This window comes from Mytilus galloprovincialis, chromosome 2 (assembly GCF_965363235.1).
Source record: "Mytilus galloprovincialis chromosome 2, xbMytGall1.hap1.1, whole genome shotgun sequence".
NCBI lineage: Eukaryota > Metazoa > Mollusca > Bivalvia > Mytilida > Mytilidae > Mytilus > Mytilus galloprovincialis.
Window position 1 is genome coordinate 49,670,325 of NC_134839.1, and position 144,179 is coordinate 49,814,503.

Consider the following 144,179-nt stretch of genomic DNA (forward strand, 5'->3'; position numbering starts at 1 on the left):
CACATAGCCTTGGCTCACATTGAACAGCAAGCTATAAAATGCCCACAACATGACTAGTGTGAAACCATTCAAACGGGAAAAACAACGGTCTAATCTATATATAAAACGAGAAACGAGAAACACTTATGAACCTCATCAACAAACGATAACTACTGAATATCAGATTCCTGACTTAGGACAGTTGCAAACAAATGCATCGGTTTTAAACGTTTAAATAGGTACCACTTTTATCGTAAACAATAGTGTAACATCACAACATAGAAAGACAAATTATAAAATATATCAATTGAAATGGCTTAACTCAATGAAAAGACATTTTAACACAAGGTGACATACACTGAACGAATATATGTGATCTATGATACAATGATATTAAAAAATCAAGACTTTATTTAAAGCAGAATTTACATATAACAAAGGCTTCGAATCGGCAAATACCATGACTGAAAGGGTAAAACATTGCATACCATTGTGCATAAACAACGGCGACAGTTAACCAGTAACGATATGCATAAGTCAATTCAGGAAAAAATACATAAAAAAACAGCTATCAACCATTCAAAATCCAGCAATCTTATATATAAAGTACTACATTTTTAAGCACCTTTTTGAGCGTACCCGTTCATCGTGTATATGTATCATCGTACAGCGGATATAGGTACTAACCAAGCGGGCACGATCGATTTTTAACTGACAAGGTAACGAAAATCTTTGTTTTGTTTTATCAACATTTAGTGTACATTTCTCAACAACTGAAATACCTGCTCCAAAATAATTTTCACATCGATTTTTCCTATTTATAAGACAACTTTTATATTCTATTAAGAACAATTAACTTGTAATTGCGCAAATAGCTGTAAATGTTCACACCAACTTTCAATTTCGATACAATTGTAGAGACATTTACATATTTTACCTAAAAGAAAGCTAATTCAGGGCAAAAGTAATAGTTACCAATCGTAAACCTACTTGTGAATACTCATTCCTTGAAACTGTTTGGGAAATAAACGAGTAGGAAAATTTTATTTTTGTGTACGGTGTACAGCAACTATGCACCGTACAGAAGGATTTATGTGGTCAGCTAAACACCGTACACAACGCTTCTTTTCGGAATAAAATATCAAAAAAACATATGCATGAAAGATTTCAATGCCAATTATTGATACAACTTTACTTTACACGCACAGTGACCTTCTGATGAGTTGCAATGAATATAGAATTATATCGGATGAGACGAGTGCCAACTTCTTTTACAAGTATTTGCACATGTTTTTAGTAATCGTTCTTGTTTTGGGAAAATAATGAGACATCTCTAATCATCAAGCTACGACCAAATCATTACTTAAAACAACAATTACGTTAAGATTGAGGTAAACATTGATATTATGTGAACAAAACAAAGATTTTCGTTACCGTGTGAGGTCAAAATCGATTACGCCCGCTTGGTTAGAACCTATATCCGGTGTACTGATGATTCACGGTGCCGTTAATTGCGTGAACCTCCTCTGACTTCAAATTTAGTTAAAACAGCAAAGTGTATTCTGATTTGGAACTAGGAAGAAGTGTTCAAGATTATAGTCGTCAGTTTATTCATCAACCTATTAAAAATATGATATAATGTGTACACTAATTAAAAGTGCTGGAAACGTTTTCAATATTTACAAAAACTATACTGTTTTTGTCATCCAATAAGAGAAAAGCATACCTAACAAGAAGATACACTAAGGGCACGCATATCATCGATAATAACAATTCATTTTCGGATTATCCGCCACATACACAAAGTTATCATGTATAGGTGTACTAAAATTGTAGATACAAATAGAAGAAATAATTTTCCAAAAAGTGCAACCGAATTCAAAAATGACGGAATCAAGTTCCTCTTATAGTATAGATGTAATTTTGTTCTATATATTTTCTGTTAGTTCTACGTCATATGATGGATTCATGTTCCATTTATCAATTTAGATTTTTCTATCCAACTTTTTAATTCTGATAATCCACTTACTTCGATGACTCGTTTTTAGACAACATATACCGGTCATATAATGTTTATAAGTACATGAATATTATTAGTAGGACTCGAATTGGTGTGAAAGCCCTTATTTTTATGTCTACCTATGTTGAGAATTTTGAATACAATTGTTTTGAGGTTGATGTAATTTATTCATATGTGCTCCTAAATATTTTCAAATAAATAAAGATTAAAGTATAACGCCTTCATTAAGAAGTTTACGCTATTTGTAACAACGATGTGTATAGCAAGAATGATTGGAAACTTGTGGACAGTTTGCATACACTGTATTGAAATAAGATGTGTTTACTAAGATCTTGCGATTTTACCGTGATGCATCTCGTTTGTCATTTTCTTGCCCACCCATGATTTTAAAAGTCTGTTTCATGTATATCCTACAAAATAAAAAAGTATTAGTCTTGTTATGAAAAAAAAAGATTTGTGGCATAATAATTGCTAACTATTTCACAACCATTTGCTTTTAACAATGACATAGCATATATCGCATTGACAGCTTCAAAAAAATGTGAAATACTATATAAAAGAGAGAAACAGTTTGTTAAAATAGAATTAGAAAACAAAACATTAATTGGAAAATAGACTTTTAAGAATTGTGTATTGTAGTGTTCTACTTATAGGCTAAAAAATAAAATGATCATATTGAACGGATTTGCAACATGTCATGCCAATTCTAAGAGATTGTTGATTCCAAACCGATTTTTTTTAAAACAAAAAATGAAAAATGCGGTTTTTGTTTTGTTTTTTGTTTTTTGTTTTTTACTCTCTAAGCTTGACTTGGTAAATGGCTATTAGCTGATAGCTCAAGTACCAGTTAAACCAGTAATAACATTAACTTCACAAATATTTCGTGTGAGTTTATAATATAAGATTCAATATTTGAATTGCAAATAGAAATATTTTTTACTATTGATTTTTTTTTTATTTGGTTTTACATGCATTTGGTAAAAGTAAACATAACAAAAATACCGAACTCCAAGGAAAATTCAAAACGAAAAGTCGTTTAAAAAAACATACAGCTCAAACCTATCAAAAGAATAGAAAACAACTGTCATATTCCTGACTTGGAATAGCCATTTCCTTGTGTAGAAAATAGATGCTAGCTTAACCGTTACATATTTTTTTCTTCTCATAATTAAAACATCAGTTTGCACACTACATGTAGTAACACGGAGAGGTAACACAGATGTAGTAATTCCATTTAAGAACATGCAGACAAAATTATCAAAATTCTATATGTCAAACCAACAACACAAAACACCAAAAGATATCTCGAGGTCAACATAGTACGATGTTTGATATACGCAGGTGTTTTACAATAGGTCTGTACACTATGACAAGCTCTCTAGCACACAGTTGAAAAAGGAGTAAATACATTCAACAGAGACTATACCAAAGACGTTTAACTTATTCCAACATCGTACTCAGACTACTTTTAAACTGAGTTTTACTGTGCGGGTTGATATGTGTTCACTTTGTTTATTCTACATTCGCTAGGGGTAAAAAGGGGGGGCGGGGGGGGGGGGGGGGGGGGTTGCTGAGACCTTATAAAAAAAGTGTTAAACCCCGCCGCATTTTTCCCCCTGTTCTATGTCGGGATTGTCTGGCCTTTCCTAGTCTTGTGTGTTATCTTTTTCACTTTGGTTCATTTCAATGTTTTGGAGTTGAGTATGGCGTCCATTTTCTCTGAACTAGTCCACATTTTTGCACAGAGGCCAGATGAAGCCCGACTCCGTGTTTGGGATTTTCTTTGCTCTGTTGGGGCTGTTTTCTGCCCTTTAATCGTTTCCATTCTCAATTTTACCTGTCATCAACACCAACCACCACCCCCCACCCCACCCCCCAAAAAACAACACATTTAGATATTACAAAAGATAACTAACAACGAACTTCCTGACTTTGTTTTTTTTTCCCGAGCATACCACTCCTGAACATGATATTTATGTTAAATTATCAAATAAATATAAGAAGATATGGTATAAGAGCCAATGAGACAACTCTCCATCGAAGTCACAATTTGTAAAAGTAAACCATTATAGGTTGAAGAACGTTCTTCAACACGGACCATTCGCCCACAACGAACAGCAAGCTATAAAAGGCCCACAAAATGACTAGTGTAAAAATATTCAAACGGGAAAACCAATAGTCTAATCTTTATGGAAAATAAGAAACGAGAAACACTTATGAACCACATCAACAAAAGACATATTAACACAAGTGAACATACACTGAACGAAAAACATTGATCTATAGTACAATGACATTACAAAATCAAGGCCTTATTTAGAAGCTTTATGGCTCTCAGAATTTACATATAAAAAAGGCATACCGGTTTCAAATCGGTAAATACCACGGCTGAGAGGGTAAAAAAAATGCATTCCATTGTGCATAAATTCGGGCGACAGTAAAATAGCAACGATATGCATCAGTCAGTTCAGGATAAAATACTATAGTACATAAAACAAAACAGCTATCAACCATTCAAAATCAAGCAACCTTATATGTGAAGTACTTAAATTTAATTCATCTTTTTGAGCGTACGCCTTTATTGCAGAAACAACCTCTTCCTTCAAATTTAGTTAAAACAGTAAATTGTATTATGTCTTGGTTAATATTATTTATTTATCATTCGTACTTGCAACTATGAGGAAGTGTTAAAGATTATAGTCAAAAATTCATTCATCAACTTCAGAAGAATATGATATATTGTGACAACTAATTAAATATGCTGGAAACATTTTCAATATTTCCAAAAACATTAAAGTTTGTATCAGTCTTCATTCAATAAGAGAAAAGCATACCAAAATTAGAAGATACATTCAGGTCACGCCGAGCTAAATGATAAAATCACATGAGAATCTTCCACAATATCTTGTTTCTCTGTTTCTCTGCTCTCTGACGAGCGCAAATTCTCTATACATATCTTATTTTTCAAGAATTAATCGAGATATCAGTGTGAGATTGGCGAAAGCGATTGGACACTGCTTATCTATACGTTCGACTTAGTCATAAAATTAATATAGTAATATGTGCAAACTTACTTTTTGGACAATTAATGACGTAGAAATACATTTTTATTTGACCGGTTATATGAAATAAGGTTCAATATGGTGTTTGCAGAATGAAGTATAATAGGCAAAAGTAGACCATAAGGGAAAATCGTAATGACCATAAAGCGAGAGAAAAATGTTTTAAAAAAGAAGAAAGATATTGAATGGAGAGTATTTACATGAAGACATATATTGAATAAAGTAGAATAATGGCAACAAAAAAGAGAAAATGTAATAAAAAATCAAAGATAATTACACACTCTTTCCGTTTTCATCATCCAGACCCTCATATTTGATCACTCTGTGTTTGTTTATGAACATTCAGTTCCCGTTTTGATTGAATCTAACTTAATGCTTTTCAATCAGGCAATGCGGTAAATGAAACTTACATGCGACCAGTCAGCCACAAAATTAACCAGAAAACAAAGTCTAAAACGTTTACAGCAAATTAAACAATAGCGTAAGTATATTCTCCTTTCTCCGAATGTCAGAAAACAGAATCAGTGAAGCATATATTAACATCAGGATATATGTCTAGATTTTGATTTCAATTTTGTTTTGTCGAAAAAAACCTTCAGATTTTGATTTCAATTTTGTTTTGTCGAAAAAAACCTACAGATTTTGATTTCAATTTTGTTTTGTCAAAAAAAGACACATAAAAAATGTAACCTACAGAACATTGTGTAATACATCATAGTATCAATATAAAATAAGGAGGTGTGGTGTGATTTTCAATTAGACAACTATCTTTAAAGCGAATTTGGGCAACTGTTGGTCAGAGTACGGGCCTCCGACAATGAACAAGACCCATTAGTATAGTCAACTAAAATGGCCGTATTGAGAAGTCATGATTTAGATGATCGATTGATGATTACTTAACGTCCTGTGGCAAATATGTCATGCATATTTAGGATAATAGACGTCATTGAAATAAATTGTTTCTCTAATAAAATTGAGAATTGAAATGGGGCATGTGTCAAAGAGACAGCAACTCGACCGAAGTCCACCAATGGGTCTTCAATGCAGCGAAAACTCCCGCACCCGGAGGCTTGCTTCAGCTGGCCCCTAAACAAAAATGTATACTAGTTCAGTGATAATGGACGTCATACTAAACTCCGACAACTACACAAGAAACTAAAATTAAAAATCATACTAGACTAACAAAAGGCTCGCTCGGACATACACTCTATTTTATGGTATACATGCTTTCTGGGTAAAAAATATTTTTGTATTATTTTCATCATGTAGTGTTTATCTTGCAACGGGGACACAATATGTCCATGGAGTGTTCTCCATATGAATAGTTCAGATCAGTGACAACCGGGGTTTTTTTTCGCCGTAAGTCGTCTGGTTATTTTTGCGTATTGCAGCATTGTGTGATAAATATGTACTACGTTTTAATGATGATTGATAACCATAGTAAAATGTTGAGTTTTATTTCTATCTGCGAGTGAATGGCCTCAAGTTTGGACATTGGTCTTCCTTCATAAAAACTAATATGAATGACATTTTTAATACAAATGCGCTTAGTACTACGGTAAAAAAAACATCTGTTGCAATAAAACTTTAGATCTCATTATTAAAAGAAGATGATATAACTTGCATTATGTCCATGAAGATTTATAAATGCAATCGAACTATTAGATAATGAAAAAAGCTAACCACTTCATGGTCAAACTATGAAAAGTTGATGAAATGAATGGAATGATATGTGGGGTGTACGTCCTTGAGACAGACCTCTTCAGAGAAGACAAATAACCAAAAACATCTAGAGATAATGTATAGGGGCATCGTTGAGTAGTTCAGCCTATCAACACTTAGTTTGCGAGTTGGGCTCCAATCGTAATAGAGAGGATTTTCAGTGTTACTGGTTTTGGTTCTCTCTGAACATGCAATTGGTCTTCAACCGCTATTAAAAACTGACCACAACAATAGAGTCAATAGTATATAAGCTTATTTGGGTCATTCTATGCTCTTAGAGAAATATATAAGTCGTGTCCACGAACTACTAATTCGTGGCCAGGATTTACTCGACCAATGCATTGAAAGTTTGAAATGAAATAGTTTGTTAAGCAAAGAAAAGCCGATAATACAATACAAATCTTCCGCACCCGGAGGCGGTCTTTAGTTGGCCTCTAAACAATATATCTTAGTTCAGCAAAATGGACGATACACTAAATTCCATAACGTATAAATAAACCAAATTAAAAAAAGAAACATTTTCAAAATACTAACAAAGGCTAGAGGTTTCTGACTTGAGATCTGTTAGTATATATAAACGTATTTAGTATTTCGCAATACTCTGCGATTTCATAATAACTTTCGCTAAGTCCGATGTAGGTCAACAAATATCAAATCTGAAACAAATTCATTTAATGAACCATTTGTGGACATATTCAAAAATGTAATTTAGAAATGATTTATTTTCAACTGGCTCATAAAATTCTGCAACTAATTGACAATATTCAGTAAAATTGTTATGGATGTGCTTTTTCTCTATATGATATTCATAAATAATAACACACCTGCATTAAGTAAATCTAATGAAAACTAGAATTAATAGACATGAACAACCTTGATAATTAAAAAAAAACAAAACATTTTTTTATCATTTTGTTATTTTTTCAATTTCAGGAATTTAATTCAACGAGATATTGAAATTAGATATCATATGATTTTTTTAAAACTTTTAACGTATTCAATTAATTTGCTATTCTGTGGATTAAACATGCATTTGGTATAATTACCCGCATTGCTCCTAAATAATTGATCTTTTAACCTAAAAGAGATACTAAATTAAGAGAAGATCGAGAAACTAGTCATAATTTACAGTTTATCTGATGCCTGCACTGTAGTTTATTATTTTATAACAATTATAAATTAATAATTCATTTCAGCACTTCAAAAAATGAGTACACAAAAGTCAGGTAAACAGGTAAACAAAAATAGAAAACGGACGAAGCTGTTGATCTCGAATTAAAAAAAATATTTTCTAATTTTTTGTGTGTCCCCTTACGGCTTTCGTAGTTAATTACTAAAAAGCTTGCAAAATTGGGCAAAATTTTCATAGAATTAATTGACGAATTGTTCGTGTTCTAAAGCCACTTTCAGCACTATTGGCGATTTCGTGATGGCCACCTTAATTGGTGGCTGGAAAACCCACTGGTCTCCAGAAGGAAAACTGACAATTAAAGTCAATAATGGAGTCTTAGCGTACCTGCCACTCGCGGGGTTCGAACTTACAAACATGATAAGTGTTGACAGGCTAAGGGTACAGTTGTTGACATCAATACTTAGACCACTCGGCCATCCAATAAAATACTGTAAACCAATTTATTTTCGCGTATGCTTTTTTCGCGTTTATCCCTTTCTGGTTCTTCCGTGGCGAAATCGCGATTTCCTAATTCATTTTATTTAGTTAAATAAGAGAAGAGCCACGTTATACATATTCGCGACGGTTTAAATTCGCGTTATTTTCTTCTAGCAAAAAACGCAAAAATAAATCGCTCGAGAAAATTAGTTGGTTTACAGTAAATGAATTTTATCTGTTCTTTTTTTTCTTAAGGAGTAAGGAAATTGTCGGGGAAAACACTGTGGACTAGAAAGATTAATATGAATCGATTCATCCTAATACAAATTTGTATGAGTTTGTAACTATAAAGTGGTCTAACTGGCAGTTTCGTTTTGCTTTCAAATAAACAGCTTTAATTTTGATAAAAAGATATAATGGTAGGACTATTATCTGGAAAAAATATCTTACTTATTTCCGAGATTACTGTTGTTTCTTCACAGTAAAAGTGTAAAAAAAAAAGGGTAAAAAATGTGGATTTATGTGTGTGAATGTCCCTTTGGTATCATCTTTCGCCTCTCATTTGAAAATAATGTCATATTACAAGATATACTAACACAGATGTGATAAATAAGTAAAACTTCGAGGTTATGCAAACCCCAAAGAGGATGCAAACTATAAACTTGATAAGAATAACAAAGGATCGAAGTTTAAAGACAATCCTCACTCATAGACAAGTAACAATACCTAAATATGAATCTCTGCAGCGTCACAAATCAAGATCATAGTCAAACCGGGCTATTATTTGATTTAACAGTTGTATACAAAGGCATTTCCAATAGAAAATTGTATCTAATTAGTTATCAAAGGTACCAGGATTATAATTTATTACGCCAGACGCGCGTTTCTTTTACATAAGACTCATCAGTGACGCTCAGATCAAAATAGTTGGAAAGCCAAACAAGTAAAAAGTTGAAGAGCATTGAGGACCCCAAATTCCAAAAAGTTGTGCCAAATACGGCTAAGGTAATCTCTTCCTGGGATAAGAACAAAAATTCAAAGTTTTGTAACAGAAATAACCTTCCTACCGATGTATGTCTTTCTTTAAATTTAGAGAGGTTCTCTGATTCAGATCTAAAAGAAATTCTCCGTTCAAGATAAATTGAGTGTCATATTCTCAAAGTTGTGTTTCGGCAGGTTGAAAAAGAAATTGTGAGATTTTCCAGTTTTCGTTATTTTAATGTGATATTTGTTGGGCAAAGCGACATAACTCTGATCCATATTGGTACAACTTATACTTCTTTTGTGGTTTTCTCTTTTTACATGTACCATTTTCAATGTAGTTCATGCTCGATGGTGATGATGATTGATTGATTGATGTTATCGCCCAGTAGCAAATAGTACATGCATATCAGGACAAGAACACAATGTTTATGTGCTATGATTATTATAAATCAAGCGTTATACTCGACTGTCACGCTCACTCGGACTTTAGACGTGATACATTGCACGCTTATGGTTCGCACGGCAGGGAGAGATGTCACCATACTCAGAAACACCTTATCTGGACCCCGGGCCAACTAATGTGTATTTAATCATAAGTGCAGTATGCTTAGGGGAGAAGCAGCAAACACTGGCGGATCTAGAAATTTTCATAAGTGGGGGCCCACTGACTGCCTAAGAGGGGGCCCGCTCAGTCACGCTTCAGTGATTCTCTATATAAGCAACCATTTTTTTTCCCAAAAAGGGGGGGGGGGGCGCGCCCCCCTGCCCCCCTAAATCCGCCTCTGGCAAATATCAATTGTCGTGTCTTTGGGTTTTACCCGACCATGAATCGAATCCGGCCATCTGCAGTTGAAAAGACAAAATCGGCTAATTTTGAAGACTGAAGAGAGAAAGGCTGTTATTATAGAGGGGGAGGACAGGGGGTACCCTTCTCCCTTCTCCCACCCCTCTTTTCCTTTCTCCTACCCCCGTTCTCCTTTCTCCCATTAGAATAAAACATCTCCTTTTGAGATATTTTTTCTTGAAATATTAGAAATTTGTTTAAAAGGAGAGATATTTTATTTTTTCTCCTTTCTCCAAGCCTTCCTCTCCTTTCTCCTTTCTCCCACCCCCTTTCTCCTTTCTCCCTTACCCCTGTCCTCCCCCTCATAGATCAATACTAATAATGACAAAGATGAGTATGAGCAGGAACATATTTATATATTGACATAATATGTTAAATTTACTGTTCCCAGTTATAAACGTTCAGATTGTTTCTCATTAATATACTAGTTAAAACCCAGAACCGAAAAAAGCTAGATAAAAGAGAGATACCTTAGTTTTTCAATATTTTTCTTCTTTGTGATCGTTTTTTGATTGTAGTTCTACAAGAAAGCTAGCAACAAAATAAAAACTTCGGACTGAAGATAACACTTAATACATTATATATTCGCCTGAAGGATTTTTATGGATTTACCTTTATAAAGAAAGTTCAAGCCTCAACATTTGAAAACCAGTTCAGTACAAAAACTCTGCAATTCACAATTACACTACAAACAGGAACATGTTACACGTACGGTCCGACTACCGTTAGACTTGATATTCTCTCCCACTGAGCTATTAAAAGATGATACCGACTCATCATCCCATTGTTTGGTGTCATGGAATTAAAAACTAAAGGCTCTATTGCTGCTTACAACCAGCTTTTTCTATATATCTGGAAAATATCCTCATCTCTATTTCATAATTATAACTGGTAGCGATATATTTTTGTACAATGTGAGTTTATGTTCTTAACATTGGTTCAGAGACATATATCATATCTTAGAGATGTAGTATATGTATCTGGCATTATTGTATTAGTACCATTAATGCTGGAATGTTGGAAACTTAAGTTAGAGTGAGGAAACGAAAATGGGAAGGATGGAAAGACGAGAGGTCAAGGGTAACACTTTATGTCCCAATTGAATACGACATAAAAAGTTGATATTGTTTATGAAATTGGCTTTATATTGTTTGTGGCTTTTAATTGAAGAAGCAGTAATTTTTACATTCAAACCATGAAATGGTGTTCAGTATCATGTGTTAAATTGGCACATGTGATAGATTCCAGCAAGGATCTACGGACTATACAAAACTTGGCATCATTGAGATGGGAGCCCTCTCTGTGGGCCCCGCTATTCGCTGTAAATAACGTGTTATTTATATGTCTTTACCGTGCAGGACTTGGGATTGTCAACTGAAACCAAAGTTTGTGACCCGACACTTAACTTAAGAATTTATACATACATTTTGTGACACACCCTCTGGTGTTGGTGTATATAAATGTCAAGTATAAACTTTAATTCAAAGCAGTTCTCAAGATATAGAGCAGCAGTGGCGGATCCAGAGGGGGGGTTCCGGGGGTGCGCACCCCCCCTTTATTTTGGCCGATCAATGCATTTGAATCGGGACAATCGGGACATATGTTTTGCACCCCCCCTTTGCCCTGGGCTAGCACCCCCCCTTTCGAAAATTCCTGCATCCGCCACTGAGCAGACACTATCTTTACCATAGGACATGAGGTTGTCAATGTTTTCGACCTTGACCGTTGAATGTGTACATATAGCCTGGTGTGCTTGTTAATTTACATGTCAAGTATTACTCGATTTATTTCACTTGACTGGGCGGAGTTAACCGATTCGCTCACAATAAACCAGTCCGTCTATAGATAGGTGTTTTAGGATAAACTCATCAATGAAGTCTAGTCATTGTTTTGTACATTCCTTTGATGACAGTGAAAGGTGATTAGAAACCAGTAATAATTATAACGGCAATCATTCTTATCACACACATCTTCAAACTGACTGTCCTTATTCAAATTAAAACATAAGCTCCGCCCGATCAGTTGAAATAACATTGGTAATATAAAGTATGAACTCATAACAGTTCATTAGTAAAGAGCGGGCATAATTTGACATGGACTGACGACTAATCACTAAAGGGCGATCTGCCAGTAGACAGGGCCCTAATTATTAACAATTGTGTTAAATAATCTACTCCATTAAACCTTTCTAGAATAAGCCACTCAATGCTTTACATAATTATGTTGTGCAATAGCATCATCAATGTAAGTCTTAAGATACAAGAATTCATTTTATTTGTATCCTGCAGATAATTTGAAAATGTTCTGAATAAACTAATCATATTGCAGGATTAATTATTTATATGCCAGACATGCTTTTCTACAAAAGAATCATCAGTGACGCTCTAATTCAAGAAGTTCAAAAGGCCAAAGAAAGTACAAAGAAGTAGGTCCAGAAAGACTCCTTTCGGCCCCAAAATAAAGCAGTTTTACAAAATTGTTAAAATGTAAACTTTTAGTTATTTATTTGGAAAGTAGAATGCTTCTGCTACATAAATATGGAATGTTTTCGACAATACAATACATAATTATCGGGTACTAGCATCATTGAGTCATGCTAAATTACTGAAATCTTCGCAATTTAAGCATTTCAGTTAAATTTTTGACGGTTTCCGTCTTAAATGAAAGGGGCCGCATTTGTGTTCATTCTTAAAATTGAAATGAAAGTTGTATTTGATGATTATACATAACATATATAAAGGTTGACAATGAACGGATGCGGTAACTTTCATTTTTGACAAAAACCATCTGAAAAGTGACATTCTTTGGCATATTTGATAGATTTTTCATATCTAAGCTTGAATCGGAGCGTTTTTAATGACTAAAATCAGTTAAAATCATGATTTCACATGTATTAATTGAATCAACTGAAATAGACACTTAAGTATTTAAAAAGTGTCCAAAATCTTTCGTCCGATGAACCTAAAATTTGAGGCCAAAATCAGCCCTTACTGGACCTACTCCTTTGAAGAGTATTGTGGCCCAAAATTCTTTCAACTTTCAACATTATTTGATCACTCAGACACAACACATGAATACGTGTAACATAAAGGTTTTGCTAAATACAGCCAAGGCAACCTTTTGTAAAAGACTGTGAATAGGAATGAAACCAATATCCATGTCCAGTCAAGAAAAGAACATCTCAATTTTTATACATCTCTTTTAATCTAATATCAATTTACATTCATATTATATCACAAAGTTTTTACATCTTTATATTACAACATTGCACAATTGTATGACTAATCCTTCAAATTCTATCTTGTACAGATATCTCATTAATGCAGCATTCAATTGTTTAATGCGTAAAATTATACATATAACCCTTACTCTCAACTGTTATTTTTTATAAAATGGAATTTGTAAATTTGCAAATTTTTTTAAATTGAAAATTTGAATCCTGATAATTATCTGTAACCCTCAGTAGCGGATCCAGAAATTTTCATAAGTGGGGGCCCACTGACTGACCTAAGAGGGGGCCCGCTCCAGTCACACTTCAGTGATTCCCTATATAAGCAACCAAATTTTTTCCCAAAAAGGGGGGCCCGGGCCGCCTGGCCCCCCCTTAAATCCGCCTCTTACCCTCAAGTTCAGTTATTCATCATGCTCATTCATAAAAAGAGTAGTATAATTATTTATATCTTAGACCTTTGTATATCGTAATAGATGAGACTTACTCTTTATTTACATTTCAATCCGATTTATTACATATAATAAATTTGATTATTTTGATCATAATACTGCCACTATGAAATCATCTGAAATCATCTAAAACACTGTCATGAATTCTTCAAGCTTTCAATGAATCCAATAGCTACGTTTGATGAAATAGAACATGCAAACTTATATGATTTTCAGTATATGTCATTTCTAGTGTAAATCTCAGTGTTTAACAAAGAAGGCTAAGAATTACCATATCTTCTATGCCTGTGACTGAATAATGCCGGAAGCTAAGCACTCAGAAAAGCTTGACAAAGCCAGGCAATGTCCAATGGACGATTTTAATACTGGCAGTTGTTATAATAACACAGGGAATGGCAGTTCATGATCAATTACATGGAAAAATAAAATTGAGAATGGAAATGGGGAATTTGTCAAGATTTATTCGAGTCAGAGACCAAATACACCCAAAAAGACAAGTAGAAAATCACAAAAGACATATCTCTCATAATGTAATAAATTAAATTTCGAGATATTAGAGTACTTTGAAATATAAATTTTAATGAAATGTATTAGTGAATAGTTGACTTCTGATAAATATCTTATCAAACACTTCCAAGAGATATATACAAGATACGAATTATCATGATTATTATAACTTAAAATCATTACTATTCAACATAAATAACTTGATTATTTGTACAGAAATATACACACAAACCTATACATAATATATATGTGTAATGTTATGTTGCCATACAAATAACAATCATAAATGCTGATTCTACTGTAGTCACTTGTATCCAAATTTGGCATTTGTGATGATTCAGCACTTCACCTCAAGGTAATTCAGGCCCATCAGTTGAAGTAGACTATTATAATTTTAGATCCAACAAAACGAGGTATTTTCAACTTTCTAGATACAAAAAAAAAAAAAAAATTGCTAGCTATGGAAAGGTGATTTTAGCTGTCAACATATTTTATCCCTAACACATATGAGTATTTTACACAGTTCTTCCAACAGGGATTTCTCAACAAAATCTAGTCCATTGAGTTCATTCCAACTGTATACACAGCAATTTAAATAAAAATGTTTGGACCTAAATATTCTAATCTACCAAACCGGTTAAAAATCTTAAGAGTTTAGATCATGTCCAGAAAATGTGACTGTTTCAGGACCCTTCAGGACATCATTTAAAAGGAAAAAAGCAAAAAAGCAACCATGAGGAAAACACAAGGTCTATCCCCTGTCAGTAAAATTTAATAAATAAGCATACCCATTCAGGTCAAACCTTGATAAAGGCCAGTAAATGGTTATACATATGCATATATTATCGCATCAATAATAGTAATTATTGTATACAAGTAGTGTTGAACTTGTGTGGAGGAGAGTAAATGGTGAAGACAACAGTTGATTATAGCATACATAATATACAGTTACTTATTTATCATTATATATTAATGGATAAAGAGACAGTATCGAAAGCATAACAACAAAAACTATCAACATAACATTACACAAATCCTATACATAATATTATTCTTTTGCATAAACAATGAACATTACTCTCAGTCAAAATATTACACAACCCAAAACGTAATCTTATGAATTGATTATTTCCTTGAACTCACACAATGTAGATATGCTATGTTCGGCAACCCAAATCTACACTTACATGCTGTTTTCCTTTTGAGTTTAACCAAACTATAGTTGACCATTCAAACTGCTTGTAATTTTACCATTTGTTAAATCTGGACTAATGTCTTGATATAAGGCTCGACAATTTAATGGATTGTGTAATCTACAAATCAGAGTTCCTGAAATCTGATCCCACTGTTGGTCCTCACTACTATATTCATTGCAAAATGCCCAAATTTGTTGGTCCTTTGTAAAATTCTGGTGGTCAGGTCCTTCCGACCACCAATTTTCAATAAATCTGCCAACACGGACATGTCAAAGAAAAATTTGAGCTCTTTAAATGTCTTTAACTTTAAAATTCTGATTGAATGAAGCTTGTTCCCTTCACGACCAGTGGCCAGTATTTCATGCATTTTCATTTTGAGGAAAAATTACTGGATTATTAAGACTGAGATAAATTCCTGGTATTATACAAAAGAACAATATTGTTTTAATAATTGCATATCTAACATTTCAGTAAAATGGAATTCTGTAATGAATACAAAAACATTTCTATCACATTTGTTTTCCCTATAAAACGATTAGTTGCCATGGTAATGATTACATTGCTTATATACTTTGAATAAATAATTTTCCGACCATCTCTTTAACGATAATGCACAAATTCCTGAACGTTTTTCATCTTTCCAATACTGACTTTCATCATTCATTTTTAGGCATTTTATAGAATAGACCTGCAACTAAACTATAAATATATTTATCAATGTATATGTTAAAAAAATGTTTAACTATAGTGATACACGTTAACATGTCCGTCTGATTGCCACACATCTGAGTGGCATTGAACAGCCACCTTTTATCAAGTGACATGTACCTTGATTTGAACTGGTCTTTTTTTTAAAATGTCAATTTTACGATGAACTTGACCTTAATTTAGTCCAATAATTATAACAAGTTTGGTCTGGATGGTATAGATGGTCTATCAGGAATTTTAGGAACACCTGGTGGGCCAGCAGAACTAGGGCGTCTGAAAATATAAAAAAATGTAAGAAAATATTTCATACATTACTTCTTATTTTGTGCGTTGATGATACAAATAGAAAAACTACTGCAAAAAAAACAAAAAATAAAACACAAAAGAAATACAAGCATGTGATAATTGTCATCTTAGCAGTAGTTTTGGTTTCAAATATATTTTTATTTGCTTTTATGTAGATTGGTTCTCAAGTTCTCTCCTACTTTTTTGGAATAAAGTTATTTCAAATAAAGTGCTGAAAACTCATGGTATTCATATTGAAACCAGAATTGATTTCTGATTTGCTTTTTCTAATCCAAGAAGGGGCAAAGTAATCATGAAATTTGAAATATTTAGGATCTGTTTGAATTAAGAGTAAACTTTTCAATTTTTGTTGTTCCTCATCTGTGTGATATCTAATTTTGTTAGTTTTAATTTTAAACTCAAAATCATTGAAAGCAGTTTAAAATTATGCAGCTACCATTATGTAAATTAATCATATAAAAGTGTCCTTTTCTACTGATATTCATAATACCAAAACAAACGTGTTGTAAATAAATTCATATATTATACAAATTTCATAGTTCTAACATATTCTTATGATCTGAAAATGTGTCTTTCATAAAAAAAAATATGCAAATCAAGGCAGACAAACACAGAACAAATAAAAACATCTAGAGAAAATCACACACACACACAATTTAGATACAAACAAATTTAATACAGTGAGAAGATACTAAAGCTTGAAAGAAATGAACAAGCAAACACAAAAGCTGGAAATTCAACAGAAAGTGACGAAATCTGTATTATTCAAAATCTTTAATTGAAATCTTTTGTATGATCAATGCATTTGAATGGGGACATGTGGTTGGATCCCCCTTTTCCCCCTTTTTCATCCTGTGTTTGAACTCCCCACTTTTAAAACTGGCTAGATCCACCCCTGTATAATGTACTTCTTGTGTTGTTTAACCATATATGAAAAATATCCTTGTTAGACTTTTAAGTTCAGAAATATAATTTCTTTCTGACATTTTTCTCCTGTGGAATTTTATAAAAATTCTTACATTTCAGCAATTAGAAAATGAACAAAAGTAAAGGAATTAGCTTTCCCTTATGGCTTAATCAATTAGTTTGCACACACCTAAATAAAATGTTATTTAATAACTGGCTGCTAGTAGTTGCACAAAAACATAGATAAAGATAAGTTATGTTGACAATGAAATTTAGTATAAAGTCTAGGTCACAGTACCGACAAGAAAGAGTGTGAAGATCACAAGTATAGACAGAAATGTCTAGCAAATTCTGATTAGTAAAACAGTATGACCTTTATATTTCCTTAGTTTTCATACTTAAATTACCTTAAAAGTTAGTGTTAAACCAGACATATAGTTAACCATTTTAAAATAGCGAAATGTTCAAAGAAAATATAGGTAAACTATCACTTTTTTTTCATTACAACAATGTACTAGTAATTTTAATACAAATATATTTGTAGAAATATAATTTAATATTGAATATGAGAACATTAAAATAAAGCCTTTCTTTTCTAAGAAGAATAATTAATTTTCTAGCTTAAAACTTTTACAATTTTTCTGTACAGATATTTTCAAATGAAAGCTTCTTTGAATAGTCTTAATATGCACAACAGAATGAAAACCAAAGGAAATATGGCCATTTATCATTAAAACATAACTTCAAATGTAAATTGAATGAAGACTCTCATATTAGGGTTTCATGCACTTTTTACCTCCATGATAATTGAAAATGGAAAGCAAATTTTAACATGCATTTTTTCCCCGAACACCAGTAAAAAATCTGCACATGATTTCTTTTTTTAACAGCACAAATGAGTTATACAGTTACTAAACAATCAACTGTCTATCTGTTAACTACCAAACACCTATATCATTACATGTATTATTATGTACTTATAAACATATCACAATACATGTACATTATTCTTCTTTATTTCTTCTCAAGAAACAAGCATGCACTGAATATTGGTTATATTTTTATCATTGTGAGGAATATACTGGGGGTTGGGGGTTGGGGGTGAGTGTCGGAGGGGGTCCTGATCCTGAAATCCTGGGCTTAAAAAAAACATGAAATCCTGAGGTCCCGAATTTAAAGAAATTTAAATCCTGAATCCTGAAAAGATCAATCCCGAGATCCCTAGCTTAAAAACACTTGATCCTGACGTCCCAAAAAAAGGGCTGCCCCCTCCTTAATAGTGGGATTCCTTTCAGCAAAAATTGTGAATAACTTAAAACATGTTTAACAGGTTGTTCTAATCAGCTTTCTAGTAAGGTCTAAAATAATTGGCTTTGTAGGGCAAAGAAGAATAATGATAACATAAATTGGTTGTTAACTGAATGTCCAGTGACACATGTTTGAGGATACTCAGGATAAGTACAAATTAAACAATAAATTAATTATGCATATAAGTCTGCATAGCAGGTTAAGTTTAACCATTATGAATGAAGAGAAAACTTGATTGATTTAACACTAATTTCAACACTGTTGTACTATTTCATGGCGGTCAGTTTTTATTGGTGGAGGAAGCCGGAGTGGCCAGAGGGAACCAAAGACCTTCTGCAAGAAAACTAACAATTCTAAAGATTGGAGTCTAGTGCACCTGCTCCGTGTGGGATTTAAACACACAATCTCAGTGTTGACTTCTTTGGCCACTCAGCCACTAAGGCCGTTGGAAAATTAGAAGACCACTGGACAAAAGAAGGAATGGTGAGATTAGGGTCTGAAATGTTTCATTGTAATAGGGTTTATAATGTTTTAAAGGATGATGAAACATTGTCAACTTTATTGAGTTTAAAGATTTAGATAAATTAAATTAAGATTATACATGCATGCACAAATCCTAAATATGAAGAACAAAATTAAACATTCATCCATGCTGATTACGGAACAAAATATCTTTAATAAATCACACAAGAACTGAATTTGTTCATGCAGCTAATTTTTAAATGTTTCCTAGACAAATTTTCACAATCAAGTCATATTTCGTACGATGCCTGAGATATATTTTAAGTAATCATGTGCAGAATAGGAAGCCTTGTAAAATAATCCTCATTCAATGGTAATTTGAAATCAGGTTGCTATTCATATAACATACCCTCGCTGAGATCCATACTGATTTGATAAATATGATTTTGTTCTGTAACGAAGTGTACATTTTGTTTTTAAAACATTCACTTGTGTAACATGTATTTTTAAAGGGTTTTACAAAATATCTGCTTAACTAATCAGAAAAAATTATTACTTTAGATATCTATTCAGAAATCATGTGCAAAATAGGAAGCCTATGTAAAATAATCCTCATTCAATGGTAATTTGAAATTAGGTTGATACTCCTATAACATACCCTCGCTGAGATCCATACTGATTTGATAAATATGATTTTGTTCTGTAACGAAGTGAACATTTTCTCTTTAAAACATTTACTCGTATATTTTTAAGGGTTTTACAATATATAGGTTTAACTATGAATAAACAAATGTTTTGATAGTCAAATTGTATAGCAAAAATCTTAATCAAATTGTTTCATTGAATTTAACCCTTATTTTCCTTAACAAATATTAAAGTATATTTTAGAGTTATCTCTCTTTTAAATTGTAGTCTAAGCAATATAAATTTTCAAACCAAAATTTTTGAAAGACTTTCTCACATTTGTCAATCAATGTTTTTGATTCTGTGAAAACTAATAATTTGAATAAAATTATAAAGCAATCCAAACTGAAGCATAACACTCACATGAAATAGTTCAAGAAATTAATTAAAACTTTACAACATAATATATCAAATACACAAAGATTTCTTAAGCATCTACAATGCAGAATATCTTCCACATATGAAGCTTGAGCAAGTTTTAAAGCCAAAAAAACAACAGCAGTTTCTATTGGTTTCCTGTTCCCTGCTCTAATTTTAGGCAAGTTTTTATCTCTGTTGCATGTCTTACCGACACAACAACCTATAGTTGGGGTGTAAATTATGATGAAAGGGCCCATTAAGGGTAAATCTTTAAGATGCTTTAATTCAACAGAAACTGACTGTTGTCTTAAACCTTTTATGGATGTGTGAAAATTTTTTTATCTCTGAATTTTAACACCAAAACAAGATTTTGTTTTTACAATATTTATTTGATTGCAAATGGTCAATGGTAATTCAAAGCTAAACAATATCTTCCACCCACTTGACCATACTTCATTGATTTAAATAACTGGTCAAGTTGAAATGACCTTTATTTACAAAATATAGTTTATGTGCCAAAAAATGTCTATAGAATGCACAACGATATATTAAAGCTACCTAAAAAGATCAGACATTATATTTGTTATATTTGGTAAGAACAAATGAAAAATGGTATATACAATTAAAAGGGAGTTAACTTTTGTTCAAGGAAGATAACTGCAATCACTAAAAGACAATATAAAACCTACCCTTGTGCAATTCCTTGCGCTATGAACGGTGCTGCACTGTAAATGTTAGAGAAATAATATCAGTATTACACCTTCATACATTTTAAATCTAAACATTAAAATGTTTAATTCCAAAGTATTTCAAATAATAATCTTCAATTTGTTACAAAAATAGTTTTCTTTTAGTACAGCAATATCCTTTTGAAATATCTAAGTCACCTTGAACAATACTTTGCAATTTACCTCCCTTTTTCAAACTGTAAAATTTTGGATGATTGAAAAAGTTGTTTTATTAAATTATTTCTTAAATGATCTTCATATTTTTCAGTTTCTTAAATAAAATATGTATACAAGGATATCATTTCAGAACAGAGGAACTATTTTCTTTATAAACTTTTTACCAGTTTGTTTACATGATATTATTTGACTCATAGTATTTTATGTCCTACCTTCTTGCAGCATCTGCAGCATAGGGCGCAGCACTACAATTAAAAACATCGATCCATTCATTTTATAATTTTATAATGTCTTCATAATTGATTTTCATATCTTTTTTTCTTTTTTTCTTTCTTTAAACTTTTTCTCATAACAATTTTATTTAAATTTACAATTTTTTTACAAAAAACATTTTATTTCATTTTTAATTATTCACAATCTTGTATCCTAAAAATATTTTTCATTAAAAAAAGGGCATGAGATATACTAGAACAAAGTAATTCAGATGAGGACATGCAACTAATTTTATTTTACAGGGTACTCATAATATTTATATTTTTAGTAACATGTTTTTATTATCCTACCTTCTTGCAATATCTGCAGCATAGGGGGCAGCACTACAATTGAAAATATTGTATATAAGAAGGTTTTATAAACTCTAGCATTGTTCCTTCCCTAAACAGTTATATAATTTTCTTTCAAAGATGTTTTCTTTTATTGCTGATAATTTATTTTTTTTAATTTTTTTAAATTTCAATATTTTTTGTATTTTTTACTGAGTTTACAAATAATAATATTTTTTATTTCATTCACTTCTTTTCAATTTTCCTTTATTTTAATAAATTTGAATTTTATTTTGAAATTTTTGAAATTTTGATCATACAAAGAAATATTCCTACCTGTGGGCTATTTCTCCAGCATACGGAGCAGCACTAGAAATATGAAGAAAATATTCCATGTTATGATAAATTTATTAAAAGATATACATTTCACATGCTTATGAAATTATTTTTTTTCTCTCATTGGAAGTCATTTATTCCATAAAAAATGTTTAAAATTTTTTTTTAGAAGTTTTTTTTTAACATTGAAAGGAGTTTTTTAATAACTAAAGAATAGGTGCATCAACCCTTATCAGCTATCAATAATATAAACTACAGTAAAACTTTAATTTTGTGATAAAATTTAGAGGTTTTATTGAACCTACCCTTTAGTTGCCTGCTGAGCTAGGTAAATGGATGCTCTGTAATTATATTGAAAAATAAAAAAATAACTTTTTTTATTTACTTAATTCTAGCCTAAATGAAACAACATTTAAATTTGAGTGCATTTTTGGTACTAATAACTAAATACTCATACAACATAAATATAAGGGATAATTGGACAGGCAAACATTTTACAATTTATATCCTTTTGCTAACCAACATGTCCAAGTGGAATAATATTTAAAAACTTTAAATTCTGAACAAGGGAATTAAAAAAAAAAATCAGATATTAAATTGTTAACTTTAACTTTCTTGAATTTAAGTTTTCTCTATTTTCTAATTTATTTTTGAACTTATTTTCAATCACAGTTGTGAATATCAGTTATATGTTTAGAAGTACATTTATCTAGTATTAACCAATATTTCATAGTGTAATAGATGTGAAAGATATTACAGCCACCATGCCATCAAAAACTGGTACCCTAATCAAATATTTGGCATTTTTCCTTGTTATTGGAGAAAAGCCAGAATAGAAGTGAGTGCTCAGAAGATTATTTTTTCTACTTCTCTTCAACCTGAAATTCTGTAAAAATTTTGAGAATAGACTGACGAAGGTGTAATACTGTTTATAAAGCCCACACATACAATTTTGTTAATAAACACTGTGTATAAATTGTAAAATATTCAAAAATTCTAAAAATAATCATATAAAAAAATTCTGTGCAGGAAGGTTGCATGCAAATGTACCATTATTATACCAAATGTACAAATTGTTTATTTAACTGATAACAGTCTATCTGAATATAACTATTTATATTTTTTTATATTCAAAATACATTCCAGTATAAAATCAAAACAATTTCAGTCAATAGAGGTATTTAAATCTTAAACCCCATTTCATAAAATGCAATGAACAGTTGCAATAATCAGTTGAAGGATTCATATGATATGTGACATATTTAATCAAGTTTCTACCCATACCAAACATACCCTCTTTTTCCATCTAGCCTACCAATTTTTACGGTTTCTTATCTGATTTTTGGGTTCAGGTTATTCATTCAATAACACCACCACATAAAATAAAACCCTAATATTTCATATTGATTTTTACATTTTAACATCTTAAAACTTTTTCGTCATACATTTGGTATAATTAAGGTATATCCTATATATATTAATATACAGGGGAAATATTAGTTAAATCAAATATCCCAGCACCACAAGCAGAACTAGATCTAGCAAAGTAAATGCAAACACATACCGGCCACTTTGGTTGAAACTGTAAAATGTTAGATTCACATGCAACATTTACACAACATATATCAAATAATATCTATACACTGTCTAATACTTAATAGTGGTTCACTTAAACTCAACATTGAAACTGGTAGATATAATAATATGCCTCGTAATGAAAGACTATGTCAATGTTGCAATATGAAAGCTATTGAAAATGAATATCATTTTGTAATGATTTGTCCAGCCTATAGATATCTGCGTTTAAGATTTTTGCCTAAATATTATTGTTCTTGGCCTAATATGTCAAAATGTTTATCACTTATTCAAACATGTTCAAGAACTTTGGTATTAAAACATTGTTGTTTGTTAAATGAAAACTGGAAACTACGGTCACAACTGATAAAGTAGATTATATATGGTACTATTTGTTCAATATGTTTTTTGCTATTATTTTGCTTTCTGTTTTCATTCATATCATGTCCCTTACTATATTATATATGTTGTTGATGCTATAGCATTATATTATATGCTGATTTGCAATAAACTTATTACAATTACAATTACAATAAACCCTATTTTAATACTACCACACACATTCTGTTATTAATCAATATACATTGTAAACCAACTATTTTTTTTGTATAAAAAGATCCCCTAAAAGGTGCAAGCCAGGGCAGACCATGAAAGACTCTTAGGAATCAAGGTTCTTAAACACCCCTTAAGAAGTATTTTTTGTGATTGATTTATTTATTCAAAGTTTATGAGAAGACTTCAAATTCTTATTCAAAAATCTACTAAAAAATTGAATAGAAACCAGAAAATGTGGAAATAGGTATTGGACAAAATTGTTGGTTTACAGTAAATTTTGTTTACAGGTACAATTTTATCTGTAATAATAGAAGTTTGAAATTAAATTTAATATGTAGTCCTTTTCTGGACTAACCATTTTCTTAAGTTACATTCATAATTTATAGCCAATCATACACTTAATAGTATTTTAAATTCAAGATGCATTCATTTACATTTATTTTTTGTGAGTTTTAAACAAACATGAAGTTGATAAACAATCATTCTCTAAACTTATTTGCATATCATATGTACTTAATTCAAACTGTTGAGGATACTTGCATATAATGCATACTTATATTTAAGCTAAACACTGTATATGTCAATTGCGAATTTGTGGGTGCTATTATTTATGTGTCAAAGCTTGCTGCAAAATTAGGCAATTATATAGGGTTTGGATATGTCTTAAAAGATATTTTTGCTTGACTTGAGCTTAAACTTGTATCATGCTCATTTTCCTTTTCAAAGTGTAAATATAAACATACCACATAGACATACAATTTAGGGTAACATGCCTTGATTATCTGACTACATGAATGAAATTAAGTTTGATTATATTCTGTTTTTCATGCAGCATGTCATTGGATGCATTACACTTTAAAAACATCATTCTCTTTATTAAGGATTTTACATATGCTAAATGAACAGGTCTTCCATTCTAGGTCCAAATGTACAAAATACTTAATAAAGCACAGATATGGTTAAATATTAAAAGAATGTATAAGAAGAAACATAAATAACATTGATTATATTTGAGACACAAAAAAAGCATGATAAAACTTATTTTTCACCCTACTAAGATAACCTTCAAAATTAATAACTGTAAGTCCTATACATGCTGTTAAATTGTTAGAAAATCTTTTTAATAATCTTAGTTTTCTACCTTTTGTATTTTTTTCCCAAATAAATACAAACATGGGTGAATATACAATCCCCAATACAAAAACATAAAGAACAAGAAAATTTAAATCTCTTATTTTTAGAGTACATACGCAGGTATTGGTGGTCCACCTCCCGGTGCTGTTGGTGCTGGTCTGTTTGGAATGGATGGTGCCGGTCTGTTTGGCATTGATGATCCACCAGGACCTGGTCGGTTGGGCAATGGTGGTGGTGGTCCACCCCTAGATGGTTTCGGCGATGATGGTCTTGACCCACCTCTGTAAATAATTTAAATTTCATTAATGATCTTTCCAGTATGGGTTCTCATGTTCACACAACTGATATTCCATTTAATGTGTTAGTTTCCAAAGACAAAGGCTTGGGTCTACTATGTACATGCATTTTTTTTACAAATATATTTTGGAGCTTTTATTATTATAAAGATTCCAATTTGATCTTTCAGTACCTTGTTTCTCTGATAATGTAATTCATGCATATATTTCTAAATAATTTAAGAAACTGCAGATATCTTTAATTTCATGGTAAAAATTAAATTTTAATCAAGACATTTTCAATTAATATTTTATTGTATGTCTTTCTATGTTGTGATGTTACACTATTGTTTCAGATAAGGGTTAAGGTTGGTATCCATTAAAACGTTTAAACCTACTGCATTTGTTTGCACCTGTCCTTAGTCAGGAATCTGATGTTCAGTAGTTGTGGTTTGTTGATGTGCTTCATAAGTGTTTCTTGTTTCTTGTTTTTCTTTTAGAGATTAGATCGTTGGTTTTCCCTTTTGGATGGTTTAACACTATTAAATTAATTTTGGGGCCCCTTATACCTTGCTGTTCAGTGTAAGCCAAGGCTCCATGTTGAAGACCGTACTTTGACCTATAATGGTTTACTTCTACAAATTTTGACTTGTATGGAGAGTTGTCTCATTGGCAATCATACCACATCTTCATATCTATATCCTTTTTTCAAGATTAGAAAATAATTTCAGGGCAATTATTTTTAAATACATTTTTATATGAAATATATATAGTAATAATGATGATGTGAAACAGTTTTGAACTCCAGACTGCAAGGGTGGATCAAGAATTATTGAAGGGGGCATATTTCCAGAAATTTTCTAAGCTTGAAAATTCTATAAATAGTGAGTAACATTTCTTTTTTAACTGGCCTTCAAAGGGTGTACACCCTCTACACACAATCCTGGTTCCGCCACTAGACTGTCCTACATACCCATTAGTAGTTTGATCAATGTGTAACCAGTCATTATCTACAGGAGGGGGCGTAGGTGTAGAATTCGTTGTTATATTTATATCACCAATAATATTCAGAGCTTCCTTTGTGGCATGATACATTCTCAACAACTCCTCCCTTCTCTGAGCCTCTTCTTGGGATTCCTCCATTAATGATTGCTATTTAGATAAAATACAAAATACTCATATTGTTGATTACACACAATTATTATTGACTAATTGACAATTTCATTGATTTTTTAACATTAGATAAATTTTGCAGTTGTATAGAATGATAGAAAACTTGTATAGTTGTTAATAATTTCAAAAAGTTTTAAAGCGGATCACTGTCTTGGCCTATATTTAAATGCTTGTTTGAATGGAATTGAAAGATATAAGAATAAAATAAACTTATATGAAACAAAATGTAACTAAAACCCAACTAATGTTCCAAAAAACAATATATCTAACTGAAAATTAAATTTGTCCAAATTAACAATTATTGAGTCAATGCATATGTCTAATGAAATGAATCAACAAAATAGTTCACTATCTTTTTTGTGAAAAAAGGGCACTGTAATACTGAAATGAGTGGTACACTAACTAATTCCGTTATACATATTATACCTGATCAACAGTTGAGTATAAATGTGCCATTAATTCGGCTCCTATAAACTCTTGTACCTGTAAAATATAACACAATCTCATCACTTAGCAGGTTTTATATATGATAATTATTTTAAATAAAAAATATCAAACTTATGCCAAAAAACTGGTTTGTTCCATGTTTCACAAGCTGGTCAAAATGCAAGTTATGATGATAGTCAAGAGCTTCTCCATGCCAAAGTTTATTTATTAACTTAAAAGAGTTATGTCAGTTTTGGGGAGACAGGTAGTTTTTAAGAATAAAAGATTTGTAAAAAAAAAAAAAAAACATCTGCTGTCTGCTGGTTTGTTGATGTTCAAAACATAAAATCACAGTAGATAGTTTTATTGCATCCCATCAAAGTGACAAGAATACTCAAGGATTTGCTGTTGGGAGACTGGGCCATGGAATTTATGAATTGTACCTTGTTATGATACAAAACTGGCTGTAGTTCTACAGTTTTTGCATTTTTTTATGTTTTTAAAGAAGGGACATGTAGTGTGTGCCCCTGTCTGAATCCACACCTGTATGGACAATCTTTTCTGGAATAACTTGCCCCTTCATTATTAATAACCTTTAAAATCATTATGATTTTAGATATCAAAGTTACTTTCCTTTGACAAACTGGTTCTTACATTGTTTACACATAGGAACATGATGGTTTTAGGTACCAGATCTCTCTGAGTTTTGTTCACTATTTTCATGTAGGAATCTACTAAATTTCTAATGGTCTCAACCTGTCTTTCAAGCTGTGGATCCATAGAACCTATATCATCCTTAGCCTGAAAATAAACATGAAATAGAAAAAATAAACTAATATATTCAGTATGATTTATTCCCTTTAACTAAACTGATGTTCCTCTAGAATTACCGGTATATCTAAATATAAGTTAGGAGTTATTAGTGTTCAAAGTGATAAATACTTAATAGTTGTTAAATAGAAATATTTTGACAAAACTAAAACTTAATCTACAGTATTTCTTAAGGAAAAGGATTTTAAGGATACGCTCCAATTTTGGACCTATGGCTTTTGATTTTTTTTTCAAACTAAAGACCTAAATAATGCAAGATCAGTTTGTGATTTTCATGCTTTGGAAACCAAAATAAGGCTTCTCTATTTGAATTATTTATTCCATTAAACATATAAAAAGAAAATAGGACACAGATTTGTAAGAGCAACTTTGCTAGTTTCTGATTCCTAGATACATGTATATTTAAATATCATGTGCATTTTATTCTTATTTGATGATTTATCTCTATAAATATTGTTCAAACTCAAACAATATAGTTAAAAGACACATATTTGAACTCTATTGTAGCAAGCTAATAATAAATATAGTATGAAATTTTTGCTTGTGGTTTACTTTCCTTGAAATTTATTCAAATCACATATAAATGAGCTTTAGGAAATATATACATCAAGGCAATGTTAAATCATCACAAAATATACATCACGAACAGGTTTGGCTTTTAAATTCATGAAAATAAGCCATTACTACCATAGCAAGCTTTACCAAATCTAAATGTATGGCAATATCTGAATATTGTTTTAGCAATCAAAAGCAATATTATTTAGGCTTCCTTAATTTAAAATACTAATCTCCCATCCATTTTAAAATCTGTGTCCAACTAAATATTAGCTGATATATAACCTTATATATCATGTACATGATATAAATCTACTATATGGTAGAGAAAACTAAATTTTTACTAATATACAGTATTTGTAACATGCATGTTAAATAAGAAATACAAAACAGATTAATGTGAGTTAATTTGTGTACATTGTATTATAATAAGTATTTTTTTGTTACTGTGGATTTATCATTATTCGTGGAATACAAATTTTTCGTTGATACCTGATTACAGGTGAACCACGAATTTAAATGTTTAACAACGTATAAATTCTCTATAGGCTTATATGAAGATTTTGATAAAACCACAAAATTAAATATACACGAAAACATAATGTTTCCTCAATCTACAAAAATCAGTATCCACGAAAATAAATGAATCCACAATATACAATTTCTATATGTCCATTAAACTGACTGTTTTGAAAATAAAGACTATCATCTCACAGGCATTTTAAAATATGGCCAAATCATTTCTGAACATCAGTTTCCTCTGTTTAAGTTTACATTTTGTTAACAATTAAGACAATAAACACATTTTTAATTGGTAAAATATTTTTTTTTTAATTGTGTATAAGGGGTCTTATTCACAAGAAGAAAGTCATTAACTAGAGGCTCTCAAGAGCCTGTATCGCTCACCTGACTCTACTTGGGTTTTTGAAATCATATAAAAAAAAAGACAAAATTTGGCTACAAAGTAACAACACTTGACCAGCACCTCATAAATAGGAACATTCATGCTTTGTTTGATTTCATTCAATTCAGTGGTTCTGTAGAAGAAGACTTTAGTATGCATTTCCCATAGGGTTCCTTTATAAAACTTAGCCCAATGCTGGCGGCCATCTTGGATGATGGATCAGCTACAAAGTAACAACACTTGGTCAGTATATCATTAGAAACATTCATGCTATGTTTGGTTTCATTCCATTCAGTGGTTCACTAAAAGAAAACTTTTGTATGCATTTCCAATAGGGTCCTATATTAAACTACCGGTAAGTCTCCTCACTGGCGGCCATCTTGGATGATGGATCGGCTACAAAATAACAACACTTGGTCAGTATATCATTAGAAACATTCATGCTATGTTAGGTTTCATTCCATTCAGTGGTTCACTAAAAGAAGACTTTTGTATGCATTTCCCATAGGGTCCTATGTTAAACTAAGTCCCCCCGCTGGAAACCATCTTGGATGATGGATCGGCTACAAAGTAACAACACTTGGTCAGCACCTCATAAGGAACATTCATGCAATGTTTGGACTCATTCCATTCAATGGTTCTCTAGAAGAAGTCATTTGTATGCATTTCCCATAGTCCTATGTTAAACTAAGTCCCCTCCCCCACTGGCGGCCATCTTGGATGATGGATTGGCTACAAAGTAACAACACTTGGTCAGCACCTCATAAGGAACATTCATGCCATGTTTGGTTTCATTCTGTTCAGTGGTTCTCTGAAAGAAGACATTTGTATGTATTTCCCTTAGGATCCTATGTTAAACTAAGTCCCCCACTGGTGGCCATCCAGGATGATGGATCAGCTACAGTTAAACTAAGTCCCCCACTGGTGGCCATCCAGGATGATGGATCAGCTACAAAGTAACAACACTTGGTCAGCACCTCACAAGGAGCATTCACGCCATGTTTGGTTTCATTCCATTCAGTGGTTCTCTAGAAGAAGTCATTTGTATGCATTTCCCATAGGCTCCTATGTTAAACTTATTCCCCCACTGGTGGCCATCTTGGATGATGGATTGGCTACAAAGTAACAACACTTGGTCAGCACCTCATTAAGAACATTCATGCAATGTTTGGACTCATTCCATTCAGTGGTTCTCTAGAAGATGTCATTTGTATGCATTTCCCATAGTCATATGTTAAACTAAGTCCCCTCCCCCACTGGTGGACATCTTGGATGATGGATCGGCTACAAAGTAACAACACTTGGTCAGCACCTCAAAAGGAACATTCATGCCATTTTTGGTTTCATTCCGTTCAGTGGTTCTCTAAAAGAAGACATTTGTATGTATTTCCATTAGGGTCCTATGTTAAACTAAGTCCCCCACTGGTGGCCATCTTGGATGATGGATCGGCTACAAAGTAACAACACTTGCTCAGCACTTCACAAGGAACATTCACGCCATGTTTGGTTTCATTCCATTCAGTGGTTCTCTAGAAGAAGTCATTTGTATGCATTTCCTATAGGGTCCTATGTTAAACTTATTCCCCGCTGGTGGCCATCTTGGATGATGGATCAGCTACAAAGTAACAACACTTGGTCAGCACCTCATAAGGAACATTCATGCTATGTTTGGTTTCATTCCATTCAGTGGTTTTTTAGAAGAAGTTCAAAATGTAAAAAGTTAACGACGACGAGGACGGACAACAGACAACGGACACCAAGTGATGAGAAAAGCTCACTTGGCCCTTTGGGCCAAGTGAGTTAATAATAACTAAATAATATTAATTTAAACAGTATATCAAAGGTAGGGTATTAATAAATAGCTAGGAGACAAGAACCCATCAACAAGTTTGATTTTAAAATGCAATATTCATACATGTACTAATAAATACTACAATAATTTTCATCTTGGAAAAATGCTTATGTTTTAAAAAACAGTACTAGCTTAAATTTACAAACAAAACTTGTTCACAAAAATGGTTGACTTCTAATAAGCATCTCTTTTAAATGGCCTTTACACATTTAAATAAAATTCACTTTAAAAAAAATAATACATTCAGTTGTCTCCCTTGTCGAAGTAATGCAGGGGAGACAATTCTATGAATTTCAATATCAAAGTGTCATTTTAGTGAAAAAGCCACAAAAACCATAAGAGTAAACTACAAACAACTACAATATATAAATAAGCTATACACCAAGAATGTAAGAAATACAGGTACAACAACAACTATCATGTGTGTCAATCATAAAATTTAAAAACTTTTTCCAACCCATGACTGATGTCCTCAATCAGATCTGTTAACAATACATGTATTAATTATCAAAAAAACAGAAAGAGAATAATAACTCATTTTATGAAAGTAGTTAAATCATGATACCATTTTATTTTAGTAACAAATAATCTTGTACTGATTGAGGACATTAGCAGGTTGAACAAAAGCTCAGAAATTGTTTAAATAAAGCTTGGTAAAATAATTTAGAATGATTTTTAAGTGATTTCAACATAAAATTTGCATAATTCTCATTCAGTATAAGTTACATTCAACATTTCAACACCAAATAACATACAGGCATAACTGATTTCATAAGAATACTTTCAACATACCCTTCCAGACTAAAAACAAGAAACAAAAGTATGGTTATTTTTAACTGAAAAGGAGAAAGCTTCAAATTATAACAGCCTGTTCAGATTCAATGCATTCTGGGTAATATTTTCATAAGCATGTGATTGTGTTTTTTCTTCAATATGATTTTCAAACTATGAAAATACCCACAATCTTTAAATTTCTGAAACAGCCAATAGCTACAAAGAATCTTCTAAATCAACAAACTGTCATTAAATACATAATCAGATGGGCAATTCCATTAAAAAATACAAAAAACCAAGGGAAAGCACTGATAAAATAGGGAGGGTTTCACTTTGTTTTTAAGACATACTTATAGTATGCTCTTTGTATCAATTACAGTTTTAAATACAGTCCAAGAAACATATTTTTAAGTGCATTTTCTACTTAGTTTGTATAATTTAATGAAATATTCCCAAATAACTTTTCAACGGCCAGCTGAGTTAAATGGTAAATCACACACATTTTCTTCATACACAGGAAAAAAACTGCCAGCCATAAAGAGATTTTTTACTCTTCAATTTTTGTTATTTCAAATTTCTTTAAAAAAAAACAACCAATAACAGTAGATAATAAATCATTTTGTTCAGTATTTGCTACTTCTGATGATGAAATTTAAATATCAAATGGATATTAAAAATTGAATAGTTCTTAAAATATTTCATTTGAAGTGTCTTATGCTATTTACATCATTCTAAATGAAAATAATATCTGGCAGTCCTTTTTTTTGTATAAAAGAAAAGTATTCTAATAATATTGATTGCAACTGAAAAGAAACTGTTGGAGAAATGTTTCTGTAAGATGTACATTGACATATTTGCAAATTGAAATCTGGATAATTTTTTTTATAAAACTAACTGGTTGAAACTTCCAAGTTTAAAATTTGAGCTTTTTGTGATCTTCAAATGTTCAATCTTGTTATTTGAATGTATAAAATCTTTTTTCTTTAATGAAAAATCCTGTTGGGTTGGTCAGATTTAACTTTGAACTATTACAGCCAAATGTCAATGTACATAAACAAACATTGAAATAAAAGTATTTAACTATATTCTAAAGGTATAATAAACAATTCTGTTAAGTTTAATCAAGGGGGTAAAGATGCATAGTCTTTCCATACTGAGCTTTCAAATTTGACTGCCTATTTGTTACCAAAAGGAAAAGCATGTATGTGCAAACCAAAATATATATCGTCATCAGAAAAATGGGTAGCTAAATATAAACCAGACTGAAATTACTTTTTTTCAATAGATTCAGTCATACAATACAAACATGTCACATAATAGACTATTTTTATATATATATTTATACCGATAAACTGTATTGTTTAAGGTAAATAAAGAATAGAGAATAAAGAATATTGCTGACTTTTGACTCTGGAATGTAAATAATAATAGCAACTAAAAGAAACTTACATCAGGTGCAATTTGATGGGAACAATAAATTGTTCTATGTTTTATAAATACAACAAAATCATCAAGAGAAAAAGAGTTGCTTTTTACCCCAATTTAAATCGATTTGTAAGCATGATTTTACTTCTTTAAGTTGCTCTTATTTGAATGAGTACCAGAATGTGCTACCACAGAGTAGGGAAAGCGGTTGAAAAATTACATTCCATACATCAAAAGTTGGAAACATGAAAAAACACTTTATAAATGTACAGTTCAGCTCGCAAGTTTGATGATCAAAACAACGAATTCAAAAGCTCAATAAAGACAGATGGAGAGTGCAATTATTTGTTTTATATTTTTTGGATTGTGCTACAGTAAGATTGCTAAACAACATTAATTCTGAATCTGTTCATAACATACTATCATAACTTGTGTCTACCAGTTTAATTCTAACATTTCAATGCATATTTGGAGGCAATTACTTCAAACTTATAATCTTTGCAATACCACAATGCATTGTTATTTTCTCACAATGCCGTACTTACAGTAGTATTTCCTTCTTCCTGTGACCTGTCAGGGTATACTCCTGCCCTGAGAAATGATGCCTTCCAACTATCAATGTCATCTTGTGATTCTCCTGACAATTCTAATTGTTTATAATCTTTATATACATTTCTGTAAAATAGATACAAAAAAAATTACTATCATTTCAAAACAATTATAAGAAGATTGAAATCAATTCTAATGGTATTTTTACATAATTGGCAAACACTGATGACCTCCAAATAGACCCATTTCATAAATTATTGTAATTTTATGCATATAATCACTTAATTAATACACTGTTAAAACAATGCTTTCTTTTAATGGCACACAAATAAAGCAAACACTGATCATGCTGATTATCATCTGACTGACTGACTCAGTATGATGAAAGGCTTCTCATAAAATCTGTATGCTTGTCCACTGAACTGTAAATAAGTACTGTAAATTCAGAAATTATTGCGATGTTTTTATTATTGCGAAAAATGCGACAGGGTTATAATCACAATAATTTAAACTCGCATTTTGAAATTTTTTATATGAATTAAACAGGATTTTTATCAATATCGCAAAAATTAAAATCGCATTTTAGTCTAAAATGTTAAAATCGCAATAATAAATCCACGCAATTAATTTACAGTATGTCCTTATTGAGTTGCTGTCTCATTGATGTTTAAACCACATCTCCTTTTGTTTAACAAAATTGCTTTCCCAGTGAAACCTGTCTGAACTGATCCCTATGTATACAATTGGACAGATCGAAACTGATCGCCTGTATCAGGACATACAATGAATTTTCTGTTATATTTATCCTGTATAGGGTCACATGTCTTGTTTGAATTTCAAAATTACATGTACTACTTGTTCCATAGAAAGAAATTCTGATCCAAATAAAATTTGATGTAAACATGATATGAGAAAATTGACACAGTTTACAAGATAATAGATAATATTATACAGTCTTCATTAAAATATATTTATAACCGGCTAACTACCATTAAAATGATGTTTCCTAGGATAAGGTTGTAAGCAGTGCATAACTGAGGTTAAAGCAGATTACTAGAGTCTAAGACAACAAAGAGCATTTAAACTTAACTGATATTAATTCTGAGGTAAAAAAAAACTATGATAGAGAATTTTTATATAGTTGAGTAAATTAAAAAAAATTCCTTTATAGATCGTAAAACTTGGCTAGTGAAAATGAGATTTCAAAGGCCATGCCAAAATATTAAGGATGTTTAAATCTGTCAGACAAACATAAAACCAATGCCTCTGTGTTATAGCAGACAAATGTGCCAATTAAGGATTATGATAAAAAAAAAAGTTAAGATTAAATTAATAAATGTATTAATAAAATTCAATGCCATTTAAAGAATTAAGAGTATTTATATTTAGTTAGCATTTAAGTGACAAAATCCTAAATTAAAATAAAAGAAAATAAACCAAGATTTAGAAAGAAAGAAAAATAAATTAAGCAATATTTTATCAAATTGAGTCTTATAAGAAATAATATATATCTTAGTATCTATCACCTTGAAAACTAACTCTAGTAATGGTTGCATAATTCCACAAATATGAATTAATAATATCCAGTTAGTAAATATTGGTATTTTTGAGTATGCATATATTTACAAAATTGTTAAATCTACATGAATTAACTAGAAATATAATAAGTAAGAATATTTTAAACTGATAAGAATAACATCATAAAATATTGCTCTATTTTTTCTTAGCAGACTACCACCACAGCAAACTGATTAAATAGAACACACCTACTATTGCCATGCCAACCTTACCTTGCCTCAGGGTTAAATATAGCAAACATGTTCTTATGTGAGAACAAACCGCCCTCCATGTCCCTAATCTTTAAACCATCTAAAGGTATCATAAATTTCTTCTCTTTCTCCTAGAAATTAATATCAATAATAATACAAAAAAAATTTCAGCTATTTAGGTCAAGGTCATGATGGTGCAATACTCATCTGCTGCCATAGCAAGACCATTCAATGTCAAGGCTATTGTGGCCATAGGGAGTTGTTCATTGGATAACTGACATCACAAGAAATACTTACATGTTGTGTTTCACAATTAGAATGTTTAGATAAATGTTGACATAAGCTTAAAAGGATTTTTTTTCTTTTCTAAATATACCAAAAGAAGAAGAGAATTTTATGTAAATAAATTAACATCTTTCATTCATTTGCAAATATTATATGAATTCTGAACATTTCTTATTTGTGAAACACAACATAAATGTCTTTCTTGAGATGTCATTTGCTTGTGCAGGGTCAAACTGGTTTCCTACTGACTTAAAATGAGCTCTGCAAAAAGAGCTAATGATCAGTCAATCGGTACCAGTTAACAAAATTGCATGATGGGAAGGTTATAGGGAATGACCTAACCTGTTCTCATTATTGAAAAGGGCAAAACCTTTCCGTCTGCCCAGGATTCCTGAGTCACCAGTGTCCCGTAATTTAAGGTTATCTACTCCTAACATGTACTTCTTGTCTTTCTCCTAGAATGTTAGAAAACATGAAAAGCTAGTGGAACTGTGCAACATAAATCAAACCAAAGCATGCCAACACAAAACTACAGGTATAAAATGAAAATGAGAAGAACTTCATCAGCGACATGCAGTATTAAAATTAATAAAAACAAAGCTATAGACTATATGGTTATTTTCTAGAGGCTATGCTTTCAAAATGAAAAGGGGAAAGACTAAGGTGCTCAAAAATGCACATGCTGAACTAAATCCATTTTCACCAGAAGTGGTTGTACAACATTGATTGATACCTATGTTCTGAAGAGAAAAGAGCAAACATTGGACGCCTAGACAACATTTTTTCAACATCTCTGAGTTTAACACCTTCCAGGGTTAACATGTATTTCTTGTCTCCTTCCTGAAAGTAACATATTAGTAAGGCACACTCAATTATTACACACATTTTAATCACACAAACAGATTTTGAATGTTGGTGAAAAATCAATATCACTTTTTTGCATTACATACATTTGAAAGGGGAAAATGTAGAACTTAGGCACTCTTATCTGGTTTTCAAAATACAAATGAAATTGATTTTTTGATGACAAAGGTTAATATTTAAACTAAGTAATGAAACCCTTACTTCATGTTCTTATCCAAATTCAGGACACCAATTTTGTTGTTTTATATATATCTTCAATGTCTGTCTTGATTTAGAGATTAAAGAACTGGCAGATGCGATCGTTAAAAAAATCGAAAGATTTCTAGACTTTGAGCAATTTAGGACTTATTATATGGTTAATATGTCTTTGAGTTGTGTTTTTGTGTGTTGTTTGATTGCTGTCTCATTGAAAATATATCACAACTCTACTTATCATTAACTTTACACAATCTTTTGTCAGGTGTTTTTTTAGGTCTTTTATTTCTGCTAAGCTTGATTTCTCAAAATCACTTTCCTAAGAATAACAGCAAATTGCTTCAATTTACAGTGGTTTTTTTTTGTTGATTTGCTGTGCATTCTAAACAATTCATATCTCTTGGTGTTTCCATATTTAGAAATGATTTAGAATTATTTTAAGTACTTCTTAGTCTGAGGTCTATTCGATGTATAATTGTTCTTTTTTTACCACTGCCTAAATCAAACGCAGGCATTATTCAACTCACTAGTCAGTTCTGAGGCCTTCATCATTTTAATTTTGTATTTTATTAAATTCTATGGCATTCTTATTTGAGAATTTGAGAAACATCCTCGAGTTTAAAAGACCATTGATAATCTGTTGATTGCTATTTTCCTCAGCAATGTTGATGACATAGGCTCATGACATCGTACAATATCTTTTTAATTGACTGAGAAAAACTCATCACTTGAAGCGTAATATGAAAATTTATCAGAAAGTTAATAAAATTAAAGCAAAATTTGAGAGAATTGCTATAAAAAAGAATATTTTACAACACATAACAAATAATATGGAACAATAATGACAGTTTGGTACCAAAGTATTTGGTACATAGTATATTCTAGAAAATAAGTTAAGAGTTGAAGCTAGTGGTTTGAAATTGGTTGTTTATTGAAAGGACCTAGATCTTCTTTAATTAACCAACACAACAATCATGCCACCTATTTGCAGACAAATTAGTCTTTTCTTTTTTATTTTCTACACATATTTTGTTCATAATTTGAACAAGTGTAACTGTGAGCTACTGCTCACTGATGATACCCCCGCCGCAAGTGGATAATGTTAATAGTGTAAAAATATGTAAGTGTTCGGTAAACAGGAAGTTGTTGAGTGATGAATCTGAAAACGCATCACACGGTATAGCTGACTTATATAAACCCTGAAACCAAATTTCAGATATCCTGTCATTGTAGTTCCTGAAAAAAATGTGATGGACTGACGGACGGACAGACAGAGGTAAAACAGTATACCCCGCTCTCCTTTTTCAAAGTTAGGGTATAAAAAAATAATATTTTACTAAATATTAATATAAAGGGGTTCAATTTTTCTTTTAAAAGTGATACTATAGTTTTTCTACTAAACAAACAAAAATATGTAACAAATTTAAGATTACAGCATTTGATTACCTCAATGTCAAAAACTAAAGTCCATATCTGCTTTTTTTTCCTATTATTTAGTTAATGAAGAAATACAAAATAATTCTTTGTTAAGTGTTCATCTACATGACATGTAGTTATGAAAGTTATCCAATTATTTTAATAACTATGCATCTACATTCAAAAATATTGTTTATTTTGTTAGTGTTTCCCTTGCAAGAGCAATGCTAAGCTGCTAAGAGAGCTAATTTTCATGCTGTTAATCTGGATGATAACCTTTGCAATTAAACTTATATTATGGTTATTTCTTATATAAATTGATGGTTGGGTGTGATTGAAAGGCAGTTTTTTTGTTCTAATACATAACCATGCATTTTATTTTCAAACGAGTATTTATGCATTATCCAGTTTCCCATTATAAATAATTTAAAAATTTATGCAAAATCTGTAAGCTTTCGATGTGCTTTTTAACATTTCTTATACAGGTTATCTTGTTAGTCAAATTCACAGCAATCAAAGCATTTCAGAGAGCATGCTACATTTTTGCATTAAAGAATTCAAGGTCTGACAATAGTGTTGTACCAATTTGATAAGCTTGATTGATGAATTAATTTTCGGTTGCTTAACATCCAGTGGCAAATGTTGCATGCATGCTCAGGATGACTATACGCTTGACCTATAAAATCACACTACAAGGAGCAAAGGTCAATTGCATGTAGTTCTGGCAGCACATGCTAATACCATGAATACAGAGAAAAAAAAATCTTTACAAAATCATGAAAGAAACCAATCCTTAAAAAACAGTTATTCTACCAGTACAGCTTCTACAAGGTGTTATAGAGCCTACTGCATTTCTCTACAACATAAAACGGTCTGCAACAACACTAAATGCAAGTTAATTTGGCCTCTCTTTCATATTAGAGCTAGCATGTACACACATATATACACATGCAGTTATTTTCAATGGACACTGACTAGGCAAATTACATAGCTTTGGTTGTGAAAGGATTAAGAAGTACATGAAATAGATAACCAATGTTTTTAAATACTGTGGATTCCTTTACTTTTGTGGGTACATGTTTCATGGATACACAAGAAAAAATGGGAAATTTGTAATTTGTTTGAACATTTGAACTAGTGGTTCATCTATTATCAAGAAAATTCCATGAAATTAAGTACCACACAAATAATATTGAATCCACCCACAGAAGCGTATACGTTTCTGGATAAATAAGCTGATGGCAGCTTAATGAATTTTGCAGTAATATAAACTATTCATTCAACAATCACATGAACTATACATTATGTTTTTTATCTAAATTCATACATTTACAAAAATGTGAATTATAATTTCAAGTTTAAAATGCAAACTTGAAAGTAGAAAACCAAAAAAAAGTTTAACCTTGTTCTTTAAAGGTCAGCATCAAAATGTTGTTATTCATTTCTCCTTGCCTTTCAAACTTTTGAGATGAAGAAAATATAAGGAAATGTTTTTGCACTCTCTCCTTATACTTTGACAATAAAATTATTTATCTGCCGGTATATCATAAATATTTTAACAGAAATTTACATTTGTTAATTAACAAAAATAAGGTGCATCACAAAAAAGTTAATTTTGTACCAATTTCAGAGAGTATTACGAGAAAAATATATAAAAATACTGTTATATTTAATTATAAATATCATCTCAAAAATTTTAAAGATATTAATAAGTATGGTATGTTGTGGCATATGATTTAAAAATAAACTTTTATATATAAGATTGATGTATTCTTGTCAAAATTGTTCATCTTTTTCTAGGCTTTCCACTTTTTCAGCCATGAGCATGATTTTTTTCATTATGTTATGGTTTGCTGTCTCTTTGATGCCCCTCCTTTTATTTAAACTGAAAAAGGTGTAATTATACTTTTTTTTATACAAACAAATTCATTAATCATTGTTGTTCAAGTTAATCTTAACTGATCCCTTATAATTTACCTCCTCATCTTTAAACCATGACAGGGATTCAGTTGTCAAAACAAACCAGAATTCTTTTGATCCTCCTTTCATAAAACTTATATTGTGTAATGTTAACCATCCTTTTCTGATAACCTGCAAATACAAAATGTCATCAAAATATTACAACACAACTAAATATTCCTGTTCTGGTTACATCTCAACTCTATAGGCGAGTTCCTATTATTACATCTTAGAAGAGGCAAATATCAGTTTTAGAGCATTTTGTTTATCCTGGACAAAAAGATCACACTACCATAAGGTCATGGTTTATTTCAGTATGTCATGTTGAATTGATCATGGTTTATCATACGACCCCCAAAAAAATTTTGGGATCGTATAATGGTATGATGTCGTCGTCTGCGTCGTCCGATGACACGTTGGTTCCCGGATAATAACTTTAGTTTAAGTGTATAGATTTTTATGAAATTTTTTCAGAAGGTTCAATACCACAAAAGGAAGGTTGGGATCAATTTTGGGGATGATGGTCTCAACCGTTTAGGATTCAGGGTTCGACCACTGGGGTCGTATAAAGCTGCGCCCTGGGGAGCACCTGGTCTCAGTATGTCATGTTGAATCATGGTTATCTCAGTATGTCATGTTGAATTGGTCATGGTTTATCTCAGTATGTCATGTTGAATTGATCATGGTTTATCTCAGTATGTCCTGTTGGATTAGTCATGGTTTATCTCAGTATGTCATGTTGAATTGATCATGGTTTATCTCAGTATGTCATGTTGAATTGATCATGGTTTATTTCAGTGTGTCATGTTGAATTGATCATGGTTTATCTCAGTATGTCATGTTGAATTGATCATGGTTTATCTCGGTATGTCATGTTGAATTGGTTATGGTTTATCTCAGTATGTCATGTTGAATTGATCATGGTTTATCTCAGTATGTCATGCTGGATTGGTCATGGTTTATCTCAGTATGTCATGTTGAATTGATCATGGTTTATCTCAGTATATCATGTTGGATCGGTCACAGTTGATCTTGAAAAGTGTACATAGATCTGATGAATTAAAATGTGATTTGACAACTGTACCTTTGAAGCAGAAATTGGGTTCTGCACTAAAACAAATTTGCTGTTCATTAATAAACTCTGCTGGAGAGTTGTTTCATTGACAATCATACCACAGCTTCTTATCTTTATATTTACCCTAGCAATAACAAACACTTTTTTAAACCAGACAATACAATCGAAGAAATAGAACAATTGCTTCGGCATACAGAGTCAAACATTGTTCTTTTAATTGATGATAACTAAATAAATTCAAAATTTGAGATATTATAGCATATCAATACATTTATTTGGACCTGGGACTCAAATTTAACTATGAAATGAATTGCATGAAGTTCAATTTAAATAAATGAATGTAAGGCATAATGCATAAAAAAAAATCAGCGAAAATTTACATCTGCTAAAAATTAAATCAGAGCACTGAATAACATCAAAATAAAACAAAGTGTCTTAGAGAGAACTGAAATAAGTATTCATTTGTAAAATAATTGTTAATTGTGGAGAAATTTATGTGTAATGTCAAATCTAGTAAAGCAGGCTGGCATAGCTAGTAAAAGTTAAATGTGAATGGACATAAAAATACTGAAACATAACAGTTTTGCCAGTTACTCAATATGAGAATAAAATAGTGAGAAAAAGATGTAAAAGACTAAAAAGAGTTGTAAATAAAAGTATGCCTTTTGCAAGCAGTTTATAAAATTCATATATCTAGATGATGCCACTGAAAACATCATGCCAGAGTCTAGCTTTGGTTTTGTCAGGAAGAGACCAATGTGATACTAGAAAAAAAGAGTTGTGGTGGTTCCAATGCAACATCATATGTACTAATAATGTACATGTAATATGAAATTTACAAATCAGAATACAGTGTCAGTAAGATAAAGGTAAGTAAGCAATAATTGTTTTCCTTTTATGATATATAGTTGCCCATTTATGAAAGAATTTATGAAAAAATTTCACCTCATTTTTTTTATCATCATAATTTTCCTTCTTGTCTGCAAGTACCCATTTATTGCAAACAGATGTGTAATGATACTTTTTTGCATACACATGTGTTGTGATACTTTTAAAGGTGATGTAAAGATGATAAATATTGGTGAAAATGAAATTAAACAAAAATAAAATGCATGCATATATGTGAAAATAACAATACCAAATGTAAACTCAATTTAAAAATCAATTTAATTTTCAAAATGTTGTATACAACAATGTTCTTTAAAAAGAATATAAATAATCATGATCAGATAAGTTGAACTTTTGAGCAATTTCAATATAAAAAATATTATTATCAAATAGAGCCATTATACACTGATTATGTACAGCAGCTTCTTTCAAAAACTGCTGGTAAGCTATTTATAGAATTAGTATTATATGTTTATATGTGTACCAGTAAGTTCAGTTATAACATAGTACCATTGTTTTCAATATCACTACAGCTTTTTTTTGTTACACTTAACTCTTTTGCAAGTGCCTCCATTATTTTATATTTATCATCAGATCTATAGCTAACTATTTAACATTCATAGACAAAATTTCAAAGTTCTTTTATTGTTTCACAAAAATTTCCATTGATTTGAAAAAGCTTGACTACAAAAAACTTCTAAAGAATATCTCTTTACCTTTATAATTTCCATGGAAATACATTTGGTCGAGAGAAAAAATATCACCCCTTTCATCAAATCTATTTCTAGTGAATATGGCATTTAAAAAAATTCAATAGGTCAAACCATGCCATGGTACTATCTTATGTATGTATGACTTATTACACTTCTTAGGAATATCTAAATATTTGTTTTGCTTTCAAATTAGAAAATGAACTATGATGATAATTACTAACTTTCCATATTTTCACATCTGACAGAATGCTTACAATAAAAAGCCATATGTACGACAGATCATAAGATATGATTGATTGCCAATAAGCTATACCAAACTTTGCAAAAGTCATATTCCTAGCTTACAGTGTAATAATCCTTTTGTTATTACCCATCCCCAAGTATTCCTAAACATTAGTGTAATAATCCATTTATTATACACTTACTTGATTTTTAAATGTTTCTTTATATCCCTAATGTAATAATGATTAAAATATGATTCATGGTGCAAAATGTATGAATTCACGAAAGATTCATTTTCTTTAAGAGTCTTACCACCACTTTCTCATTCTATTTTCATGGCTTAGAAAAACTGATGACACTGATATACTGAGCCTGTAACATGGGACTTGTAAGAGTTTCAAAGTAAATAGACCTTGACACTAGTTGATTAATCAATGACCTAATCAAAAACTTTTAACAATTGTTCAAGCTACAGAAACTGAAAATAGCACATTATAGTCTAACTTTTACAACTTTGTCAAGAGAGACAATATAACTCAAAATGCGCATGTTTTAGTACTTTGAAAAACATACATTCTATTCCAGAGCTTTTTAAGCACTGTAAAATGTCCTTATTTGTTCATGTACAGGAATTATAAGTCCATGCTGAGTTAAGGGTTAAAATTGAAAGTATTTTTCAGAGCATTTAGAAATCTGGAATTGTTTTATTTAAACAATTGTAAAGTTCAGAGCATTATGAAAACAAATAATCTTATAGTTGTCTCATTTGGAAATCATACCACATGTCCTTATTTTATATAAGATATATGACAAATAATTCAAATAATTGAAGCTGATCAAATAAGAAATCTTATTTGGGCATTTACTATTTTTTATTGAGAAGGGGGCTCCTAAGGGAGAAATATTAATATGTTTTGGAAAACAAAAAAGTCTACACAACTAAAAAGAGGATGAAATCTATTTGTTATTAGTGAAAATCAATTTTTAAAATAAGATCAAATCTGCAAAACAAAAGAATTTACAGAAAGACATGCACAGTTGAGATGAATTACATTTTGTACTGCAATGTCCAACCTAAATACCTGCAACACATTATTTTGCATTTTAAATCAAAAGCCAAAATTATTTTCAAAAGGTTATTAACAATACAATGTTCAGAATTTCTGTATTTAATCAAGTTTTTTCCGAAAACAAAATTAGTTTAAAATTGGCATCTGTTACATCAAATTTATATAACACAGGGACTAATAATAGTCTATTAAATAAAGTCGAAATAGTGTCCATGATTTATATATATTCACCTAAATGGATAAAACTGTATGTACATTTTATGTGCTAAACATAGGTCACTCTAACAAGGCAACTTCAATTGCAATTTGCATATTATATTTTTTTTAAGATATATATATATATATATGTACCATGCATAATTTTTACCAAATAAGACGAAGCAGAAATAAACAAGATATATTCTAAGATAACCAGAAAAAAATAAATAGAATATGCATGACTTTCTGTGGAGATTATAAGGGAGATAATTACAACTACTGTATGTGCAAGGGAGATGACTACAATTACTGTATGTACAAGGGAGACAATTCTTTACCTGATTGCCCACTTTTCTTTTAGCAGTATTTTCTGATTTGTCTTGTGCTCTGAAAGTAAAAATGAACTTCTATAATAATATGATTAAAAGGACATAATGTATTTAATATATAATTAAATATCAAAGTTATACATATGCAATACAATTTACAGTACTTAACATAAAGACAATAACGTTTCAAACATGTGAAATGTGATTTTCCTCCCTAAAACTCAAGACAATAATTTTCATACAGCTTGATTTTTAATCAAATATCATTTATAAAATTGGAGATTATCAAAAGCTGAGGAAAAATCAATAGACTAGTATAACTTAATGACAAATATTGAATATTTCTCTGTATATTCTTCTTCTAGCACAACTATTCACTCAAAGCCTACAAAAACTAGCTAGGATATTGATTTCACAATAACTCACATAAGATCTTGTTTTGTACTGCTTCTTCTTCTATGTTTACTTCAGTACAATCATTAATTCTAAATGTTATAATTCTAGTTAAATGTAAGGCTTACAATCTTCAGCCATTAACAATCCTTTATTTTACGACAATACACTGTACATCTGTTTATATTTTCTTACTTTGCAAATCCTATAAAATCTTCATGATTAGTGTTCATATATGATAGCTGTACATCAACTAATAATAATAATTGGTCCTTTACTCTTTGTTCCTGCTCTCTAATCCTTGTATTGACAATTCTTTCCACTTCCTCTCGTAACCGTGGATATCTAGTCATCTGAAAAAATATATATCACATTTACAAATAGTGTTATAAAACAAATTCTGTTGCATACATCTTAGAAGCTTTCCATAACATAAAATGTGAATATAAAAGTTTGGACATTGGTCCTGGTTCATTAATTGTTCATTCATTGTTCTATGTCCCTTCTTTGTTTGCAAATGCATGTTCTTTCCTAATATTAATCGAGCTTAACAGGGGTTGTCAGTTCAAACCCGCACTCTACTCCAATCTTAATGGACTATGATTGTCAGACTTCCTACAGAAGGTTGGAAGTTCTCTCCGGCTTCCTCCACCTATAAAAACTGACCACCACGAAATAGCACATAACTTTATTATTGATGATATGTGTTGCAAGAGGCATTAAACACCAAATAATCAAATCAAATCAAATTAATTTCCAGTACAGCTTAAAATAACTTGGTACATACTAACCTTTGATGAACATTTATGAACAACATTTGTTAACTCTGAAATAACCATATCTACACACTTTAATGAAGGTCCCTTTAATTTATCTATCTGTTTTTTCACAACAGCTTCAAATGCCATATCTGGTGTGAACAATCCGGTTCTGAAATTCAAAGAAAATCAAGATCCTCATTATAATCATGTAGAGACAATTTGTTGAATATGAGTGTGCCCTTGTCATTCATCTTCGCTAGCCAAGGGTTACGATCCACTCCCGCTCTCTTCACCCTTGGCGGATTGAGATAATATTTCCGAGACACAAGGTAAGGACTTTTATTGGTTGCAGTAGAAACTCGCTGCATCCAATCAAAAAGCGCCTATAACATGATCACGTGTAAATGTAGAAAGTGTTTGTAAACAATTGCCACGTGTTTATTGTGCAACAAGTCTTTACATCACTAAACATACGACTATATTCAGTGACAACTTGAAAGTTTTTAATCAACAAATAGAAGTTTCTGTGTATGTTTCATGCACATATGCATGGATGTTGACGTATATTTTCGTTTCCGGCTTTACCAAGTGGGTAGAATCTAGACACTACCGTGTTTTTACCTCCAAATTGAAGAGTTCAAGTGCTACCATTGGTCAAGAATAATGTATTCGGAATGGGCATGACTTTAATCTTCCGATAGATGGCGCGACATTGATATCACAAATGTTGGCTCAATCTGCCAAGGGTGAAGAGAGCGGGAGTGGATCGTAACCCTTGGCTAGCGAAGATGTTGTCATTGGATTTTAGTATAAAACTGTCTTTTTTGTTCAGTATTTCAGTCAATTTTCAAACTTATTCACTGGGGGTAAATTCAGTACTGTTCAAACAATTTGGTTACTGTCAATTCAGTTCAGTATGATGCTAAAATATGTAGGTACAATGTATGTTTTTAAGTACTGAAATGATCTTAATTGTCTGTACAGTACTGAATTTACCAAGCAAATAAGTCTGAAAATTTACTTAAAAATTTATTATTCAGTCATGTAAGAGCTGTTCAGATCAACAATTTGTTTTACTAGTGGTGAGTATCAAGTGTTCAAAGTTAATTACATCCCAGCTCCTTTGTTCTAACAGGGGTGATATGAGCCGGATCACCCCTGCCAGATCACCCTAGTTTGAGTTTCTTTGTTATGCATGCTTTCCTTTGTTCTGTAACATTTTGGCGGGAATGTCAAATCCACTATAAAACTTATAATTAATTTTTCGGAAAAGACTATCTATCAAAATTCACGTAGAAAAAATCCAGTAGATATGCTGGGATTCGAACTCAAGACCTTTAGCATATCAAGCCACGACACATACCACTACACCAGGACGACTTGATACGAAATAATAGTAATTTGACATACTTAAAGGAAGCAAGATATTTTTATAAGTGGGGCGAGTTGTCAAACTTTTATTCAGTGGGGTTTTAACCTTTTACGTTAATTTGTGAGTTTTCAGACTGATTGTTCAATTTGATTTTACACTTTTTCAAAGTGGGGCAAGTCGGTAAACAAGATTGGGACGATATTTTTATAAAGTGGCGATATAGTGTGGGCCGATTGCCAAGTGGGCCGAGTTGACATTGTTTGATATCTACTCATCGTGTTTGGGGGTCAAAAGGGTATACATCATATAGTAATATATAAAGTATATTGTTATGGTTGTGTGGCGTTCTAAACTAGATTTTATGAATTGTAAATGGTTTTTCGTCTAATCTAAAACAGCTGGGATGTAAAATAGTTATCCCAGTCGGACTTGGTGTGTCAGTGTTAGATCACCCTCTGGCCTCCGGCCATCGGGGTGATCTTACACTGACACACCGCGTCCTTATGGGATAACTATTAATGAACACTAAGGTCTACTATCCCAAGTCTCCTGCTTTAGAACACAACTCAGTTGAATGGCTTCCTAATTGGTTTCCTAATTTTTAGCACATACTTACAACTTCTCGTCCAATCAAATTGCTTGGATTTGCCTTCTAATTTTCATAGTACATACCTTTTCCGTGTACTAAGTAACTATGCATGAATGACCACAAGGGTAAGATTTCATTGTATCGTAATCAAGATATTAGAACAAAAATTGCTACTGGCTATTTTGAAATAAATTCTGTGTTCCAAATATAACTAAATAGTTTGTAATTAGTTTTCAAACAGATTTGTTACATCCTACTAATCAATCTTTTGATCTAAAAACATTTTTGACAATTAAAAGTTTCTTTCATTAAAATAAAGAGTAGCAATTATGTTTTTTTTATACCTTGATTAAAGTACAACTCCATCTAAAATGTGTAATCCTTTATCTTCCATGCAATTACTTTGTACACAAAAAGAGTCAACCATGAATCTTTTGAAGGGAAATTATTAATAAAGCAATTTGATATATTTCGTCATAAATTGGTCAATTATTATTTGCCTAATGTCCAGTGACAAATGTTTCATGCATGTAAACTATCCACTAGAATACCTATGGGTACATACCAGGGGCAGATTCAGGCATTTTTAAAGGGTGTTTCAATCAAAGATATGGGAGGGGGATCCAACTGTTTGTACTCGTTCAAAAGCATTTGTAATATAGTTTTAAATTTTATGTGAAATTAAAAAATGTTTTCAAGAATGTAAAGGTTTCACTGCAATTTAAGAATTGTCTGCTTTTGGTCAATTTATTTAGTCATCTTACCATAAAAATAAGTACATGTATAGTAAAACACCACTTCATATCAATAAACATACTTACACCAGCAGCTACCTTCTTTTCATTCTAAAGTCAAGGCCTGAATGGCCTTTTAAAATCCCATTTTTAGCACATACTTACAACTTCTCGTCCAATCAAATTGCTTGAATTTGCCTTCTAATTTTCATAGTACATACTTTTTCCGTGTACTAAGTAACTACGCATGAATGACCACAAGGGTAAGATTTCATTGTATTGTAATCAAGATATTGGAACAAAAATTACTACTGGCTATTTTGAAATAAATGATGTGTTCCAAATTTAACTAAATAGTTTGTAATTAGTTTTCAAAAAGATTTTTAACATCCTACTAATCAATCTTTTGATCTAAATTTTGTTTTGACAATTAAAAAAGTTTCTTTCATTTAAATAAAGAGTAATAATAATGGTGCTTTATACCTTGATTAAAGTACAACTCAATCTAAAATTTGTAATCCTTTATCTTCCATGCAATTACTTTGTACACAAAAAGAGTCAACCATGAATCTTTTGAAGGGAAATTATTAATAAAGCAATTTGATATATATTTAGTCATACATTGGTCGATAATTGGTTGCCTAATGTCCAGTGACAAATATTTCATGCATATAAACTATCCACTAGACTACCTATGGGTACATACCAGGGGCAGATCCAGCCATTTTTAAAAGGTGTTTCAACCAAAGATGTGGGAGGGGGATCCAACTGTTTGTATTAAGATAGTTTTAGGTTTTATGTGAAATTAAAAAAATGTTTTCAAGAATGTGAAGCTTTCACTGCAATTTAAGAATTGTCTGCTCTGGTCAATTCATTTTGTCATCTTACCATGTAAATAAGTACATGTATAGTAAAACAACACTTCGTTCATATCAATAAACATACTTACACCAGCAGCTACCTTCTTTACGTTCTAAAGTCAAGGGCCTTTGAAATCCCATTTTTACAATGATATTATAGTGAGTAGATTTACAAAACTACGTAAATGAGCTACATCCGGTCAGCCAAAACATATTAATAGACTAATTACAGGATTACTCAAGTTGTAAATATGTGCTAAATTGGATATTGTATAGAAAGGCATATACTATGAAAATAAGAGCTTGGGGCAAAGCCCCTCGCTCTAATTTTCATAGTATATAACTTTCTATACAATAACCGAGACTTACAATGATATTATAGTGAGTAGATTTACAAAACTACGTAAATGAGCTACATCTAGTCAGCCAAAACATTTCAATAGACTAATTACAGGATTACTCAAGTTGTAAATATGTGCTAAATTGGATAATGTATAGAAAGTTCTACGTGTCGGTTAATGTATAGACAGGTATATAATATGAAACTTAGAACGAGGGGCTTGCCCCCGAGCTCTTAGTTTCATATTATATACCTTTCTATGTTTTGGCTGACAAGATGTAGCTCATTTACGTAGTTTTGTAAATCTACTCACTATAATATCATTGTAAAAATGGGATTTTAAAAGGCCATTCAGGCCTTGACTTTAGAATGAAAAGAAGGTAGCTGCTGGTGTAAGTATGTTTATTGATATGAAGTGGTGTTTTACTATACATGTACTTATTTTTATGGTAAGATGACTAAATAAATTGACCAAAAGCAGACAATTCTTAAATTGCAGTGAAACCTTTACATTCTTGAAAACATTTTTTAATTTCACATAAAATTTAAAACTATATTACAAATGCTTTTGAACGAGTACAAACAGTTGGATCCCCCTCCCATATCTTTGATTGAAACACCCTTTAAAAATGCCTGAATCTGCCCCTGGTATGTACCCATAGGTATTCTAGTGGATAGTTTACATGCATGAAACATTTGTCACTGGACATTAGGCAAATAATAATTGACCAATTTATGACGAAATATATCAAATTGCTTTATTAATAATTTCCCTTCAAAAGATTCATAACAAATCTGTTTGAAAACTAATTACAAACTATTTAGTTATATTTGGAACACAGAATTTATTTCAAAATAGCCAGTAGCAATTTTTGTTCTAATATCTTGATTACGATACAATGAAATCTTACCCTTGTGGTCATTCATGCATAGTTACTTAGTACACGGAAAAAGTATGTACTATGAAAATTAGAAGGCAAATCCAAGCAATTTGATTGGACGAGAAGTTGTAAGTATGTGCTAAAAAGATAAAGGAGGGAAATCGTGCATGTGGAAAGAAATTATCAATCAGAGATGTTGTCTTGAATTGTGTGGAAAAAAATCCATATCCTTGATTGAACTGTTATTTTCATTAATGGGTACAAACCATAAGATTATCTATAGTCCTTTAAAATTTGAAACAGTGAATATCAAAATAAAACAAGTAAGGGGTCATCCATAATTGTCAACCATTTTCCAAAGTGTACAAAACGTACACTTGGGGGGAGGGGGTTAAAAAATCAACATTTTTACCGTACGCTTTTTTTTTTTATATTTGCGGAATTTATTTCGTTTCCGTAGGGAAAGTCGATGTATAAAATCAAGAATTTGCTTGAGTGTGTTTCTCTTCTTGTTTCTTCTTTATTATTTTCACTTGATGATATTTATTTCGATATCATAATTCTCCTCAATCCGTATTGAATGATTAAAAGATCAAGTCATATGAATACTTAATCTTTCAAAAATGTGAACTAGTAAAATTATTTAATCAAAAATTTCTCAGTACCCCTATTGTCAATTTCACCTGATTTATTATAGATCGTTATGTTTAATAAACAAAATCGAAAGAAACACTAAATTCTTTGAATGTTTTGATTTTGACAAGACGCCATTTTGTAAAAAGATTTTAAACTGGCCCTTCGATTAATTTCCTTGTAATGTATTCCAAAATAGTAAACCAGTAAACCGGAAGTAAACTTATTTTTCTTAGTATAAGCTTCCTTTAATTAGGAACACCTCCATATGAAGTCCAACCTTAATATCCAATACATGTACACGTTACAGTATATATACATAAACCATAATAGTGCCATGAATGGCATATTTACAGGGACCTTTTAAATAGAAATACAGGCTGGAAATTTAAAAACTTAAAATGTTTTAAAACATTAATACACTTTTATTGATTGTTGTCTTGAGATCTGATTCCATCAACAACTGTCAGTCCATACTTTACAAACGCAATATAACCATGTATTTTCCTTTCTTTGATTCTTAACAAAATTTATGGGCACTTTTGTTAATATTTTGTATGCTCTAGGTGCCCTTTTTTATTGGAGTTACCATTCCCACTGTGTGAAAGGGGAAACACTATACTTTGTACTCTTTATTCTGACAAAACACAAGCATCACAGATAGATGTCATCAAATAAAACAGTCAGATATGTTTTAGATTGATATTTTCAATTAAATTTTTATATTAAACTAAAATATGATAAACAGGATCTTGTTTTTATTAAGAATGATTGATTCTCTTGAAATCTGAAAATGGTTGATGTACACTTTTTGAGGGAGGGTGGGGGGTCTGAAAAAGTGTACGTTTTGTACACTTTGGAAAATGGTTGACAATTATGGATGACCCCTAAAACTGTGAGCTACTGCTCACTGATGATACCCCCACCTAAATATTTCGGTAAACAGGAAGTTGTTGACTGATAAATCTGAAAACACATCACACAGTGTAGCTGACTAATATAAAGCCTGAAATTTGAAATCCTTGTATTGTGGTTCCTGAGAAAAATGTGACGAAATGTTTTAACTTGGCTATTATGTGTAAAATGATACAAGTGTTCGGTAAACAGAGAGTTGTTGAGTGATGAATCTGAAAACGCATCACACAGTGTAGCTGACTTATATAAACCCTGAAACCAAATTTCAGAAATCCTTGTCTAGTACTTCCTGAGAAAAATGCGACAAAATTATTCATAGGACGGACGGACTGACAGACCGATGGACTGACAAACGAACTGACGAACGGACTGACGGATGGATGGACAGACAGAGGTAAAACAGTATACCCCCTTTTTCAAAGCGGGGGTATAATATCAAAGCAGGGGTATAACAAGTCAAGAAATTTTAACAGTCTAATATTGAAGAAGTGCTGGATAAATACAAAAAAATTGAGAATACAAAAATTTCAAATTAAAGAAACTGTAGTGTAAAACAATAACAGTTACTAGAAAAAAACCTCTCAAAACTTATTTTAACTAGTAACAATTCCAGCTTTACACAAACACCTACACAAAAATGTGCTAATACACCATACTGTACTGTGGATTCATTTATTATTGTAGGTACCAATTTTTGTGGATTAAAAAACTTTGTATTTTTGAAGATATTTGATTTCAATGGTTTTTGCATGGATGGTTTTCAAGTCTAATGAAAATTTGTCCTTCATTGAACATTAAAATTTGTGGTTTACATGAACCAAACTGATCCATGAAAATTGGTATCCATGGAGTCTTACAGTGACTTGACTGTAAGTGTTGCTATCCACCAATTGCAATTCATTCAAAATTTTGACCAAATTGCAATTTGTTTTATTAAACCAAATTGTTCAACTGGTCAGAAATTTGAACCAACTGCTGTAGAAAACCACAGTCAAGTCGTGAAAATGCAAGGTGATAAAATAAAACATACTTACATATAAAAAACTATATAAAAGCTTAGTTTGGACATTTTTATAGCAATTCAAAATAAAACATTTTACCTTTAGTATGGTAATGGCTATAATATAACTATACAGATTGATAGACAAATTTAGTAATAACATCATTAAAGTGGAGTTAAAGTCTTATAGGATTGTAAGTATATTTTATTTTATCACCTTGCACTTTCACATTTTGACTGAACAATTTGTTCAATATTCTGACCAATTGAACAATTTGATTTTATAAAACAAATTGCAATTTGGTCAAAATTTTGAATGAGTTGCAATTGGGCCATAATAAATAATAGGTTTGTTTGCCCAAACGCTACCTACCCAGAAAAAAGCTGCCTACTCAAATTCTTTTATTGTCCTGATTTGAAGAAGTTTTTTTTTTTATCAAATAGGCATGAAGACTAATAAACATCTGATACTTCAATTTCTTTTTTTGAAAAAAGAAAAGAAAATGCCTACCTACCTACCCACTGTCTCAACCTTTGGGTAGGGTTTGGGCAAACCAAAATATTTTTAAGTGTGGCCTTGGTGGATAGCAACACTAACAGTCAAGTCACTGTAATGAATCCACAGTATTCAAATTAATTAAAGAACCTTAGTGAGCACGCTCACATACCCCACTTCCCCACATTGTCATTGGAGAAATTAAATAAGTATAAGAAAAAAAAATTGTATAAGAAAAAATACTGAATAATAAATTCCTGTCAATATACACATCTACATAGTATGTCCTTATTATCTACAAAATTTCATGAAATTCTGTTGTGTGTTTTCAGAGGAGTTGAGATGACAAACTGTTGCAGAAGTACATTGAAGCAAATAAGTTCAAAGGGGTATAACTCCTAGAAAAAAAATTGAATCGTAATTTCCTGTTGATATGCACATCTACATAGTATGTCCTTATTATCTGAAAAGGTTTCGTGAAATTCTGTCGTGTGGTTTGAGAGGAGTTGCGATGACAAACTGTTGCAGTAGTACATTAAAGTAAATAAGTTCAAAGGGGCGTAACTCCTAGAAAAAAAATTTAATCTAAATTTCCCGTCGATATGCACAACTACATAGTATGTCCTTATTATCTGAAAAGGTTTCGTGAAATTCTGTTGTGTGGTTTGAGAGGAGTTGCGATGACAAACTGTTGCAGTAGTACATTAAAGTAAATAAGATCAAAGGGGCGTAACTCCTAGAAAAAAAATTGAATCGCAATTTCCCGTCGATATGCACAACTACATAGTATGTCCTTATTATCTGAAAAGGTTTCGTGAAATTCTGTTGTGTGGTTTGAGAGGAGTTGCGATGACAAGAAACAGGACTGACGGACGGACTGACGGACGGACGGACGGGTCAAAAACATTATACCCTCCGCAACTTCGTTGCGTGGGGTATAATGAGCATATGGACTAGGATTTCCATATACCTTCAGGGATAACTTGTTTAATGGACCTTAACAATTAAAGATGCTTATTCCCTTCTAAATCAAAATTTTCAAATACTTTTTTACTCAATTTTTCCGTTACATGAAGAATGATATAAATCAAGATATAAATGCCAAGATCTAGTGACTAATCATATTTAACAATATATTAAATAAAAAGAATCTAATCTATTGAGTATAGTAAAATTATATATTGAAGTTATCTACTACAGTGTGCTATGATTAAAAGACCAATGGACAAATGTTTTATCGTATTCCTTGGTTGTCTTTTGAATGGTAAATATATCAAAAGATATTCTGGGTTAATTTTCAGGTCTTTATATGGAAAAAAAATTGTCCTCGAGTTGTTTTCATACAGTTTTAAATAATTTAATTTTGGATGTAACGCGTCTTCTGATTGGCTGATGTCTTTTTGTTTATCAACCCATAGACATTATTTTGTAATGTGACCGTGACTTCATCAACGTTTTTTCCTGATTTATTCCGGTTTAAAATGGATTTAAGAATTAAATTATAAGGAATGACTGTAATATTTTTTCTGCCTATTCGAAATAACATAAAAAATGTGGTGTAACATTAAATAACCCGCTCTGCGGGCTACTCAGTGTGCACCACATTTTTTTATGTTATTTCTTCGCAGACAGAAAAAATATTACAGTCATTCCTTAAATAGAATTTAGATCAGTAGATTTGTACAGTGGCTTCATTTTCTTGTAGTTACCAATCATTTTTTATTAATAAAGTTAGATTTTGATGGAAACCTGACATCAATATTTTAATAAATTCAACTAAATTCACAAAAATAAATATTCTATATTTAATATAAATTCACAATAGTCATAGTACATGTAGTTACTTCAGAAATTATAGAATAATTAATTATTTTTGGTAAAAAAAATAATAGTGGAAGTCTATTTAAATTATTCTATTTCCTTGATAAGCCAGTAAATAATTTAGCAGGTGGAAAGAAAAAAGTCACATGATACCACTTTTTCAACCTCCATATTGAAAAACAACAACTATCACAGAACTATCCTTTTTGTTAGTATCACAGTGCAATAAGTTAAGATATGTGCTTTATGTAAGTAAGATTAATCACACCACACTTAAAAGAGATGAATGCATTCCTGATAGTACCAAATGTCAACGTGTAAGAAGTAAAATCATCAAACATCTAATTCAATATCAATATCTTCTTGCAAATGGTCAATTTAAGTTTAATTTTCATCAAAAGAATTTTAAAAAATTGCTTTTAGTTAACATTCAAAACATGATTAAGGTTCATATAACATAGGTTTAAACGAGTTCTAAATTATTTTCTACAATCATTTTTGATTTCATTGCTCTTGATTAAAATGAGTTAAACTGACCAATTGCCTGAAAATGTTGAGGACATTTGCACTAAGTCATAGCTATTAGAAAAGCTGAGCAAGTTCTGTTCTCACCGTACACCGTGTACACTTTTTATTGTATGCGTATTTCTCTTTCACATATACTATCTTTTTGGTAGATCTGTGAAAACAGAAAGTTAATATTACTGAAACTGTTTCTTGAGACTTACCTAATAGCATGAATGTTCTTTATAATGATTCCAATCTCTCGTCGTAATTCACGTTCATCAAACTCCATCTGGAAAATTTTAGAACATTTTACAGACCCTGTTAACAATGAATGAGCAACATTATAAACAACATGCAATCTAGGTTTTGATTGGATAACTAGTGTTGATTGAAATATATTTACACAACTTCAAAGGTTGTTTGCAAGCTAAGTTTTGATTGGACAACTAGAGTTGATGGTAATATCTTTACAAAACTTAAACTAGAGGCTCTAAAGAACAGCCTGTGTCGCTCACCTTGGTCTATGTGCATATTAAACAAATTACACAGATGGATTCATGACAAAATTGTGTTTTGGTGATGGTGATGTGTTTGTAGATCTACATTTACTGAAATTTTTGCTACTTAAAATTTTCTCTATCTATAATAAACTTGGCCCTTTCGTTACAGAGGAAAATATTTTGTAAAAATTTACAAAAATTTACCAAATGAATGAAAATTGTTAAAAATTGACTATAAAGGGCCATTACTCCTTAAGGGGTCAACTGACCATTTTGGTCATGTTGACTTATTTGTACATCTTACTTTGCTTAACATTATTGATGTCTACATGGATGATAACATGACAATGCAATATCAATATCCCCTGCTTCCTTTTAGAACAATATACTGAGTCAAATATTAATTTACCTTGGTCACAAGCAAACAGTCAAGAGAAAACATGTTTCAAGACAGGGAAGTGCTTTTTTTTCATTATACCTTAATCCTGTGTTTTAAAGGAATAGCAGCAAATTCCAACTCTTATGTTTTTAGTTTGACAAGGCCTGGGATTAAAACAATAGCTTCTTACAATGGATGAGAGCAAGCTGTGAAAATATGTAAATTTCAATATGGTTTTGAAAGTAATATTTCTCTTTAAATGCTGTGAATTAACATGTAGAAAGTACCTTGACTAGTTCAAAGGGGAATCGTTCATGGAAAATTCTGTTTATTTTAGCTCCACCACTTAATTCTAATGTACTTATTTCTGCTCCAGAACCTTCTATAGTCTTCTCAAAATCACTACCAAACTGTGTACACATTCTGTAAAAAAAAAATCCCACATGATTAGCATTTTTACCTGACATTTTCTAACAAACTTTCAGTTTCTGTGTCTATTTTGACATGGCAATTTGACCATATTTCTGCACTGAGTATGTAACTCTTAGTCTGATTTTTTTAGCAATTTAGTCATGATGTCATTGTTACAAAAAAGAAAATGTAATTACAATGAAGTCAAAATCATTTCATTTTTAATTTAGAAATACTGTTTTGGTTTACATAAAACTTTATTTTTACCCCTTGAACATGATATAATTATTTCCTTATACCTAGCAGTTGCTTGTATTTCAGACAAGTTCACAATTTTTCCTATGTTTGATCGATCTTGAATACTAATTCTTGGTTTAAAGCTATAATGTGATTTCTACAGATAATTTTTTGTGTTGTTGAGTTGATATATAATTGGTTTATCACATAGCTTTTATCAATAAACTATGGATTCATTATTATTCGTTTGATATCAATTTTCGTAGGTTTCGTGAGTACATGTGAACCACAAATTCAAATGTTCAATGAATAACAACTCTTCTAAAGGCTTTGTATGTAGATAATGGCCGAACCTTGAAATCAAATACCCATGAAAATGCATGTTTTCCTCAATCCAAAAAAATTGATACCCACAAAAAATAAATGAATCCACAGTATACATGTTATACATACAATTAAATAAACATCGGTTATAGTTTGGATATTTTCTAAAAAAATGTATCCTCACAAACATGACTAACACAAGTCGGTTTTTGCAAAATATATATCATTTCTTAATTTTTCTATAGATTCAATAATTGATCAAACAATTTATATTTTTTTTATCTAGATAACATACTGCATCATTGCTTTAGTTTTCCTGGCTGGATCATCAGGTCTAAAGTTTTTGAATTCTTCCACATCTTTCTCCATAGCCAATAGCTGAGACTGTAACTTGTTCCTCAAGGCTGGTAAGGTATCTTTAATGTGATTGGTCAACTGCTGGTTCAAGATTTTTTGAAGATATGGTGTTCCCATTCTATCTGCCATGTGTCTATACAAAATTCAAATAAATTAAATAAAAACACTTGTCCATTGTATTTAATCTGCTCGGATTCAAGAATCTAATAACAACAATAATCTTTTTCTTCCATTTACTTTAATCATAATTGAAAATCTCCAATTTCAATAAAAATGACACTGTAGTTTATTTGCCCTTCAAATAAATGATGTTTGTTAGAATTCTCATATCAAATATAAATGGTAAACAGAAAGGGAGATAATCAGCCTGTAGTGAAAGTGCAATCATAAAATGCTTATGTCTAATAGTTTATTATTCATATAAAACTCATTTAAAACATTATGGAAAATCTTTCCCTTGAACTTATAAAAAACAAGTGAAACTGTGAGCTACTGCTCACTGATGATACCCGCCGCAAGTGGATAATTTTAAAAGTGTAAAAATTTGCCAGTTTTCTGTAAACAGAAAATTGTTGAGGGATGGATCTGAAAACACATCACACGGTAAAGCTGACTTGTATAACCCTGACAACAAATTTCAAAAATCCTTGTATTGTAGTTCCTGAGAAAAATTGTGACGAAAATTTTCAACTTGGCTATCATGTGTAAATTATACAAGTGTTCAGTATAAAACAGGAAGTTGACAAGTGATGAATCTGAAAACTCATCACACAGTATAGCTGATATATAAACCTTGAAACCAACCTTGTATTGTAGTTCCTGAGAAAAATTGTGACGAAAATTTTTCATGTGCAAATTATACAAGTGTTTGGTAAACAGGAAGTTGTTGAGTGATGAATCTGAAAATGTACTACACAGTATAGCTGACTTTTATAAACCCTGAAACCAAATTTCAGTTATCCTTGTATTGTAGTTCCTGAGAAAAATGCGACAAAATATTCATGGGAAGGACGGACTGACGGATGGATGCATGGACAGACAGAGGTGAAACAGTATACCCTTTTTAAAAGCAGGGGTATAAAAATTGTCTATGAATGATCTTCAAAATGTTTCCCTCTTATAATGTATAAACAAGGAATTATTGGAATCTGAAATTATTTTGAATTCTAGAAAATTGGTAAGAAAGGAATGATGAAAAAATAACCCTACTAAATAGGGTTAGCCATGCGCATGTCTAATATCTATTTTACCTCCATTGATATGTCAGTATGAATTAACTAACCCTTTTTAGTTGTGTTTGCTTTCATCATACATTTCTTGTCAATTTTCCATAATTCAAAATTTTTCAAGATTCAAATAATTCCTTGTTTATAGCATAAAACAAACCTATATGCTGGATGACTAAGGAAAAATTTCCTCTCTCCTGCTAAGGCAGCTCGGATGTCTTTTCTACCTTCTATATCTTTCTGACTTCTGTTTACAACACCCATGTAACCTGGAAAAAATGTTAAAATGTTATTATGGTGAAAACATTATTCATATCAAAAGTCATTTCTTTATTCATTTAATTCATTTCTTGTTCTCTTAACCTTTACCTCAAAGGATGTTTTTTTGTGTAATTGATTTGCATAGGATTTTTCAATAAAATGCAGAAATATGCTTTGATGTATTTAATTCTCATGAATATCCTTATCATATTGGATACAAATTTTATTAAGTCTGATATAGACATTGCATAGTCAATGCGTTTTAATGGAGGTACCACACAGGTGTCAAAAGGCGTCATTATGGAGTAAAGGGGTGGCGTAAAAGGAGTCAGTATGCAGGAAAGGGTTAAATTATATTCAATTAAGAATAAAATAATGTTGTTTTACCAAGATTGATTGCTGCGATTTATAAACAATAAGACAAATGTGTCATATTTAATATTGTGATTTCAGAAAATACTGAATACAAAAATGTTGTTTACATTTACAATACAAGTTTTAAAACGTTTGAACTTTTTTTACATACCTCTCCTTAGTGGTAAAGTTCTGTTTTCTAAAATATCCCTTGCATCTGTTCCTTCGTCCATTAAATCTAACTTAGTTATTACACCAATGGTTCGCATACCTGTAGTTAAAATAAAATATATAAGTGCACAAAAAAATATAAACTGATAATTGTAAAACCAGGGATGGAATTTGTCTCCAACATTAAAAGCGGAAATGGCTTTGCTGGAAGCCAAAATTCAGTTAAAAAAAACAATTACAGAAAAACTTGAACTCAAAAAGTGGAAACCCTTGAAAACTTTCATCACTGTTAAACTCAACAGTAAGCATGGTAATTTCCACCCATTTGTTTTTAATCTATTAGTGTTCCACACTCATAGTCAAATTTTCAATATTAATGAGCATTATTTATTTAACTATAAAAGTATTACAAATCTTGGCAATATAGATTGCCTGGATCATCTCAGTTTTTGCAATCTTACTAAAATATTACAGAACTATAAGTATACTACTTTGTCTGAACCCACTTATTATTCATTCATACAATTCTGTGGGCATTAAATTCAAACAATCTTTGGCAAATAATTGACAAGTTCTTTCATTTTCCCACAGAATTTTTGTTTTTTTTGGCATTGATTATTGAATGTATACAAAGGCCAGTACACAGAATGTATAAATGGACTGAGACCGTCGACCATAAAGCCCTAAAGTGTGCTAACATGACTAAACAAATACTATAAATTCAGAAATTATTGCGATTTTGTCAATTTTGACTAAAATGTGCTTTTAATTTTTGAGATATTCAAAAAATCCTGTTTGATTCATATGAAAAATTTCAAAATTGTCACATTTTTCCCAATAATAAAAACATTGCAATAATTTTCTGAATTTACAGTTAGTCGATGTCAAGAAATTTCGGGACCAGTGTTACTTCAATTTAAAATGCAGGATGGTAATTGACAACTCAAAACAGTATAAGGGGTCTTCTAGGTCTAGTAGGAAAATAAGAGATTTTGCTCCATGTTGAAGACATCAATGTGAATCTGAGATAAAGAACAGCAATGTTATTATAGTTATTACTAGAGTTAGTTTTCTCGTTTGAATTGTTTTACATTGTCTTATCGGGGCCTTTTATGGCTGACCATGCGGTATGGGCTTTGCTCATTGTTGAAGGCCGTACGGTGACCTATAGTTGTTAATGTCTGTGTCATTTTGGTCTTTTGTGGATAGTTGTCTCATTGGCAATCATACCACATCTTCTTTTTTTTTTATATTTACCTTGTGGATCGACTTCTTTAGCTATCTTCAGAGCATCAGAATTGGCTAAATCTGTGTTAGCTGGTGATACAGCTAAAATCAGGCAACTTTCTTTTGATATGAATTCTAACACCATACTACGGATCTGAATTTCAATATCTTGGGGCTGGTTACCAACTGCTACCTTGGTCATACCTGGTAAATCTATCAATGTCAAGTTGAGTACTGTAAAGAAAAATACAAATGTAGTAAAATATTATTATGAACTGTTGAATACTGAAACAAAATTCAATTTCAAAATATATGTAACATAATTCAAATATTAGAAATGAAAAGTTAAAGTCCAAAAATTGATAAACCATCACCTTGTATAGGTCATGAACCCCAAAAATAATTAAAATAAAAAGGGAATGTGTTAGTGGGACACAAATGATGCCCTGCTTGCATATAACATTATAAAAGGACATAAATCAAGAATTATAAAAATGACTTCCCAAATTCATACTTGATATGTAGTAATAAGCATTGTGTTTAAGTTGCATAACATTTTTTTTAGGCAAACTTAATTTTAAGTACGGACACGAAAAGCTGAATTTTTCCATTTATAAAGGGGCATAACTCTAGAACAGTAAAATTGATACCACCAAAATTAAAACTTGATTTTAGTTTTGTGGTAATAAGCATTGTGTATAAACTTTATAAACTCTGGTTGAGGCAAACTAAAATTAGAGAACGGAAATGAAAGATTCATCATATTTTTTAATTGTAAAGGGACATAACTCCAAAACGGTAAATGTGGTGCCACCAAAATTCCAACTTGATCTGTGTTTTGTGGTAAAAAGCATTGTGTATAAGATTTATAATATGAGGTTGAGGCAAACTCAAGTTAGAGAATAGGAATAAATTTCAGAAGGTAAAGATGTAAGGGAGTACAACAGCAAATTTTAATGTCTCTCTGATACAGCAGAGACATAAAACTTGCTGAGATCTAGGTATTATGTTCCTTTTAAAATCATTATAAACTGTCCCTTTCTATATACAACATCCAAATCTTACCATTAGGGGAGTAAACCCTAAGATTAATAGGTATATTAGAGATGCCTTTGTTTCCACCCGTAACACGATCTGTTTCCATTTCAATTTCCTTCCGAACTTGATCAAAATCAGAATAATATTTGTTTTTCTGGTGCAAAAATTCTGCATACTCTGTAAAATTAAAATATTAACTTTATTGTACATATATTACAAAAAAAATCTCCAAGAAGCCTTTAACTAATCAATGTCTAAAGCATTCTTGCGTCTGCTAAATTTAAAACCTAGTAATATAACTATAACTTGAATTACGATTTTTACTAATTTTTAAAAGTAGATGTCAAAATTGTGCAATCACCAATATCAACTTTGCATTATACATCAAGGAAGTAAGGAATAAAGATTAGTTTGGTCCATTAGTATTCAGAGGTCTATTTAATGACACAAATTAACACAATTGTTGTGCAAACCAAATTCCTTCCTGTTAATCCATTATTTACTTTTATTGGCAACAATCTTATAATTTTTTTAGTTTCCTTGTATTTTTAAATTAACAATATATCTATTTGAAATATTTCATCTGTGGTGTTTTTTTTTTTAACAAAAAACCATTTGATTCAGACACAATTGTAGACTGGTCCCCTGTTTTTTCAATCATTTGTATAGTAAATTGTTACAGACATAAGAAACCATGATCTACTGCTAGTTCTGTCAGCTTTTACCTTTTAGTTAATGGTGAGGAAAGTTGTCTCCCTTTGACAATCATATAGTACTTGTAGTAACATCATACTTTTATCATGTTTATAAAGTTCCACACATATATTAATTTGAGAATATTAAGACGGTACCCAACACTTTAACTAAAATTAATTTGGCTTGTTTAATTTTCTTAAAATTTTGATTAAGTATTTACTTTGACCATGTTGACCCTTTGACAAAAATACAAAAATTTCATAAAATTTGAACCAACTGTTTTATCAGAAAAATTACACTGGTTATATAGCAGTTTCACAAACACTAGTTTTGATCATTGAGAAGCTTAATATTCCCTTAACAACACAACGTAATTAAAACGTTTAGCTTATTTTACAGAGTTATCTCCCTGTAGTGTTAGGTACCACCTTAACATGTAATAAAACATACCAGCTTTAGAATTTATTAACTGTAGAACTAAAGGTCGTCTTGTTACAATACCACTTCCTCTGGGTAAAAAATCTCTGAAAAAAATTAATAAGTAAATTAACAATTTTCCAACAAATAATCGCAAAAATTTAATAGACAAATATGGTGCAGTGACAGTCTTTAACATTCAACATAAACATTTTACTGGTCACAGTGGTGACTATGGACTGTGTATATAATATGAAAATTGATTCTTTTTAATATACATGATATATACATGTTGGAATTAAGGACATTTGTTAATCTATTTTTTCGTTTTGTTCTTAATCAGAAACATATGATTTGAAAGAAAAATGTGAGGTCCTGATGTTTTCTGATGGACTGACATACAAATGTACAATGCTGCTTGAATATTTAAAATTGATGAAATGTTAAAAGATTAAACCATGTCAACCAAAAAATCTGATGATGTGTGTTAGGAGAGTGCAATGCTCTTTGCATGATAAAGAACCATTGTGACAACTATTTCACAAAATTATTCTGGGGATCATGTCAAATACAGTCATAGGGGGTCTTTTCAATGAAAATATTGTCACTATTTAACATGTCTACAAAGGGGCACTTCATCACAGTTGAACCATTTTGTAAAATCTACAGGCCACCCTTAACAAATGCAATGATGTTGCCTATCCATGGTTTCACTTGTAGGGTTGGGTTGGTAGAAAGAAGGTAAGGATATTTTATGCAAAAACCAATTAGTTACATAAATAACATGTTTTACATTGTAAGAAAACTTTGTTAGAGTAGGAATAAATCTGTGAAAAAAAAATTCAGAAATGATTGCATCAAATATTTTTTCAGGTAGGCTGCTTTTTAGGTGGGTAGGAAGGCAACTTCCAACAATCTAAATATCATTTTTGACCTAATTGGTTTTTGAACTGTCAAATGAATATAAATGTACATGTGTAAACATAAATAGTTGCAATTTAAGCAAAATAAGGATTAGACAAACAGCAATCAATCAACATCATAATGCCTTAACATGTGTAAGTAACATTGAAAAAAAGTGTTGAAAGAACAAATGTTGAGACTAAAGAAGTCTTTTTAACATTTCCATTATTTCGATAGTTAGTAATTGATTATTGTTAGTTAATTAAACCTGTTATCTCTTACAACCTATTACATAATCAACAACAAAAAATTGATAGAAATTTTTTTGGATAATATAACTTCTTGTTCTTTTGTTGTTCAAGGAGTTACGGATAATCAACCAATTGATTTTTCTCAATATCCAAAACCATTTAAAATCAATTATTAATTCATGAAAAACCCAATACCGAAAAAATTGGAAGATGAATCTTGATTATTAGTTTTCTTTCTCAATCAGTTCCACAACTTCTAATTATCTGTTGGAGCCGCTGATGTTCCTCGCAACAGTATACTATAGATTTTTGTTGTTGTCTTTCATGTCTTTGAAAGTTTTAGTCGTGATTGAAAAGTTTTTATAGCTGTTCTGATCAATAGGATATGTTGTAACTGGAATAAATATTTACCATACGTATTGATATTTTCGTAACTGTCAATCAATACTGAAACTGGTACCATTATCATAGGGAAACAGATAGATTGGTTTAGTTTTCTTATTTGTCCAGAACCTTATCATTATTCATACGTAACGGACATTATGGATTTACGATTTGTTTCACTTAGCATAGACCAATGTTTAAGTGGTAGTAAATAAAGATTTTTCAACATTTTCATGTATCCAGTTTAAATCTTTGGATTTATTGTCTATCATAAATAACAGTCATGACAGTTGTTTCCTCATAATTAAATACAACTTTAAGTTGTATATTTCCTTAAAAATTCCCAATAGTAAACAATTTTATAATGAAATTTTCATGATCATGTAGTATGTACATGAATTGATGTACCATTAACATGATTAATATGATAAAATCATTTCAAATATATGTTTAAATTAAATTTTTGCCAATTTACTGAGACTGAAACATGGTCAAATCTGTGACCTTTGGGGGCTTGAAAGGAGACATTGTGACATGGCATCTCATTTAAAAGGACTTGTAACCTTCAATGTTTAAGAGAATGAGAATCATGTTAGTTTTGAACTGCATAATTTACTTATAATAATCCAATCACTCGTTGACTAATTAAATATGACTTTGTGACCTAGCTAAGGGGTTAAGCTAGTAGAGCACTAGTTACTTACATCTAATGTTAAGAAATCCAATAATGAATGATCATTTGGGGTCAAAGCTTAGCCTAAAATTTATACAACTATCACTCAATCTTCTAGGTTTTTTTTTATAAGCTACCAAAGTGGTAGAACATTTGAACCCTGTATGTACCCATTCAAACTTTAGTTTATATTTTACAAAAGAATCTTGTACTAGTACGTTTTCTTTAAGGCATCAAAAATTAGAAGAAGAAAAATCTAGAATTTTCTTCTGCCAGGACATCTTTTTGTCATTTATAAAAGCCCAATAGTTTGTAGCTTGGCAATATTATCCACTTAGAAGTAATCTAATCATGCTAATGGCTTGCCCTGTATTTACCGATAATTGATACATAAGCCAGAGGGGAAAAGGAAAACATATATCATGTATTGATATGACTATATACATGTTTTATCTGGTAACAACTCTAAAGGTAGACGAATAATTGCAGGAAGACATTTTTTCTTAATTTATTTACAATGATACAAGGAACCTTCTGCTGCCATAAACTTTTAAGAAAAAATTAAAATTCTACAAGTAACTTTTTTTCAAAATTTTCTTCAAGTTAAAAGATGGTTACTATTTTTACATCATACATTGTACATCACATAAATATAATTGTGTTTAAAATTTAACTTACTAAAATGCTTCACTTACATTTGACTTACATGACTTACTCCTCAAGTTACTGGAACATTTAAATATCATAATTACTATTAGTTTAAAGGTCAATGAATGACATAAACTGGGGTCAATTTAAAACAACACTGTCTTGTTAGCTGCACATTTGTATTCCTGATAAATTATATTGAATTCACAAAATAAAAGCTTATAGCAGTCTGCATCATTTATGCATGATGAGTTTAATTCTTGCTTGAAAACATCACTTAGTCCAATAAAACTTTTTAATTTGTTGAAAACAAATTGAAGAAGCAAAAGTATGATAAACACGATAATGCAAATACATTAATGAATTATGATTATATTATTATAATTATAATCGGGATTAGATTATAATCAATTCACCAAAAATTATTGTAAGGTTATAGCAGTCTGAATAATGAGTTTAATTCTAGCTTGAAAACTTGAAAAATTATCATCTAGTCCAATAAATCTTAATTAAACAGTTCAATAAACATGAAAAACAAAAAACTAACCAAACCTGATTTTTATTATTATAAAAACAAGTAAAATCATGACAATGTGCATGATTTTGACAGTTTCAAATATATATATATATCTAAATATCTAAATGATAGTCTTACTTTCCTACAAAATTTTCCAATACACTACTCTTTCCTGCACTTTGACATCCTACGACAGCAAACTGCGGTAAATCAAATGATAATGGTGTTCCTAAAGTAGTAAAAGCATCCTGCAACTTATTCACAATGGGAATAAGCTGTTCCATGCCTATATTTCCTGCCATTTTTTGTTACTGTGACTTCTTTTTTTTTCTGAACAATTTACTTCATGATAGATATAGGACTAGAAGCACATGTCAGACCAATATTCAAAATTATACATGTATTTGATAAACTCTATTGAGTTAAATACTCAAAGAATGTGTGCATCATTTTAAGAAGTCATTTCTATAAATATTACAAACAAATGTATTTTCATTGTTAATGAAAAATATTGTATGTCTTATATATAAATATGAGTTCATATATGAGGTTGCTCTATTTTTAGCTTTTAAAAAACCCTTGACACATTAACCTACAGAAATTACATTATGTTTCGCATGAGTATTTTTTTAGTGTAAATATACATGATATATATATATATCAATTCCATTTATATTTCCAAAATTTGCTTAAATGCCTTAGAGAATGACCAACTGTCAGATGTATACGGAAATGAGACAACAACCCAACAAAACAGAAAGGATTGTGATTACATTAATTATTCAATTAACAATGATAAATGCATATGTATTCTGTCTGTATGAGAAAAAATATCAGAAAAAGATACTGGTCTAACTTTAAGTCTTCTTTTCAAATCTGTAACGTTTTCCTTTAATAACTCTACCTTTCCTAATTTTTTTCTTTCTATAAGATCATTCATCTGACAAAGTCTTAACTCTCTTGACCACAGACCTGACAGACCAGACACATGTTTGATGACACTGTGTTATACAAATATATAAAGTGTAGCTATCATCAAATTATCTCAAACCAAACTATTTCAAAGCTTTTTGATTAATTAACCAGAATTTTTACATTGCCATTGGAACTTCTTTTATCACTTAATATCCTGGAGAAATGAAGACTTTTAGAGCAAATGCAATATGAACTCCGTTATAAATTAATATTTCTAAGGTTTTAAAAATTACGGATCATCACCTTTTAGCAAAATTGTCAACGTGGTCAAAGACATTGCAAATATAGACCTATGGTTTAAGTGTTATAAAATTCTGGCAAGATTTTAAAATCAAAAAGTAATGATTCAATTATCCATTTATGAACTTTTCAAAGAGACATAACTCTTTTAAAAAGAATTAATTGACTCTGAATTTAGTTATAGACCTCACCAAGTCATTGCTGATTTAAACCTATATTATGATATGTTTCATAAAAATCTAGCAAGAATTGAATACATGAGAGCACTAACAATTTAATTTTCCATATAATTATTTTTTTCCAAGAAGCATTACTCATTTGTACAAGACTTTACTAATATAAACCTATGATATAAGTATTAAAAAACTCTGGCAAGAATTGTACATGTGAGAGTGCTAACAACATAAACAATACCAGACAAAGGTAGAGACAGTTGAACAGATGGAAGCCTGGTGTTTCTATGTCCCCTGCAGCATGTCGCACAGGGCAGTGGCGGATCCAGAAATTTTCATAAGTGGGGGCCCACTGACTGCCTAAGAGGGGGCCTGCTCCAGTCATGCTTCAGTGATTCCCTACATAATCAAACAATTTTTTCCCAGAAAAGGGGGGGGGGGGGCCAAGGCCCACTGAAAAACCCTCTAAATCTGCCTCTGTGGGGACAACTAATGCATATATAATAGATGAAATTAAATATTAATATGTTTATGCATTCTTCATGATCTTTTTTTAACTTCATGGTACATGTTAGTAGAAATGTTTCTACACTTTTAAAAAATAATTCAAACTATCTGAAATTTAAGATACATGTATGCTTCAGAGGATGCGGGGTACCGGTTATGGGTGACTGGTCTCGACATTGTGAAATGTACTTATGGATTATTGTTGATCATCTCAAAGAGATTGATTTCCTCCCTTGAGCCGGTACAGGGAAAATGAGAAAAGCAATCGTTGAGATGACCAATAAGTTTATAACAATCTGTTTATCGCTATTTTACCTATAAAGACGTTGTCTATTTCATGTCAGTTTCATTAGCAACGCCATATGCATGTAACCCCTTAGTTACTAGCCATAAATTTCATATCACTCGACTCTGCTGAGAAAGGAAATTATCATTCAGCAAGATCAAAGGAAAATTTCATAAAATAGCAATAATATGAAATATACAAATACATGTATGTACCTAAGGTACAGAGTTGTCATACTCTACACATGGACTAGCCCTTATTTATATTTGGAAAGTACTAGTGGTCCAACCTATCATTGACATTCGGTTTCATTTTGTAGTGTGTGTTTATATCACTAGAAGCTAAAAATTGTTACAAAATATTAAATTTTGTGTATTCATTTTAGATTATTTTACATGAAAAGAGTGAAAAGTAAACAAATTATTACCCGATTTACGCCCCCTTGTTGTCTGAGCCTTTCTGTATGTTTTTTTATTAAGTGCTTGTGTAATTCTTTTGGTAGGAAAATAAACAGATGATATGAGTTATATTCATAATGTGTATTGCTGACAAAAGACTGTCATTACCACTGACAGCAACCTCTAATCAATTGTTGATTGATATCTTACTTTCCTACGAAATTTTCCAGTACACTACTTTTTCCTGCACTTTGACTTCCTACTACGGCGATTTGAGGTAAATCTAAAGATAGTGGTGTTCCTAGAGATGAAAAGGCATCCTGCAGCTTATTCACAATGGGAATAAGCTGCTCCATGCCAACATTTCCTGACATTTTCGTTACTTCCGTCTGTCTATCCTTCAGAATAGTTTACTTCATGGCGGACAAATGATTATGCGAAGGCCGCTTATATCATTTCATAATAATAACAGATAAGCTCCACTGATATCATAAATCAAAATGATTCCTGGAGTGTTTTGAATAATTAACTTTATTACGTTGAAAATGAATAACCTAATGTATTTTTTTTCAATTGAAATAAATTTTATTTTCTTATTTGAAAATGTCAAGGGAGGCTACTCTATTTCAAAACTATTTCCTAAAAACGATGACACATTTACACACGGATATTATCTGAAATATTACTCATATATTATTTTTGATAATTACGCGATATATGAGAAATCTAAAATCTTTTCGTTTTGAATAGTATCCACTTAATACCATATTTGGTTATAACAATACAGCCACAAAACAAACAGAAACTGAACAGGAAAAAAATGGAACTTTCACTTAAAATTTTATATTTTTTACCTTTTCTTAAGCTTGGTATATTGGACATCTTTCAGTTTCTATCAAAATGATTCAAAATACAATAATCGCTTATTCTTATTTGTATTACATTTTTCTTGCTTCTTAGTTTGGTTAGATTAGAAGATCCATTTGGTTATTTATATTAGATTTAAGAAATTTAATGATTCATGAAATGTATTTCGATTTAGGATCTAAGAGTTCAGGTTACTAGATGGTTTATTCCTTGAATGCCAACATCCTTTGATCTACCGACAATTTACCTGAAAATAATGTTGGCGTTCGAGGAATAGGTGCAAGTAGTTATCACAACAAAAGGGCATGCTTGTCAAAACAAGTATACGAATTAAATAGTTTACAGGTAGCTAAATTTTAATAATTCATGCCATTTCAATTGAATGAATGAATGAATACTTTATAGCAAAAAGCATATATATGCTAAGGTAGCCAGGGGGTTCGGTGGGTTCGGACGAACCCCCCTTGAAAACAATTAATGACTGTTAAAGTCAACGTTCTGTTCGAATTGTGACTGTTAAAGTCGAGTTTTTGAGGCCAAATAACCCCTCTTTGGAAATTCCTGGCTACGGGCCAAGCGGCTCCGTGTTGAAGGCCATAGAAAGACACACTATAAGATATCAAATATTGTAAATATGTTTTTTTGGTATATAGATATAGGAAGATGTGGTATGAGTGCCAATGAGACAACTCTCCATCCAAATAACAATTTATAAAAGTTAACCATTATAGGTCAATGCACGGCCTTCAATACGGAGACTTGTACAGTAAGTAATCTTATCATTAAAAAGAGTTTGATAATGTTTAAGAGCTGTAAATTACGATTGTAAAAATTTTGATATGAATGTATTGATGATAGAAAATTTTAAACTTACTTAACTTGTCTATGAAATGTTAACGACCTTAATTTCAATATTATCCTTTACACTTGACATTTAAGAAATTTTGTCAGCCGGATTTTTTTTTTTGTTATTCTGATTTTCCTAATTTTTTTTAAAAGCAATATTTTGTTTTAGATACAATAACTTTATTATCTGCATATAATGTATGCATTTTACTTTTCACTTCTCTGTCAGAAAAGCTTCCAGGTCATCAAGAAAAAAAATACCAAAAAGGAGATAAATCACGTCTTCAACCTGTCTAACATGTTATAGTACAAAATGGAACTCAACAGGATCCAGAATCTTCCTATTGCAAATTGGAAAACCGATATCTGCTACTAAATATTTGTTTAACATATTTTGGGTGCAGGTATAAATCAAATGTTGTTAGTCTTTGACATGTTTGACGAGTCGTTAAAATTTGTTCTTTCAATCGATTATTATTTTTGCTCGATTAGAATATAAGAAATAAACTATAATATAATATAATCTAGCGTGTACTTAATTTGAATACCTACTTTTATATGATTAGGAAATCTATGAGAAAAACCATGCAGATGGTTCTCCTGCAACGAACGCCATATTAATTTTCATGAAACTTTGCTCAAATGGTCAGGTTGACCTCATATGAAAGTCGTACAAGTTTGAAGCCCATACACCAATATTTGGTGCGTTGTCAGCTGGATCAAACACAAGATATTGTTGAAAGCATTTGATTTTTTTTTTCTCGAAAGTCCAGTCGCCGATACCACAATGCATATGATGGCATGATTTTTAATATCAGCACGTTATTTACTATGATATATATATATATATCGACTCTTAAAATTCAAGAGTCTATCTAAAAATGAGGGTAAATTATATATGGCCTTCCAAATACCGTTTCGATCCCTAACATCACTGAAGAGACAATATTTATTGTCGAAATCCTGATCTGGTGTACACAAAAAATATTGACACCTTATGTTTGTGGCATAACATCTTGGCCACTGGTTGATTGTGATTGTTTTCTTTTTTAGTATTAAAGTTATATTAAGATCCATTTTGTTACATCTTGTGATCAATTTTATTTGGCAATCGCCAATGGCAGTCAGCAGGGTTAAAGAACATCAGTTGTTCGACCTGTTAGTCAAATGCGTTTTGTTTAAATATACTTTTTCACTTTTTTGGTCTTTTGAAAAGAGGGACGAAAGATACCAGAGGGACAGTCAAACTCATAAATCGAAAATAAACTAACAACGCCTGGCTAAAAACGAAAAAGACAAACAGAAGAAACAACAGAACACATGACACAACATAGAAAACTAAAGAATAAGCAACACGAACCCCACCAAAAATTAGGGGTGATCTCAGATGCTCCGAAAGGAAAGGGGATTGTAGTTACGACGTAAAGAACATATCCGATATAATTTGTGAAACAGTTATTCCATAACGGTCAACTAACTTGTGATGGCGTCCGTAAAATTAACGAAGGGATGATTTCAACTTCACCATTTGGAACTCTTGGTTAAATAGCTTCCTTGTGAGCAGCAACTCTCTATCAAGAAAATCACGATAGGAAATGCAAGCACGGGAATACCGTATCAATTGGGAGATATAAACCCCGTATGCAAGTGCTGCTGAAATGTTGCTACTTCGAAATGGAAAGTTCACAATTGGAAAGCTGAAATCATCTCTTTTGTCGTTAATTTTCGATTTTGGTTTGACCCTCATTGTCAATGGTTACTTCTACTTCTACTATATAATGACCGCCTTCAACACGTTGAAGTTTACGTCACTTGTACTGCGCATTGCTTTGTGAAGACATATATACAGTGAAATATAACAATTTGGTGATGATAAACAATAAAACATTTTCATAGTGGTAGTGCATATTTTTAATTTATTATTTTTATATTAAGATAAAACTATTTACACATGATGAATTTACTGACTGTAGGTTGACACGGCTACTTTGAACGACTCTATAGAGTCGCTCATCACAATACTCAGGGGAAGGCTGTTCCAGATTTTAATTGTGCGTGGAAAAAATGACTGTTGCCTTATTTGTGTTCTGCAGGATGGACTTTGGTATGAGAGTGTGTGCATGTTCCTGGACTGTCTGAGCGGTTGAATTAGTCTGTCTGTGTTTGTGATTGCAATGAGATGATGTGTGATTTTATAAAACATGACCAGGCGTGCATCTGTTCTTCTGTGTTCGAGGTCTCACCCTCTAGGATAACTGCTTGGGAACGACATGATAAGAAGCCCTGTATCCATGCATTTGTTTTCCCCTGTATCCCATAGTAATTTAAATTGTGTGTTAACAAGTTATGGCTGATTTTATCAAAAGCTTTGGAGAAGTCCATTATGAGTACATCAGTTTGTTTTGAGGTTTCCATATATTTAGTGACATCATCTATAAATTCAAAAAGTTGAGTTTCACAAGATCTGTTTTTTCAAGTTCGAAAGCCGTGTTGTAGGGGATACAGGATGTTATATTTGTCTGCATGTGTCATGATTGCGCTAACTACAACATGTTCCATAATTTTACAACATATGCATGTCAAAGAAATAAGTCTATAATTCTCTGGATTATATTTGGAACCTTTCTTATAGATGGGTGAAACATGTGCAGTACGCCAGTCAGTAGGGACTTCGCCAGTGTCTAATGATTTTTTATATATAAGGCATAGTATTGGTGAAATTTCATGTGCTAACTCCCTAAGGAGACGTGGCTTAAGTTCGTCTGGTCCACTTGCCTTGGATGGATTTAAATTTAGAAGTAGTTTTGAGATACCTTGGATGGTTATATTTATGTCGGGCATGGTAGGGTAAGCTGTTTTCTGTTGCATGTATTGGTTGTTTTCAAATTCAGTGGCAGTGATTTTATTTGGTTCTGAGAAAACTGATTGAAATTGCCTGTTGAGTGCATCAGATTTTTCTTTGGTGTCAGTTATAAGTTTCCCATTCTGCTTAAGTGATGTTATTCCATTGTAGTCAGTGAATAATCTGATATGTCGTCTGTGGTTTATTTTATATGTTGGGTTGTGCAATTTTCCGGAAGTACGCTTAGAACAATACAAAGAACGTCACAGTAACACCACTGGCAACGTTCGACGTCGTTGTAAAAGATCGTTACAGATTGACAAACGTATCGTTGTATTTTGTGATCAAGATTTTACAGATTTACAGATTTCTACTGAATATTACAGTTAATTGAAATGGAGGTAGGTTGCTGAACTATACAAAACTCTATTTTACGCAGGTATTGTCAAACTTATGAAGTATGGTTTCAGAAGAGGCAAACACTTAACATCATGGACAAACTTGACTGACGTAAGCCGCAGTAAAAAAAATCCAAATTCTATATTTACAATTATATTTATTGCGAAAGACTCAATTGAATTTATGAATAAATGTATTAATATACCACTAGTATTAAATAAAATTGTAGACTTAGACGAACTGTATATTGAATTATTTATACGATGTTATGTGTAGCATGGAAGAATAAATTATCAACTAATGTTAGATATGTATCTAATTATTTTAATAAGAAATCATAAGACAAAAAGCCAAGGCATGATTGATGTTTTTAAAGAAGAATCTTATCCTATTTTTCCTTGTCATTTTAGATGGTTGACTTCAACTATAACAATTTTACCCACGAGGGTTTAGAATTAGAGAAGAAAAAGCTCATTGTTCAGCTCAAGGAAGAGTCCATTTCTAAAGATGGAATGGAATTTTGGGCTAAGGCGGAGAAAATTCAAGAACAATATGAAGATCCATATAGAAGATCAGGTTTGTAAATTTGAATAATAATACTTAGAATTGACCTGATGGCACAAAAGCGCTTCAATGCAATCTTCAATTACAGAAAGAACATTGCGAACGAATTTCCAATGTTTGATTTGTTTGACTGGTGATTTGGGAACAGAGCACGCAACTGAATTTTGTATACTATAGTATCTCGTGTAGCTGTCCGTATGAAATATGTACAATTTTCATAACCTGAGAGTGTGTAGCATGAATAAATGAAAGGCTAACATCTTGTCTTCTTTTGTTTGTTTTTAAATGCCTTTATTGTTGTTTTTTTTTGGTATACATCTTTATAGCTACGGAACTGTTACAGTAGCTCTTATGTCCTTATAGCTTACGATTAATTGCGGACCATATATAAAAATCCGTAGCTCTATAGTCCGCAAGTAGTCAAAAATATCACAATGAACTAGGAGCTAATGTTCAGATACTAATATCAGTGCTGTTTATGATGTAAATTGACAGAATGTTTAACTTAACTGATTAAAGATAAGATAGGCATTGTCGAAAAATCATTTAATTCTTTAATTAATGAACACAAATGTATTAAAAAATTTAAAATGCAATTATTATCATTTTGTCGGATTTTGAATAATGAATGAGTAATGAATAGTTCTTGTCTGTCGTCTTGCAGAATATACATCCAGGAAGTTGTTTACGCAGTTCAAAAAGGAGGCAGAGACAGAGTCTGAGTTACAGTTCTGGACAAAACTTGAACAAATGAGAGGTGCATACAGGTATCCCGAGGATGAAGGCATCATCTGTGAAGATATAGGTTTGTTGAAAAAAGAGATCTCTGGACAAAGAAACACAATATGCAGTTAAAATAAACACTCATTTTCATTCTTAATTTTATTTTACCTTGAATCAGGAACATTGGTCAAAGCATACCAAACATCTGCTTAAAGTTACGAAATTCTTGGTTAAAATGCAGTTATTTATCTTCCTTCTTAGCATTTTTTTTATTTTTATTTAGCAAACTCAATTTAATTAGCTTTGTAAACGGTAAAATTAAATAATAAACAGGCACTTACAGTTCTACATATTTTTCCTTGCATGTGACAAAAACAAATGCAAATAAATATCAGTTCCTTTCAACAATTTTTTTATATATAAATTTTTTTTTATTTTTATTTTTTATTCATGAAATGCACATTTATACCCCTCGGGGTTGAAGGCATATACAAACAATACAATACAATATACACAATGGAAAAATGAACATATTAAACATCATATATAAATGATAAAACAGTAATATTTATGCAGGCGTTGTGTCCACTCCCCTCAGTGCAAATGACTTTTTAATGAACGGAACAGTAAGCTGCATAATATCAAATGAAGATAGAATTAATTGTAATCTATCTGTTTCAGACAATGTAAAGTATTCTGGACATATATTATTTATATCTTTTTCAAGCTGATTACGTAAAGTTTTATTAATTTTACATTTTAAGAAAAAGTGGGTTTCATCTTCAACCGCATTTATATTACAATGTTTACATATTCTATTTTCTCTTTGAATTCTTTTATATCTACCCCTCTCTATTTCCAAGAAATGGTCACTTACTCGCATTTTACATAATAATTTTCTATTTTCAAAACTTTTTTTAGAAATGTATTTGTCTATTTCATATTTTGTTTTTATTTTACTGTACAAGAATATTTTACTGGTTTCATTAGTTAATTTTAATTTTTCAAAGAAAATATTTTCAAAGCTATCTTTTAGTTCTTTTTTAATATTTTTTGAGAATGAACTCTTCTCTTGTTTATAGTTTATATCCTGTATTTTATTTATGTCTAATTTATAAATATTAGATGAAGAAACGGAGGACGAAGCCGATATCGTTCAAACTGGAACCAATCCTGAACAGTTAGAAATAAGCAATGGACAAGATGAAGCCGGAAACAAACAAGATAATTTTAATAAGGAACAAGATGAAACCATGGAAACAGAACAAAATAAACAGAACAAACTAGCAGAGACAGCAGCTATAAACCAGGACATCACGCAGAAAGCTGTTGGTAAGTTTTGAATAGCAACTTCCTCTGAATCCATGGGATACCACGATTTCCCGAGAAATACAAGAACAACGTAATATCCCCTAAACAAAATGGTATATCCCGAAAACAAGATATTTAATGTTGTTACACTGCTCAAATTAGTGAAACAGTTTGTTTTGAGAATATTTTAAAGGTTCATGTATTTCTCGGGAAATCGTGGTACCGGACTCCATTAACATTACCGTAATATGTTTTCATGTCAAATTGTTACTTTTATTCATTTTTAATGTAGCCATTAATACTCAGTTACTTTATTCCAACGGAAAAGAGCAAATCTGATAGGGTCACAGACTACGCTGTTTAGCTCAGTGATAAAACCAGACTGCAAATATTCGAACATCAATTAGTAAATGTTATCGTATGCGTTTAACATTTGACATCAGTAACTATCAGAGTCTACAATTATAGTGCCTGTATGATTAACAAAACCATAATCTCTAGAGGAAATAATACACGGCCACGTAATGATTTCATATTTCAAAGCACAATATACTTTAATACATATTTCTGTATGCATCGGTGTGCATCATGATTTTTTCTGTTGTTTTTTTTTTTATCGAGGGATGCAGTTTTTTTCCTTTTATCGTGCAATTTGAAAACTATAATAATTATAAACAACGTCCTATATTTGCAGAGCCTTCCTCTCTCATGTCTCTAGCTCAAATACATCAAAAGGAAGATCCTACATGGATAGATATATCTTTGAAGGTAAAATTTTAACTAAAGACATACTAAACACTGCTGAAGAAAGGGAAAATACTTAAACTCATGCCTATCATAAAACAAACAAGGAGGTGTAGTATGGTTGCAATGAAATATACAATCAACTAGAAACAAAAGAACGATGATGTAAACAAATACAGGTCATCGTATGGTCTTCGACTAAGGGGGGGGGGGGGATCAAAACCCGTATTGTTAGCTAAAAAAAAATTAAAAAAAGAGCCGACACGGCCAATAGGAAACAACACAAAGGAGAAAACCGCTGGCTGCTTTATGCTACAGTTACATTAACAGGCAGAAACCAACGATGGTCACTTGATAGTAGGCACTGGTTAATTTTCATACAGTGTGAGATTAAAACGTCTCGTCTCTTACCCCCATGAAACAACTAAGACTGTGGCTATCATTTTAGATAAAACACGCGAAAAATGAATGTCATTTTTAGTTATATATTAGATACATAAATATCTATACACGAATTTTAATTTAACAGATGGTCATTCAAAACAAAATGTATTTTGAAAAATAAATATAAAAGCATACAAGCTAAATAGATGTAAGAAGATGTGGTATGAGTGCCAATGAGGCAACTCTCCATCCAAATAACAATATATAAAGATCTATAAAAGTAAACCATGATATATATATAGGTGAGATTACAACCGACAGTTTGCTGAAGTTTTCTTAGTATAAATTTCATTTATCAAATTTTCGACAGAACGACATTGAATTGCATATTCCCGACATAAACGAGAGGGAAATTATGGAAAAGGAAGAAAAGAAGAAGGAAAAAAGAACAAACAAATTAATTAAAGCCGATAAGAAAAGAAAGCAGAAGGAAATTTACCAATCTAAGAAGAAGCAAACCAAAGGTATAACAAAAATATGAACTAATACTAGAGGTGACATGATTTATATATATATATACGTCTTCCCATTATTTTATATGCAAACTAGAAGATGTGGTATCATCTATGATTGCCAATGAGACAACTATATATTAGGATCAACGTATAATTGTGTGAACAATTACGTATACAACGCCAAGTAACCTTCAATATAAAAAAAAAACTGACGGTCTGACTTATACTTTAACATGAAGTAAAACGAAAAACAATTAAAGCAGACTGCAGCATACGACAACCACCGGCTAATAGGCTCATGGTTAGTTACAGGAACAGGGGCCATTTTAAAACTTTAGTGAATAGAAATTCATTCCTGAAATTAAAATTGAATACAGTAGTATTGGCTAAACACACGTGTATAGTGCATTGGGTTTCTTTTCAGATGAACGAAAAAAGGCAAAGAAATCAACCTTTAGTGACTTCATGAAATCTCTGACGTCATGTTTCTGGAAACCAAAAAAAGTAGAAGAAAAATAGATTGCTGATTAGTTTTGTGGTCGTTTAAATTATGTATATATTATATTTTCTAATTAAATTATTATTTTATTATAAATCGTTTTTGTTTTTTTAATTGAATAATAAAGTTTATTGCCATACCAATTGAAAACAAGGTAGATGTACTGTAAACTTGAATAGGTCCCTTTGTATTATTAATACTATTGTATCTAAACATTATCAACTTCTCTAAGTCGTTTACATTTGACGAGGTAGTGGTTTAGTCATGACTATATGTCCTTAAATTGTACGCCTGAACCACTTTTATTAAATAATCTTAGATTATCTCAGATAAACTAGGATTATCTCAGCATAATTCAAATTCGAGAAAATCCTGAATTATCTCTGAAAAACAGAAAAATAAATATAAGAAAAAATTTTGAATTGCTTCAAAAACACTATAATTAAATAAGCAAGTCGATGTCTGTCACTAAAACAACAAGAGTGCACACGCTGAAATGTCTCGCCTCCTTTAATTATCATTGATATTATGTTGATAGTCCTAAACATATTAAAAGCTTTACTACAATTGCCAAATGAACAAAATTGAGAATGGAAATGGGGAATGTGCCTAAGAGACAACAACCCGACCATAGAAAAAAACAACAGCAGAAGGTCACCAACAGGTCTTCAATTTAGCGAGAAATTCCCGCACCCCGAGGCGTCCTTGATCCATTAACCAACAAAAATAAACATTAACCAATGAAAAATGAAAATGAGGCCAAGGTCAGATGATTAAGAAAAAGAGACCAAAACATAAAAAATAACGCTGAGTATTGAACCGTGAAAATGATATCAAGGTCAATAAAAAATGTGCAACTGACTTATAATCATAAAATATTCCCATATAACAAACATAGATGATTTATAGCATACAGTATCAGAAAAAAAGACCAAAACCCAAAAAACTTAACTTTGACCACTGAACCATGAAAATGAGGTCAAGGTCAGATGACACCTGCCAGCTAGACATGTACACCTTACAATCATTCCATTCACCAAATATAATAGACCTATTGCGTACAGTATAAGAAAAACAGATCAAAACACAAAATCTTAACTATAACCACTGAACCATGAAAATGAGGTCAAGGTCAGATGGCACCTGCCAGCTAGACATGTACACCTTACAATCATTCTATTCACCAAATGTAATAGACCTATTGAGTACAGTATAAGAAAAACAGATCAAAACACAAAATCTTAACTATAACCACTGAACCATGAAAATGAGGTCAAGGTCAGATGACACCTGCCAGCTAGACATGTTCACCTTACAATCATTCGATACACCAAAAATAATAGACCTATTGCATACAATATAAGAAAAACAGATCAAAAACACAAAAACTTAACTATAACCACTGAACCATGAAAATGAGGTCAAGGTCAGATGACAACTGCCAACTAGACATGAAAACCTTACAATAACTCCATACACCAAATATAGTAGACCTATCGCATACAGTATAAGAAAAGCAGACCAAAACACAAAAACAGCCAGTTGGACATGTACACCTAACAATCCTTCCATACACCGAATATACTACTATTGCATATGGTATCTGAGATACGGACTTGACCACCAAAACTTAACCTTGTTCAGTCACTGAACCATGAAAATGAGGTCAGACATTAGAAATGTGACTGACGAAAACTTCGTAACATGAGGCATCCATATACAAAGTATGAAGCATCCAGGTCTTCCACCTTGTAAAATATAAAGCTTTTAAGAAGTGAGCTAACGCCGTCACCGCCGGATCACTATCCCTATGTCGAGCTTTCTGTGACGAAAGTCGCAGGATCGACAAAAACGAACAGTATTAGTTGAAACACTTTTCATCCTGAAATATTCACAATGAAGTTACATGTATGCCTTACGCTATATTACGAAGTTTATAATGATCGCTTTAGAATTGGTTTTAGAATTAAATATGAACAATATATAATCGGAATTAAGAAATATTCACAAAATTAATAATTGATAATCATAAATTATTATGAAAATAAGAAAAATATATAGTCAATTACAATTTTATTTAATTTTTATTTATATTTTTACCTAAGTTTACCTGTAAAATGAATGCGCGCAAATGTAATCGAAAGCTGCGCGCAAACGTAAAACATTTTAATCCTTAAATGCGCACAAACGGATCATTATAGCCTAGCTGAAGGAAAATAAATAAAAGTCTAAATTGAAAACAACGTTAAAACCTGTGATTGCGTTGGATAAAAACCGCATTTTTATACGTGTGCATCTTAAACAAATTTCTTCGTAGAGGGGTCTAAAAACAGCACAAATAACCATTTACAAAAGACCAAAAAAAGTGAAAAAGTTTATTTTGACAAAACGCATTTGCCTAACAGGCCGAACAACTGATGTTCTTATACTCTGCTGACTGCCATTGACGATTTCCAAATGAATTGAATGATCCCCAGATATAACAAATGAATCTTAATATTTAATAATTTAATACCAAACGTAAAACAATAAAGTTGTGGAAAAGATGGTATACCACAAACATGACGTGCAAAAAAATAATGTGTACACCATATCCGTATTTCGACAATAAATGTCTCTTCAGTGATGTTAGCGATCGAAACGATATTTGGAATGCCATATACTGCTCAACTCTTCCCATAACCCAATACTATCAAGATTTGAATTCATGAAACAAGAAAAGGCTCATTGAGGAACATCTGTTAAACAGACAGCAGAATCTTGTACCACGTCAAAAAATATGACAGGCAATTGAAAGGAAAGGACTGTACTGTTTCTTCCGACAGGAAAAACGGCAGACAGAGAAGAGCATGGACCAAGCGTTTACGTTGCGCGAAGGGACTGCACAAGTTTTGTGTCTGTAGTCTGTAACCTAGAATGTTAACTATTGTATTATGACTTTCTGATAGTTGTTTTGTAAATTATGATAAAAAAAAGGATATTCTTGTAAACACACGAATGAATTACGTTTCTTTTAATTTTAAACCACAATGTGTTTTGTCTCTTCTTTACCTATAGAACGACCACTTAGAACTCGGAGGAAGAAAGGCACAAGATTAATTATCTTTCAAGCAACTTGAGTATTTTTTTACATGGTTACATTTTCTTTCTGCTTAAAGACTATCAGCTCTTTGGCCCGAATGCATAAAACATCTTAAGTTTTCCTTAAACTCATATTTCACTAAGAATTTCCTTATAGTTAAATATAATTCTCAAGTCGTATGCATAAACCTACTTAAATCTTCACTAGGGAATACTTAAATTGGAACCTTTCTCTAATTATAGTATGATAGGTAGTAGCTCATGGCATGTACTCATCGTGTACAAGTTTGTTTTTTATTACCATTGATTGATTAATACAAACTTTATTAGTAGCTGGTGTTAAATTTGTGTTGGGATGTAAAACAATTCAAAATAACCAGGTGCTCCACAGGGCGCAGCTTTATACGTCTGCAGAAGTCGAACCCTGAACATTTGGGGCAAGTATGGACACAACATTCAAGATTGATACAGCTCTGAATTTGGATTGTGATCAAATTTTTGACATAATCTGATATAATATGGGTTTCTCACACAAAACAAATGTCAAGATCTTACAAATCTATTACGCAATTAAAGATTTTTTTTTCAAACTTTTCAAAATTTGGAATTTGAGAAATTTGGAGAAAAAAAAATTGAAAACTACTACCATCCCCCTTTTTTGCAATTAGTCCAAAACCTGACATTTTATTATACATAATTTACAAGTAGTGTAAGGGAGGTAAATCCGAACATACCTTAAATTGTATGTTAAATGTTTCTGAGTTACCTCCCTTACACTGATTTTAATTGGTCTTAATTGTCTATTGACCAGAAAAACCTAGTTTTCCCCTTTTATTTCCCCTAATTCAAAAACATTTCAAGCCATAACCCCACAAAGTCAATACTAACTACCCCTTTATGGTATGGAAACTTGTGATACAATTTCAGAGAGATTCATACATTTAAGCACAAGTTATTGTTTGAAAAGCTACAAAAATGCTTATTTTGGGCCCCTTATTCCTAAACTGTTGGGACCATAACCCCCAAAATCAATCCTAACCTTTAGTGGTATCGAACCTTTTGGTTAAAATGTATAGAGATCCATTCACTAAAACTAAAGTTATTGACTAGAAACTAAATGCGTCTTCGGACGATAGCATTGTACGATGCAAAACTTTTCTTGCGATCCCATAAAAATATGTAACATAACATTTGATTTTGCGCATAAGAGAAAATGTTTATTTTCTGAGGACAACTCTATATTTAAACTGTGACAAAACATGATAATGGTTTTAATGGCATACATGTAGCACCAGTGTAGCATTGTAAGCATGTGCTTACAAATAATTTTTTTTCAAAAAGAGTTTTATTATATTATTATATCATTTTATTCTGGTATCACCTAAGTTGAACAAAGGTATACAGAAAAACATGTTAATTCATATAACATTGCATTGTACATTTGTTGAGGAAGCATTGTTCAGCATCTGTTGGGCTATCGCCCCCGCCCTCACCCCCTGCTTATATTTTTTTTTTAGGATTGCCTTTTCTTTTAATTATCCATTTTTAGATGGGGACATTCTGACATTGGATTGTGTGTTTTGCTGTGTGTTTGTTTAAATCACATTGGCTGGAGGTAAATGTATAGGTGGAGGGTTGGGATCTAAAACTAGAGGCTCTAAAGAGCCTGTGTCGATCACCTTGGTCTATGTGAATATTAAACAATGGACACAGATGGATTCATGACAAAATTGTGTTTTGGTGATGTGTTTATAGATCTTACTTTACTAAACATTCTTGCTGCTTACAATTATCTCTAGTTATAATAGTACTTTCTGTGGAAAATGTTATTGAAAATCTTCAAATTTTAAGAAAATTGTTAAAAATTTACTATGAAGGGCAATAACTCCTTAGGGGGTCAATTGACTATTTTGGTCATAGTGACTTATTTTTAGTTCTTACTTTGCTGTACATTATTGCTGTTTACAGTTTATCTCTATCTATAATAATATTCAAGATAACAAAAAAACAGCAAAATTTCCTCAAAATTACCAATTCAGGGGCAGCAACCTAACAACCAATTATCTGATTCATCTGAAAATTCCAGGGCAGATAGATCGTGACCTGATGAACAATTTTACTTCCTGTCAGATTTGCTCTTAATGCTTTGGTTTTTGAGTTATAAGCCAAAAACTGCATTTTACCCCCATGTTCTATTTTTAGCCATGGCGGCCATCTTGGTTTGTTGGCCGAGTTACCGGACACATTTTTTTAACTAGATACCCCAATGATGATTATGGCTAAGTTTGGTTAAATTTGGCCCAGTAGTTTCAGAGGAGAAGATTTTTCTAAAAGATTACTAAGATTTACGAAAAATGGTTAAAAATTGACTACAAAGGGCAATAACTCCTAAAGTGGTCAACTGACCATTTTGGTCATTATGACTTATTTGTAGATCTTACTTTGCTGAACATTATTGCTGTTTACAGTTTATCTCTATCTATAATAATATTCAAGATAATAACCAAAAACAGCAAAATTTCCTTAAAATTACCATTTCAGGGGCAGCAACCAAACAACGGAATGTCTGATTCATCTGAAAATTTCAGGGCAGATAGATCTTGACCTGATGAACAATTTTACTCCTGTCAGATTTGCTCTAAATGCTTTGGTTTTTGAGTTATAAGCCAAAAACTGCATTTTACCCCTATGTTCTATTTTTAGCCATGGCGGCCATCTTGGTTGGTTGGCCGGGTCACTGGACACATTTTTTAAACTAGATACCCCAATGATGATTATGGCCAAGTTTGGTTAAATTTGGCCCAGTAGTTTCAGAGGAGAAGATTTTTCTAAAAGATTACTAAGATTTACGAAAAATGGTTAAAAATTGACTATAAAGGGCAATAACTCCTAAAGTGGTGAACTGACCATTTTGGTCATGTTTACTTATTTGTAGATCTTACTTTGCTGAACATTATTGCTGTTTACAGTTTATCTCTATCTATAATAATATTCAAGATAATAACCAAAAACAGCAAAATTTCCTTAAAATTACCATTTCAGGGGCAGCAACCCAACAACGGAATGTCTGATTCATCTGAAAATTTCAGGGCAGATAGATCTTGACCTGATGAACAATTTTACCCATGTCAGATTTGCTCTAAATGCTTTGGTTTTTGAGTTATAAGCCAAAAACTGCATTTTACCCCTATGTTCTATTTTTAGCCATGGCGGCCATCTTGGTTGGTTGGCCGGGTCACTGGACTCATTTTTTAAACTAGATACCCCAATGATGATTATGGCCAAGTTTGGTTAAATTTGGCCCAGTAGTTTCAGAGGAGAAGATTTTTCTAAAAGATTACTAAGATTTACGAAAAATGGTTAGGTCCAGGTGAGCTAAAAATATGTTTAACCTATCACATTTTTTGCACCTGTCCAAAGTAAGGAGCCTCTGGCCTTTGTTTGTCCTGTATGATTTTTTATTTTTAGTTCATTTTATATATATGTTTTGGAGTTGAGTATGAAGTCCATTTTCACTGAACTTGTAAACATTTTTTATAAGAGGACAGCTGAAGTACGGCTTCTGGTCATTCTTGCTGTGTTGAAGACCCAATGGTGGCCTTTGTCTGTTAGTCTTTTTACTCTTTGGTAGGTTTGTTATCCTTTTGATACATTCCTCATTTTAATTCTCAATTTTATATTAAATATTCTTGGGACTTAATTTACCTATGATTATAATCAAAGAAAGGTGTTTTGATAATTATAGTCAAGAAACATTAAAACAACTTTAAGCATGTATCCTGTATATTTTGACAAAAAACTTGAGACTAAAATTCAACTTGAAAATAAAAATGGCATTTTCACCCAAAGCAACGTCCAATTATAATGATGACTAGCAATGTATACATATAAGTATTTATATATTTATTAAATACTGTGATCACAGAACTCACTACCATTTATAATGGAGAAAGACAATTTATTTTGGATAGAGATTTGGTGATTTCAAGACAAATGTAAGAGGGGTTTTTGCTGATTTTATGTGCTTTCTATACAAATGTTCACCTTTTTTGAAACAATTCAATCAGTAAAATTTGAGATAATAGATGAGATAATTTTTTTTTTTCGATTTTCTATCATAGTTCAACAAGCTAAGGTTGTATGCAAAATTTTAACCAAATCTGTGTCATAGCCCATTTACTGTTCCTTGACCTTAAGACATATTTGAAGACAGGATCTTGAATCTGTCTAAAGACTAGTAAATTGTCCACTGTTGTCATAGAAAAAACTGTTGTCATAGAAAAAAATAAAATATCAGTTGTTGACAAGTAACACATATTTTTGTATTTAGCATAAAAAACATTTCACCTATTAGTATTTGACAATAAAATTAAAGGTTACATGTATTTTAAAACATTTTATACTTGTGAAAATACAGAATTCTGAATAGGTATTAACTGTTATATTCTGTGTTTTACTTAGAAAAAAACCTGAATATACATCTGCATATTAATAATGGTTAACGATTCTCATAGTCTACACAAAACAAGCGAATTTTAATAGTTTATTGAACATGTCATGACTAATGTGACAATAAATTTCTGACTTTAGTTTATAAATATTTGAAAAAAAACATGCTACATGTATAACTGAAAAATGGAATGTTTGAACATTTATCTTCATGTCATGATTCTACATGTATCTCTTTTTTTTCAACAATCTAACCATACTACATTTCTCTTGTATACAACATATATATTAATGTATCAATAAATCTTATAATTCATTATTCTATGTAATTTTTGTGTAGTTCTGGTTCAATGTCTATAACAAAGTCAAGTAATTTTTTGATTGCAATGTCTTTATTCTTTCTAACATTCTCTTCCACCTCTTTCAACTTCCTCTTTGTGTCTACGTCTATCTGTGATTCCATATCACTTCGGGAACCTAAAATCTACAAAAATGAAGAAAGAAAAAATAGAAATATATTTCAAAGTTTTCTTTTTATTTATTTCATATTTGTACATCTTAACACTTCATTTTGTGCTATAGACTAACATCAATTAAGAAATTGATTTCATAGGAAGGAATAATAATCAGAATGTAGAGTGATAAATAATTGGAACTTTTAATATTTTAATATACATCTACACATACTCATGGTGAAGTCATCCTTACCCTTCCAGAGCACCCGAGATCATCACAACATGTTTTTGGTGTGGTTTGAGTTCAGTCTTTAGTTTTCTATGTTGTTTTTTTTGTGTGCTATTGTCTGTCTTTTTCTATTTATAGCCATAACATTGTCAATTTATTTTTCTACTGATGAGTTTGAACATCCCTTTGGTATCTTGTGCCTCTTTTTCTTTTTTTTTTAGCGATGGCATTGTCAGTTTATTTTTCTAATGATGAGTTTGAACATCCCTTTGGTATCTTGTGCCTCTTTTTCTTTTTTTTGTAGCGATGGCATTGTCAGTTTATTTTCTACTGATGAGTTTGAACATCCCTTTGGTATCTTGTGCCTCTTTTTCTTTTTTTTTTAGCGATGGCATTGTCAGTTTATTTTTCTAATGATGAGTTTGAACATCCCTTTGGTATCTTGTGCCTCTTTTTCTTTTTTTTTTAGCCATGACATTGTCAGTTTATTTTCTACTGATGAGTTTGAACATCCCTTTGGTATCTTGTGCCTCTTTTTCTTTTTTTTTTAGCGATGACATTGTCAGTTTATTTTCTACTGATGAGTTTGAACATCCCTTTGGTATCTTGTGCCCCTTTTTCTTTTTTTTTTAGCGATGACATTGTCAGTTTATTTTCTAATGATGAGTTTGAATATCCCTTTAGTTTCTTGTGCCTCTCTTTCTCATATTCAAATAGTGCTTGGTGAAAATTGTGCTGTATGTCATTTAGTTTCAATATATGACAACCTGGTTCAACTGACCACAGAGGATACACAAACCTACACTACAGGTTTGTCAATTTCAGCGATTTTATGTAGATATACTAATAGAAAGATGTGGTATGAGTGCCAATGAGAAAACTCTCCATCCAAGTAACAATTTATAAAGTAAACCATAACAGGTCAAGGTAAGGCCTTCAAAAGGGAGTCTTGGCTCACATCGAACACCAAGCTATAAATAAAGGGCCCCAAAAATTACTAGTGTAAAACCATTCAAACCGGAAAACCAAAGGTCTAATCTATATAAAAATGAAAATATCTATAAGAGCTATTCCATTTAAAAATGTATCCAAAATTGAGAATGCTTAACTTTATAGAGATTTTGTTCATTTGGATTATTTCAAATGATGACAAAAGCTTTATAACATCTTAAAACAAGGAATTATTTGAATCTGGACAAAGGCATTGAATTTGAGTCATTTTTTTTTTTTTTTTTTTCTCAAAATATAAGATGACTTACAGATTTTTCATATTTTTTGTATTGGTCATCCCTCTGTTTTCTGTACCCATCGATCTCTGCCTGGGCCTCTTCTTTAGCTTGCTTCAATCTTTTTGCTTTGCCTAAAATTGAAGGAGAGGTAATTCAAAACATAATCAAAGTGCCAGGCATCTGGCTAACATTTTTAGTCAGCTGGTATTACACTGCTAGCTAGAAATATCAACCTGTAAATTCACATTTACATTTTTTTTATTTAAAATTGTGCATCATCATCTATAGTCAAAATAATTATGATGTCTTGGAAGGCTTTCCATTTTCTTCTGTGTCGCCTACACCTGACTAGGATGGTGTCACAGAAAAAATTTAAGATAGCCTCATAGAAAGGTGTCACAGAATTTTTTTTAAAATAGCCGTGTAGCAAGGCGTCACAAAAAATAACTAAAATGTATTTATAATAGTCTTCCAAGACATCATAATCATTTGGACTACATTTTGTACTTCATCTAGGCCTAAAATAAAATATTGTTTGTTTCCCCAATCCCGACCGACCCTGCTAAAATGGTGCTACTCATAAAATTTTATTGTCAAAACTAAGTCAAATATTAGTTTATTCAGTTCTGATTTTCACGCTTGCTGGATCGTCCGATAATGTTCAAGCTTTTTGGAAAAATAAAATTATTTCCCTACCTACCTACCCACACCTGGCTCAGCAGGGTCGGGATTGGGGAAACAAACAATATATTAATCTAGGCCCTACTGCAAATAATACAAAGCTAGTACTAAACATGTGAATGCAATTTGGCGAAAAAAATAACTGTTTTATCAATGTATTGTAGAGTATACTATAGAATATATTTAAAATAAAAAACAGGAATGGTGATCAAGTGGTCAGTTTCAAGTGAAGTTATAACAATAGTTTATATATGCTTAACAAGGGATTCTGAGGAGAACCAATTCAGAAAATTCGTAAGGGTTCCACGGAACCCAGTGTCTCGCCTACTTTTGCTGTTAATCGCAGATTCAACAAAAATGAGGAAAAACATCAATGAAAATTTCCCTCTCGATACTGTCTTTTGATTGAAAGAAGCTTCCAAGTTTGGTAAAAAATCCAGGATAGTTTATGAATCTAATAAATGTTTTATAAACTTTAACTGCAGACTGTATGTAATGTTAACTGGAAGAAAAACTAAGTCCATTTATAAGTAAAATACGGAAAAAGTGGTTTTATTTTTTACAAAATTTACTTCTGAATAATATCTTATGATCAGAAACAAGCTTTTGTCTAGTTTGGTAGAAATCCAGGATAGTTTAACATGTTTAAGAACATTATAAAAATTTTAAAAACTTAAACCACAGAGTGAATGTTTTGTTTCTGGCAAAAAAACTAAGTCCGTTTATAAGTAAAATACGGAAAAGTGGAAATTTATTTTTACAAAATTTTCTTCTTGATACTATCTTATGATCATAAACAAGCTTCTGTCCAAGTTTGGTACAAATCAAGGATAGTTTATGAAAGTTATTAAAATTTTAAAAACTTTAACCATAGAGTGAATGTAATGTTTCCTCGCAGAAAAACTAAGTCCATTTATAAGTAAAATACGGAAAAAATGGAATTTTATTTTTACAAAATTTACTTCTGGATACTTTCTTATGATCATAAACAAGCTTCTGTCCAAGTTTGGTAGAAATTCAGTATAGTTTAAGAAAGTTATTAAAATTTCAAAAACTTTAACCACAGAGTGAATATTTGTGGACGCCGCCGCCGCCGACGGAATGTAGGATCGCTTAGTCTCGCTTTTTCGACTAAAGTCAAATGCTCGACAAAAATGGATTCATACACAAAATCCCCAAAATGGACTGGAAACTTGGGTACCCTGGAAACTTACCTAGGCTTGAAACTGAATGTATGGAATCATGAAAAAAAATGACAGGCTTCCAGGATTTATTTTTTTTAGTTTTATATGGGGACGAAGTCCCCAATAACAATGAATAACAGTAGAAAATTCAAAAAAAAAAAAAATCAAATTTTCCCGATATTTTCATTGTACTAATGAACTCAAAATCGTTCAATTTTTTTTTTTGTCGCGGTTTTGAATTTCCGGATCTGCGCAGAAATCTACTTCCATTTCCGGTCGTGTTTGCATGAGACTTTGAATAATATGTATTTTTTTCAGTCTAAGAAAGGAACTCAATACTAATTCATTTTTAAAAATTGTTTGTTATAAAAAAAAAAAAAACGTTACCTGATGACATCGTTTCTTTGTTTACATTGAATATGACGTCATAACTAAAATCCATAACAACAGAACCAAAATCGGAAACGTTACGTTCTTTGTTTACATTGAATATGACGTCATAACGTCACACCTAAATCCCTAACAACAGAACCACAAGAGTGCACACACTGAAATGTCTCGCCTTCTTTACTAATCATTGATATTATGTTGAAAGTCCTAAGTATAAAGCGTTATTACAACTGTCACATAAACTTAACATTAAACAAAGACCAATGAACCATGAAAATGAGGTCAAGGTCAGATGAACCATGCCAGGCAGACATGTACAGCTAACAATGCTTCCATACAACAAATATAGTTGACCTATTACTTATAGTTTAAGAAAAATAGACCAAAACACAAAAACTTAACACTGTCCAATGAACCGTGCAATTGAGGTCATGGTCAAATAAAACCTGCGGGACTGACATATAGATCATAATATATTTTCATACACCAAATATAGTTGACCTTTGGCATATAATATTAGATAAAAAGATCAAAACTTAAAAAACTTAACTTTGACAACTGAACCATGAAAATGAGGTCAAGGTCAGATGATATCTGCCTGCTAGACATGTACACCTTACAATCATTCCATACAACAAATATAGTAGACCTATTGCATAAAGTATGAGAAAAACAGACCAAAACACAAAAACTTCACTATAACCACTGAACCATGAAAATGAGGTCAAGGTCAGATGACACCTGCCAGTTGGACATGTACACCTTCCAGTCCTTCCATACACCAAATATACTAGCCCTATTGCTTATAGTATCTGAGATATGGACTTGACCACCAAAACTTAACCTTGTTCACTGATCCATGAAATGAGGTCGAGGTCAAGTGAAAACTGTCTGACGGGCATGAGGACCTTGCAAGGTACGCACATACCAAATATAGTTATCCTATTACTTATAATAAGAGAGAATTCAACGTTACAAAAATTCTGAACTTTTTTTTCAAGTGGTCACTGAACCATGAAAATGAGGTCAAGGACATTGGACATGTGACTGACGGAAACTTCGTAACATGAGGCATCTATATACAAAATATGAAGCATCCAGGTCTTCCATCTTCTAAAATAAATAGCTTTTAAGAAGTGAGCTAACACCGCCGCCGCCGCCGGATCACTATCCCTATGTCGAGCTTTCTGCAACAAAAGTTGCAGGCTCGACAAAAATCAGAAACATTACGGTATTTCCGTTTCTCTTTTTAACATGTTTGATTTATAAAAAAAAATCATAGACTTCGTCCCCATGCCTGCCTCATATTTCAATAAATTATAGTGATTGTAAACTTCAAACATTTAGATTTCATTCATTGCATTCGTAGTATGCTGCCGATTAAGTAAAACTTTATATAAATTCATTGATTTATTTTAATTCTATGTCCGTATATTTTTCTACACTTTCAGTCATGAATGTCACACACTTCAATCAACAAAATACTGGAGTGACACTTTGACAGGTGTTTTTACGGAATCAAACAATAACCCCTGATATATCTTACGTTTTCTTGCTTCAGATACTTTCTCTGCAGCCTTCTTTTCAGCTTGTAGAAGCTGCTGAATTCCTGTCGATTGACTTGCCATCGTCGTCTTAAATTAATCTTATGACAGGAAGTAATGGGTAATACAAAATGCTGAATTTTTATCAGGAAAACACAAACCAAAACCAGTTAAGGAACAAACATGTTATCTTTCCGGAAAACTTAAGTTATCATTACACGAAGTTTAATCAAAAGTCTACGTCTCTTTCAAATCGTAGTTTATAAGATAACATTTGCAACTCTGTACTTTTAATCATCACTTATAAATTTGGGGATATTTTATTAATTTTACAGCACGTTTGAAAAAAGGAACCATATCGGTTGATACAATTTACTCAGGCAGTCAGGAATATGCCAGTTGTTAACCATTTGTTTGATGTGTTTGAGCTTTTGATTTTGCCGTTGATTAGGGACTTTCCTTTCTGAATTTTCCTCGGAATTCAGAGTTTTTGTGATTTGACTTTTTGCTGTACTGTTCCAAGATTTACTCTAGGATAATATTTTGTGAAAAGCTTTATATTAAATTTCGCAATGCCAGTTTTTTTTATGTGTCAGCCATAGGAAAAGTACAAATTTTGCAGTTTCAAGCAGTGGCTGATTTGGTACGTTTTCCAATACATTATATATAGTCAAACATGCTACGTTTAGGATATTGGAATCGTCAAGATAGAAAATATTGGCTCCTCATTTCCCTCACTAAAAGCTGCATAAGGTTGTTCTACTGAGACTAATAAAGCCTATATATATATATATATATTTAAAAGAAAACAAAGCTTAATATTCTATTCAAAGCACAACCATGGCATCATTCATTTACCTCAAAAGCTAACCAAACCTGTAAACAGGGGTTGTCAGGTCATTTAATATGTCCGATTTTTTGTAATTAATATTGATTCACTCATAGGGTCTTTGCGTCAGAAATAATCACACCAGGCATAATAGGGGTTATGTTTGATATGACGGGAGGGATTGTGCTTGATATTCATATGATGAAGACATACCGGTATAATCTTTCAATCAGTTTAATTGAGGTCTGCAGCTGCTAGTATCGGTACTTTGTTAATTTTTTTAGTAATTTTCCTTAGTTTTTTTCTGTTACCTATTCTAACAACGGACTCGGACTTTGAGTATTGTTCTGTGTTCGTATATTCTACATGAGTATTGTTCTGTGTTAGTATATTCTACATGAGTATTGTTCTGTGTTAGTATATTCTATGATTGGTTAGAGGTAAATGGGACTCCGAGGGTTGAAATAAAAAAAACAACATATTTAACCTCGCCGTTTGCGCCTGTACAAATTCAGGCTTATGCATGGTATTGCTAGTCTTGTAGTTTTTTTTGTATCACTTTTGTTCATCTTTGATCTATATGGTTCGGAATTGAGTGTGATGTCCTATTCTTTTGAACGAGTACACATTTTTATTAGGTGCCAACTTAAACCCGGTTCCGGTGCGGGATTTTCTCGTTGTGTTGAAACAGCATTAGTGAACGTGGGCTGTTTTCTGCTCTATGGGCAGGATGTTGTCTCTGGCACACTCCCCGTTTCCATTCAACTGTTACAGTTGCAGTTACATTTTGGGCCCAGATTTGGACCTACTTGAAGATTGGGCCTAATTAAAATAAAAAAAAAAAAAAAAAACTGATGATAGCTTTGATGTGACACCCCTCCCCCCAAAATAAAAATAAAAATAAATCTAAATACACAGTGACATGCCGACGACATTCGGCATGATAAAAATCAAGAAGAATTCATTCTTTTTATGAAATCAATCAGTTTAATTGTGACTGACCTTTTGTGCTTCAGTGTGGACCACTTCAAATACTTCAGCACATTGTAGAACCCAAAGATTTCAATACTTTGAATCCCAATTAAAATTAGTCCAGAAATAAGCAGTCAATACTGTTACGGGACGGGGGTGTCCCAAAAGTAAAAGGTATTATTACGAGGTTAACACACTGGTTACTATATTCTTGGTAAATTCTGATATAGATCTGTCAACTCTGGTGTCGAGTTACAAACTAAGTTATACTGGTAGCGTAGCTGGTAAAATGGTCAAGACTATGGTAGCGTAGCAGGCAAAACAGTTAAGGCACTGGTCTAACTTATGGTAGCACAGAAACTCATTAACATTGACTTACTAATTACATGTACAACAGATAACAAGATTAATAAAGCTTCACAATTTATTATATACAAAACATTCAATACTATTCCAAGTATAAATCACATGAAAACCCAACAGAACAGTTTATAAAATATACAGAGACCCCCCTTTTCGGTACGTTAATCGTTTGTCAACATCGTAGTAAACGTAGTAAAACATCTAGGTCAATTATGGTTTGGTCCATTTATCCAACGGGGATGCAAAGGTACATGTATTGCATCGACTGCGGCACTTTTGGTTTGCTTTGCCTTTGGTAAGTTTCTTTGGTATCAGGAGTGACTGCCCTGGTAGCGGGCCGCAGTCTATCTAAAGACTGTTGTGCACTCGCTTTTATATCTCTGTCCCACAAACGTCTCGTGCCCCTATGGAGATGGTGGGCAAATTACGTTATGCTGATTGGATGCTGATCTCAGGTCATTAGGTCACTGACGTCAATAAACATAGGCAGATACTATAAATATTTTAGAATCTATAATAAATGTAGAAAAGTTAAATATAAGCAATTTATCAATTCCATGCTACAAAAACTTGATACTCTTAGAGTTGAAAACCCTAAGCAGTATTGGAAATTAATAACTGACATTCAGGATAGCAAAAAAGAAAACTGCTCTTCACAAATTGATTCTGATACATGGGCCAATCACTTTCGTAATCTTCACTCTGCAATTGATAACACATTTTATTCACGACTTAACCAGTTGGAAATGATCCTGAATGACAAAGAAATTTTTTTAGTTTTTAATGATTTAGATAATGATATTAGTAAAAAAGAAATTTCTGATGCTATTGCGAGCTTAAAATCAGGCAAGGCCTGTGGACCTGATTTGATTTCAAATGAAATGTTAAAATATAGTCAGTCATATTTGATAGGTTGCTTATATAAATTATTTAATTTGTGCCTCAAGAATAGTGTGTACCCAAAGATTTGGGCTGATGGTTTTATTTCGCCAATTTTTAAATCAGATGATCCTTGTGATCCATCTAACTATAGAGGTATAACAATTACTAGTACCATTGGTAAACTTTTTAACAATATTTTGAATACAAGACTTGACAAATTTTTGTACCAAAACAACTTAATTCATAATTCTCAGATTGGCTTTACAAAAAATGCCAGAACTTCAGATCATATATTTATTTTGAAAACGCTGATAGACAAATACTGTCACAGTAAAGAGGGTAGACTATATACTTGTTTTGTAGACTTTCGAGGCTTGTATAGGGTATATTGGGATACGGGATATTTGCCATTTTAATTTTAGGGATATGGGATATTTGTCCTAAAAGTAAATGGAATATGGAATATTGATGCATTTAAAAGGATATTGAATTTTTAACATGAAAAAAAAATAAGTGGAATTTAAAAGTTAAGTACAGAAATATTTACATCTCACTTGATAAAGTTGCCCCAAAAAGTTTAATTTGAAGGTCATTTTAGTGCTTTGTTGATTTTAATTGAGTTTATGGTCGTTTTATTTAAAAGTCATCCAAACCCAGCGAAAAGTATTGATCTATTTTCGATATTTATATGCTCATATGTACTGATAATTTTAAAAGTATTTGTTTTGCTTTCCATACTTCGTTCCTTATTGTTAATTTTCCTTTTTTGGATGGTGATGTTCCTTTGGCACTATCTTACGGTGTTTGTATATCACAACACCTCCGCTATGCCCGTGTCTGTTGTAACGTTTTGGATTTTAATGAACGAAATCTATGTATTACTGGTAAATTATTAAGTCAGGGATTTCGTTACCACAAATCACTTAAAATCTTTACTAAATTCTAGATTTGGTTTTGAAGTTTGGTTCTACCTGTAGAAAACTTATTTCAAACGGGATAGCACATCCTCATTTTTACGGAGATGTTGTTTACCGTGACATTGGATGCAGGATGTGTAATAATTGATAATTTAGTCTCAGATGCATTACTTTTTATTAGTTGAAATTGGCTTTGAACTAGCTGCCAGTAACTGCGAGTACTCTCAGATCTGTACTTAGTGTCTTTTTGTTTCGGTCACGTCCACTCTCTGTTTTTGTTAGATGTATTTCTACTTGTATCCATCTGATGAGTTAAGCCTTTTTCAACTGATTTGTATAGTTCGTTCTTATGTTGTACTGTTACACCACTGTCCCAGGTTAAGGGGAGGGTTGGGATCCCGCTAACATGTTTAACCTCGCCACATTCTGTATGCATGTGCCTGTCCAAAGTCAGGAGTCTTTAATTCAGTGGTTGTCGTTTGTTGCTGTGTTACATATTTGTTTTTTGTTCATTTTTTTATACATAAATTAGGCCGTTAGTTTTCTCGTTTGAATTTGTCATTTCAGGACCTTTTATAGCTACATTTTGTGTAACTATGCGGTATGAGCTTTGCACATTGTTGAAGGTCATACGGTGACCTATAGTTGTTAATTTCTGTGTCACATGGTCTCTTGTGAAGAGTTGTCTCATTGGCAATCATACCACATCTTTTTTTATATTATATGCTCATATGCATTGATAATTTGCTTGAAATAGTCATAGATTTTTGTTAGATGTATTCATCTGATGAGTTAAGCCTTATTGTTGTCAATGTTTTTATTTGTTTTGATTCTTTATATGATTACAGGATATTTTCTAGTGTTTGACCTCTTACGTTTTACGTGCCGTGGCGAGGATCTTCATGTCTCCATGTTTCACAGATTGCTCTGATGTGCATCGGCTGTTTTGCCAGACAAGCTGGGGCCGAGGGACATCAGAGCACGTCCCATGTCAAAAAGTAAATATTTTGCTGTATAAACTATGTTAAGAACGAATAATTACTAAATAATCAATGTAAATTAATATATTTTCTTTCTATTACTGGTGTTGTGAGGAAGGAAATTAAAAAAAAGTAACAAAAATATTGTGATCTATGTAATTCATAAAGTACAAGATCACAGAGTCAAATGTTGTGTTATTTCTTTGCAAAACAAGGGCTGTGCAAATTTTGCCTGCTGTAAAAATATTGCAACAGTTAAGTGTAATGTAGGTACATTAGCAGAAAGCTTTCTTGTGTTAAATTTTGAGTTATTGAACTTGCATGCTAAATATCCAATTTTTGATATGGACGTGCTCTGACGTCCCACAGTCTCAGCTTGTCTGGCAAAACAGCCGTTGGATATCAGAGCAATCTTGGACAAGAGACAGGGTTGAGTCATTCTGGTCTTTCCAACATAGGTTAACGTGTAGGGTGAAGTGTATTATCAATGAAAGAAGAATGCTATCAAAATGAAATTTTGCAGTCATGCATTACGGTTTGAACAATTAAAAAAAAAGTCTGAAATTAGACCCCTTCACTAAATTTATCGTTTAAGATCACATAAAAAGAGATTGTTATACAATGGAGCACTTCATCTTTTGGACACATATATTCTTACTTAACACTGAAAGTATGCACTGTAAATTTCCTGTAATACAGTGTGTTTTACCAGTCAAAACTGTTGACGTTGTGATGATGAGGGAAAAATAGGCATGGGAATGAATTTATGATGATTTTTTGGGATATTTCAAAATAGTTTTAGGGATATGGGATATTTGTAAAAAATATTTATTGGGATATTAGGGGTAAACATTATAGGGATACGGGATATTGGGATAAAAACTTAATGGGATATGGGATATTGATACCCCCCCCCCCCCCTAAACAAGCCTCACTTTCGCAAAGCATTCGACAGTGTAATTCATATAGGTCTTAAACTGAAGCTTATTAATATGAAAGTTGGTACTTTATTTTATAATATTATATCAGATATGTATAATAATAGTAAAGCATGTGTAAGAGTTGGAGCTTCTCTCACTGACCCTTTTAGCATTAAATTAGGTGTAAGACAAGGAGACAACTTGAGTCCTTCATTATTTAAAATTTTTATAAATGACTTCCCATCTTATCTTGACTCCTGTCTGGATGCAGTTTCCCTGCACTCAGAGAAATTAAATTGTTTGATGTATGCGGATGATATTGTGATTATGTCAACATCAGCCACAGGGCTTCAAAGTAGACTTGATCAGCTAGAAAAATATTGTGCTGACTGGTGCCTGAAAGTTAATATTAGAAAGACTAAAGTCATAATTTTTAATAAGGCTGGAAGGAAGATTCAGGAGAATTTTCGACTGCAGAATAACTTGATTGACTGTGTCGCTCATTACAAATATTTAGGTGTTCACTTTACTGCGTCTGGAAGTTTTCATCTAGCTAAAACTGAACTTTATAATAAGGCTCTTAAGGCCTACTATAAACTTAGAAAGGATTTTATCAATTTGTCTCCTGGAATAAAATCTTGTGTTCATATTTTTGATCATACCCTTAAACCCATTCTGTTATATAATTCAGAGGTATGGGGAGGTTATAATGTCTCTTGTAATAAATTACAGTCTTCCTTATTTAATCTTGAAAATATTTTTAAAAATCTTAAGTGTGAGAATCTCCATCTTAAATTTTCTAAATTTATACTTGGTGTACACAAAAGGAGTGTCAATTTTGCTGTATTATCAGAACTGGGACGTTTCCCCTTACATTATGATATTGTAAAGTCAATTGTAAAATACTGGTATAGATTTGAAAATCTTACAACTGAATTCAGTCTATTGACAGATGCTTATAAATGCAGCCAAGAGCTTCACAAATCTAACATAACTTCTTGGTTCTCATTTGTTAAAAAAGTATTAGAAGTTTTTGAAATTAAACAAGAAGTAAAACATTTCGGACAATATAAATTTTTGAACATATCTAGTAAATTAATTCACACTAAATATATTAGCAATTGGTATGCTAGCCAAAATAAAGCTTCTGATGGAAAACTGTTTAATTATGTGAAATTTAAGCAGAATTATCTTTCTTTAATTAAGAACTTTGATTTTAGAAGATCTATATGCAAATTACGTATTTCTGCTCATAAGCTTCAAATTGAAGTTGGTCGTTTTTCAAATATTCCACGAAATGAAAGAATTTGCAAAAAATGCTCCTCTGGCTGTGTTGAAGATGAAATCCATTTTTTAACTAACTGTGAAAATTTTAAATCAGATAGAGATGCTCTCTTTCACTTTGTTTGCCAAAGAATTCCAAATTTTTCTATACTTGATAATCAGCATAAATTTATTTATTTATTAAACTGTGAAGACAATCAGGTCCTTAATGCTGTTGGTAAATTTATTAAAGTGAATATGAGTTAGTAATTGTTTTGTAACTGTATGTAAAAAATTGTTTGTATCTATGTATCTATGCAAATCAATATTCTTTTGCCTTATTCATGTATACTCTGTATGCCCCTTGTGGGCCCTTAATTGGAAATAAAATATGTTCTGTTCTGTTCTCATAGTGATGCAAATGGCGGCGATCGGAATGTTGACATTCTGTCGAGTCGGGAAATGGACAAACGGGACTTATCTAAGCTTACTCTTAGCATGTATGGGCCCATGTTACAATATTCATGCCTTACGCTAATAAAATAACATGGTAATAAAGCGGGAACGTGTGAAATAAGGGTAAACAGAAGGTGGGAACAGTCATTCAGTCAGGGGACCCCCCGTGGTCAAACAGTGAAGACGAACTCTATAGTATTATTCCCAGAGACCCGACTAACAATATTTACATACAATAACACTATATAAATATACACAATGTTCATCAAATGTCTTTGTATACGCGTTGGCTACCAGTAAACGACGAACGCGAAAATAGAATAGTGTTTACTGAGTAGCCTGAAACAGTCGTATGTACAAACCTACAGCTTATACCCTAAACCGTAACAATACAAAGTATTAGAAAAGACATCTAACGAAACCCGCTTTGAGGTCGCATGTGAGTGACCTCGTAGGTGTGTCTTTTTCGACCAATGAAAATGAGTCTTCCACGATATTAAAAGTTTATCGTGAGGTAAAGGGATGTAACTCATTTATTTTTATGATTTCTTCGTCAGTCAAAATAATTCATAAACTTTTTTGATTGGCTTATTTATAGGTCGTCAATTCATTTGCATATCATTATAAATTCAAAACTTCTAGTTCACTCACATGTGACCTCAAAGCGGGTTTCGTTAGATCTCCCACGCGACATATTAGAAAACGGGAGCGATGAGAGATCGGTTTTTAATTAGATTGTAGAAAAGACTTTTAAGTATATAGTTTTCCTAAAGGCTGACCATAACCTCAAAAATCAATCCAAACCTTTCTTTTTTTGGTATGGAACTTTGTGGTAAAATTTCAGAGATCCATGGTTTCTTGGTCTCTTTTGCTCCTAATTATTAAACGGTAATGATCATAATCAATCCCGGCCTTTCTTGTGAAGCATGATCTGTTTTGGTTCAATTTCAAAGCGATCTATATACCAGAAAAATACATCTTTGAGGTACGTGGTGCAATTTTACAGAGATCCATACACTTATATACTCAAGTTATTGTCTGAAAACAAAAAGTCTTCCTTACCCTGATCATTTGATCTTATAAAAATTTAAGAACCTTGCCCACTTTTTTCTGATAGAAATACACTTCATCGCAATTTTCAGAGATATTTATGTTTGTGTGTAGGGCTGCATGTTTACATTATTTGGAAATTACTAGCTAAATACATTGAAACTTTCCTTTTGTGTGATTGACTCCGACAACAAAGAAGCACACTTAAAAAAAAATTACTGATAAAAAGCAATTACATTTTGACTGCTATTTTGGCGATTTGCTTTTCTTTTTATAGACTTTGACTTGCGTAAGTGAGACTTTTTGGAAAATCCGTGTCTATCAGGAAAGCATTATTCATATATTTTTTCTTCAGTGTGATTTTTGTTTTAAATGAATAATACTATAAGATATTAAGAATACATATATATTATTGTATAATCAGTGAGTATAACATTATGTAGTTTTTGTCATTTTATTATTGATTGTTGTGATTGTCTGAATGTTTAACATTCATTTTTCCTTCTCCCACACGATGTCGTTACTTCTTGTCCGAATCCGTCCAAGACTCTTGTGTGAAACTTCAGAATGGCACTCATTTGGCGATTCAGCCATTAAGTTTAAAACATAGTTTAAGATAAGGTCAAAGTATATTCCACTTCCCAGTCCGGTTATATGTTGTAAGACACTTATGAGCCGTCCTTCTGATCTTTGAGTCTGAATCTCTGTTAAATCCATCCAAAGCTTCAGCAACATCGAACTCTAAGTGAGCGGGCGAGCCATCACACAGAGTGTGTAAGACCTGTTGTCTGACGTTTACAGCCTCATCGTCGACCATTTCTAGGACACGTTTCCAGAAGTCGTCATGATCCTTTTTTACTCGACATGGACACATTTCCTGTGATAGAAATGATACATATAATGTTTTACAAAATATACAAGTATCTAGCTCTATAAGATAGTCCGAGTCTTAATAAGTTACGTGAATATCTATATACGTTACAGGCATTTTCTAAATTTAGGCATTTTGTAAAATGACTGAATTTTCAGGCAATTTAGAAAGTGCCTAACCTTGACAGGCATTATACAAAATGACTAAAAACACCTAGTCATTTTGTAAAATGGCTGAAATTTTGAGGCAAAATTCCACAAATTGCCTGTTGTGTTTCAGACAATTTGTAGAAGCAGGATATCATTGAGATGTATATGGCAAAAGTTGACAAAAAACAATATCTTGCAAAAAAATAACTAATGGTGCGGTAGAACTAATTCATTCTCCAAAGACCAGATCAGAATATGCCTTATGATATGTTCTTTTAAGTACGTACTCACTCTGTATTTCAAATACCAACAGTGAATTTATGAGTATTTTCTATAGAACAAAAAATACAATCACATTTTTAGAAAATCTAGATTCAAAACAGTAAAGTGAAACATATGGAGTAGAGTTTTTTATTTACCGATTGCTGTTTTTTTGCTTTCAGTCGCAAATATGTCATGCATTTTTAAAACGTGAACATTTGGTTATAATTCGTATGGATTATTTCTACAGTGGATTGACCTTGATAAAGGACAGAAATTTAGACTGCAGCTTGCAATTGAAATGAAGGTATTTTGGACAGGAACAGAAAATCCCCGTGTAGAACAGCCATAGAGTTCTCAAAGGGTTGTCCGATCGTCTGAAAATGTCAGGGCTGATAGATCTTAACCTGATGAAATTTTTAACCCCCATGTCCGATTTGATGTAAATGCATTAGATTAAGAGATATATTAAGCCAAACACTGTATTTTACCCTTATGTTCCATTTATAGCCATGTTGGCCATTTTGTGTGGCAATCGGGGATTAATGGGACAGATTTTTAAACAAGATACTCTAATGATGATTACAGACAAAAGATCATTCTTGATTGGAGACAGTGTCATACGGAATTCCTCCTAAAAATATTTTTGAAACATTTGCATTAATCGATTATTAATACCCATGTATGTTGTTGATCAAATAGCGGTTTTAGTTCTGCTATTTTGATGTCATTAGAGGTTTAATTCTATATTTTATTTATTCCAAATTGCATGTGTTCTTTTTTAAAGCACACTATTAATTTGAATCATGGATTTGTATAGTCTAACTATATACATGTCTCTGCATGTACATATTATTTTATAAAATATCGCATATCAAATTAAATTTCAAATAATGATTGAAAATCCAAATATGTTAATCAAAGTTGTTTAAGACTGTGTATGCTTTGGTAATAATTACATTACTTGTATGGTTTATAAGAATTTGTTCTTTTGATTGGCCTTCCAGATTTTATTTCACAATAAAATGTAACTTTCATGACAGCATGTGCTCTTTGAAAACGTTACCAGTAATTTTATATGCATGTTGTAAAAGCGTTGTCATTATTGATCGCACATTTTTAGAAGTACTGCATATACTAAATGTGCTTCGGCCACGCCACACTTCAAATTATGTTGGTTTACGTAACCCTTCACAACAGTAGAGACAGTGGGTAGGTAGGTATAGGCATTTCTTTTTTTTTTCTTCAGAAAAACGTAAATTTTTGTTTATGGCCTCAATGCTTTTAAAAAAAAGGTAAAATTTCACAATCTTATTAAAATATAGATCTCTGATTTCTTTATACTACGTTATACTATACATATGAGTATAACGTAGAATAACGAAATCAGAGATCTATATTTTCATTAGATTGTAAAATTACAAAAACTGAGCATTCAATTTTAAATAAATAAAAAAGCTAACTAAGTTGTATATTAATGAACTTACTTTAAGAGCTCTCTGTCTGACCTGCGGATGAGAATGTTTAGTCAGTTCTATAATGGTTTCTATAGTAGTGGTATCCCTACACAGCCTCATTGCTTCAGTTACTGGCAATTTAGATATTTCCGTCATTTTGATTTTATTCTCTGGTTAAATATGTAAGGCGGGTGTGTTTATATAGATACTTCTGTATTACAATCCATTCTATATTTAGTCGATTAAATCATACATATGTTTACCTTTAGTTGTGAAATGTGGTGTGTATTGACTTGTGTTGTGAAACTACAATTAGGTAAATTCGTGTAGTAGATGTACGTTATTGATTTTAGTTAAGATAGAATAAGATAATAAAAAGAGCAAAAAATAAACAAAATCGAAACTCAGTTAATTAACCCAGTCTTTTTTTTAAAAAAATAGTTATAAGTGTAAATTCAACACCCGCACATTTCCATTTCAAAGCTATTCTGACAAATAAGTTTTTCTTTAATTCTTGACCATTGCCACCTTGCACATACGGAAATCATATGGCGCATTGTATTTCACTATTTTTGCCGAAAAAATGAGATGTTTGTAATAGCTAGATTTGTACATTTAATATACATTTGTTCTTATTCATTCAAATTATTTAAATTAAATAAATAATGACTTTATTACTTTTCGTCTGCTTTATATCCAACGGCAACACCGGCCGCACATAAATAGCAATATTGTAAGTATATAACCAGAGACATGTGTATATATGTCTCTGGTATAACGTATGTTTTCTTCTTTACAAACTAGTGCCAGAGATCAGAGAAATATAATGCTATGTCTCTGTAATGACTTATAGTCATTTCTTCGTCAAAATTCACAAAAGACGGTACCAGTTTTGAGGCCCCCCTCCCGCTGATTTCGGAATTTTAGTATTTTTTTTTTTAGCAAAGTTACAAAAGAAGGTATTTATTTTAAGGTTATCGACTCCAACTACACGATTAAGTTGTCAATCTAGATCCTTCACATATATCATGATTGCACAAGTATTTCAGTTTTGCACATGCTATTGATCACAATTATTTAACTGTTTTGGAAATTTCCCCACGTGAGGCACTCGGTCAGTTCTTGTATATGTCTCTGATACCTTAAAAACACGTTATGTACAGTACTCATAACTATAAAAGTCCCACTATTAGATTTAAAAGTCTTTAGTGCTTGTCCAATCACAAACTATAGTATTCTTCATGTGTATTAAAACATCCAATTACTGTTTAACAACATATCATCAGAGACATTTCTACAATTGTATATATGTCTCTGATATCATTAACCCATATTTGTCCAGTTCTTTTAGCAAATAAATACTGCAGTATTCTTCTTAATTCTATCAAAATCACGATATTTCTGTTTTATCAGAGACCTGAGACTACTATAACACGATGTGTTATAGTAGTCTCAGCAGAGACATATAATATTAGATGGCTCTGGTTTTATCAACTTTTTGGAATTTTGGGTCCTCAATGCTCTTCAACTTTATACTTGTTTGGCTTTCAGTGGCGTAGCTTGCATGTATGCTCAGATGCTCAAGCATCCACATCATTTTGACAGGAAAAAAATTATAAATAAAGATATGTTCGCAGCAGTTAAACTCGGAGGTATCCGTATGTAACAAGGGTTAGGATATGAGGATAACATCCATTTATTTCCGATGAAGTATGCTTGGTCTTTTATTAAGGATAATTTAGTTTATGTAATAAAACAATATGGATAAATCGCAGAAGTTGTTCTCGATTTTTTTTCGTAAAAAGATTACGTCGTCGGCTAAGGCAAGTGCAGAGGACGATGAACAGATCCTCGGACATGTTTCATCTGAAATTGAGCCTAGCGGAGCGATGGCTTCTACAACTGACTAACAACATAACTGACAACTAAACCACCATATCCTGATATCGTTTCCTGTGACATCAAAGACGACGTGAAAAAAAAACTAATCTATAATAGAGTGTGATCATTCCAAGGCTTATCAGTAAATTACAGTTTCTATCTAGGTCCACATATTAATTTTATTTTCAATAAAAGAACAAAGTTCCTATGTCCCCTGTATTGCACATATTTTATGTAACCAAGGAACAAGGGCAATAAGTAATAAATAATAATGTTTTTCTTCTTCCTTTTATTTTTAATGGAGAAATAAAAGCTTCAGAGAAAATGCAATGGGATTTCCGTTATAATTTATATTTCAAAAGGTCAAAGCTTATGACTTATTTTCGAAATTGTCATTGCTGATGATATAAAAATCTGGCAAGAATTGTACACATGAGAGTGCAAACAAGACCGGATTGACGGACACCAGGAATTTCGATGATGTCCCCTGCGACGCGTTAATGGAATCACTTCAGTTCCTGTATTCCGAAGTGCCGCGGTGATGGGGCCGTTTTTTTGGGGAAAGACGGCTTCAAGCCGTCAATTCCCTAATGGGGTTGGCCAGAGAATCATTCCCTCACGTCAATCATTTTGTTTTGATAGTTTGGAAACCCCCTCAAAATGTCATACTGAAATTGATGACAAGGAGAACAGATTGACTTTAAATACATTTTTTACACATTTCCCTTCTGTTTCTCGTGAAATTATCGTATATTGAGCTTTCCCTTACACTATATACGTTTCTTTTACAGTCCGGAAAATTCAGTATTACGAAATATTCTAAATATATCTAACCTAGTGACGTCATTGTTGGAATGCCACACAGGGATATCCTTTATTCATTATAAAAATCATTCACAGTATTTGTATACTAATTTAAAATCCGTATTTGTTTAATGTAAACCTAATGATGTTTGCTGTAGTGTAGCATCATTCACACACCAACATGCAATGCTTTAATCTGAGGCTATGATCAGATAATTTGTAGGTCAACTTTCGCGGTAAACAATGTCAATGGGGATACATGAGATTGGAGAGAGAAACGACAGTTTTCATTGTTTCTGTAAAGTTCTGTTTTTAGAATCTTCCTCCAATTCAGGAGCACCTCCATTGATGAGTAATTATACACTAAAATCAAAGTAAATGTTTCTGAACACTTAAAATGTGACATTTAGTATATGATAAGTTGTCTTCTATATAAAAAAAAAAATTTGTGTACCAACATAATTATTGAAATGGTAAAAAAAAAATTAAAAAAATTAAATGTTGCTTTTTGTAGTTTATACCTATTGAGATTGGGGAGAGTAACTGCAGTTTTCATTCTTTCTGTAAAGTTATGTTTTTAGAATCTTTCTCCAATTAAGGAGCACCTCAATTGATGAGTAATTACCCACTAAAATGAAAGTTAATGTATCTGAACACTAAAAATGTCACATTTAGTATATATATGATAAGTAGAATAATTTTGGTACCAACATAATTATTGTAGTGGTCATTATTTTTTTCATTTTTTTTTTTAAATATTGCTTTTTGTAGTTTAAAGCTATTTATTCATGAATTTTACAGATATATCAAAATGTGGGATCTGGAAACAAACTTCACACAGCTTATATCAATCATATTTGATTTTATAAGTACATGTATCCCTGTGATGAGAGTTGTAACTGGGAACTTTATCAATGGAAAATTAAAACTGAATAGATTTTTCAGTCCTCACTTTCTTGAGAATACTGTCACAAAAAATTGAGAATGGTCTTAGCCTGCCGTTCAGTTGTACATAATTAAAATTCAAAAATATATTGTAGTAGTTGTTAAATTCAATTGAATTTTAGATAATTAACTCCCAACTTTAATCAAATGTTTTGATTAAGAAGGTGCAGATCTCATTGGTCCAAATTGTCTCTATGATGAATTCTTGACTAAGGAAATGAAATAACAATAAACAACAATTAGTTTCATTATTGTTAGCCTTTCTATATGTTCTAGCTGTTCTTTTGCTCATTCTTTGTATGTAGACTATCAAAAGATACCCCCCTAAAATTGAAACAATGGCCGTCTTTTCCCTCAGAGCTCTTCAGCTCTTTGATTGAGAAATGCTAGGAAAGGGGATTACTTCAGTTCCTTTATACAGAAGTGCCGATGTGATGGGGCCGTTTATGAGATGTCAAGTATAAGATTGGTGGGAAACTTTTACATCAAATAAATAAATTATGAATTACATTCAATTTCGACAATTTTGAGAAAACATTAAAATTTTGTTTGAAATATAATTATATGAATTGGTGGGTATTTTGAAATTAAACAAAAATCTAACCAGTGTCGGATTCTAGGGGAGTACATGTGCTTACAGGAACAAAAATTCTGCATAAAATAGTCCAAAAAAAAAATTCGCCTTGCTCCGCTCGGCGAAGGCATCCACATCATTTCAACCCTGGCTACGCCACTGGCTTTATAAATATTTTGATTTGAGCGTCACTGATGAGTCTTATGCAGACGAAACGCGTACTAAATTATAATCCTGGTACTTTTGATAACTATTATTACATCTATATATACAGCTCTCATCTTTACTAGTATTTTTCTAAAAGAATATATACGAATAAAACAATTATGAAAATGATGTGGTGTTTGGTGGTTCAACATGCAAAATGGCATCACAAAGCCAAAGGAAAAATTTCGGAGAAAAGACGTAACTATAACCGTGTTATTCTTGATGATTTATTATCGAGTTATCACGCAAAATCTTAACTGCAAAATATTATACCCATTTTAACATCTACACATAAATTGATGACGTTTTTAACGACAATAAAGGGTTTGTCTGGCCTGGCTGAGAGCATCCTCGCATTCTTTGAATAGTTCCTCTATTTAAGCAGCTGGAACCAAGGTAAAAGCTTTCAAACGATTTATTTGATGTAAGCGCGATTAAAAGATTTGATATATTTGTTAAAAATGGAAGCATACGCATTGCATGCTGCAAAATTACACTAATGCACTAAGGGACGACATCAAAAGATCAATGTAAGATAAAAAACTTAATTCAAATAGTTTGGGGGTGGGGGGTTGAACTGCTGCAAGATTTGGTTATCCGACATTGATTTTTACATATATCCATATGGGTCAATAAATTTTTCCCAAATTAAGTTAATAGGGGGGTAGGGGGGTCAGTGAAAAAACTATTTGAATTAAGTTTTTTATCCTTCATTGAACTTTTGATGTCGTCCCTAACTGACAAAGCCAAAGGTGTTCAAGTTTCATTATACAAATTAATTTTATTATAATGCGTTTAAGCTGCACAGCTGAAGCCTTTATGATACCTGTGTTAATTAAACAAATTCAATTCTGAGCCAATGCACATATTAATAAGCAATAGTTAGGTCTTTATTAAAACCGTTTGTTCTGGGTGCTATCTAGTCCAAATAATTATGACGTCTTGGAAACGTTGCAGGACGTAGTGGCCATACTACCATGATGGCCATAGGATGAAACGGCCATACCCCGAAAAGATGAAACGGCCATACTTTGTAAAGACGTATCGTCCATGTTTTTTTTTGTTTTTTTTTAGATGTTATAGGTGAATTATTTGATACTTATACATTGTAGATGGTAATTACAACTTTTAAATAAACTATGATGTTTTTACATTATTTATCATATAAAAAAGAAGATGTGGTATGATTGCCAATGAGACAACTATCAACAAAAGACCAAAATGACACAGACATTAACAACTATAAGTCACCGTACGGCCTTCAACAATGAGCAAAGCCCATACCGCATAGTCAGCTATAAAAGGCCCGATAAGACAATGTAAAACAATTCAAACGAGAAAACTAACGGCCTTATTTATGTAAAAAAAATGAACGAAAAACAAATAACATCTGATAAACAAATTTAATAATACTTTTAGATATTTGGATGATATTTTGGCTCTCAATAATGACGACTTCAGTATGTATATTAATGAAATTTATCCTGTTGAACTTACTTTAAATAAAGCTAATACTAACAATGACCACTGCCCTTTTCTCGATCTTGATATCTATATCACTAATGGAAAGCTGAATACTAAAATTTATGATAAAAGGGATGATTTTTCATTTCCTATCGTTAATTATCCGTTTTTAGATGGTGACGTTCCCTTGTCACCATCTTACGGTGTTTATATATCTCAACTTGTGCGATTCGCTCGTGTATGTAACAATGCTTTAGATTTTAACGAGAGAAATTTATGTATTACTGAAAAATTATTACACCAGGGTTTTCGATATCACAAACTAGTCAAAACATTTACTAAATTTTATCATCGGTATAAAGACATTATTCGTAAATATAGCTCAACATGCAGACTTTTAATACGTTCAGGTATTTCACATCCAATTTTTTATGGTAATATTCTTTATAAAGCACAAAGGTGTCAGTATTCACCTCAGAAACTTACAAAACCTTTGAATAGACTTATTAAGAAGGGATATAATTACGATACTGTTGTCAAGTCATTAAAGATTGCATATTTTGGCGTTAATATTGAGTCATTGATAAGGTCTTTGTATCGGAACTAAACACATTTATTCTAAAAACAGTTGTTGGCATGACACGGGTTATGTTCTTCTCATATATGTTATGATGGTATGATACTAAACCCCTAACGGGAAGGATTGTGCCTGATGTTCATATGATGAAATCATAATCTTTCAGTCAGTTTAGTTGAAGTCTGGAGCTGGCATGTCAGTTAACTGCTAGTAGTCTGTTGTTATTTATGTATTATTGTCATTTTGTTTATTTTCTTTGGTTACATCTTCTGACATCAGACTCGGATTTCTCTTGAACTGAATTTTAATGTGCGTATTGTTATGCGTTTACTTTACTACATTGGTTAGAGGTATAGGGGGAGGGTTGAGATCTCACAAACATGTTTAACCCCGCCGCATTTTTGCGCCTGTCCCAAGTCAGGAGCCTCTGGCCTTTGTTAGTCTTGTATTATTTTAATTTTAGTTTCTTGTGTACAATTTGGAAATTAGTATGGCGTTCATTATCACTGGACTAGTATATATTTGTTTAGGGGCCAGCTGAAGGACGCCTCCGGGTGCGGGAATTTCTCGCTACATTGAAGACCTGTTGGTGACTTTCTGCTGTTGTTTTTTATTTGGGCGGGTTGTTGTCTCTTTGACACATTCCCCATTTCCATTCTCAATTTTATGTAACACATAAACAAACGACAACCACTGAATTACAGGCTCCTGACTTGGGACAGGCACATACATAAATAATGTGGCGGGGTTAAACATGTTCAATTTTATCATATCATTTGTTTACTCATTATAATATATTTACAAATGTATCATAACTGAATGTGTTTAATCTAATAAAATATTATAAAATATCATATTGTTTTCTTAATGATTGTTTGATATCTTGCGTATAGCAAACAGAACAAAATGAACAAATATTAATGACTATATCCGAATGGGAGACTAATTTCTGTCATAATTAAAACAGTGAGTTCAGTTTTGAAATATTTTTCTTTCAAATCAATTGCAACTAGCGGACGCTAAACGGTGACTGCAGGGTCATCATGTCCATTATTATCATGATTATAATGACTAGAGGATATCCAAGAACGGTTGATTAATGAATTATTTTACTTTTTCCATTAATTCTTCCGATTTTATTTCTCGTGTTCCGTTTTTCCCGATTTTTATTTTACGTGCAATGTTTTTGCGATTTTTATACGACCCCAAAAAAATTTTGGGATCGTATAAAGGTATGATGTCGTCGTCTGCGTCGTCGTCCAAAGACACATTGGTTTCCGGATAATAACTTTAGTTTAAGTTAATAGATCTTTATGAAATTTTTTCAGAAGGTTCAATGCCACAAAATGAAGGTTGGGATTAATTTTGGGGATGATGGTCCCAACCGTTTAGGAATTAAGTGCCCAAAAGGGGCCCAAAACAAGCCTTTTTCTAGTTTCAGGATAATAACTTGTGTACAAGTATTTCAATTGCTCTGAAATTATATCGCAATGTTTAAAACCACAAGTAGAAGGTTTGGTTTCATTTTCAGGGATATGGGGCCAAAGTTTAGGAATTAAGGGCCAAAAAGGGGCCAAAACAAGCATTTTTCTAGTTTCCAGACAATAACTTGTGTGTAATTGTATGGATCTCTCTGAAATTGTACCACAAAGTACCATATAACAAAGGGGAGGCTGGGATTAAGTTTTGGGTTAATTGCCTGAAATATGTAGGATTTAGGGGCCTAAAAAGGACCAAAAAGAAGCATGTTTCTAGTTTCTAAACAATCATGATGATAACTTGTGTTTAAGTGTATGGATTTCTCTGAAATTGTACTACAAGGTTCAATACTACAAAAGAAAGCATGGGATTGAGTTTAAGGGTTATTGCTCCAATGGGGGTTTCAAAAAGTGGGGGGGATTTTTTGTTTACCCTTTTTTTAAGGGATTCCTTTTTTTTCAAAATTTTTCAAATTTCAAATTTTGGAAAGTTTCAAGAAGAAATATTCAATTGCACAGTTTTGTGCAATAGATTTGTAAGATCTTTGACCCCCTTATTTTGTGACAAAAACTCATATTATGTAAAAATTTGATCACAATCCAAATTCAGACAGTATCAATCTTGTATATTGTGACCATATTTGCCCCAGCTGTTCAGGATTCGACCCCTGGGGTCGTATATAGCTGCGCCCTGTGGAGCACCTGGTTATTTCTGTATGCAGGACCCCCTCTTTACCACCCTCTTCAGTATGATAAAAATGAAACTGGCCATCTTTTATCATGTAATTAGCCAATAGGGTGCACATTCCTGTCAGATTTTACGGGTAATTTGTTATGTTATTGGAAAATTCTGCAGTAGTCTCTGTCTTGGAAAGATGTTCAGCAAATAGAATGACTCTAAACTCAATAAAAAAAATTAAAATTGGGACGATACGTCTCACAATGTGTGGCTGATATGTCCCATGGATGATTTGGCAGTATGGGCGACACATTCTAGGGCTGTCATGGAAGTATGGCCATCGCGTCGCAAAAGCTCTTGGAAGGCTATTTTAATTTTTTGCTTTGACGCCTTCCTGTCGATGTAAGGCATCAAAGAAAAAAAATATAATAGCCTTTCAAGATGTCATAATTATTTGGACAAGCTGCTATCGAATGGCTATATTTGCACTAATTTTACCTGTTATAACTTTTAGTGTTTACTTTAATATTCCTATTTCAATCTTTCATTATACATGTTATAATCTTCTATCCATGTATAATGGGTTTTTGGTGCTTTTTAAGAATGCATTGCAACAACATCACCTTTTCAGAATCTAACTGTCTAAAGCACTATGCAGGGTTTGAAATTAGTAGGGGTCCACTCGCCAATGGCCCCTAAAATTTGGTGTGGGCTACTTAAATTTCTGCTTTTCTTGATTGGACTAAATACATGTATGTGGGCTACAAAATTTAAGCTGTGGGCTACAATTGCCAAAGTCTTATTTATATAAGTCCAATCCCTGCTATGTGTAATCTCATTGTTGGTACACCAAAATGACGTCATTGGCTTAAGGAGAGGGTTCACAAAGGTTTATAATTGGCCCTAAATTTTTTATGTTTTTTAAATTGGGCCAAAAAATTACTAAGTTCACGTAGAAATACTTGTCATAACACTATTAGGCCAACTAAAATTAATTAGTAGATTTTCATCCAAATTTTTAAAAAAAATGAGGCGGGTGGGAGGATTTTATTTCTTATTTTTTATTTCTTATGAAACCCTCTTGTGACGTGTTCTTCATGTATGCATGTGTAATAATAAACTTATATCATGTCTATGCACAAATGATACATGTGTAAGGACTGGTAAATATTTTTTTAAATCTTGAATAGATATCTCTGGTCATGCTGGTTGGAAACCACAGTTCTACATGCTATAGCTGCTTTAACAATGTTTAAAGCATATTTTTAGTAATTAGCAAACACATGGAGAAATTATCTCTTCAGTTGGACTACCTTCACCAAATTTATTTTTACAAAAATTATGAGTACAGAATAAAATGAAAGCTCAAACAGTTTTGAAAATAATAGAGTTCAACTTGGTGTTTTTATGATTCTTCTTCAAGATGCAAATATAATTATAATGTTAAACATGAACTTAATAAAAAGAAGTTGTTTGATGACTCTATTGGGGGTATTGGGACAGAGGGTTTCTCTGGTTGTCAACATAAAAGAATAGCCATGGGTAAATCTAAGTGTATGCATGCCGACTTTTTGAACTCAATCTACTGTCATAAATTTAACAAGTTTGTGCTTGTGTCAATTTTTTTAATCCACTCATGTTTTTGTGCCAATGTCAAGTGTTCCACAATTTTCACGCTTTTGGATATCTTTCACAATCCAAACTGCCTGATAAAAGGTCATTATATAAAATAGACAATATTTATTAAATCAATAAAAAAAATCCACGTTTTTTTAATCACAGAAATTTGTGTCATACCGCATTTCGCTATTTGCGTTCTTGGACACAGTGCATTACTTGTAGCCCAAATATTTCCTGCCTTTCTCTTAATCAATCTATTCTAGATAGATGATGTTGTCATCATAGAGCAGTAGAATCATTTTGAATTACCCGAAGAAATACAAAACCTGAAATTTGAAACAGGAAGTTTGAAGTGAAACGAAATATTTGATGGTAATTACAAGAAACGGAAATAAACAAAATCTGGAAATCGTAAATTTTTAAAAATAAAAAAATTTGGGGCTGGACAATTTCAGAAGGGTGGGCGGGGATGAAAATCTAACAATTAATTTTAATTGGCCTTGAGACAAAATTATATTTTTCTGGCACTTTCGTTTACAATTTATGAATCTGTGACGCCTTAAATAAACATTATTTGTATTTTAAGGTCAGTTTAAGTACCTTTTTTCCATAATCTTAACTGTTTTTGGCATAATTAATCTTGGCCGCCATCCATGATCCAAAAAGTTTTTATATTGATGAATTCTACATCAAAATTGGAATCTTTTGATTAAAACACATTTTGAATCGTAAGTGGCGGCCAAGGTGTTTCTAAAGCTTAAAATTACATTTAGGTCTGAAAATGACACAAAATCATAACATTTTTACAAAATGTCCAAATTGGGCTTACTTTGGTGAATATTATGTACTTTTATGAAAAGAACTGATGTATTTAACATTCAGACTTTTGAAATAGACCCACTTACGAACCAAATTGTGACCTTTTTGGTGTTTTATGATAAAGTTGGTATTTCAGGCCATTTTGTGCCATAAGTGAACCTTGTCCTTTGCATTGTTTAGAACGTTTTCAACCAATTACAATGTTTTGGTGAACGCTTTAGAAAATGTTACCCAGAACACATTAGATTCATCATCATTCTGAAACGGCGAATTACCATTGAAAAAGTATGCTTCTTCTTCTCGTCTCCATAAGAGCATTCTTTATAAGGATCACCACCATGAAGGAGGACATTTAGAGCCTGTATCGGTACAGATTAATGTGAGCATTAAGAAAAAGAAAAAATAGGGTCATGGAACTTGTTTTCTTGCTACATATTAAAATAGTTAAATTCACAACACTTTCTATTATAAAATTACTTTATCTCGGTTATCTCCTCTACTATCTGAGTTATCTCCCCTTATTTGGTAAAGTAGAAAAAAATGAATCAAACTCAAATATGATGTTTTTAAGAAAATACAGCAGTAAATAAATAATAAAACACATAATTTTCGTTATTTACATGATAAAAAGTCTAGTTTATAATCATGATAAATGGATAAGATACTACTCTCTTTAATACTTGAAGATCTAGACCAATTGTTATCAGCTACAAAGGTACTTCAAAATCCAATTAATTAGATTGATTGTGTTTAGTCCCCTACCATCAAAGTAAAAGGGGACTTTAGGTTTGCACTCTGTCCGTCTGTCTGTCTGTCCATTCGTCAGTCGGGCATATCAGTTTTCTACACGTTTTTTCTTCATGCTTGATGATATTGATTTGATATTGGGTGTATTGTATTATCATGACAAATTACTGATCAGGTTTGAATTTTGTCCCAGTCTGATAATTTGGTACAAAGTTATGGTCCCTGGTCTTTAAAATTCACTTCAATATTCAGTTATTGAGAAGTCAATTTTTACTGAACTAGTAGTACACATTTTTGTTTAAGTGACCAGCTGAAATTTGTTGCTGTGTTTTAAACAGGTTGGTGACCTTTGGCTGTTTTCTGGGCCGTTTTCAAGTATATTACATACAGTATCTTACAAATGTATTTATCATGACGTTTATGATAAACAAAAAAAAAAAGAGAATAATTCTCCTCTTTGAATTTTATTTAAAAAAATGGTTATCTCTTTTTATATGATCTTATCTTTTTCTTGCTAATTCGAAACAAAAAGTAACAGGTAAGCATGGTAGGTGCTACATGTACATGAGATATATTAAGTTGGTAGTGGGAAATTATAATTATGGAACTACAAATGAAAATATCTGACATTAAATGAGACAACTGTACATGTCTTCCTTATAGTTATACAGCATAAATGTAAAATGAAGATCCTTCAGTTCAGAATCATTCTTTTTGGTGTTGTGTTTCATTTTGAAATAGGAAGATTGCTAATGATTGGAGGTACATGTATCAGTCACAGTCATGTAATTAAAGGGTAGTACATGTACTGCCAACAGTCACCAACATTCATTTAAATTTCACTACCAAGTACATGTAAGATGGCTAACAGAATCACCTACATGAAGTCTGACTCTTTACTGTACATTGCTGTTGATACATGGTACATGTACAATGTACCTATACATTGTATTTGTATCTGCAAATGTTTATATTGGTATAAGTCTGAATCATACAAATGTTTATTTTAGATGGCTGCAGCTGTAGATGACAAAGATCTGAAAAGATGTTGTCGGTTGTTAAATTACTACACAGAAGGCAGTGTGTACAAGGTATTGGGCCGGACTTACAATAAAGAAAACGCTGCATGTCTCGTTCATATGCTGGAAGAAAAACGTGGCAAGGAAATACTAGCAGAAGTAGAAAAATATAATGACAATTGTACTCCTGTACAGAAAGACATGCTTCTTTTCACCGTAGCACTTTGTATGAAGTCTAAGGACAGTGAATTAAAACAGCATGCTAATAAAATATTCTTATTACTTTGTAAAACTGCCAAGGAACTATTCACATTTATACAATTTCACAAGAAATTGTCAGGTGATACAAATTCACGAGGATATGGACGTTCGTTGCGACGTACCCTTAATGAATGGTATAACAGACAAGATCCCATGGACCTTGCTATTTTGGTTATGAAGGAATCAGCATCTGGTGGATGGTCACACGCCAATGTTCTTCGCTTAGCGCATATCAAGGGAAAATCAGAAGGTACGAATGTTGTTTGTGTCATTTTGCCAAGCTCACTTTAAATGTCACAGGTTTTTAGTGCATAATTTATTGTTTCATTGGCAATCATACCAATTCTCCTTATTGTTACATTGTATGTCAAGAGCAAATACATTAATGTAGCCAAAAACTATACCTGTCTATGATGTCAGAGTATGAATAAACCACAAAACTGGTCACCAAAAACGTGCAATTAGCACATAACAGGCTATTATTTGAACTTGGAATTATTTTTAATTATGGAATTTGCTTGATTTCTTGTTATTGAAATTTTTAATAAATTCCATGTTTATTCTGTACTGAAATGTTCTGTGCTGCGCACAACACTTTCTATTACAAAGAAAATAGTATATTTTCAATAGAATGCACTGTGCCGCGCACAACACTGTCTAACCAAAATACATTGTATGGAAAGTGTTATTAACCGCTGAAAAGATTATGATACCAAATAAACATGGAATTTATTAAAAATATTAAACACAAGAAATTATGCAAATTCCATAATTGAAAATAATTCCAAGTTCAAATAATAGCCTGTTACATATTAACATCAAAGAAATATAAGAAGGTATGGTACCAGTATGATAGTTTGTGTTTCCTGGATACAGGAAATCTCACAGGTCTTTGGTGCATAGTTTTGATACTATGTGGTTGTCTAATTGGCAATCATTCCACAATCTCATTATTTTTATATCAAGAGCAAATGCACTTATGTAGCCAAAAGAACAGAAAGGAAAGATCATAAATAAATTTAATAATGGGTGTAACCCACCGTGTTGGGTTGCATGGGTTGTGTCTGGATAAATTTAAGATGAAGCCCAATTTTTCATTACATACAAAATGATGTAAAGAAGGTGAATTATAAATTACCAAAATTCAGTCTTTTGTTTAATCATGTTAACAATTGAAGGTGTCTGTAAATGTTTGTTTTGTCCTACACTCTTCAAATTATATAAGAACTCCATATTGTTTTCATGTACATGTATCATTGTGTTTTAGTTTAATTAATTTCATTATCAAATTGGAGATCCATCAGATTGTTGATTTAATATGTTAAGGGATTTTTTTGTATCCCTTTTTGGTGTCTTTCCTCCCTTTTTTGACATCACACATATTACAATGTAAGTACATTATTTGATAAATCTGTAATGCTGCTTAAATCATCTTTAAAAAAAAAACAGGAATGAAATTCTTTTTATTTTCCTGTTAAATAAATCATTCTGACTTTCTGTTTATAACGTAGATTATTATATATGCAGTGTAATTCAACAATGTTCAAATTCCTTTGCTTTATGAAAACAAAAATAAATCGTAAAAAAGCATGTTTTGTTTGAAAATAATGAATTGTAATGAACTGAAAGTTGATAATTAACCAAGTTTCTAAGTGAGGTACATGTAATTTAATAGGAGGTATTTCTGTAACAGATGTGATCACCATACAACAAACAATTTAACATCCCATTGAAAGCCTCTTGTGTAATCATGGAATTAATAAACTGTACTGAACACATGCATGTGCTTGTCATTTAATTATGAGGCTCCTTAGGGTAATGATAATACTATAAGTAATGTAGTACCTAAGCTAATCATTTAACTTGGTTTATGTTATTGATCAACATTGTATCATGTTAAACAACAAGCATAACAAAACAATATTAAAGAGCATGATGATAATAGAAATCAGAAATATTTAAATGAGGAGTATAGAGTTGTTTGCCAGAAAACTGAAGAATACATGTTTTTACTTGTACATGTTGTAGGCCTAAACAATGCTAAAGTGTTATGAAAGGAAAATGTGATTTCAACCAAAAAAATGGCTAAGGTTTTTTTTTTTTTTTTTTTTTTTTTTAACATTCTGTTATTTATTTAAAACATTTGTCTGCAAATCTAAAAAGTTGCATTTATACCAATGTCCTGGATTTTAATCTGAAGCCTCTAGAATTTTGACCTCATCACATGTTTATTGAATTGGTCTCTTGAAAATATTTTGTTGCGCTAAACTGGTATTTTCCCCTAAGAGTTAATTGTAAAAAAAAAATTGCACGATTTAGGGATTTTAAGCAGAGCCCTGGTCCTTTCCTTTTTTCACAGCAATTGCCCACTCCTCCATTGTCCTCAAACATGTTAAAATGAGATTGTGAATGGTTCATCCCTTGTTTGAGTCAACGATTTTCAGTTTGTTGAAATGAAACTTTTGCTAGATTTAGATAAAATTACATAACTCTGTTGTATTATTACTATAATTAACAGTGTCTTTTACGTATATCTTTCTTCTTCAGGAACAGCCATAATTTTAAAATACTTAGTTAAAGGAATGGAAGAGTTAAAGAAATTAGGCGAACAGCCAGAGAATGTTCAGAAAGTTGTAGACTACCTCAAAACCATTCATTCTGTGCGTAACTCGACTGACGAGCACCAAGTGGCCAGACTTATTGAGCAACATCATTTAGGAAAACAACAAGTGCTTCCTGCTCTTCTTAATTCAAAAGAGGTAAAATGTTAAATTTGAGCTCACAGGTGAATAAGACAATCAAGATAATAAATAAAAGAAATATTTCCAATTTTACTACACCTGATGGGCATTTCGACAATTGATGTCTCAACATTCCTTCAGGAAAAAATATTTTTAAATCCAAAACCTTGATACATACATTGAAGAGCTGATCAAATCAAAAAACCATCTCAAGTATAACCAAATGTAGACACAGAATTAGAGCTAAGCATTAAAGTTATATATTGCTTAGGATTAAGAAAAATGGACAAAACAATAAAAAATGGAGAATACATGTAATGCATCAATGGGGTGCTAAAATATATAATGATATAAAGAAAAGATAGTAATCAATCATCAAAAATATAAAGAATATAGAATAATGGGCAAAAAATGTAAGGAAAAGAGAGAAAAAAAGTGTACAGAAATGAAGGACCCCAATTCAGATCCTCATGTATCATTTGTATAGAGTATTTAAAATATTTACTTGCAGATTTGGGGGGCTTTGGTATCTGAGATGTCAGTTGGAGAAGTTTTAGAGAACTTTAACAAACTTGCCAGTGTTGGGTTTCTAGAGATTGCTCATGACGGCAGTAAGAAGATAGTAGAAATGTTACGAAGCGAGGAAATCCTCCAGAAATCCAAGTAAGTTAGAAAATAAGGTTGAAGGATCACTGGATAGAAATGTTACGAAACGAGGAAGTCGTCTAGGTAAGGAGGACAAAGGGGGTATTAAGTTTACTTACCCTTCAATGTCTGAATGTATGTCCATACATCCATCAGTCAGTATTATTTCAGTTAACTACAAATATAACAAGTTTTCCTCAACCAAATGTTATGAAACTTGCATGCAATGCTTCTTTTCACAACCACAGTTCAATATTGAATTTTGGTGGCATCACTTTCTATATTCTTGAGTTATGTCCCTTTGTATATTGAAAAATTGCAGAATTTGTCGTATATTTACTTATTTATTTATTCTGTTCTCGATGCTTTGCAGAGAAAGATTTTTGGAATTACTTTTGGTAGATATGAAGGTCTGGATGGGTAGTCCTTTATTTCTTACTTCTTAAATTTTATACTATTTTTTTTTATTCTTAATTTATTTTCTCCATTTGTATTCTCCATTCTATATATTTTGGGCCCTTTATTTTGCACTTTTTACTCATTATTCTTTAAAATGTAAACCCCAACTGGAGTCTCAAATATATATACCTAAATGAAGATGAGGGATCTTATAGCTAAATGCTTTATTGCAGCATACAACCAATAGATGTGGTAATGGCCTTATCAGCATATGAACATGGTAAAGCAGGGAAAGTGACTTGGATGAGGAACGAGGCAGTCATTGATGCACTCAACTTTGCCCTTGAATCCACAATGAAGGTCAATGAATCCAATGTGTGTAGTATTTGAGGAAACATGTAAAGGGGTGCCCGGTTTGGAGATTTTTGGAGGAAAGATTGCATTCATGCTATGAAAACCCTAACTGGACTTGTTTGAAGCTTTTTATCACTTTTTTGAGAGAACAAAAACATTATGTAGTGAAGAGAACTTTAATCACCTTTTATCTGTGTTAATTTCAAGCAATTCATTGTCAAGAAGACTGTTTTAATGAAAATTACATCTATTTGTTATACAAATTTAAAGGCAATTTATTAAGATTTGAGTGATCTCCCTTTGTTCATAATATGAAACTGAGGAAAGTTCATCCAATTGAAAATATGCCTTTCAGTAATAGCCTAATGCAAAGTTTTCCCTTTCATTGAATGCAACCTTCATCTTTAAATGCTCACAAACTACTGTAGATTTAGAAATTATTGTGAAGTTTTTTTTTATTGTGAAAAATGCAACAGAGTTATAATATATAAGAGCATATATAGAAATATAGATGTACATGTACATTTTTATACGACCGCAAAAAATTTTGCGGTTGTATATTAGTATCACATCGTCGTCGTTGTCAGTGTCGTCCAAAGACTGATGGTTTCCGGATAATAACTTTAGTATAAGTAAATAAAAATCAATAAAATTATAACATATAAAATTGAGAAAGGAAATGGGTAATGTGTCAAAGCGACAACAACCAGACCATAGAGCGGACAACACCATGTTCATAACCTGAAAAGGAAGTTTTGGATTGATTTTGGGGGTTATGGTCCCTAAGGTTTTGGAATAAGGGGTCCAAAGGGGCCCAAAACAAGCATTTATCTAGTGTCAAGACAATAAGTTGTGTATAAGTCTTTCAATTGTTCTGAAATTGTACCACAATGTTTAATACCATATATTTTAAGGGTTATGGGACAAACAGCCTAGGAATAAAGGGCCAAAAAACAAGCATTTTTGTAGTTTCAAGACAAAAAATTGGAGGTATTTTTTTTTTCCAGAATGGTTGTTGAATCACCTTAAATCAATGCTATATACAATATACAATGCAATATTCACTTTTACTACCAACTGATAAATTAAAGCAATCTTTACCATTCAGTGATTACAAGCACTTTGATTACCATTCTAGGGTTATGCCCCTTTTCAAGTGGAAAGATTGAAGATTTTTTTCGTTTCTGTTCTCTTAACTTAAGATTGTCTCAACTAAATTTAATGAAATGTGTATATAATGCTTATTACCTCTAAACTCAGTTTAAGTTCAATTTTTGGCAGCTTCACTTTTACAGTTCTTGAGTTATGTCCCTTTATAACATTAAATGCTAGTGGGGCCATCAACTGTGTCCCTTTGGGCACATGTCCCATTTTGATTTTTAAAAGTTACTGTTAATTAATATTAATTTTAACCATGACTGTATGACATTATATATTTTTATACTTTATGATGTATTTAAATGAGTAGTTATTGTTGCAAACTTCATTAGAAATTTGAATTGAAATCATTTTTGGAATAAGGGAAAGGGGGAGGTGAAAAAAAATTAGAGGGAGGGGGGTCAATTTTTCTAATTTCAGATTTCAGAAATTTAAAAGAAAATTTCTTCAATTATTTTTTTTTGATATTCAGCATAGTGAATTGCTCAAAAGCAAAACAAAAAAAATAAGTTCATTAGACTACATTCATTCTGTGTCAGAAACCTATGCCATGTATGCTGTGTCAACTATTTAATCAAAATCCAAATTCAGAGCTGTATCTAGCTTGAATGTTGTGTCAATACTTGCCCCAACCATTCAGGGTTCGACCTCTGCGGTCGTATAAAGCTGTGCCCTGTGGAGCATCTGGTTATATGTGCATCTGTAGAACTGAGCAGTTAATATATGAGTTGGGGTATACACCAATGATACAACAACCCATTCACACAAAAAAAAAAGACATTCAGAACTCAACAATGTACTCACAAAATGTCGACTTCTTAAGTTGCTACTTTGAAAAAAATAAAAGGGAAAGTTTTTGCAAATAAAATATATAATTTTAAAAGTCGAAATAACAAATTTATTTATCAAAAGTTTAACAGTTTCACAAAACACAACATACATCAGAGCTCCAGATAAGAATTCACAAATTGGGTTTTTTACCCACCATTTTCTTATATAATTGGGTGATAAAGTTTTTTAATTGCATTATCAATTCCAATTCACCCCTCATGTTAATATCAAATTGGGTTTTTCACCACCAAGCTCCTGAATGTATTGGGTTTTTTCATCAACACAATATTGAATATTTAGGCAATATCAACCCCAGATTTTTTTCCATCTTAAATATGTTTCTTTCTTTGTTTAGCTGTTTTATTTGGTTTAGGGTTAGGGTTATGGTTATTTGCTAGCTGTTTTATTTGGTTTATTCACTGAGGAGCAATTGTAGGTTTAATTTGTGTCCTGTTCCAAACCTTCTGCCAGTTTTGTATTTTCTCACAAAAACGGATATGTGTATTCACAGGCACTCGTCTTACATCTTTATATAATAAATTCTGAGACCAGTGCCTGTGTGTGTATAATTCATTAATTAACCGTAAAATGAAAAAAAAAAAAAATACTACATAAACTCTAATTATACTTGAATGATTTTGGTTTATTCCATTTATATAAATCTGGGTTTAGTTGTCTTTTATTAGAACTTTTGGTTTCTCATGCTTTATCATGTAATAATTGATTTGGCCTTTCACTTTTTCCAACTGATAACGCAAACAGTAGCCAATTAAAGGGTTGAGAACTCATGGTTTGGGCATATAATTGGGTTTTCCTTTGAAATAATTGGGTTCTTGAACCCTTCAATGGGCAATTGCATTGGGTTTTTTATTATTTTTATTGCGTGATCACGCAAATACACAGCTTATCTGGAGCTCTGATACATCATAGAAATCTAAAGACTAAACAACACAAACCTTACCACAAAACAGTAGGTGATCTCAGATGTTTACAAAGGGTAATTGAGGACCACGCAAGATGGTTTCTTTGCTTAAGCACAATATCACAAACTAATCCAGATCTTTCAATTTTAATATCATTGTAGTGCTTGAAATATTAACTTATTAAAACATTACTATAGTAATTATATAAACTAATTTACAGAATACAAAGTCAACAAACAAGCGCTACCTTATTGGAGTCCGTGTTGGATCAAATACCAAAAAATCCACGGTCCGGGGTACACAGTCACTTCCTTCCTTGGTTGCTGCTTCTGCTATTGCCATGATTACTGCTAGGAAAGAAGACAAGGTCCAGCTAGTATATTTCGCAGACAAGGCAACAGAGTTGACCTTGACCTCAGAATCATCCCTGAAAGAAATTAGTGAAGAAATATCAAAACAAATTTTAGTTTCGGCAGCCCTTCCTCCAGTAGGATCTGGTGTAAGTATATTGATATCATACTATTCTCCCTAGCAAACATTTTCACAGTTTTATTAAGTCAAAGGTCAATATGTCATTAAAATATATTGTTTGAAGATAATTTTGACTGTTTTCCCAAAATCTTTTCAATTTACCATCTTCATACGTTATGGTGATATAAACTTTTGGTATTTTGTTTTAACCTACAGGAATCACATTTATATTTAATGAAATGTTCAAAATATATCCACCCCCACCCTTTTTATATAGAAACTTATTTCATGTCAGAGATGCAAGAAACCAAATACTTGAAATTGAAAAGTAAATCAAAATTCATAATCATATCATGAAATGTTATTTTCCTCAAAATTGAAACTTGGTGATCAGTCCATATATACATCGTTCAAATTTGTTTCTGGTAAATAGTGAATACTTATACATGGCATATATCTTATACCTATGAAATATACAAGGAGATATTTCCAAGTGAATAACCCAATGAAAATTAACCAACCACAAATTATGTACCAGTTAGGGACAAAAAGGGTGCCAAATATTGATGGCTTTTATTTTTCTAGGAAGCCCGTAATTCAAAAAAGTAAATAATTGTATACTTCATACTTTAATATTTTGACAGGATACTCCAAAGCAACCATGTGACCTAGCTGCACCAATCAGATGGGCAACTGAAAATAGCAAAAAAATTGATGTATTTATCAATATAACAGATTCACTTGATAGAACAGGCGCCATAACTCCATCGAAGGCTCTCATGCAATACAGAAAGGAAATGAATATGCCAAAAGCAAAGTAATTGATAATATAAATTTAAAAAAAAAATCTATTTGTGAAGTTTTGAGTAACTAGATTCTTACCATATAAATATGTATTTCTTTAATTTGACCTGACAATCATTCAATAAGCCAGGTTGGAGGAAGTCAAAAATTGGTTTCATATTAAGGTAATGTTAGGATTTAAAAAGCAGGAAACATTTTTTTGTATGCAACTTCTTCAGATTTCAACCCAGATTCCCAAAACTCACAGGAAAATTGCACATAATGAGGTGCACCTAATATAAGGGAATTGTTTTAGTATTTTTTTTCACATTTTTTCAGACTTAAGAATTTAGTTTTTTTCACCAAAGTTTATGATCTGAGGTACAAATATTTTGTTATCAATTCCTATAGTGTTTAACTCAGATCCCTGAAACTTTATAGAAAGATTGAACATATGCTGAAGTTGTGCACCTGCTTACATGGCATTATTGGGATTTCTTTCTCATTATCTCCTGACTTGGGAACTCTCATTTTTGAGGGGAAAAGAATTGAAAGAGGTTTCAAGTTTCCAACAAAGACCTCCTTAGACTTCATAGAAAGATTGTACACATACGCAGTATAAATGTGTTTTACAGTTCACCTGCATTCTTTTCTTTGAACAGTAGAATAGGACTCAACAATACTGTATTTAAGATTTTCTAACATCAATTGATTTGATATTATATGTAAATTGACACTTATAAAAGAAATCACATATATTTTCAACAGTCACATCCCATAAAACTAAAAATAAACTTTTCAAATGCAATACTTTTATGAAGTCTGATAGCTATGGCCATCAACAACAACTTACTTTTATCATTTCAGGTTAGTATCATGTGGACTTTGTAATGCCAACATGAAGACAGCTGACCCTAATGACCCAAGAATGATTGACATAGCTGGATTTGATGCAACTGTCCCTTCTATCATTAACAAATTTATATTGGATGAATGTTGACACCGTCCACTGTGTTCATACAACAAGGTCCAGCAAACTTGCCACATAATTCTAGTCCAAGACGGATTTGTGGACAACAAATAGCTTTTTTAGCACACTTATAGTGCCTCCTAAGGTTGTCAGTTGCTTGCCTTTTGTTTTTCGTTTCAAGGCAGGAGGAACACATATAATTCCGGCAAAAGTTCTGTGATGAATAATTTAACCCGTCTCTTAGACCAAGTGAACTGTGAACTACACAAGGAATTTTTAACTTAATTTGTTATATCATATATTTCGAACATTTTTTGTTTATTTATGTTTTCAGAGTCCTTTTTTTTAAGAGGTGAAGTTCCTACATTTTTGTGGAATTTTTGACTGAAGCAATTCCAAAGCTAATATTTTAATAGACAAATGCAATGAACATATGATTTGTTAATTGGAATTATTTTATGCCTTTTTGATATATGAATATTTTGTTTTTATTTATTTATATATATCATATTTAACAATGTTGTGAGTGCAAAGGTCAATATGTTAGCAATTTTTGTTTATGTTATTTTTCAATTTTCTTGTGACAGTGTTTTATATGAATTAGATATTTAAGAAAGAAGTACATGTATATTTATTTTGAAAATGCATGCAAACAAAAAAAAAAATAATTATAGTACAAAAAATAACCAACAACTTCAAATTATGCGTATATTATAAAAGTTAAAAAGCTCTGAAAAAAACTTTCTGTTAACTGAGTAAAGTTAAATGACTAACAGGCCTGGTTTTACATGGATGAGAAAAAAACAAACCCATTTATATGTATTGTATTTATCTACATACAAACATGTATTTGTCAAGCTTGTTGTTTTCCAGGAAATCCATCCGAGTTGCAGAAATCTATATACATATAAGACTTGGGCTGGTTTTTGCTCTTTGGTTGGGTTGTTGTCTCTTTGACATATTCCCCTTTTCCATTCTCAACTTGTAAAATGTACTATAAATTTATTTGATTGGGGTGAAATGAAAGTTATGTTCTGACAGGAAAACATTAAAAGATAAAAAAAATTATAAGACAGCCATTTTTTTTGTACAGGGGTGAAAAAATAAAAAAAAGAAAAGGAATAATATTAATATTTATTATTATTTATGATCTGGTATTTGGTTTGAAATGCTTTTGTTGATGTTGATGCTTTTAAGCTTGTGGTTGGTTAAGGTAATAATCTGAGATATTATTAGGGGTGCAGTATCTCTTTAATTCTTAAAACAAGAATGTAGCAGTTTTACATTCTAAATGGCATAACTTTATACCTCCTTTTGGAAATCAAAGAAAATATTTGGCATTAAATTCAAAAGGAAAATTTATATATTGCAGATGAAAACAATTATAGACACTTTCGATGATTTACCTATGTATATTTTAATTTTTTCCTGGTTTTTTACATTGAATAACCTTGAATTAGAATTGAATAATAATGTTATACTGAGCATAAAAAATGAGCAAAACAACAGTACCGAACTCCAAGTAAATGTAAAAAGAGGGCAGTCCATAAACATTGACACAATCAAACGGCTCCATATCATATTTACAGCATGCATTGTAAAACATTTATGTTAATTTGAAGTGTATATATATTTGTATAGGGCTGAACTAGTATTGTCTTTTAAATATTGGTTAGAAATACTCATGACTTAAATGAATTATGTAAAAATCTTCCAATTTTATTGTATTGAGAAGGATGTTCATTTTATATCTTTATTTAATTTTGCATATTTTTGTTATTGTGTTTGTTATTTTTTAAAAGTGTATTTACACCATGCATGATTGGTAATAGTGAAGGATGAATTCATAATCTAAAGCAATTTTATAAAACGCCATAGAAAATTTTGATCTAAATGTATTTTACCTAAAATAGTGAATTTTTTTTTTCAAATTTTAAACAGTTTTGAAATGAAAAGTACTTTGGTTTATTACCAATGCTATTTCAACTGATCGGGCAGAGCTTACGTTTTAATTTGCATACAGACAGTCTATTAGAATATATGTGTGATAAGGATGAATTCCGTTATAATTATTATTGATTTCTAATCACCTATCAGTGTTACCAAATGGATATACAAATGAACTGAGTGTATGATATAGGACGAATAACTGGACACTTCACTGAAGAGTTTATCCCAAAACACCTGTCTATAGATGAACTGGTCTTGATATGCGAACCAGTTAAACCCCGCCCAGTCAAGTGAAATAAATCAAGTAATACTTATATAAATATTTTGGACAATTGTATTTATTAAATCCTCTTTAAACATAGAAATTTATTGATAGAATCATATTCAAAACAGTGTTGCTGTGGCCATTGATTGACGACCTAAATTATCCCATTGACTGGGACAGATTATGTGAACGTTTGTCTGTAACGACCACTGCTCACTATGTACTTGTTAAAGACACTTAAACTGTGGGGTCACCAAAGGTTCTCAAAACCTAAATGAAGTTATTCGAAAAATTAATCAGGAATAACACGATGTTATGATTTATATCAATAATATAAATCAAAACATAAAGGTTATTCCTGATTAATTTTTCGAATTATTTTATTATTGAAGGCGTTAAAAACCTTTGGTTACCCCACAGTTTAAATTCTATAATAAGTAAGTAGTGAGCAGTGGTCGTTACAGACAAACGTTCACCTAATCTGTCCCAGTCAATGGGATAATTTAGGTCGTCAATCAATGGCCACAGCCACACTGTTTTGAATATGATTCTAAATTCAGAAAAGTGCTTGGGACACACACAATTTATACAGTGTTATTTGGATTTTAAATCAGAAGAAATTCATAAGAAATCATGAAAATTTAACTTCATAAATAAATTTCCATCAATCCTTTGCTGAGTATAGATATTTTACTTGTGTGGAGAAATATTTTTTCCCACTGCTCAATTAGAGAAATGAAGGGTTTACATTTGTGAACGTACTCAGCTTTTGTTACAGTTTTCAATGCAGCCTTCAGTCTTTCTAGAATATTTTTTCCCACTGCTCAATTAGAGAAATGAAGGGTTTACATTTGTGAACGTACTCAGCTTTTGTTACAGTTTTCAATGTAGCCGTCAGTCTTTATAGAATAGTTCCATATAGATTAAAGAAGTGCTGTTTATTTTGTGTACACATCTGTAGAATTTCTGATTCCAGGAATTGAAACTTACTATAGAGTAAATTTACACTAACAACTCTTAAAACATAGAACTAAAATCCTCAGGAAAATGCTCTGCATTATTTCACGTTTTCAGTTGTCGATTAATTTAATTCAGACAATGTCAGGTTTAATTTTTGTTCTCAAGATAAAAGTGACATTTGTCATCTTTTCAGTAACAGTAAATGTAAACAAAAAACATTGTTTACTTTTTACTAAGTGTGGATTCATTTATTTATGTTGATTCAACTTTTGTGGTTGGATAAACATGTGCTATTTTGAAATGAACATGTAGTTTATTTGTGGAATCATAATTTGTATTCTCCTTGGAACTAAACATTTGTATTATGGGGATTTTTTAAATTGGTTATTTCATCTTACCTAAAAAAATCCTCTGAAAATTGGTTTTCCTCAGTTTTCAAAGAATCCTCATTGTATTTTGTATAAATATTTTCTATTTAAATAATGGCCATTAATTTATAAAAAATCTCACATTCTTTTTGTAAGTTATGTTTTTTTACACTAGTCAAACATTGTCCTTTTTAAAACAAAGTTCATCATATATAATTATTTTTTATTAAAGATCATACAGTATGTTTGTCATTTGTTCAATTATATACATGTTTATAAAACACATACCACCATTGTTTATACATTGCCATTTATTTACAGGTTATTTTTTAAATTGAAAACCCATAAAAATATCATAGTACAATTAAATTTAATAAAACGTGTTTTTTGCAAGATAAATGATATTTCTATAGTTTCATTGCATGAAATATTCAAAACTTATAAAAAATTATCGAATGGAATTTCGGCAAAGGGATTATCAAAAGTATGATTTAAATTTTTATTAATGAATACAAATTGTTTGCATTGTAAAAATCTAATATCTAAGACATGATGTACGAACTATTATTAAATTGTGAGGCAGCAATTAATTTGTAAGTATTTGATATAATGCTATTAAACTTATTGTTGTGCTAAAAACGTATAAAACATATATGACATATGACATACTTGAAAAATATTTTCTGCTACAAAATAATACAAATTCAGTGAATGTTAGAACAGCAGTAATATAGGAAGAAATGCAATACTGGTTTCCAATTTTCTAGAATGCTGTAAGCCAATCACAATATTTTTGGGTACATTTTTGAATCTAATACCCAGAACTCATTAGATTCAAAGGCGAATTGATTCAACTCCAAATTAGTATTCTTTCAAAATAAATTGTTACAGAATATTAAATTCATTTACAAAAGTTTTTTCTGAATAAATTTAGAATGTGTTCAGAAATAATGAATGTAAAAGTAAAGAAGTTGTTGTGATCATTATATTGATCAGATAGTTATATATTTTTGTGGTACTTGTAATGTAATTTTGATTTTGCTATGGGCATTGCATATTCTGTTAATAAAGTATACTGTAGTACACTTTTATTACTTTTCTTGTTATATTTTATGAGGAATTATAGTATATATGCATTGTATAGGTAAGATTCAATGTGATCTTTTATCATGAAAATCGTTAGGAAATGTCTCTCTAGTTCTACCTATAATTTTTAAATACCTGTATGAAAATTAACATAGCACTGGTTTTCATAAAAATATGGCACTGTGACCCCATATACATTCATTTATAAAAATCATCCAAGATAGCACAGGGTATCACAGTGCTTTAAGGCACTTGAGAGAACTCTGCATATTCTTTTTCCCAACATGAGGTTAAATTTACTGCCCAAAATTCCTTTGCTACCACTTTGCAAAAACTATCTTTGATTTAGTGTAACTTTGTTCTCGGCATGAGTATGAACTTTTTGACACTACAGGTTAACTAAACAAGAATCTATCAATAAAAAATGCAGAAGATACCAAATGGACATTGGTAATTAGAACCTGTTGTTCAGTCGAGACATTGGTAATTAGAACCTGTTGTTCAGTCGTGACATTGGTAATTAGAACCTGTTGTTCAGTCGTGACATTGGTAATTAGATCCTGTTGTTCAGTCGTGACATTGGTAATGGTAATTAGAACCTGTTGTTCAGTCGTTGTCGTTTGTTGATGTGGTTCATAAAGATTATAGTTGGTTTTCCTGTTTGAATGGTTTTACACTAATTTTTTTTAAGGAACCTTTTATATAGCTTGCTGTTCGTTTTGAGCCAAAGCTCCGTTTTGAAGGTCATACTTTGACCTAAAATGGTTTACTTTTTAACCGGAGTTTTGTGACAAAAAAGTCCGTTATTGATTTGGGGATGTATGTCGGGCGGTTGGTCGGGTTGGCGGCAACCAAATGTTGTCCATGCATGTACTCATGAACCGCTCAACCAAAGCTTTTAAAATTTTAATATGTTGTTACTGACAACAAAATGAAGGTCAAGTTCAATAATAACGATTTTGACTTTTACTGTTCAGGAGTTATGGTTCTTGAAAGATTGAAAAATGGTGTTTCTAGTCGTGTCCATGCATTTACGCATGAACTGTTCAACCAAAGCTTCCCAAATTTTAATATGTTGTTACTGATGACGAAATGGAGGTCAAGTTCAATAATGACGATTTTGACTTTTACCGTTCAGGAGTTACGGTTCTTGAAAGATTGAAAAATGGTGTTGCCAGTCATGTCCGTGCATTTACTCATGAACTGTTCAACCAAAGTTTTTCAAATTTTAATATATTGTTACTGATGACAAAATGGAGGTCAAGTTCAATAATGTTGATTTTTACTTTTACCGTTCAGGAGTTATGGTTCTTGCATTTTTACATTTTCATTAGACTTACTAGAGACGCTCGAATCAAACAAATACAAAGATGAAGAGCATTGAGGACCACACATTTCAAAAGGTTTTGCCATACACCGATGAAGTAATCTTTTCTGGGGTAGAAAATCATAAGAAAATAAAATTTAACATAAAAACATTAATCTATAATGCATGACGCCAACCATATACATAACCGTGTAGAAAATTATTAAATTATTTTAAATACGGAAAAAAACACTTACGTCATAGTTAATTTTGTTTGTTTTTCATTAAAAACTAAATTATGCTTATTAAATATTTCAGTTTCGATATTTTTTATGATTTAAATGTATTCAGTAATAACATGTCCACACCATAAGAACAGAAGAAGAGTTTGTTTTTATCTACAAGAGATGAAATACATTTTAGTTAAAAGTTAAATTACGTTCAAAAAGAGAATTTCGTCTTGGATAGAATCCTTGATTCTTAAAAGGAAATGCTATAACCTGCAAATTTACATGAAGCTACATTATACGATGTATGGTGAGTTTTCAGACACACTAAATAAGAGGAATATGCTATTCAATGTTTTAATTAATTATTCTTAAAAAACACTTGCACTTATCGGATATATTGGATCATGTCGGTGCCACCTTTACCTATCGATGCGAAGCTGCATGTAATCTGTTGAGTGCACATCCATGCCTTATATGGAGTATATTACCAGTCGTAAAACGGCATCATCGGTACACCAGAGAAAGATTACTTAGTGCTAGAATTTACACATCAACAGCTTGGCTGGTCAGGTAACTTGAGATTGCATCCAATCAATTCGCATTTAAACAAAACTCTTAAACGGAATGAACTTATTTAGGTTTACAATACTCATTCATGACACATGCCATATGTGTTTTACATATTTGTGAAATATATTTTATAAACATAATTCATTTTGAATCCCATATTCATTTGATAAATAAAATGAAACATCTATTTTTAAAAGTTGCACATATTAGGGTAGTTGTGAACAATCAAATGTTCAATAAAAGTAGATGATACAATATCGCTGGGCTTGTATTCCCTATCATGATGTCCTTAATAGATTGTATTTCTGATAACAATGAGTATATTAAACCAAGAGTTTTAAGTTTCAAGTGGTGAAGATGAAATCACCCCTTCGACAATTTCAGGACCGGATTTGTAATTTCATGAGTAACATGACAGGTTTCACACATGGAGCAGGATCTGCTTGAAGACAATATCAAAACTTAATAACACCGTTTCCAAAATAAGTTGTGAACACATTACCCAAAGCTATTCTAAATTAATTTTAATTATACTTTGTTATTCTGTGTTAAACATTTCGAAATGTACTATCATATAACTTATCTGTGTTTTTCTCTGTCTTGGGTGTTCTTGCTTTTATTTGTACTGTATTCCCGTTATGTAATGTTGTCATTTTAGCGGTATATTTAACATTGCCATAAAGCGCGCAGGTTTGGCTAGCCATAAAAACAGGTACAACCCACCCTATTTTCTTAAAATGTCCTGTACCAAGTCAGGAATATGGCAGTTGTTATCGTATAGTTGGTTTCTATGTATGTTGCATTGTAGTATTTTTTGTTGTTACACTTCAGTGTTCTATTGTTTCATTGTTTTCTGCGTTCCCCTCAGTTATAGATTGTAACCCGGATTGGTTTTCTCTCAATCGATTAATAACTTTTGAACACCGGTACACTACTGTTGCCTTTATCTGTCAACGAAATGCCATAGGCAATAAGTTCCTAGGAAGTGTATTTTTTCCACTATCATACACAATGCATCCAAGGTGTATGCTCGACACATTTTTTGAAATTATAAAGGAACTCAGGTTTCAACTTCCTCAGGCATAGTTGACCTTTGATTGATTGGGGTTTTAAAGATTCTGTTTGATCATATATAATTGTTCAATTGTTTGGGTTTTTATGCATCCTTCACTTTCAAATACTAAAAAATAATATGAACATTCATTCAAACATGAATGGGCTTTGGAATGTCAAAATCGTTCCTGAAGAAGGTAAATATTTAGAAAAGCGTTTCAGACGCACAGTCCCGAAATTTAATGAATTGTCTTCATGTGAACTGTTGCTTTCCTATAATAATCCAATAATATTCTTTCTCTTGTTTATCTTGTTGTTTCTTTTCATTTTGGCTTTGGTGTTGTCCGGCTCTCTTTAACTTGGTTTCTGATCGGCCCTTTACTGCATTTGTCCCCTCTCAGACGGATTTCACGAAGTACATAAACTCCCCAAAGATACAATGATTATACAATAGTTTTACAGACTCTCATTATGCCAACAGAAGACTCAGCATGATACTTTTGTAAATAATACGAAACATCTATCTATCAAATCAATTATTAACATATCATAAAACTAGGTTAACAGCACAGCATTTTGTACATGTATCTTGTCAAACTATGTTAGCCATGCGAAGAATCTCTATTTTCCTCGAATGAATGGGGTATTGGTGGATGGTAATATCTTTTTTGTATTTTAGAAGACGATTCTATTTCGATCTATTAACGTATTAAAGAATATTAGTAAGTGCACATCATAAACGACAATTCATATTAAGTGCAAAACTTTAAAAAACGGCAACATTTTAAGTGTGACTGTCAGACTTCTAAAAATGCTATGGCAACATTTACAAAGTGAATATTGACAATACTACTACTAATAATTCCTTGAAAAAAGTAGCGACATAACTAATCTTAGTTATGATGAATGGGCTTTGAAATATCATAAAAATTCTAAGACTACTGCAGATGAATTTTCTAACGTGTGAAAATTCCCCGTCTTAACATTATTGCGTATTTCCATCTGAAATTATCGTATCTAATTTCGGCTATAGATAATATCTTCTACGCCACTGCCATTGTGAGCGCTTTCTTTATCCGTTGATGGAACAAAGCTACATCCAGCACCGATTGGAATACGGAAAAATTCGTAAAATTTATACGTATAATAAGCTAATGTAGCAACATGATAAATTGCAGCGTTCTTCACACGTGGTAATTTACTGCGTGAATGATAAAGTGATAATCTGTAGCATTCCAGAGCCTCATTTGTCCTTTTATGGGCAGAATAGCTGTATCCTAAAATGTTGAGTGATCGATACCTATGTAGATTTCCCCCAATATCACTGACTGCTTCTTCAAGATGTTTTAATGCTTCGTCTGCTGCTGGAAAATCGTCTATTTTTAGACATGACAGTTGCAGTAAAAAGAATATATAGACAGCCGGATGAATAAGAATGAATCTCTCTCCATAGTCCTGGATCATAACCATGGCACATTCTACTTGTAACGGATAAGGTAAGCAAGAAATGTGGTCACGTGAAAAGATAAAATCAAATGCACTTTCAATTATGTCATCTTCATCTGCGGTCACCGGAGCTTCGGATGTTTGAAATATGTTTCCATTGGGCATCCCTAACTCGATTCCATGTAGAAGGGAACATTTCCCAGTGTACAAAATGTATTTCTTCTGGCCCAAAATTGTATTTATTTTACTTATGACGGTGTTGTATTCCTTTAAACAAAAATGTAAAGATAGAGAATACAGAGCTCCAGTGAAATCATCTATCAAAACACCATCTTCAAAGTGCTTTTTTGTACTTCTAAGTAATTCTTCTTTCCTTTGTACATTTTCTTCATTAATATATTGCTCATAATATCTAAAACCCATTTGAATAGCTAAACATTTCAGAATTTTCGTTTTAAAGTTATCATCGACATCTAAAAGTGCACCAATTGCTTTGGAAGTCTGTACAAGTTTATGAAGAGATTCGCAAGCATCTGAAATGTTCGCAAATAGATATGAAATTCCCTGGTTAAATCTTGACTGTATACTAACCTTTTTCTTCAGGTAAAATAATTCATTGAGTTCCTTGTTTCGTTTGGAAGATTCTAGAACCCCATCGATGTTTCCTGTGTGTGTTTTCCAATATTTAAATAAATGACTGTCTGCTGGAAGACCATAAGACATTGCACATTGTAATAGATTGTTCCTAATCGTACAAAGTTTGGAAATCACTTGTTTTTTCATTCTATTGTCACTAAATCTATTATGGAATAAATTACGCTGTCTGTGAAAATAATGAGGCAATTTTTCTTTTTCAACAGCATCAACTAGGTACGTCAAGCAATCTCTAATTCTTGAAAGTAGTTGCTCCGGAACCCATTGGTTAATATCAGTTTCCTCTGACAACCAACACACACTATTCTTCAAGTGGTAAGATGTTATAAGGTCTGGGAAAACAGGCTCGAGGAGAGTATTTCGTAATTTCTTCAAAATAACAAGGCATTGTATTTGTGTATCATTAAAATTCCAAGCTAGCTCTCGCTCGCCAAGGAGAAAAGATAATCGCCACTCGAGTGAGAAATTGAGCGACGATCTATCACCTACAGGAACAAAATGCCATGATAGTTTTTGAATTTTCTCTATAATGTTTTGACTTGGCCAGTTAAATCTTCTTTCTCTTTGGGTCCACTCTTGCATACAAATAGGCGATTGATCGTAAATAATTGCGTGAGCAGTGTCATGATCTAACGGGAGGTCTGGTCTATGAATGTGATAACCATATATGTTATCGTGAGCAAATTTCATAGATGGTCCGTGCACAGTGTGTTCAGTGGTGTTCAGTGGTATTGAATGCTCAAATCTTTTTATCATACACTGAAGAAATTTGTCGCTTGATAGATAAGTTTTGCCTGATCTTTCTTCCACCAAATCCTCATGTTGACAACCAAAAATTAACGCAAGTGTCTCAAAGTCAGCTGCAGGAATCAGCCTACAATATCCAGGACTACAGTTTGATGATTCGGTAACCAGTACAGCACGATGTTCTTGCACACCAGAACTGTTTTTCTTTTCTTTATTTGAGTCGATACTTTCGCTATGTTTAACAACTACACCCCTAAACACAATCATATCATCGACATCGCTCTTCCCATAATCAGACGTCCCGTCAAATGTGCTGCCACCTGAATATTGGTCCCAGTTAGATCTATTACTACTTATACAGTCGTAGACTAATGCCATATTCTTAGCTATGTTTGTTATTGAGTTTGCCTTTCCATGACACATATATGACTTCCAAATATACCTCGACAGTTCTTCAGTTTTACTGTAATTATCATGTTGATCGGCAGCCATGTCCATGCAGATGCGCAACCTAGAAAATGAAAATAGTAGAGTCCTCTAGGCATTTTATAGATTACTTTACGGTATATGGTTTTGCATAAGGACCTATAGTTTGGAACTTGTACGTCATTTAGATTATTGTGTAGAGTTGTCTCATAGGTAATCATACCACAACTATTGCTTAATATTACCATTCTTATGTAAAGCGCAGTAAAACCCGTATCAATATCCATGACATTTAACATTACCTTAGTAATAGGAAATTATTTCTAATAGTACTTCCTGGTCTTTGAATTTGGTCCACTTGCGTGTTAGCATTGTGGTCAAGACGTGATATCATTAAATGGAAAATAGAAACAGAATTCTACAAAAATATAATGAAAGTTACCTTTTTTAACAATTATAAAATGTGTCTTAAATCCGAAGTACACAAATTTATGCTTGAAAGAATTTTGTAAGGCCACACCTCTCAAAGGGAGAGAATTCCATATACATATATACATTAATATATATAAACTATCTATTTTCATATAAGGCAAACTTAAAAGCTAAATTTCGTATTTTTTATAAACTGCTGCATGAAATACACTTCTGACAATATATAATCAAGTACAGACTCACGTCGAACATTAATTTAAATAAGGGGAAACCTAGGAATTTAATCTGCAAAAGGGGAGGATACAGTCTAATCTTCATGGTACTACGTGATTTTAAACATTTGTCAGAAGAAGGACTTCCGGTAACTTGGCCACAACCAATGCGGTACCTTTAAATATATAGCATATGAGAAAATCATATTTCAACGAATATATATTATTTGAAAGATTAACAAGCGAATTGAGCAATGCATGCTAATATTTATCAAAGGTACTAGGCTGATAATTTGATACGTAGCGACGCGTGTCTCGTCTACATAAGACTCATCAGTGACGATTAGGTCAAAATAGTTAAACAATTATAAAGTTAAAGATCATTCAGGACCCAAAATTCCGAAAAGTAAAAATATTGTCTGGAGTACATGACACCTGGTCATTTCTACAATATTAATGATGTTCTTTCTATTTACTCAAAATTTTCTGAGTGGGTTGCATAAATATATCATCCAGAACTAGAAATTAAAGAAACAACAGAGACGACTTCCTCTGCCTCACCTTTAGACTTATATCTTGAATTTGTGACAAAAGAGACGATTCAAATTTTAAAATCATTATTTCCCCCCAACTTAGTAGCAATACACCAACTTCACTTGCATATGGGAAATACATTTCTCAACTCATTCGGTAATCAATAGCTTGCAGTTGCTACTAAGACTTTATAAAACGTCACCAGTGTCTGAGCAGAAATTTGATAGACCTGGTTAATGTCAAAGAACGTCATCCTATTTCTACAAAAAAATCTTTGGAAGATACCAAGACCTTTATGATAAATGTTTTGAATCAACTTCACAACTATTACATAATGGTCTAGAAGTATAGTTCAAGGTACTGACGTCGTTTATCATCTTAATAACGTGTTATAGTGTTCTTTTTTTTTTGTCTTTGTAAATTTTTACCTTTACTGTTAAGTTCTTTTTTGGTAAAATCCCTTTGGTGTGGCTCGGTACTTATACATCCGGTCATTGTGTTAGTGAGCTATATCTGTAAAATTTAAACGACAAACAGAGTTTCTTTGTTATTGGATCCGAAATTTGCAGTGACGCGTTTCTCACTAGATACTTCTAATGTTTCGAGTATAATCAACGCTTAATTTTTCGATATTTCAGATTAAAGTACGCTAAAAGTTTTGATGGAATGCAATGTGTCATATGTGTATACTGTATTATACACAGAAGAAAAGTTTTCATAAATGCACGTTTTTGCAGATAAACCTATATATCATAAGTTATGATCAGCTGTTTAAGCCCCAGTCCCACTAGACCACGATCGCACCACGCTCACCGCGATCTAAAATAAATTTAGATCGTGGTGAGGTCGCGGTATGAGCGGCATGAATATGTAAATTTTCGTTGCTTTCACGATGCTACTACGTCCTCTCTACGCTTCTACAAAGATCCCGCTACGATTATACCACGTTCTCACCGCGCTTATTCTGCGACCTCACTACGACCATACCACGAGTTATCCCATTGCAACACGATCTTACTGCGATTATAACACGTTCTTACCACGATTATACTACGTTCATAGCGCGATCTTACTACGTTCTCAGCAATAACGTCAACATCGTGTTCCATATCAATACAGTTCAATTCCTTCTATTTCTGATTAAATCGTAGATTTCTCGGAAACAATACAGTCATGCCACCAAAATCTACCAGAACACGTGGGCATGGTGGTATGAGTTGATGTACAGGCAGAGAGCAAAGTAACGAATCCTGAGCAAGCAGAGATGTCGGACCGACCAATCCAACCTAAAATACAACCTATTTCTGGTACATAAAGCTCAATGACGATATTTTAGTGAACGATAGCAGAGATGACATAGATGTATCAATATATATAGGAAGATGTGGTATGAGTGCCAATGAGACAACTCTCCATCCAAGTAACAATTTATAAATGTAAACCATTATAGGTCAAGGTACGGCCTTCAACACGGAGCCTTGGCTCACATCAATCAGCATGTTATAAAGGACCCAAAATATTACTAGTGTTGAACCATTTAAACGGGAAAACCAACGGTCTAATCTATATAAAAACGAGAAGCATGCATTGTTGAGCCGTTAGAGCAAATGGATAATTGCATTCAAACAAACAAAATCTAGGGAGCTTTTTTATATATTTTATGTGAAAATGACAATGAGAATGATGGTCGTAGTGTGAACGTAGTCAGGTCGTAAGAAGAGCATGATGAGGACGGCAAGGGCGTGCTAGTATCGTACTATGGTCGTGAACAGCGTGGTATAGTCGTAATGGAAGCGTAGTTGGGTCGCAGTGAGAACGTTATAGTCGTAGTGAGGTCGTGATAACGTCGCTGTGCGATCGTATAAAAGCAGTCTCTCCGAATAGAATCACGCTTTCGCTACGCTCTCGCTACGATTGTACAGCGACCTTTGCGATCTTACTACGATCTTAGTGCGCTCTCACTACGCTTCTACTACGACCTGATTTCGCCACGACCGCACCACGATTGTTTTGAACATGTTCAAAGTTGGCCACGCTCTTCACGATCTTAAAGACCTCACCACGACCGTGTATTGGTTGATACACCAGGCAGAAGCTAGCGAACAATAGCTAGCGAACAATAAGCCAGCGAACAATAAGGCGATATATCGAGCAACCAAAAAACAGAATAAGACAACAACGGCCGTTAAATCAAAAAATATTCAAAAAGGCAGAAAATCCGTTAAAATATAGCAATTTTAACTCAATTTTGAAATGGTTTTTATCCCATCTATTACTAAAACAAGTCACATCCCTTTTTAGACTAATATTCAGTACAACAATAACTCTGCATCTATCAACGGATTATTTGTAGGTGTAGGGCCACCAATGCACCCTCTTCAATTTAGAACGTATGTAAAAGTAGTACTACCCCGTAAAATACTAGTATAGCAACATTGATGTCATTGTTTAATTAAACTAAAATACACATATGCAGAAACGGGATCGGCCTATTCCAGGGCTTCTAGAGAAAAATAATGAGGGGTGTCCGGGGGTATGACTATATAAGTCTTGTAGAGGAGAAACAGGCGCGTCTTTTGCGCAAGGTATCAAAGGGCACTATCTTCAAAAATCTGAAACTAGAGCTCAAAGTTTGAAAAAAAGGCAAAAAACAGGGGGGGGGGGGGGGGGGGGTCGGTCTATTCCAGGGCTCCTGGAGAAAAATAATGAGGGGTGTCACGGGGTATGACTATATAGGTCTTGTAGAGGAGAAACAGGCTCGTCTTTTTCGCAAGGTATCATAGGGCGCTATGTTCAAAAATCTGAAACTAGAGCTCAAAGTTTGAAAAAAAGGCAAAAAACAGGGGGGTCGGCCTATTCCAGGGCTTCTAGAGAAAAATAATGAGGGGTGTCACGGGGTATGACTATATAGGTCTTGTAGAGGAGAAACAGGCGCGTCTTTTGCGCAAGGTATCAAAGGGTGCTATGTTTAAAAATCTGAAACTAGAGCTCAAAGTTTGAAAAAAAAGGCAAAAAACAGGGGGGGGGGGGGGGGGGGGGTCGGCCTATTCCAGGGCTTCTAGAGAAAAATAATGAGGGGTGTCACGGGGTATGACTATATATGTCTTGTAGAGGAGAAACAGGCGCGTCTTTTGCGCAAGGTATCAAAGGGCGCTATGTTCAAAAATCTGAAACTAGAGCTCAAAGTTTGAAAAAAAAAAAAAACAGGGGGTCGGCCTATTCCAGGGTTTCTAGAGAAAAATAATGAGGGGTGTCACGGGGTATGACTATATAAGTCTTGAAGAAAAGAATCAGGCGCGTCTTTTGCGCAAGGTATCAAAGGGCGCTCTGTTTAAAAATCTGAAACTAGAGCTCAAAGTTTGAAAAAAAGGCAAAAAACAGGGGGGTCGGCCTATTCCAGGGCTTCTAGAGAAAAATAATGAGGGGTGTCACAGGGTATGACTATATAGGTCTTGTAGAGGAGAAACAGGTGCGTCTTTTGCGCAAGGTATCAAAGGGCGCTATGTTCAAAAATCTGAAACTAGAGCTCAAAGTTTGAAAAAAAGGCAAAAAACAGGGGGTTCGGCCTATTCCAGGGCTTCTAGAGAAAAATAATGAGGGGTGTCACGGGGTATGACTATATAGGTCTTGTAGAGGAGAAACAGGCGCGTCTTTTGCGCAAGGTATCAAAGGGACCTATGTTTAAAAATCTGAAACTAGAGCTCAAAGTTTGAAAAAAAAGGCAAAAAACAGGAGGGTCGGCCTATTCCAGGGCTTCTAAAGAAAAATAATGAGGAGTGTTACGGGGTATGACTATATAGGTCTTGTAGAGGAGAAACAGGCGCGTCTTTTGCGCAAGGTATCAAAGGGCGCTATGTTCAAAAATCTGAAACTAGAGCTCAAAGTTTGAAAAAAAGGCAAAAAACAGGGGGGTCGGCCTATTCCAGGGCTTCTAGAGAAAAATAATGAGGGGTGTCACGGGGTATGACTATATAGGTCTTGTAGAGGAGAAACAGGTGCGTCTTTTGCGCAAGGTATCAAAGGGCGCTATGTTCAAAAATCTGAAACTAGAGCTCAAAGTTTGAAAAAAAGGCAAAAAACAGGGGGGTCGGCCTATTCCAGGGCTTCTAGAGAAAAATAATGAGGGTTGTCACGGGGTATGACTATATAGGTCTTGTAGAGGAGAAACAGGCGCGTCTTTTGCGCAAGGTATCAAAGGGACCTATGTTTTAAAAATCTGAAACTAGAGCTCAAAGTTTGAAAAAAAAGGCAAAAAACAGGAGGGTCGGCCTATTCCAGGGCTTCTAGAGAAAAATAATGAGGAGTGTTACGGGGTATGACTATATAGGTCTTGTAGAGGAGAAACAGGCGCGTCTTTTGAGCAAGGTATCAAAGGGCGCTATGTTCAAAAATCTGAAACTAGAGCTCAAAGTTTGAAAAAAAGGCAAAAAACAGGGGGGTCGGCCTATTCCAGGGCTTCTAGAGAAAAATAATGAGGGGTGTCACGGGGTATGACTATATAGGTCTTGTAGAGGAGAAACAGGCGCGTCTTTTGCGCAAGGTATCAAAGGGCGCTATGTTCAAAAATCTGAAACTAGAGCTCAAAGTTTGAAAAAAAACCCCAAAAAACAGGGGGGTCGGCCTATTCCAGGGCTTTTAGAGAAAAATAATGAGGACTGTCACGAGGTATGCCTATATAGGTCTTGTAGAGGAGAAACAGGCGCGTCTTTTGCGCAAGGTATCAAAGGGACCTATGTTAAAAAATCTGAAACTAGAGCTCAAAGTTTGAAAAAAAAGGCAAAAAACAGGAGGGTCGGCCTATTCCAGGGCTTCTAAAGAAAAATAATGAGGAGTGTTACGGGGTATGACTATATAGGTCTTGTAGAGGAGAAACAGGCGCGTCTTTTGCGCAAGGTATCAAAGGGCGCTATGTTCAAAAATCTGAAACTAGAGCTCAAAGTTTGAAAAAAAGGCAAAAAACAGGGGGGTCGGCCTATTCCAGGGCTTCTAGAGAAAAATAATGAGGGGTGTCACGGGGTATGACTATATAGGTCTTGTAGAGGAGAAACAGGTGCGTCTTTTGCGCAAGGTATCAAAGGGCGCTATGTTCAAAAATCTGAAACTAGAGCTCAAAGTTTGAAAAAAAGGCAAAAAACAGGGGGTTCGGCCTATTCCAGGGCTTCTAGAGAAAAATAATGAGGGGTGTCACGGGGTATGACTATATAGGTCTTGTAGAGGAGAAACAGGCGCGTCTTTTGCGCAAGGTATCAAAGGGACCTATGTTTAAAAATCTGAAACTAGAGCTCAAAGTTTGAAAA

At 32.1% G+C, this 144,179-nt stretch overlaps 4 protein-coding genes and 1 long non-coding RNA gene across 17 annotated transcripts; 2 read left to right on the plus strand and 3 right to left on the minus strand.

Moving 5' to 3' along the window:
- Window positions 1-13,401: 13,401 nt before the first annotated feature.
- LOC143063768 (dynamin-1-like) lies at window positions 13,402-70,434 on the minus strand. 12 transcript variants are annotated; one of them, XM_076236130.1, is made up of 28 exons: window positions 70,198-70,433; window positions 64,066-64,139; window positions 62,947-63,096; window positions 61,912-62,115; window positions 60,656-60,754; window positions 60,029-60,137; window positions 58,581-58,775; window positions 57,601-57,736; window positions 56,656-56,723; window positions 46,317-46,455; window positions 45,721-45,878; window positions 45,142-45,190; window positions 40,656-40,769; window positions 36,546-36,658; window positions 34,146-34,275; window positions 27,914-28,060; window positions 27,260-27,316; window positions 26,634-26,812; window positions 25,502-25,666; window positions 23,686-23,703; window positions 22,427-22,462; window positions 22,122-22,154; window positions 21,807-21,839; window positions 21,456-21,488; window positions 21,028-21,063; window positions 19,953-19,994; window positions 19,704-19,745; window positions 13,402-16,585 (listed from the first exon to the last, which is right to left on the minus strand). In XM_076236130.1, exons 1-28 carry the CDS (start codon window positions 70,359-70,361, stop codon window positions 16,504-16,506), a joined length of 2,805 nt encoding a protein of 934 aa, XP_076092245.1. In that variant the 5' UTR covers window positions 70,362-70,433; the 3' UTR covers window positions 13,402-16,503. The 12 variants fall into 12 exon arrangements, with proteins under 12 accessions (XP_076092245.1, XP_076092247.1, XP_076092246.1 ...); XM_076236132.1 differs by lacking the exon at window positions 36,546-36,658 and adding an exon at window positions 36,937-37,043; XM_076236131.1 differs by lacking the exon at window positions 36,546-36,658 and adding an exon at window positions 35,940-36,049 and having other exon boundaries at window positions 70,198-70,431.
- A 4,392-nt stretch (window positions 70,435-74,826) lies between these two features.
- Window positions 74,827-79,777, plus strand: LOC143062274 (uncharacterized). Its single transcript, XM_076234017.1, has 7 exons — window positions 74,827-74,943; window positions 75,352-75,517; window positions 76,170-76,310; window positions 77,354-77,560; window positions 78,234-78,307; window positions 79,038-79,191; window positions 79,607-79,777. Exons 1-7 carry the CDS (start codon window positions 74,938-74,940, stop codon window positions 79,699-79,701), a joined length of 843 nt encoding a protein of 280 aa, XP_076090132.1. The 5' UTR covers window positions 74,827-74,937; the 3' UTR covers window positions 79,702-79,777.
- A 7,515-nt stretch (window positions 79,778-87,292) lies between these two features.
- LOC143063770 (V-type proton ATPase subunit G 1-like) lies at window positions 87,293-93,081 on the minus strand. The gene is made up of 3 exons (XM_076236142.1): window positions 92,926-93,081; window positions 89,155-89,255; window positions 87,293-87,695 (listed from the first exon to the last, which is right to left on the minus strand). The coding sequence occupies exons 1-3, from the start codon at window positions 93,005-93,007 to the stop codon at window positions 87,528-87,530; spliced, it is 351 nt and encodes a 116-aa protein (XP_076092257.1). The 5' UTR covers window positions 93,008-93,081; the 3' UTR covers window positions 87,293-87,527.
- Window positions 93,082-108,994: 15,913 nt separating this feature from the next.
- LOC143063771 (RNA-binding protein RO60-like) lies at window positions 108,995-131,277 on the plus strand. Of its 2 annotated transcripts, none has more exons than XM_076236144.1 (8): window positions 108,995-109,100; window positions 117,099-117,618; window positions 119,916-120,127; window positions 120,621-120,772; window positions 121,387-121,528; window positions 124,640-124,918; window positions 125,535-125,707; window positions 126,541-131,277. In XM_076236144.1, exons 2-8 carry the CDS (start codon window positions 117,099-117,101, stop codon window positions 126,671-126,673), a joined length of 1,611 nt encoding a protein of 536 aa, XP_076092259.1. In that variant the 5' UTR covers window positions 108,995-109,100; the 3' UTR covers window positions 126,674-131,277. The 2 variants fall into 2 exon arrangements, with proteins under 2 accessions (XP_076092259.1, XP_076092260.1); XM_076236145.1 differs by having other exon boundaries at window positions 121,387-121,513.
- Window positions 131,278-133,881: 2,604 nt separating this feature from the next.
- Window positions 133,882-138,226, minus strand: LOC143063772 (uncharacterized). Its single transcript, XR_012975097.1, has 2 exons — window positions 138,147-138,226; window positions 133,882-137,789 (listed from the first exon to the last, which is right to left on the minus strand). It is a non-coding gene; the product is annotated as an uncharacterized LOC143063772 (long non-coding RNA).
- Between the last annotated feature and the right edge of the window lie 5,953 nt (window positions 138,227-144,179).

Excerpts from the sequence above, each read along its gene's own strand:
- LOC143063768 (XM_076236130.1), bottom strand. The coding sequence starts at position 70,361 with ATGTCAGGAAATGTTGGCATGGAGCAGCTTATTCCCATTGTGAATAAG. Across the intron at positions 27,317-27,913 it reads TGTTCCTATGTGTAAACAAT|GTACAAGAGTTTATAGGAGC; the intron begins GTAAGAACCAGT and ends TATATTTTACAG. Across the intron at positions 21,840-22,121 it reads GCTGGAGAAATAGCCCACAG|TGCTGCCCCCTATGCTGCAG; the intron begins GTAGGAATATTT and ends TTTCAATTGTAG.
- LOC143062274 (XM_076234017.1), top strand. Across the intron at positions 75,518-76,169 it reads AGATCCATATAGAAGATCAG|AATATACATCCAGGAAGTTG; the intron begins GTTTGTAAATTT and ends GTCGTCTTGCAG. Across the intron at positions 79,192-79,606 it reads TAAGAAGAAGCAAACCAAAG|ATGAACGAAAAAAGGCAAAG; the intron begins GTATAACAAAAA and ends GTTTCTTTTCAG.
- LOC143063770 (XM_076236142.1), bottom strand. The coding sequence starts at position 93,007 with ATGGCAAGTCAATCGACAGGAATTCAGCAGCTTCTACAAGCTGAAAAG. Across the intron at positions 89,256-92,925 it reads AGTATCTGAAGCAAGAAAAC|GCAAAGCAAAAAGATTGAAG; the intron begins GTAAGATATATC and ends CTTCAATTTTAG. Across the intron at positions 87,696-89,154 it reads ACAAAAAATATGAAAAATCT|ATTTTAGGTTCCCGAAGTGA; the intron begins GTAAGTCATCTT and ends TCATTTTTGTAG.
- LOC143063771 (XM_076236144.1), top strand. The coding sequence starts at position 117,099 with ATGGCTGCAGCTGTAGATGACAAAGATCTGAAAAGATGTTGTCGGTTG. Across the intron at positions 120,128-120,620 it reads CTCTTCTTAATTCAAAAGAG|ATTTGGGGGGCTTTGGTATC; the intron begins GTAAAATGTTAA and ends ATTTACTTGCAG. Across the intron at positions 125,708-126,540 it reads ATGAATATGCCAAAAGCAAA|GTTAGTATCATGTGGACTTT; the intron begins GTAATTGATAAT and ends TTATCATTTCAG.